The 144,179-nt window shown below is 42.6% G+C and overlaps 3 protein-coding genes across 3 annotated transcripts in view; all 3 read right to left on the bottom strand.

Moving 5' to 3' along the window:
* LOC139392373 (gamma-aminobutyric acid type B receptor subunit 2-like) overlaps window positions 1-17,776 on the bottom strand; it is a 354,915-nt gene extending 337,139 nt beyond the window's left edge. Inside the window, exon 1 of the mRNA XM_071140323.1 lies at window positions 16,681-17,776. Within this exon, the coding sequence (XP_070996424.1) occupies window positions 16,681-16,992 (312 nt within the window). The 5' untranslated portion in view covers window positions 16,993-17,776. The remainder of the gene's footprint in view (window positions 1-16,680) is intronic.
* Window positions 17,777-73,374: 55,598 nt separating this feature from the next.
* Window positions 73,375-98,619, bottom strand: LOC139391911 (polypeptide N-acetylgalactosaminyltransferase 12-like). The gene is made up of 10 exons (XM_071139524.1): window positions 98,264-98,619; window positions 88,305-88,474; window positions 87,438-87,627; window positions 83,786-83,971; window positions 83,466-83,583; window positions 82,380-82,556; window positions 78,885-79,016; window positions 78,494-78,607; window positions 75,102-75,260; window positions 73,375-73,515 (listed from the first exon to the last, which is right to left on the bottom strand). Exons 1-10 carry the CDS (start codon window positions 98,617-98,619, stop codon window positions 73,375-73,377), a joined length of 1,743 nt encoding a protein of 580 aa, XP_070995625.1.
* Window positions 98,620-102,083: 3,464 nt separating this feature from the next.
* On the bottom strand, window positions 102,084-131,958 carry LOC139392141 (polypeptide N-acetylgalactosaminyltransferase 4-like). Its single transcript, XM_071139873.1, has 11 exons — window positions 131,713-131,958; window positions 120,029-120,484; window positions 118,516-118,685; window positions 117,697-117,886; window positions 117,428-117,613; window positions 116,950-117,067; window positions 112,551-112,727; window positions 110,208-110,339; window positions 109,706-109,816; window positions 108,348-108,500; window positions 102,084-104,133 (listed from the first exon to the last, which is right to left on the bottom strand). The coding sequence occupies exons 2-11, from the start codon at window positions 120,415-120,417 to the stop codon at window positions 103,993-103,995; spliced, it is 1,767 nt and encodes a 588-aa protein (XP_070995974.1). The 5' UTR covers window positions 120,418-120,484; window positions 131,713-131,958; the 3' UTR covers window positions 102,084-103,992.
* Window positions 131,959-144,179: the final 12,221 nt, after the last annotated feature.

Below are 144,179 nucleotides of genomic sequence, written 5' to 3'. Positions count from 1 at the left end.
GTGTGTGTGTGTGTGTGTGTGTGTGTGTGTGTGTGTGTGTGTGTGTGTGTGTGTGTGTGTGTGTGTGTGTGTGTGTGGAGGGGGAGGGGGGGGGCATGAAATCAACATGGTTCCAGGAGGAATTACTGCCAAGAGCACCCCTTGTATACATTGGAAATTAACCATTCAACATTAAATAATCATAAATCTTCCGTTGTCTGGCCAACAGTGTTGATTGACATGTGTTTGATGCCGGTCAAGGGTGCCTGGGCAGGACCAGAACACATATGAAACCATCATTAGAATTCCCTCCCATGACAGTGGAACATTCCAGATAATTCCCATCATATGCAACTGCATGCAGGGCGTGCACATCCCCTGGGCACCCAGGTAGTCATAAGCATAGAAATACAGTCTCAGAGGTCGCTCCGGGGTGAACTTTTCCTTAGATACTGTATAGAGCTAGGATCTGCTGCCCATTCCCCAATCCTAACCTTAAACATTAGTGAGGAAATGCTAAACTGACCTAAGATCAGCATCTAGGGGCAACTTCACCCTAGATCTTCAGTGATCCGCCTGGAAGGAAGTTCAATACACAATAAGAGGTAGTAGGTAGACTAAGTTGTGATCCTATGAGCATCAACCCTTATGCAAGCTACCTACTGTATGTACTATTGATGAAATCTGTTGTATCTTTTTTTTTTCATTCGTGCCTACAACTGAGATAAAGAGATTTGTGTGGTCCCTCTACATTGAAACCAGCTTACCAGAGTAAACATGTAATGTGTTAATTGACTGTGTAAATGGAGCAGCGATCAATAGAAGCTTTGATACACACAAGCAAAAGCCAGACCCAGGCCGACAACAGCGAGGCATCCATTTTACCCTCAGCATTTTGGAGAGTGTTGCATACAGAGTCCTCCCCCCCCTCCCCCCTCTCTCAGAGCAAATGTTTGTTTAACGTTAATAACAGCCAGCTGCTCGGTCCGGCTCCGGCACCTTTCAGAATGACTGTGCATCTCATTTGTAGGCTAATCTAGGAGACAGACACACAATGGCTTAGTCCCAAATGGCAATAGATTCCCTACAAAGAGCACTACACTTTAAAAAAGGGTTCCGAAAGGACTCTGTATGCACCACTCTCCAAAATGCTGAGGGTAAAAAGGATGCCTCGCTGTTGTCGGCCTGGGTCTGGCTTTTGCTTGTGTGTATCAAAAGCTTCTATTGATCGCTTTTTGGTTCCAGATAGAACTATTTTGGGTTCCATGTAGAACCCTCTGTAGAAAGGGTTCTACATGTAACACAAAAGTGTTCTACCTGGAACCAAACAGGTTCTACCTGGTACCAAAAATGTTTTTCCAGGGGTTCTCCTACAGGGACAGCCAAAGAACCCTTTTAAGTTCTAGAAAGCACTTTTTTTTTTTAAAGATTCTACTTTAGAACAAAGCCCTATGTGCGCCCATTTGGGATGCAGAGAATGGCTTCAGAAGAGGCTCGCCAACAGATGCCACCAGCACCGTACCCATACCAAAAATACAATACAAACAACAAGTCTGTTCCAAACATTATACCACCATAAATGTTTTGTGTCATTAAAATCCTACATTGTGTGTGATAAACACATTTATAGCATTTGGAGTGTTCACTTGATACTCAGAGATGCCATTCTGCTTTAAAGACAGGCTATTTCCTCTCAGCTGCAGGAGATATCAACCTTTTAAATGTTCAGATAAGGATTATCAGATCACTATAATGTCACCACTGGAGAATTAACACTCAATACAAGATCTTCCTCTGTCAGGTTTTTCTGCGTGATCTACAGTATATATCTGCATCCAAAGTGGCACCCTATTTCCCATTTAGTGCACTATGTAGGGTAGAGGGTGGTTGTCACACCCTGATCAGTTTCACCTGTCCTCGTTATTGTCTCCACCCCCTCCAGGTGTCGCTTGTTTTCCCCAGTGTATTTATCCCTTTGTTTCCGGTCTCTCTGTGCCAGTGTATTTATCCCTGTGTTTCCTGTCTCGCTGGGCCAGTGTATTTATCCCTGTGTTTCCTGTCTCTCTGTGACAGTTCGTATGTTCCAAGTCAACCAGCATTTTCCCCGTACTCCTGCCTTGGTTATTCACTTTTTTTCTAGTCCTCCCGGTTTTGACCCTTGCCTGTTCTGGACCCGCCTGCCTGACCATTCTGCCTCCTGGACTCTGATCTGATTTTAACCTTTTGCCTGTCAACACCTATTCTCTTGCCTACTCCTTTTGTATTAATAAACATTGTAAGACTCCAACCATCTGCCTCCTGTGGCTGCATCTGGGTCTCGCCTTGTGTCATGATAGTGGTGTTTGTCAAAAAACCTATGTGACATTCACACAGAATATAAATGCATGGCCACAGGGACAATATGACGGAATGGTTTGTGACCTCTCTTCATACCATTGTGTTTGATTTCAGCAGGAAACACCAAGTGAGAATAGCTGATAGTCACTGATATCTATAGGGGGTTCTTCTGTGTCATGATCATCTCTGTATTCAACACTGACATGAGTGTGAATGGCCGCCAATATGATCAATCATATCCCAACTTCCTGATTTTGTTTTTCTCCATTCTTTAACAGCAGTGGTGTAGTGGAGCCTGGAGAAGTGGGTATACTGACCAGCAAAGGAAAGGTGCACTGTGTGAAAAATTATATGAGAAACAGTGACATTTTACCTTATATCATGAGCCATGTCTTACCTTGCTTTAAAGTAGTCTGTAGGCAAAATTCCACCATAGAAACGTGGAGGCAATTATTTTATAAAGACTTCCTCATATGTGCTCTCCTGTTCTACTGTTTTTCAAATCAACTTTATTTCATAGTCTAGCAGCCAAAGGCATGGTCCTAGTCATATTAGCAACCCATGCTAGTTGTTGAACGTCCTAGTCATATTAGAAACCCATGCTAGTTGTTGATAATCCTAGTCATATTAGAAACCCATGATAGTTGTTGATAATCCTAGTCATATTAGAAACCCATGATAGTTGTTGATAATCCTAGTCATATTAGAAACCCATGCTAGTTGTTGATAATCCTGGTCATATTAGCAACCCATGCTAGTTGTTGATGATCCTAGTCATATTAGAAACCCATGCTAGTTGTTGATAATCCTAGTCATATTAGAAACCCATGATAGTTGTTGATAATCCTAGTCATATTAGAAACCCATGCTAGTTGTTGATAATCCTGGTCATATTAGCAACCCATGCTAGTTGTTGATGATCCTAGTCATATTAGAAACCCATGCTAGTTGTTGATAATCCTAGTCATATTAGAAACCCATGATAGTTGTTGATAATCCTAGTCATATTAGCAACCCATGCTAGTTGTTGATAATCCTAGTCATATTAGAAACCCATGCTAGTTGTTGATAATCCTAGTCATATTAGAAACCCATGCTAGTTGTTGATAATCCTAGTCATATTAGCAACCCATGCTAGTTGTTGATAATCCTAGTCATATTAGCAACCCATGCTAGTTGTTGATAATCCTAGTCATATTAGCAACCCATGCTAGTTGTTGATAATCCTAGCCATATTAGCAACCCATGCTAGTTGTTGATAATCCTAGTCATATTAGAAACCCATGATAGTGGTTGATAATCCTAGTCATATTAGCAACCCATGCTAGTTGTTGATAATCCTAGTCATATTAGAAATCCATGATAGTTGTTGATAATCCTAGTCATATTAGCAACCCATGCTAGTTGTTGATAATCCTAGTCATATTAGCAACCCATGCTAGTTGTTGCGTCTTTAGAGCTCCCCTCTTTCTAAATTTCTAACAGGTATTTTCATCTCTGTCCATGAATCTGCTCTCATGTGTGGTGCGCATTTTAGAATTATGTTTTGCCGCAAATTGTATTTTGGAACATTCACACATAGGCCTAACACTGTGTGCATATTGCTGTGCTTAAATGTGAAGAAATAATAGTTTATCACATTTTTGAGCTAAACATTCAGATCTGTTCCATCAGCATTATTAATTGATATGGCGTATACACTCCACTACACCCCTGTTTAACAGTCATTTGCCTGCTGACCTTCCGGTTAAATCCAAAAAGCCTCCTGAGCAACAACAGAGCATTTTGACTTTAAAAAAAAAACTGTACCCAAATGGCCTCCTTTTCCCTATATATTCCCTATATAGTGCACTACTTTTGCCCAGTGACTTGGTCACAAGTGAAGTAGTGCACTATATAGGGGATAGAGTGCACATTGGGATGCAAACAAAATGTTTGAAGTCAAATTCAGCCTGTCCTCCAGTCCACACGATTAGCCCTTAAATGTATCTGCACAAAAGGCATCCCAGCCCGGGGCAAGGGACACTGATAACAGCAGGAAACAGTCTCTCTCTCGTTAGCTAACTGTTAACAATCCAATTTTCTCAATTACTCCCGAACAAAAACTTCACAAAACAGATACAATGTGCCTTATGGAGGAATTGCTAGGGTAATTATATATGCTGTAGTCACACACACATCCCTTGTTGTAGTGTACTGGACCTCACACATCCCTTGTTGTAGTGTACTGGACCTCACACATCCTTTGGTGTAGTGTACTGGACCTCACACATCCCTTGTTGTAGTGTACTGGACCTCACACATCCCTTTTTGTAGTGTACTGGACCTCACACATCCCTTGTTGTAGTGTACTGGACCTCACACATCCCTTGCTGTGGAGCACTGGACCTCACACATCCCTTGTTGTAGTGTACTGGACCTCACACATCCCTTGTTGTAGTGTACTGGACCTCACACATCCCTTGTCGTAGTGTACTGGACCTCACACATCCCTTGTTGTAGTGTACTGGACCTGACACATCCCTTGTTGTAGTGTACTGGACCTCACACATCCCTTGTTGTAGTGTACTGGACCTCACACATCCCTTGTTGTAGTGTACTGGACCTCACACATCCCTTGTTGTAGTGTACTGGACCTCACACATCCTTTGGTGTAGTGTACTGGACCTCACACATCCCTTGTTGTAGTGTACTGGACCTCACACATCCCTTGCTGTGGAGCACTGGACCTCACACATCCCTTGTTGTAGTGTACTGGACCTCACACATCCCTTGTTGTAGTGTACTGCACTGTAGCAGGACTAGGGTTGAAAAATTCCAGTAACCTTCCCAAAATTCCAATCAGGATTCTGGAAAACCTGGGAATTTTGGAAAAATTACCAGAATTTTACAACCCTAAGTCGTAAAGAATGCTGTATTGGATGAAAAGGCCTGGTGTAGGTCTACTAAACACTGTACTGCTGGTTAGCCTGGCGAGGCCCTGTGCAGCAGTAGGGATGAAATGTAGCAAAGAACTGGAGAAGGGGATGGGCCAGGAGGATGACTGCTTTGTCTTTAGGGCACTAAGGAGGCCCCTGAGGGTCAGTATTGAGAGGAAAGGTCAGTTGTGTATGTACAAAGCTACCCTAGGATCCTTTGTTCCTAGGGAGGCTAGTGGCTGTATTCGAGGGACTTACTGAACAACAGCCACAGTCTAACTGCCTGGCTGGAACACACACACACTTGTCCCTGACGACAGGCCCTGCCAGAGGGGGTGTCAGTGGCACCAGCTCCATGTATAATAACTTCCTCTGCCTCCTCTATTCATTAGGTAGGAATCATTGGAGTATTGGAGCCTGGGTACACACCAGACCTTGGTTCAAACACTAATATAATTTAAAACACTTCAAATACTGTGCTTGCTTGAGGTTGCCTGGTGCAATGGAGCTATTAAATTAGTTGGAAATGTGCAAACCCCGACAATCAGGCACTGTAGGCAGGCTAAAGCAAACTCTCAAGGAACCTCCAAAGATTTCAAATAGTATTGAACCCAGGTCTGCTATGTAAGTAAGAGAAGGGAAGCATCATTGACATGGTGACTAGGACTGGCTGGAGACTCCAGGCCATTGGCATGATGACACAGGCCGTGTCCAAAATGGTACCCTGTTTATTTTATAGTGCACTACATTTGACCAGAGCCTATGGGCCCTGGTTAAAAGTAGTGCACTATATAGGTATTAGGATACCATTTGGGACATAACCTCAGTAAAAGGTCAGTAATTACAAGCTGCACTTTCATAAACACAAACACACTACTGACAAACATTTGAACTGCTCATCGTTTGGAAAACCACCAGGGGAAATAGCAGTGTATTAGCCAATGCAATGTCTATTATGGTGTTTTGTGTGTAGCCTGTTAATTGACCATTGGTTGATGTGGATTGTTTTCCCAACACAAAGACTGGTAATATAATACTAATACACTACTAATAAATAATAATCAAGTACTGCACCATTCTATATAATAGTGGGAATCCAGAGTGCCGATCCAGAGTCAGATGAGCTTTTTTAGGTCTTAATGAACGTGATTACATGGCCAGGGAAGACCTGATCCTAGATCACTCCTACTCTGAAACCATGGCAAATTTGTCAGACTAAGAATTCTTAGGCTGATTTCAGCAAAATGTGAAAGTGTGACTGTTGGGAAAAATGGGACAGAGACATTTCCCTAGATTCCTAAATACCTCAGAGAGGTTTGAGGGGCCAGTCCTATACACGGAGAAAAATCTTAAGCTTTTACTATCTATTTTATCCCATTATATACATTTATTACATTTTATTTAATGCATTAGTCTCTCATGTCCACTGTTGTTTTATTGTTGTTTTACTGTTTTACTATTTGTCTCCTAATTTAGAAAACGTGTTGGTTTTGTCTGACCTTTTCTTATTTGACTTTGAAATGCATAATCTGTAAGAAATGTGTAATATAAATACAGTTTGATTTGATTTGACTTGACTTGAAACCCAATAGGCCTATCCTTGAAATTGAAAAAACAACTTATCGTGACAAAATGCCTCATATTCTCAGGGGAAAAGAGACCCCCAAGCATATATGTGTCGAAACTATCAAGGCCACATACTGTAGCACCATGGGGGCTCCTGCAAAGTGTGTACAAATGTGACATGCTGCAGCATTTGTTCCTCTCAGAAGCACAGGGCCAGTCTATATATGTACTGTGCATTATTTGAAACATAGGCCATGTGTTATGGTTTAATGGCCTCATGAGGCCAATGGTATCACGTGACTGCAATGTCCTCTTACTAAAATAATTACATGAATATCGGGTTTACACGAGCAGGATAAAATCTAGCTAAGTGTCTTTGTGGTAAAAATGTATCCAGTCTTTAAAAAACTGCATCTCTTTAATTTTCTCTATTCTAGAAATACTAGAGGCACAATAGCACAGGTAAAATGTGCTTCTAGTACATTGATACACTAGTTTGATTATTTCCGTGGCTTTTTATCCCAGACTATGAGGCCTTACAATTCGGAACATATAGGATTACTTATACTTACGTCAAGCTTTTCAAGAGCAACTACACACAACAGCTAGCTTGTTGCGCAGGCATTCAAGATTAAATATCCTATTATTCTGCAACGTTTCGTCCTTCCTTGAATCCATCCTCATGAATTACAACACAAGGGGTAGAATCACTGTGAGGGGTGAGATGCAGAGGGGTGAGATGTATAAATCACGGGTTCTGTCCCAAATAGGACCCTATTCCCTACACAGTGCACTACCTATGAGCAGAAACCTGGGTTAAAGTAGTGACCCTATGTAGGGAATAGGGTGCCATTTGGGATGCATTCCACATCTCCCCTGGTTCCTCCTGAGGGGGGCTAATGAAGGGATTTAGATTCCGTGCGTCTCCTCTATCTGACGTCTCACTACTGTTTCATCATCTCCTGACGTTAGCCTCTAACCCTGAGTTATACAACCCCCCTGGCAAGTCACCACATATTCACCCCCATTTCCAATCCAGAAGGTATAGATTTCACATCAATACCAATCATTCACACTGCAGGAGAAAACAATGTTGTGTGGGTTCCCTAAGAGGCATCCTGGCTAACATGTATTTACAATGGCATCTACAGTGCTGTTTTTTCTATGTAGACATTCTATGTAGTGCATTCCCTCATTGGAAAAGCAACAGAAAGTCCCTGGGTTCGCGCCCAGGCTCTGTCGTAACCGGCCGCGACCGGGAGGTCCGTGGGGCGACGCACAATTGGCCTAGCGTCGTCCAGGTTAGGGAGGGATTGGTCGGTAGGGATCTCCTTGTCTCATCGCGCACCAGCGACTCCTGTGGCGGGCCGGGCGCAGTGCGCGCTAGCCAAGGTTGCCAGGTGCACGGTGTTTCCTCCGACACATTGGTGCGGCTGGCCTCCGGGTTGGATGCGCGCTGTGTTAAGAAGCAGTGCGGCTGGTTGGGTTGTGTATCGGAGGACGCATGACTTTCAGCCTTCGTCTCTCATGAGCCCGTACGGGAGTTGTAGCAATGAGACAAGATAGTAGCTACTACAACAATTGGATACCACGAAATTGGGGAGAAAAAGGGGTAAAAAAAAAGAAAGAAAAAAAAGGAAAAGCAACAGAAAAGCCTAATAGACACTCAATGTTCCTTTTTCCAGTGGTATGTTCCACTCAGTAGCTTTACATTTGTATCTATGCATGTACATAGACTGTGAGTCATGCTCATGTCAGCCATGCTTACGTTATGGTGAATACATCTAGATTTACGTATGTACATGGATACTCAGTTATCCATGGTGACAACAGCAAACACTCCATCGGCAGATAAGCAGCTGTACCTGCCTCTGTCCCTATAGTGAGTTTCCCTGCTCTGCTTTTTACCCAAGGGTCTAATTATATTCCCTGTGACAATGAACTAGCAGCATAACCATGGTGTCTAACTCTACCTCTGTCTGGACCACAGTACATCTCTGTTCCAAATGGCACCCTATTCTCTATATAGTGCACTACTTCTGACCAGAGCCCCATATGGGCCCTAGTCCAAAGTAGTGCACTAAAGAGGGTATAGGGTGCCATCTGGGAGCCAGACCAAAATAATGGTGTTCCAAAAAAGGTCCAGTCGCCAGGACCACGAATACAAATTCAATCTAGACACTGTTGCCCTAGAGCACACAAAAAACTATACATACCTTGGCCTAAACATCAGCGCCACAGGTAACTTGCACAAAGCTGAGAGACAAGGCAAGAAGGGCCTTCTATTCCATCAAAAGGAACATAAAATTCAACATACCAATTAGGATCTGGCTAAAAATACTAGAATCAGTTATGGAACCCATTGCCCTTTATGGTTGTGAGGTCTGATGTCCTCTCACCAACCAATAATTCACAAAATGGGACAAACACCAAAATGAGACTCTGCATGCAGAATTCTGCAAAAATATCCTCCTTGTGCAACGTAGAACACCAAATAATGCATGCAGAGCAGAATTAGGCCGATACCCGCTAATTATCAAAATCCAGAAAAGAGATGTTAAATTCTACAACCAACTAAAAGGAAGTGATTCCCAAATCTTCCATAACAAAGTCATCACCTACAGAGAGATGAACCTGGAGAAGAGTCCCCTAAGCAAGCTGGTCCTGGGGCTCTGTTCACAAACACAAACACAGCCCACAGAGCCCCAGGATAGCAACAAAATTAGACCCAAACAAATCATGAGAAAACAAAAAGATAATTACTTGACACATTGGAAAGAATTAACAAAATAACAAGAGCAAACTAGAATGCTATTTGGCCCTAAACAGAGAGTACACCGTGGCAGAATACCTGACCACTGTGACTGACCCAAACTTAAGGAAAGCTTTGACTATGTACAGACTCAGTGAGCATAGTTTTGCTATTAAGAGAGGCCGCCGCAGACAGACCTGGCTCTCAAGAGAAGATGGGCTATGTGCACACTTCCCACAAAATGAGGTGGAAACTGAACTGCACTTCCTAACCTCCTGCCCAATGTATGACCATATTAGAGACACATATTTCCCTCAGATTACAAAGATCCACAAAGAATTCGAAAACAAAGCCGATTTTGATAAACTCTCATACCTACTGGGTGAAATACCACAGTGTGCCATCACAGCAGCAAGATGTGTGACCTGTTGCCACAACAAAAGCGTGAAGTTAAGAACAAACACCATTGTAAATACAACCCATATGTATGTTTATTTATTTTCCCTTTTATACCTTAACCATGTGTACATCATTACAACACTGTATATATACATAATACGACATTTGTAATGTCTTTATTCTTTTGTAACTTCTGTGAGTGTAATGTTAACTGTTCATTTTTATTTTTTATTTTACTTTTGTATATTATCTACCTCACTTGCTTTTTCAATGTTACAGTTTTTCTCAGTCGCTTTGGTGCATTTCTTAGATCAAAAGTGCAATTCTTGATACTACTTGTACAAATTCCAAATCATCTAGTCACTTGTGCACATCATTAAAGCAATTTCTTATTCCTTTGAACAAATTGCAATTGATAATGTACAAGTGTCAGCTTTTTTCCACATTATCTATTGCTCATGTCATGTTGATCAAAATATAGTAGATGGTTGTCTGTTGAATAGTCTTACCCCTCAAAACATCTAGGCATTAGTTCCTTGCATAAGCCATTACATGCAAAATTGTTGAACTATTTGTCATAAACTGTCAAGCATAGTTTTACACATTTCTATTAGACCTTTTGTACAAAAAACGTGAATTGATGAATCATGCAGGTGAAATTGACCCTCACTCATGAAGGAATGTAAAGTGTTAGTTCAACCAACAATCAACCAGTTGTCTAAGGTGCATCTCATGAAGAATCAATTGGCAAGCATATATAGACAGACCACAACACAGAGTTGCAATTTTCCAATAATGGATGGACCAGGAAACTAACAGGGTCAACAGCCAAGAGGAGGAAGAAGAGGAGCAAGGATGCGTGGTGGAAGGCAAAACAGAGGAAGAGGCAGCAGAGGACATAGGCGCATATCTGATGACATAAGGGCCACTATTGTAGACCATGTTGTTAATCATGGCCTTACAATGGCTGAGGCGGGTCGAAGGGTGCAGCCGAATATTGGGAGCTCAACCGTATACTCAATAGTTCAAACATTTCGAAGAGAGAACAGGTATGTCCACCAATGTACAGTGCACTGTTACTGTATATAAGCAGTATACTGTATACTTCCTACAATGCTTCATATTACAGTAGTCCACTTGTATTTCACAGCATACAGAAATATACTCTACACAGATACATACTGCACCTTACATGCACCCACCTGTATGTTTTACAGTAAAATGTGTGTTCGCATAGTTTTTGTCTATGTGAAAGTGTGCGATGCATCACTGCATTTTTCCCCACATAGGACTGCAAGATTACCTCAAACCGGTGGCAGAGGACGCCTTTTCACACCTCAACAGGAGGAGGCTATTTGCACCATGGTGCGAGCAAACAATGCCATGAGACTCAGGGAAATACAAAGGACCATTATAGAAGACAACGATGTCTTTGAAAACATCCATACGGTTAGCATCTCAACCATCGACAGGGTGCTGCATAGAAACCAGATGAGTATGAAACAGCTGTACCGTGTACCATTCCAAAGGAATGAGGACAGAGTTAAGGAGCTACGGTACCAGTATGTACAGGTAAAACATATATCTATGTAACTACTTTACAGCAACATTTTATAGTGATACATAGTACAGTAAGCATAAACTGCACACATTTCCATTGCTGTGGAAGGAACATGCAATATATGTACATTTTATGTCACTCTTCCTTACCAAAACAAATTCAACTGTGTGTTCTGGGATATAGCGTATAATGGAGTTGGACTCAAGTGAACCCTCTCACAACTTTGTATACGTGGATGAGGCTGGCTTCAACCTGACCAAATGCAGAAGGTGGGGTCGGAATATCATCGGTCACAGAGCTACTGTGGATTTGCCAGGCCAACGGGGAGGAAATATCACCATGTGTGCGGCTATTTCGGAGCATGGTGTCCTAACCCATATCCCCCTTATAGGGCCATACAACACCCAGCATCTACTCAACTTTTTAGAGACTCTCTACAGGGCTCTCATCCCTGATGATGAGAGGGGTCTGTTTAGAGAGGATTTCCCAAAGTATGTGGTAATTTGTGATAATGTGAGTTTCCATCGATCAAACATCATAAGGCAATGGTTTGTGACCCACCCGAGGATGCTCATAGAATTCCTCCCACCTTATTCACCATTCCTTAACCCAATTGAGGAATTATTTTCAGCATGGAGGTGGAAGGTGTACGATCGTCAGCCACACACACAGATGACCCTGCTGGCTGCAATGGATGCAGCATGTGAGGACATCACAGTAGATGCCTGCAGAGGATGGAGAAGGCATTCCAAAAGATTATTTCCACGTTGCATTGGAAGGGAAAATATCCGGTGTGATGTGGATGAGAATATGTGGACCGACAGACAGGTGCCTTAGGGGTGGTTTCCTGTGATTCTTTCTAATTTAGTTTTTTTTCCTTTGTGCCCTTTGGGTTATCCAGTCTCTTTCAATCAATAACCCACATACAGTAATATGTAAATAGTACTGTTGAAATTGATATATGCCATAGAAGTGCAGCCTTGTGCATTTTCAATACAGTAACTGTCATCCAAACTGTAGCCTAAGTTTACATCAGGTAATACTGTCAAAGTACACAGTTACATTGACAACATGCCTAAACATTTTGACGACCTTGTTCGTGAACAATGACTCGATGACTTATCATTCGGATGACACTGACATGATCATTGGCATGAATATTTACTTTTGAGAGATGTACTAAGGATTTTTAGTGACTGACTAGCTTTAGAAACATATCTATTGTATATTGCAGTTTGTACAAATTGTTCTGAGAAATGCACTTATTATTTTGCACATGTTAGGGATGATGTGAAAAATGCACCAAAGCGACTGAGAAAAACTGTAACATGTTTCCCATGCCAATAAAGCCCCTTGAATTTAAATGAAATTGAGAGAGGGAGAGAGAGAGAGAGAGACAGAGCGACAGAGAGAGACAGAGCGGCAGATAGAGAGACAGAGCGACAGATAGAGAGAGAGACAGAGCGACAGATAGAGAAAGAGACAGAGCGACAGATAAAGAGAGAGAGAGAGCGACAGATAGAGAGAGAGAGAGAGCGCAAGATAGAGAGACAGAGCGACAGATAGAGAGAGAGACAGAGCGACAGATAGAGAGAGAGACAGAGCGACAGATAAAGAGAGAGACAGAGTAACAGATAGAGAGAGACAGAGCGCAAGATAGAGAGACAGAGCGACAGATAGAGAGAGAGACAGAGCGACAGATAGAGAGAGAGACTGAGCGACAGATAAAGAGAGAGACAGAGTGACAGATAGAGAGAGACAGAGCGACAGATAGAGAGACAGAGCGACAGATAGAGAGAGAGACAGAGCGACAGATAGAGAGAGAGAGTTATGGATGCACATGCATGCAAGTGTCATTGTGTAAGAGAGAGAGAAAGAGGGAGAGAAAATATGACATAATTACGAACCACGTAATATATGGTATTCCATAACACACCCTTCCCCACACCCTTCCCTTCGCCACTCAACAAAGTGGTGAGTCAAACCAAACCGGAATCATGCCTGAAGCTAGCGTCTCAAAGCTCTCAAGGCCAGCAGAGTCATGTTCTTGGAAGAAACACATTCAAATACTATGTCCTCTGTCCTAACAGGTGTCCATCCATGATGAATAGAATTGACAGTAATAACATCAATAACACAGCTCAGATATTACTCAAAGGATGCTCAATTGTTTTTCTATTTTCTATTTTTTTTCATTCAAAAATATATATAATTACTATGTAGACCATGGGTGTAATCTCTTTCCCCCTGTTGAGTATAATGCGGTGGCAGGATTTATGGAAAAGGATTCCAACTGCTTGTAAATGGCTGTCCTTGGCAGGAACCTTCATGCCGAGAGCTCTTAAGAACACCAATAAACATGTTTCCTTTGGGTTTTATTGGAGATTTTTACAGTTTTTCCCTCGAAGGAAATACAGTTAGCCATTAGCCAGTTAATCACTCCTCCGTGACACTAATGATTACTTAGACATATTTCCTGAACAATATATGAAAAGGTACAGTATATTATATATTCTTGACTAGAATATTCTGAACACAAAAACTTTATCATTGGAACTCAATGGGCACTTTGCCCATTATAGGAGTACACTCATCCATCCATCCATCCACAGATGTTCAGCTGACCCACTGGCCTCTAGTTTACAGCTCATCTTTCACCCAGGGGAAATATGGCGGCAGTATATTTAATCCCATGGTCAGAGTGGATTCCAGGAGTTGCATGCTATATGCCATTCCTGACCACTTATCACTGTCTTGCTACAGTCAAACAGATTATACTGTTGTTTCAACTTGTTTCACAGCAGCACGGAAACACCTGTGCCTTTTCACATATGAATCCCCCCTAGACTAAAGAAATATCTCAAACATGGTCAGTGGTCACATGAAGAACTACACTTGTTGAACCACTGCAATGAGTTGAGCATTTTAAAACCTCAGGACTGTTTGAAACATTTGGGAATTAATGGTAAAAGCTCAATGCAAATGGATAAATTATAGAAATATCCAGAACAAGAATAAGACATGAGAAACCATGCAATGATCTCACACCAGTTCTGTCTCTGTCATGGCCTCATCATGTTTAAGATGCATCCTATGGGCCCTGGTCAAAAGTAGTGCACTACACTAGGGAATAGGGTGTTATTTGGGACTAAAAGTAGTGCACTACACTAGGGAATAGGGTGTCATTTGGGACGAAAAGTAGTGCACTACACTAGGGAATAGGGTGTCATTTGGGACTAAGAGTAGTGCACTACACTAGGGAATAGGGTGTCATTTGGGACTAACAATAGGGAATAGGGTGTCATTTGGGACTAACTTGAATTTTTGTGTTCTGTGACAGCATTCTTCTACACACTTCAACCTGATTAGTGTTAATCATTGACATAGGTATTATAAGTACCTATATATGTAAATAAATATTGCAATATATGCCCAAATGCTGGCTGCAGTAGAATACAGACTCACAAATCTTTTGAAACAGTTAATGAAGCTTCTTCAACGTCTACATTAACATCTGGGTAATTCTAACAGCATCATTCACATCGATCGTTTAGCAAACGTGTTTCCTCGATTAACATACCGGAGACCATTAATCACGTCAATTAAATTAGCTAGAGTGAGCGCTGCAGTTTTGGGCCCCTTAACTTTCAACCTGCTTCCACGTTGACATGGTAACGTAATGTTTATATAATAGCCTGGATATCACCTTTCTCACCTCCTCAATTGCTGCTATGCCATGGCCAAGCACCACGATGGGGCACAATCACTGAAGCCAATTGGCCAGCGGTAATGTCCGCACACTCAAATGGTTGGTTGATGGTTAAGAAAACGATCTATTATATTCTAACCATTCGATGTGATTTCCATGCAATATAGGTGGAATTCTCCTTATAATAATATACGCTACTGAGACTGACCAATGACTAATCATCAAAGGGGTGGTCATAACTGCATAATTAAAAACCTTCACACTACTAATATTGATTGGTAAACTGATCTTAAAGGGATAGTTCACTTAAATGACAAAAAAAACATATTGGGTTCCTTACCCTTATCATTACTCTATGATGAACAGGGTATGACGGCAATCCATGCGTTTGGTTTAGTTTCCCGGGCACTGCTTCCACATGCTAACGTTTTAGCATTTGTGGCACAAATGTTATTCAAGTAATGGGGCCGGCATTTGCATTTGTCGCGCTTCACAGTCAATTTTAAATACTTTCGGATGATTTGGACATGTTGCGCGAAAAAAACTCATATCCTTTCCATGACTTGAATGGGATTTGTTCCACAGATGCTTAAACGTTAGCGTGTGGAAACAGTGGAAGGGATGCAATGCACATAATTCCCATTCTTGACCACACAGATGCTGATATCCTTAAATGTGTATGCCAACAAGAGATCGCACATCAAATTACTGCCATCTTCAGGTTCAAGGAAAACGAACCTTTACTCTGTTACGAAATACAATGGGAATCGTGACTGAAATAACGATGGGGACTGAGTAATGCATTGCTTTACATAATGCCATAGCTATTTTAGGGTATCTTGTTCAATTATTCAACTGCAACCAACAGCTATAAATCAATATTTAAAGGTTCCTGTGCCTAATTGTGACAACAATTACGTTCTGCATCACAGCCATAATGACACGTCTTCAGCGCAGGAAAAGCTTACGGCAGTGTGAAGGCGTCAAATAGGGATGATTAATTGTAATTTGATCACGAGTTTGTTGCACGTGCGCGGCACCTATTCCAGCAAATTAATCTGAAATGGCCATTGTTTATGAAGTTATGACAAAAATAAATTATCAAAATTGAATGACAACAAAAATGAATAACAACATCCAATACTGTATGTTTTTGTGTTAATCCAACAGCGGAAAATCTCCAGGAATTACGAAAATTAAAACACATTTTCCAACACTGCGCACATGATTACAGAATTACGCTTTCCACATGGGCGCGCGATGTATGAGCGCTACCTCCAGGGCAGTGTAGGCTACCCCCCCCCCCCCCCCCCCCCCCCCCCCCCCCTCCCTGACACACACATACACACACGAACAACGAAAGCGTCCTGAAACGTTTATGCCCCAGAAACCCAAAGCAAACGCACATATATGATATAGGATACAAAGGCCATGGTGCAGAGTGGGTGAATGAGTTTACCTCGGTGTCGTAGATTTTGGTGATGAGTGAAAACTTGTAATTCCGTGATTCTTTTATATGTTGTATGGCCAGTTGGACTGCGGGCTCGATGCCCTGACTAATGCTGCTCATCAGCGCCGACTCGTTCATCGGCATGAGCACCATGATGGGCAACTTTTCATTATCCCCCGAGAACCAGCTGTTGTCCTGACCGTGCCTCGTATAGTCATTGCAGACCTTGGCTAGCGCAGGCTGAAACATCAAGATGGACAGGAGCAGGCATACCGACAGAGGCGTCATCTCCCATCCGCAGTGCCGTCGGGACGGGGCCATGCTACTGTGCAGGACGACCAAAGCAGATCCCACCGAGCTCTCACTGCTCAGACATCGCACATTTGGGGTCGTCCGAGATGGTCAAACAATCCACCCGAGAGGGAAATATTATTATTAAAATGGTCCAAACGGTAAAACCACAACCTTAGTCTTGGTAGGGGGTTCAACCGCAGTGAGACACTTCGACCTGATTGAAGTCTATTACAGTGAATTTAAAACAACTATATTGTCATTGACAGGTACTCTGTAAAATTAATCCAAGGGTCCAGTTTTAGTGGTGTACCATATATGGAAGAAACCGAGACGGTTCTGATGCAGAAGGTGTAATTGGCGCTGACGGTTGTCTCTCTCCTCCTGGTCTCGGTGATCCACAACAACTCCCTCCGCGTTAAAAATCTATCCAACTCAATCCCTCTCCTCACCTTGTGGAACTAGGGTGACCATGGCACAACTACATCACAATTCACAGTCTGTAGGATGCTCAATAAGACAACTTCAAGATGACAGAGGACGACCAGTCAGCCACTCTCGGTGACAAATGTTATGGATACAAATGTACCTCCTGAGTATTTTCCCCAGCCAAGAGACAGCAGAGTAGCCTAATAGAGCATCCGTGCCAACGCACTACAATATGTAGCCTATTCAGGGCGAAGAGAATATGGTAATTCTGGTTAAAATTTCCTAAATAGATAATCTTAAAAGCAGTCTTGATTGCAGCGTGTCCAGCGTGGGCGAGAACAGATGGCGTCGGCGTCCAGACAGCCCACGCGACTTGTGTCAGTGTGTGTGCGCTCGCTGCGGACGATGCTGCGGCTGCCTGAGTGTCTGGTAAAGTCTTCACTTATTTAATGTTGTTGCTGCTCAGAGCGCGAGCGGATGGGAGCAGCAAAATATATGTGGAAAAGAGGGGAGAGAGAGAGAGAGAGAGAGAGAGAGAGAGAGAGAAAGGGGAGGAAGGGGAACGCAGAGGGATGGATGGATGGTGCAAGCTCTTGTCGCCTAACAGGCAAAGGTGATTTATTGGGCTTTCATGTTTAGAAGACAGAAAGGATTTCAAACATGCAAGAGGGGTTGCATGTAGCCTGCTGTGTCAAGCAATGGCTCTATGAGCAAGCCTACGTCGTAAAACAGTAATATATTATGAAGGCTATATTAACATAGCTTACATTTCAAAATGGTTGATATTTTATATGTTGAAGCACAAGATAAGCCATCTAAGGATTCCGTTACAGAAGCACCAGGTTCATAAAATAAATTATTTAAAAAATATATATATAAAGTTATGGTAGCAGAATTGAATGTTGAACGCCACAAAAACAAAGTGTCAGAGACTCATATTACCGCCCGCTTTGTTAAATAAACACTGCCACCTAGCATCTTCAAGCGGTTTCTTACCTCTTTCCCTCATGAGTAATTGTCCACTTTGACTTTGGTGGGCAATGTATTAAAATTGTATGCCAATTGAAATTAAAGCATAATAGAAACAATATAATTAGGTGTACATACTCTAAATTTTATACAATCTGACAAATAGGGATTTTGGTGCCGTTTGAGTCTAGTTTCTGAGGACTAAATGAGCAAGATGCAGCTCTCCAAAGTTCGCCATTGGCGTCTGAAGTCGAACAGAAAAATAGGCAATTATTGAAATTGTTTGCTGTACATTTTATGATTTTTCTTAAACAGCATCAACGAGCAAGGCGAATCCATACCAGGGGCAACTGCTCTTTTCGTGCCATGGAAAACACTTGAAAGCATTTCCATAGTTGCTGTTTTGTCAATGAGGCACCATAGCTTAGACTAGCTTGACCTCGGGCAATTATAATGCATTTAGTTAGGCCAACTGTGCATGCAGAGATACCATGCGTTTCACCTGTTTGGTCACCTTCTAAAAATGTATGAGCATGTAAACAGAACATTATAGAGTGTAATGAAAGTCATTTAACCTGAAATAAACTATATAGCGTGGACTATGTGACATGGTATTGTGTAAACTAGGCAATATGGATGCAGGTGTATAGTTTACTACTGAATCAGGTCTGCACTAGGCCAGCTTTGTGTTAGCCCACTGAACTAAAGCCTATAGCTGTTAATTATTCATTATGCATAGTCTGATGAAATCTGCTACGTATAATTTCCATTCTGTTGAAATCTGTACATCCACATTACCCAGACATGTATGGTAACCCTTTAAGGCAAATCCACTGACCATAGCCATTTCCATCACTCCTCTAACCTCAGAAGTGTGTATGGCTCTGCCTAATCTACACATGTCATGGTTCATGTTAGAAATGGCACCCTTCGGCCTCCCGGGTGGCGCAGTGGTTAAGGGCGCTGTACTGCAGCGCCAGCTGTGCCATCAGAGTCCTGGGTTCGCGCCCAGGCTCTGTCGTAACCGGCCGCGACCGGGAGGTCCGTGGGGCGACGCACAATTGGCCTAGCGTCGCCCGGGTTAGGGAGGGCTTGGTCGGTAGGGGTGTCCTTGTCTCATCGCGCACCAGCGACTCCTGTGGCGGGCTGGGCGCAGTGTACCAAGGTGGCCAGGTGCACGGTGTTTCCTCCGGCGCATTGGTGCGGCTGGCCTCCGGGTTGGATGTGCGCTGTGTTAAAGAAGCAGCGGCTTGGTTGGTTGTGTATCGGAGGACGCATGACTTTCAACCTTCGTCTCTCCCGAGCCCGTACGGGAGTTGTAGCGATGAGACAAGATAGTAGCTACTACAACAATTGGATACCACGAAATTGGGGAGAAAAAGGGGTAAAATTCAAAAATAAAAACAAAAAAATAAAAAAAAGAAATGGCACCCTATTCCCTTTATAGTGCACTATATTTGACAAGGACCAATGGACTATGATCAAAAGTAGTGCACTATATAGGGTATAGGGTGCCATTCGGCGTATAGCCATGATGATGTCCATCTTTATTAAGGACACAAACAGAGGCGTTAAGGTGGGTATGGTTAGGCCTACCACAGACCCTCCTGGCTTCATGTCACCTAACCGCTATATAATCATAAAGCCTAGAGGACCAGTCTGTCCCCATAGGCTTGTTGCTGGAACCACTTGTGTGTTACAGTAAGGGCCTAACCATCTCTAACTATCCTAATCAAACTTGACCCTAAAGTAACGGGTTACACTGGAAGCTACTGGAGGGCCACAGTGTCTGCTGGTTGACTTTCTCGGATCTTCTCTGCATTTAAATCAGTGTCAGTGCACTAAATAGGGAATAGGGTGCCATTTGGGACAAATACAGAGCCAGTGTATGGTTTAGAGCTGGGATAGCAGGTGTTGTTACTCCTTAACCAATCAGTGACATGTACTGACCGATAAAAACCAGCAGGCACTGCTACGTTCAAGTGCTGGAGATTGCATCAATCTCCGGTGGTATTGTCTATATGTATTTATTTGGCACACTTAGGAGCTTTCTCCTCAACTGGTTTTGTCATTCATTGCAATTCATGATGATGATTTTATTCAGATAAAGGGAGAAGTTTGAGAATACTGCTCCGAAATACTGTTCTGGAAATGTGAAACTACATGTGCCTACCTGCAGACTATATCAGCTTTCTAAAAAGTGTATAAAAAAATGGAAAATGCTTATCAGAAAGGTATTGTAATACCTAGCCTCAAGAGGTTTGACAATTCCATGTTGATGAATGAGACAGTGCTGGTGCTACCAGATCACTATTTTACACCTAAAGTAATGCCCGGCCAAATCATGTCTTTCAGAATATATTCTGTGAAAATAAATAAGAACACAATTGGTTTGCCATTTTGTAGCCAAAGCTAGGGATGAACAGTAGTGCACTATAGAGAGAATGGGTTGACATTTGGGACGCAACCATGGATTTCTGTAGTTTCTAACTGTTTAGACCAGATGAAAGCCTCCTACCAGTCGATCTGACTTCTCTCAGTATTGCCAGATTGTTATTTTCTGTTCTGTGATATCCTTCTGTGATGTCCCATCTGTTTATTCCCCCATAAGACACCTCCCTCACTGTTCCAACTGCAGCAGAGAGAGAGAGAGAGAGAAAGAGAGACCGAAAGAAGAAGAGAGCGAGAGAGACGAAAGATATCAAGGATCTGGAAATATTATCTATGGAGGAGTGGTCTAAGATGACACCCAATGTGCTTTCCAATCTCATAAAACATTTTAGAAAAAGGCTGTGTTGTTATCCTCACAAGGGTAGGGTGCTGGCGTACTGAAAACAGGGGTGCCAATAATTTTGACCTCTATCTTTTAGAGATTTCTTTATTACGTGTTAAACAAAATCTCTTTCTTTGAGCAATTATATTAGTATAAAATGAAATAATTTTCAACAAATTTGAGCATGCAATATAGCTCAGTATTTGTGTTATTTATTTATGCAGTCTTTTTTGCTGATCTTTTTCAAAGGTCCCAATAATGATGTACCTGACTGTACATATACACTGAACAAAAATACTATAAAGCTATAGTGAGTTTCCCTGCTCTGCTTTTTACCCTAAGGTCTGATTATGATCCCTGTGACAATGAACTAGCAGCATAACCATGGTGTCTAACTCTACCTCTGTCTGGACCACAGTACATCTCTGTTCCAAATGACACCCTATTAGCTATATAGTGCACTACCTCTGAACACAACCTTATGGGCCCTGGTAAAAAAAAGTATTGCACTAAAGAGGGAATAGTGTTCCATTTGGGACTCAGACTCTGTGTTCCTACTACACTGATCAAAAATATTAATGCAACATGCAAGAATTTCAAAGAATTTATCTGAGTTACAGTTCATATTAGGAAATCAGCCAATTTAAATGAATTCATTAGACCCTAATCTATGGCTTTCACATGACTGGGAATACAGATATGCATCTGATGGTCACAGATACCTACTGTAGGTAGGGGCATGGATCAGAAAACCAGTCAGTATCTGGTGTGACCACCACGATAAATCTCCATCGCATAGAGTTGATCAGGCTGTTGATTGTGGTGAGTATGCAAGCCATGGAAGAACTGGGACATTTTCAGCTTCTGGGGATTGATTACAGATCTTTATGACATGGGGCCGTTGTTTATCATGCTGAAACATGAAGTGATGGTGGTGGATGAATGGCATAACAATGGTCCTCGGGATCTCGTTGCAGTATCTCTGTTACATTCAAATTTCCATCGATAAAATGCAATTGTGTTCGTTGTCCGTAGCTTATGCCTGCCCACACCATAACCCCACCACCACCATGGGGCACTCCGTTCACAATATTGACATCAGCAAACTGCTCACCCACACAATGCTATACATGCTGTCTGCAATCTGCCCTGTACAGTTGAAACCGGGATTCATCCGTGAAGAGCACACTTCTCCAGTGTGCCAGTGGCCGTCAAAGGTGAGCATTTTCCCATTGAAGTCGGTTACGACGCCAAACTGTATTCAGGCGAAGACCCTGGTGAGGATGAGGAGCACACAGATGAGCTTTCCTGAGACGGTTTCTGACAGTTTGTGCAGAAATTCTTAGATTCTGCAAACCCAGTTTCATCAGCTGTCCGGGTGGCTGGTCTCAGATGATCCCGCAGGTAAAGAACCGGATGTGGAGGTCCTGGGCTGGCATGGTTACACGTGGTCTGCAGTTGTGAGGCTGGTTGGACGTACTACCAAATTCTGTAAAATGACATTGGAGGCGGCTAATGGTAGAGAAAGTAACATTTCAATCTCTGGGAAGAGCTCTGGTGGACATTCCTGCAGTCAGCATGCCAATTGCTCGCTCCCTCAAAACTTGAGACTGTGGCATTGTGTTGTGTGACAAAACTGCAGATTTTAGAGTGGCCTTATATAGTCCCCAGCACAAGGCACACCTGTGTAATGATCATGCTGTTTAATCAGCTTCTTGATATGCCACACCAGTCAGTATCTTTGCAAAGTAGACATGCTCACTAACAAGGATGTAAACAAATTTGAGCGAAATAAGATTTTTGTGTATACATTTCTGGGATCTTAAATTTCTCCTTTATTTTCAAGTTTTCCACTCCGCTAGCTAGCACCTCGCCTAAATAGGTGTGCGTTTATTTTTCCTCTAGATTTCAGCTCATGGAATATGGGACCAACACTTTACATGTTGTTTTATATTTTTGTTCAGTGTATATACAGTACCAGTCAAAAGTTTGGACACACCTACTCATTCAAGGGTTATTTTTTATTTTCTTGTATATATATATATATATGCCATTTAGCAGATGTTTTTATCTAAAGAAACTTAGCCATGTGTGCATATCTTTTACTCTCAGGTGGTCCTGGGAATTAAACCCACTGTCCTACTGCTCTACCGACTGAGCTAAATATGTTGTAGCAACCACATCTGTATAAATACATGCAATCAACGTTCATGATTTGATTCAATTATATTGATGTAACTCAATATGTTCCAATGTTCTTATCATTTCATCCATGTCACGAATCATTCATCCTACATTTTTTGATCACGACTATGAATGTGTTCCTAAGGGATGTCGTCCTATGTTGACTACACTGATTCCCACAGTTGTGTCAAAATGGCTGGATGTCCTTTGGGTGGTGGATCAGTCTTGATACACATGGAAAACTTTTGAGCAGCATCGTTGCAGTTCTTGACCCAAACCATTGTGCTTGGCACCTACTACCATACCCCGTTCAAAGGCACTTCAATCTTTTGTCTTGCCCATTCACCCTCTGAATGGCACACATACACAATTGAGTCCGAATTGTTTCAAGGCTTAGAAATCCTTCCTTAACTTGTCTCATTCTCTCTCCTTCTACACTGATTGAAAGGAGGATTTAACAAGTGACATCAATAAAGGGTCATATCTTTCCCCTGTATTCACCTGGTCAGTCTATGTCATGGACAGTGCAGGTGTTCTTAACGTTTGTATACTCAGTGTATATTCTGCTAATTGGACCACACTGGCAACCGTATTGAAAAAGAAGAAAGCATTCATACAGTTGAAGTCGGAAGTTTACATGCACCTTAGCCAAATACATTTAAACTCCGTTTTTCACAATTCCTGACATTTAATCCTAGTAAAAATGCCCTGTCTTAGGCCAGTTAGGATCACCACTTTATTTTAAGAATGTGAAATGTCAGAATAATAGTAGAGAGAATGATTGATTTCAGCTGTTATTTCTTTTATCACATTCCCAGTGGGTCAGAAGTTTACATACACTCAATTAGTATTTGGTAGCATTGCCTTTAAATTTTTTAACTTGGGTCAAACATTTCAGGTAGCCTTCCACAAGCTTCCCACAATAAGTTGGGTGAATTTTGGCCCATTCCTCCTGACAGAACTTTTGTAACTGAGTCAGGTTTGTAGGCCTCCTTGTGTAACTGACAGTTAACCTGTAAGTCTATGTCGTTGTTTTTTGTTTGAATTGTTTACGTGTTCGCTATGCGGGGGAAATGATAAGACAAGCGGAACGATGTAGCTAATAACTGTTGTAACGGGGATCATTATTGTAGCAACACACCTTTGGAGGGAAGGCAATCCCGCGCTGTGTTAGCTAAGTTTTCATGTCATCGGGTGTAGTTCATAAAGGTTGAAGTGTGTATGTTAGGATGGTAACGTTATAATAATTAAGGATGATGTGTGAATTCATACCAGGAATGAAAAGTGTGAAGTTTGATTTCCTCCCTTCTGTAATAAGCAGCCAATGAGGTATTTTTCCTTTTTTCATGTGTTTAATCTTATACTGTTATAGCTCCGGCTAAACTGTTTATTTATGTAAGCACTTCAGAGTTATACCAAGCTAATAAGTCACTCGTAAGATAAGAAGGTTGTAAGAGTGTGCTTAACTGTATTTTCATTTACTTTATAGTTCTCACGGAAGGTGATGATTCTGACTAAAACTACAGAATAAAGCCGCCAGTTAAAATCAAGGAACGGTTGTGCTCGTGGTTACTGGAGGGAGCTATACCTTGCTCGCACATGCTTTTCCAGTTCTGCCCACAAATCTTCTATAGGATTGAGGTCAGGGCTTTGTGATTGCCACTCCAATACCTTAACGTTGTTCTCCTTAAGCCATTTTGCCACAACTTTGGAAGTATGCTTGGGGTCATTGTCCATTTGGAAGACCCATTTTCGACCAAGCTTTTACTTCCTGACTGATGTCTTGAGATGTGGCTTCAATATATCCACACAATTTCCCTTCCTCGTGATGCCATCTATTTTGTGACGTGCACCAGTCCCTCCTGTAGCAAAGCACCCCCACAACATGATGCTGCCATTCCCGTGCTTCACGGTTGGGATGGTGTTCTTCGGCTTGTAAGCCTCCCTCTTTTTCCTCCAAACAAACAGTTCTATTTTTGTTTCATCAGACCAGAGGACATGTCTCCAAAAAGTACAATCTTTGTCCCCATGCGCAGTTGCAAACCGTAGTCTGGTTTAAAAAAAAAAAAATGTTTACCCCCTTTTCGTGGTATCCAATTATTAGTAATTACTATCTTGTCTCATCGCTACAACTCCCGTACGGGCTCGGGAGAGACGGGTTACCTTGGTTAGCGCACACTGCGCCCAGCCCGCCACAGGAGTCGCTGGTGCGCGGTGAGACAAGGATATCCCTACCGGCCAAACCATTCCTAACCCGGACGATGCTAGGCTAATTGTGCGTCGCCCCAAGTTGATCCATTGGTTGCAGAGGGATTTATCCTTGAAAGGTTGAGTATTGCTTTCTAAATCTGAAGGTATCTCCAGACTTACTTATGCAGCCCAGTCCCTATAGCTTGACAACAAAATAGGTAAAGAGGTTGACCAGGTGCTTTTCAACTTCAACTCATATGAATATGGTGGACTCCATTTTTTTAGATTTTCCTACTTTGAATAATACTTTTAAGATAAATTGGACTAAACATTTTTTAAGGAATCCTACTTCAATTTGGAATTTCATCCCTCATTATATCTTCTCCCGTTCTGGTGTCCTCAATTTTATGTTACTTTGTAAATGTAACATTGATAAGATTCCTGCGAAATTATCTTCTTTTCATAGACAAGTCTTCTTAGCGTGGTCGTTAATATATAAACATAATTTTTCCCCTCATAGGTATTTCATTTGGAACAATAAGGACATTTTGTATAGAAACAAGTCTTTCTTTTTTAAGAACTGGTTCAATAATCATATCCTGCTGGTGAGTCAACTTTTTAATGCGGAATTTTCCAAGCTGTTTAAAGGCACAGTCAACTTAGTGTATGTAAACACCTTACCCACTGGAATTGTGATACAGTGAATTATAAGTGAAATAATCTGTAAACAATTGTTTGAAAAATGACTTGTGTCATGCACAAAGTAGATGTCCTAACCGACTTGCCAAAACTGTAGTTTGTTAACAATACATTTGTGGAGTGGTTGAAAAACAAGTTTTAATGACTCCAACCTAAAGTGTATGTAAACTTCTGACTTCAACTGTAGATGAAATTAAGGTGATTAGATTCAATTAACTAATTCACTGAAGTGGATCAGGCTGTGATTTAATCCACAGGGGTCCTATGTATTAAGCGTCTCAGAGAACGACTTCTGATTTAGGATCAGTTTTGCCTTGTAGATCACTGTGAATAAGATTACATGGTCAGAGGGGTTGGTTGATACATACAACAATTCTGAGCAAAGTCAACATTTGAATTAGCATCATTGGCTGAAAGTAGATTATAAAATGTCCATCTTACAACCATCCAGGTACAATGCAGATTGGATAAAAAGGGAGACTTGTTTTGACAGCATTGGTGCAAGTAAACACAGAGGGAAGGATACACACACACAATTATACTGTATATATATATATATATATATATATATATATATATATATATATATATATATATATATATATATATATATATATATATATCTTTGTATACAGATATCTCTGTTTTCTATCTGTTTTCTATATATTTTGGTTAGGTCAGGGTGTGACTAGGGTGGGTACTCTAGTGTTGTATGTCTAGGGTTTTGTATGTCTAGGGTTGTTGTAGGTCTAGGGGGTTTTGTATTTCTATGTTGGCCTGATATGGTTCCCAATCAAAGACAGCTGTTTATCGTTGTCTCTGATTGGGAATCATATTTAGGCAGCCCTGTTTCCCACTTTCTGTTGTGGGATCTTGTCTACAATTAAGTGCCTGTGTGCACACTAGTAGCGTCACGTTTCATTTGGTTGTTTGTTGTTTTGTTTTGGGGAGTTTCAGTTCATTAAAAATATGTGGTACTCTATTCACGCTGCACCTTGGTCTCATCATGACGACGAGCGTGACAGTATATATGCATATATACGGTATACACATGTCCATGTTCAATAGAGATTAATGGGATGGCTTGAGGACATCCCTCACTGCTACTCTGACAATGCACTGTTGGACGCACATCGAATTATACGTCAGGTGTTCCAAACACTACTGATGAGGCCTGGTTTATCATGTTTCCGATGGGTGTATTTTATAACAGCCTACACTGTCTATTCTTACTAACGCATTTAGAGGATTTGCTGATTACTGGACTGCCTGACAGATCGTTAATCATGTTTCCTTTCTTCCTTTTCATTGAAATGGAATTCTGCCGTATTAAATCACACCATTTCTGACATGAAAACGCATTCAGTACAGCTTGGTTTAGTTAACATTAGAGGCCTAGAAAAGAATTGAATTTCACGCGTGTGTTGGTGTAGGAATTGGGAGATAAAGAGGCAAACAAGAAAGAACATCCTATTCTATTCAAGTGCATGGTTGTGTTATTGTACAAGTAGGTTTCCTAATGTTTGACTGGCGGAGTTTAATGGACTCAATACAGAGATGGAGCTAGTTAGGACCCATGTGAGGGATTAAATGACTGTTTGGTGAATTGAAGGAAAGGATGGAAAACATGGCTCAGTACCTCAGTTCTATAGTTAGAACTAAGGGACATTCATGGATTGTAGGAACCTAACAAGGTGTCCTTTTATAGTATAGTTTAAAAAGCTATATCCTTTAATCAAACTCTCTGTCGTCTAATAATCCCTCAGAATTGAGGGTGAGGGGTTTTCATCTTGTAAAGGAAAACCTATTGAAGTCTATGTTAACAAACGTACAGTAAAGATACTACCGGTGCCTCATCACCATTGTAGAAGAGAAACTATGCAGTTTAAGTGTGTAACCCAAATGGCACCCTACTCCTTAGCCTATTCAATACCTATGGACCCTGGTCAAAAGTAGTGTGCTATGAAAGGATTAAGCGAATAAACAATGGTCAAAAGTAGGGCACTATATAGGGAATAGAGTGCCATTTAGGACACACACTAGCGTCAAAGGAGAAGGGTGTTGTGACCTTACAACCAAGTCATCTCACACATGGCTGAGTCCAAAACCAAAACTCCAGTAATGGACTGTACATCAAACTGAAGTCGGTTACTACTGGAATACCAGACACTGCAGAACAATTTTATTATGAACCAAAGATGCTCCTCTTCTTCTTGTTCTTGACACGCCTATGGTGCGGTTACAGTGGAGGAGATATTTGAATAATTGCTTTCCAAATCAGGAGTCACAGTCCTGAGAATCCCATGCATACCAAGAAGTTCTATTGGTGATTCTCACTGCAGTCACAGCCGTTTGCTGGCGTCGCAGGGAAAATGCATGTTTTATGAGATCGGGAACATGAAGACACTGCAGATTGCACTCGTATCCTTCCCAAGGCAGGAGGGGAGGGACACACTGGGTTGCCTTCGGAGTAACTGAGTAGCGCTCAACGAAAAACACAGCCTCATGATTTGAAGGTTGTTTTTGTTAATATCAACCACACTTTATTTCCGGTATTTAGAGATGTCTGTGTGCTGCGTATAAAAGCCCTAGGGATGAGTCATCTCACTGTTGAGGGGTGTCGGAGACGACAACAGATACATTACAAATATATAACAGTCAGACAAGCAGTAACAGCAGAACCTCTAAAATGGAAATGGAGATTCATGGATCCACTGGAACAGAGCAGAAATGCATTCAGGGGCACAGACTGTTGAGGAGACTACTGTCAAATCAAGTCAAATTGTATTTCTCACATGCGCCGAATACAAGTTAAATTGAATCTCCAATTTAGGTTATATCTACATGTTGGTAGAGTGAAAGTGACTATGCATAGATAATAAACAGAGAGTAGCAGCATCGTAAAGAGGGGGTGGGGGGGCACAACAGAAATAGTCTGGGTAGCCATTTGATTAGCTGTTCAGAAGTCTTATGGCTTGGGAGTAGAAGCTGTTAAGAAGTATTTTGGACCTAGACTTGGCACTCTAGTACCGCTTGCCGTCCAGTAGCAGAGAGAACAGTCTATGACTAGGGTGGCTGGAGTCTTTGACAATTATTATGGCCTTCCTCTGACACCGCCTGGTATAGAGGTCCTGGATGGCAGGATGCTTGGCCCCAGTGATGTACTGGTCCGTACGCACTACCCTCTGTAGTGCCTTGCGGTCGGAGGCCGAGCAGTTGCCATACAAGGCAGTGATGCAACCAGTCAGAATGCTCTCGATGGTGCAGCTGTAAAGCTTTTTGAGGATCTGGGAACCCATGCCAAATATTTTCAGTCTCCTGAGGGGGAAAAGGCTTTGTTGTGCCCTCTTCACAACTGTCTTGGTGTGTTTGGACCATGATAGTTTGTTGGTGATGTGGATACCAAAGAACTTGAAGCTCTCAACCTGCTCCACTAGAGCCCTGTCGATGAGAATGGGGGTGTGCTCGGTCCTCCTTTTCCTGTAGTCCACTATCATCTCCTTTGTCCTGATCACGTTGAGGGAGAGGTTGTTATCCTGGCTGTCTCATCGTTGTCGGTTGTCGTGTCTTTGGCTATGCCGGATTAAGTGATTTGACATGCTATTTTATAAAATCCTTTCTCCGTAATTAATATTACCTGATTAAGCTAATCATGTAAATTTAATTAACTAGAGAGTCGTGGAACCACAAAATAATATTTATAGAGCTGTTATCTTCCGAATAAACTCTTAAAGACCTAGTAATATTTACATCAATAACAGTCAATATTAATCGTCACCTTAATTCAGCCTCATCTGAAAGTTGTAAATTCTTGGTTATCTTCACGAACCCTGGCTAACAAGTTGAATCAGCAATACAAAATTGGGTTAAATTATTTATTTACTAAATACCTAACTAATCACACAGAATTATATAGACAAAGAATGAATCATACCTTGATTACAAATGACGTCATAAAGGAAAACGTCCCTAGCGGGCGGAACAGATATGACAGCTGGTTACACAAAAGAAAAGGGGCTGGGTTTGAGTGAAAGAGCGGGAAGACTGAGGGACAAAGGGAGAAGCTGTGCTATCATAAATACAGTATCTTATGCATTCGAAATGATCACCCATTTGGAAAAGGAAAATGCAATAAATATTTACTCTGAGCTTTGGTAGGTTGGTGGTAGATGGAAGGCCGTGTTGCCAAACCGAGTCCTTTGTCCTTTGAAGAATGTCTCTGGTGGTCAATTGGATACGTTGTAGTAATGTCGTTGTGTGGTAGACGGGATAATCTGTCTGTTCTTTCCTAGCCCAAATTTGCAGCTACTGTTGCTTACTCAACGGCTAGGAGGTATCACTTCTGTAGTGAATAAGAGTTCAAAGTTCATACCATTCGCAACCAAAGCTCACGCTGAGGTTGGCTTAGTTCTGTAGTTGACATGTTAGTCCTTTTAACGCAGAGCCTGCAGACCTATTGTGGTCAAGGGCTTATATAGTGGAGGGAGAAAGGCGTGTTTCACAGTCTACAGCCCATGTCTCTTCACAGGGGAGGGTCACTGATTGAGCAGAGCCCTAACCTTATGAAAACCCAAATCTCTCATTTGGAAGCTAAAATTACATTTAATCTCTTCACCAATAATTTTATATTCAAACATTTAAATTGAACAACAATTCCATGTGAATCCGATAACTGCAATGTGCAGACTTTCCACTGTAGAGTTTATGTCATCTTATCATTGATGAGAATGTCTCAGATGACAACCAAACTGACATCATATTCATTAAGCACCACCGCATATGTTCAATTGGTCGGATTACCAGAATATAGTTCATTTCCCCCCACCTTCTGATGTTCCCAGGATCTCTAAAACCTTGGGGTTTTCAAATTTCACATCAGTAGGGTAGAGAGAGGTAAAAGGGTGGAAGAGGTATTTATGACTGTCATAAACCTACCCCCAGGCCAACGTCATGACACGGTGATCAGGCCTACCACTGTTGTGTTATCGGCAAACTTAATGATGGTGTTGGGAGTTGTGCCTGGCCATGCAGTCATAGGTGAACAGGGAGTATAGGAGGGGACTGAGCACTCGGCTAAAATTCATCATCACAGAATTATAGTTCTGTAGCTTCGTAATAAGACTGTAATTAGCAACATTGCATCAGCATGTTACCATTGCATGACTTTTAAGATTTACTAGTTTCTGTATCTGCTAGAAGTCAGATGAAGCAGACAAACATGGGTAATGTTTTAAAAGTGGGTACGCATATCTTGCCATTCATGAGAAGGCATTCTGGCCTCCAGTATCCAGTATTTGAGTTAATATAGAGTATCAGTTTGGGGAATCCCCTTCCACCAGCCTCATTCAATAGTGCCTTGAGTGGACAACAGCATCTTATTTACAAAACCCAATCAAATGGTACCTGGGTTGACTGGGGTTACAGATTCCTATCTACCTTATCTCTGTCCAAAGATTAAGATGAGATTATTCAGGATATGAGAATATCCAGAGATGAAGACGAGGAATGCCGTTGAGGATATTTTGGCTGTACTGTTTGTACTGAGCATTGTTAATTAAGGCAAGGCTGCGTCTTCTGCAATCCCAATTCACATTACACTGTATCACATATTACCTACAGTACAATTTGACATGTGCTCGTAGATTAAGGTAGATTGAAAGAGAGCAGATATTTGTCATCACCGACCTTCTAGCCATCGCTGATCCATTTTTCATTTTCCATTAGTTTTGTCTTGTCTTCCTTCACACCTGGTTCCAATCCCATCAATTACATGTTGTGTATTTAACCCTCTGTTTCCTCTCATGTCCTTGTCGGAGATTGTTTGATTGTATGTTTTGTGCAAGTAATGAGTCGGTGTGCGACGGGTTTTGTACCCACTTGAATTATTTAGTATATTTTGGTTGTCTGAGTTTTGTGAGCACTTATTAAACGACTCCGTTTATACCAAGTTGGTTCACCTGCGCCTGACTTCTCTGCCACCAGCACGCACCCATTACAAGCATACATGGTTAATATTTGCCATTTGCACCTCTGCATGATCACATTTATCAATAAAAACGCTATTAGTATAACCAAGACATGAGTGGAACAAATCATGTCAATCTTAAACAAATATAAATGAAACAAGGTTTTCAATCACTATTGATGTTTACTGCTTTGAACTGAACAAATTGGAAGGACACATTTTATAGTATTTTATGGAAATGATAAATGAGCCCTATTGAACACAAATTAAGGCCGGTCTACACACCACATGAGGGACAGAGTTTTACTGTGTGTGTGTGTTGCAAATATATTTCTTGCACTTTATGCATGTGAACTGTGTCTTCCTGTCCTTCTTAGGTCCACAGACATCACAACACTTTTTCTTGTTGCTACCGGCTCCAATCTAGAATGATGAAAACACAAATTTGACTAACATCTCAATCACTCACTCACATATATACAATTGAAGTCAGAAGTTTACATACACCTCAGCCAAATACAATTTTCTTCTTGGTGACAGGGGGCAGTATTGAGTAGCTTGGATGAATAAGGTGCCCAGAGTAAACTGCCTGCTACTCTGTCCCAGATGCTAATATATGCATATTATTAGTAGTATTGGATAGAAAACACTCTGACGTTTCTTAAACTGTTTGAATGATGTCTGTGAGTATAACATGGCAGGCGAAAACCTGAGACAAATCCAACCAGGAAGTGGGAAATCTGAGGTTTGTAGTTTCATTTAAGTGATTTCCTATCCAATATGCTGTGTCTATGGGGCCAGATTGCGCTGTTCCTTTTTCCTCTGTAATGAATACGCTATTGTTCGGTTGGAATATTATTGAAGATTTATTATAAAAAGACCCTACGAATTGATTGTAAACATCGTTTGACATGTTTCTACAAACTGTAATGGAACTCTTTTGACTCTCCGACTAGATTTTGCTCTCACACATTGTGCCTTTGGAATAGTGAACTAAAAGCGGTATTTGGACATAAATATGGACGTAATCGAACAAAACAAAAAATTATTGTGGAAGTGGGTGTCCTGGCAGTGCCTTCCGAAGAAGATCAGCAAAAGTAAGTGAAGATTTATAACACTATTTATGACTTTTGTTGACTCCACAATTTGGCGGGTAACTGTATGGCTTGCTTTTGTGGCTGAACGCAGTTCTCAGATTATTGAATATTGTGCTTTTGCCGTAAAGCTTTTTTGAAATCTGACACAGCGGTTGCATTAAGAAAAAGTTTATCTTTAATTCTATGTAAAACACGTATCTTTCATCAAAGTTTATGATGAGTATTTCTGTTATTTGATGTGGCTCTCTGCAATTTCTCCGGATGTTTTGGAGGCATTTCTGAACATGGCACCAATGTAAACTGAGGTTTTTGGACATAAATATGAACTTGATCAAACAAAACATGCATGTATTGTGTAACATTGAGTCCTGGGAGTGTTATCTGATGAAGATTGTCAAAGGTTAGTGGTTAATTTGATCTATATTTCTGCTTTTTGTGACACCTCTCTTTGGTTGGAAAATGGCTGAATATATTATGTGACTAGTTGCTGACCTAACATAATGAAATGATATGTTCTCCTTTCGCCGAAAAGCCTTTTTGAAATAGGACACTGTGGTTGGATTTACAATACGTTTATCTTTAAAATGGTGTAAAATACTTGTATGGTTGAGGAATTTTAATTACTCGATTTCTGTTGTTTTGAATTTGGCGCCCTGCAATTTCACTGGCTGTTGGCAAGGTGGGACGCTAGCGTCCCGAACGATCCCAGAGAGGTTAAACTCAGTTTTTCACAATTCTTGACATTTAATCCTAGTAAAAATTCCCCGTCTTAGGCCAGTTAGGACCACCACTTTATTTGAAGAATGTGAAATGTCAGCATAAAAGTCGAGAGAATGATATATTTAAGCTTTTATTTATTTTATCATATTCCCAGTGGGTCAGAAGTTTACATACACTCAATTAGTATTTGGTAGCATTGCCTGTAAATTTTTTAACTTGGGTCAAACGTTTCAGGTAGCCTTCCACAAGCTTGCCACAATAAGTTGGGTGAATTTTGGCCCATTCCTCCTGACAGAGCTGGTGTAACTGAGTCAGGTTTGTAGGCCTCCTTGCTTGCACACACTTTTTCAGTTCTGCCCAAATATTTTCTATAGGATTGCGATCAGGGCTTTGTGATGGCCACTCCAATACCATGACTTTGTTGTCCTTAAGCTATTTTGACACAACTTTGGAAGTATGCTTGGGGTCATTGTCCATTTGGAAGACCCATTTGCGACCAAGCTTTAACTTCCTGACTGATGTCTTGAGATGTTGCTTCAACATATCCACACAAAGCACCCCCACAACATGATGCTGCCACCCACTTGCTTCACGTTTGGGATGGTGTTCTTTGGCTTGCAAGCCTCCCCCCTTTTCCTCCAAACATAATGATGGTCATTATGACCCAACAGTTCTGTTTTTGTTTCATCAGACCAGAGAAGATTTCTCCAGTACGATCTTTGTCCCCATGTACAGTTGCAAATCGTAGTCTGGCTTTTTTATGGCGGTTTTGGAGCAGTGGCTTCTTCCTTGCTGAGCGACCTTTCAGGTTATGTTGATTTAGGACTCGTTTTACTGTGGCTATAGACACCTTTGTACCTGTTTCCTCCTCTTCACAAGGTCCTTGGCTGTTGTTCTGGGATTGATTTGCACTTTTCACACCAAAGTACGTTCATCAGAACGTGTTTCCTTCCTGAGCGGTATGGCGGCTGCATGGTCACATGGTGTTTATACTTGCATACTATTGTTTGTACAGATGAACGTGGTACCTTCAGGCGTTTGGAAATTGCTCCCAAGATTGAACCAGACTTGTGGAGGTCTACAATCTTATTTCTGAGGTATTGGCTGATTTCTTTTGATTTTCCAATGACGTCAAGCAAACAGGCACTGTTTGAAGGTAGGCCTTGAAATACATCCACAGGTGCACCTCCAATTGACTCAAATTATGTCAATTAGCCTATCAGAAGCTTCTAAAGCCATGACATAATTTTATTGAATTTTCCAAGTTGTTTAAAGGCACAGTCAACTTAGTGTATGTAAACTTCTGACGGGAATTGTGATACAGTGAATTATAAGTGAAATAATCTGTCTGTAAACAATTGTTGGAAAAATGACTTGTACAAAGTAGATGTCCGAACTGACTAGCCAAAACTATAGTTTGTTAACAATACATTTGTGGAGTGGTTGAAAAACCACAACCTCCAACCTAAGTGTATGTAAACTTCCGACTTCAACTGTATCTAACAAGTAATATCTAACAGTGTCACACCCTGATCTGTTTCACCTGTCTTAGTGATTGTCTCTACCCCCCTCCAGGTGTTGCCCATCTTCCCCATTATCCCCTGTGTATTTATACCTGTGTTCTCTGTTGGTCTGTTGTCAGTTCAAGTCAACCAGCGTTTTGTGTCTCAGCTCCTGCTTATTCAAGTCTCTCTTTTCGTGCCCTCCTGGTTTTGACCCTTGCCTGTCCTGACTCCAAGCACGCTTGCCTGACCACTCTGCCTGCCCCTGACACTGAGCCTGCCTGCCGATCTGTACCTTTGTCCCCTTCTGGATTACCGACCTCTGCCTTACCCTGACCCTGAGCCTAACTGACCTAAAACAGGGAATTTTTACTAGGATTAAATGTCAGGAATTGTGAAAACCTGAGTTTAAATGTATTTGGCTAAGGTGCATGTAAACTTGCGACTTCAACTGTATTAATGCACTGTCAGAGCTAGAAGCACAAGCATTTCGCTACACCTGCAATAACATCTGCTAAACACGTGTATGTGACCAATACATTTGATTTGATTTGTACTGCTAGAAGTGGCAGCGGCCCCTAAATCAAATCAAATCAAATGTATTTATATAGCACTTATTAGATCAGCTGAAAGTGCTGTACAGAAACCCAGCCTAAAACCCCAAACAGCAGGCAATGCAGGTGTAGAGCGTAAGCTGCTCATCAACAGCAATGTTGGACCCAGGGTTGTAAAACAGGGGAAGGAGGTCCACCCACCTGTCCCACACTGACCTGATTACAGCTAGCTTGTCTCTCTGCCGCTGAGCTGGTCTGGTGTCTCTTTTATTGAAATGCGTAATCCTCTAAATAATGTAGAAGTTTTCCAGAGACATTGCTGCACGAAAAGTTCTCCGCCATTTTCTTCATCCCACAGGGATTCTGTGGATTCCCCATTGGATCTGAAAACACCAGCATGGATAAGAACCCCAAAGTATGCATATAAATGAGTTCGGTCCATCTCCTTCCATCTCTCTCCAAACACACAGCTTCCCTCCAAATTAGTGCAGTCCAGAATGATTTTCTGGATGGTGTCTGGGATGAGCAGTTGAAAAGAAGACGATGTCCTGTACATGAGTAACCACCATCCTCGTCGGCCCTGGTTGCATCCTTATCACTTTGGCAGCCATGCGGGGTGGCTCATTCCTTGGGCAAGAAGACCATTCAATTTCACAATGTTTTGAAATCCATATACCTCCTCCTGCCGGCTGCTGATGAGCTGGTTGCTGGCGGGCTGGTCCTGGGGCTGGCTGAGGGTCAATCTCATCCTCTTTTTCCAACTCACTGTCAGACTCTGAATTGACAGAGACATGATCCTCATATTTGGAACATTCTTAATCTTCCAGAGTGGAAGACGCTCCTTCCACACTAATCAAATTAAATCAAAGTTTATTTGTCACATGTGCCTAATACAACAGGTGAAATGCCTTACAGTGAAACCTTACACCTTACAGTGAAATGCTTACGTCCGGGCTCTAACCAATAGTGTAACAAAGGTATTAGGTGAACAATAGGTAAGTAAAGAAATAAAACAACAGTAAAAAGACAGTGAAAAATAAAAGTAACGAGGCTATATACAGTAGCAAGGCTATAAAAGTAGCGAGGCTACATATAGAAAATGGCTAGTCAGGCTGATTGAGGTAGTATGTACATGTAGATATGGTTAAAGTGACTATGCATATGTGATGAACAGAGAGTAGCAGTAGCGTAAAAGAGGGGTTGGCGGGTGGTGGATGACGGGACTCAATGCAGATAGCCCGGTTAGCCAATGTGCGGGAGCACTGGTTGGTCGGCCCAATTGAGGTAGTATGTACATGAATGTATAGTTAAAGTGACTATGCATATATGATAAACAGAGAGTAGCAGCAGCGTAAAAGAGGTGTTGGGGGGGAACACAATGCAAATAGTCTAGCTTCTCTAGCTTCTCTCTCTGCAAAAATAATTTCTAAGGCCCTCTGAGCAGAGATTATTTTTGCCATACTGATTGAATGTGATAAGGAGCCACACATGCAAAGCTATTTATTTGTTGTGTCTCACCCCCAATTTGCAACTGGCTGGGGTAGAGCGTAAGAAAATACTGCATTTTTTACAACATATCGAAAAATGTATTGTAATTACATTGTGCAGGTTCCCGCAAGACATTGTGTAGTGTCACACACTAAAAAGGGTAAAGTGCGAGAAAAGCGGGAGACAGACAGACAGGCAGGGAGACAGGCAGACAGGCAGGGAGACAGACAGGTTCTTGGTGTTGAAACAGCAGGCCCAGGGAGGAGGAAGACAGAGTGAAGGCACACAGCAGACCTTTTTGTTTCATTTTTACATGTTTTCACCTACACACACTCAATAAAATTGTGTTATTTTACATGTTCTTCACAGAAAATGAGTCAAGGCCAATGAGCCTCAGGTTGGAAAAACACTGTTTTATTTTCGGAAACATTGAAAATGAGTCCCACAGACCCGAACATCACAAAAGGGTTAAAAATATTTTTATGGAGGTAACATGGGGACCTTTATGACAGCTGCTGTTCATCATCGGAAACAGCTACGCCTGGAAACACAGACAACACCAACAAGAGGTCTGTGTGTGTGTGTGTGTGTGTGTGTGTGTGTGTGTGTGTGTGTGTGTGTGTGTGTGTGTGTGTGTGTGTGTGTGTGTGTGTGTGTGTGTGTGTGTGTGTGTGTGTGTGTGTGTGTGTGTGTACCTATCTTGCTGCGTGTGTGTGTGCGTACGTGTGTGAACAGGAAATGCTTTAATCTGCCAGGCATAGCCAATGAAGGGAAGGGAGTTAAAACAGTGAGGTTTGAAGCTGTCACACCGTCTAAAGGCTGGTGGAGACAGGAAGGGAGATAAAACAGTGAGGTTTGATGCTGTCACACCGTCTAAAGTCTGGTGGCGACAGGAAGGGAGATAAAACAGTGAGGTTTGAAGCTGTCACACCGTCTAAAGGCTGGTGGAGACAGGAAGGGAGATAAAACAGTGAGGTTTGAAGCTGTCACACCGTCTAAAGGCTGGTGGAGACAGGAAGGGAGTTAAAACAGTGAGGTTTGAAGCTGTCACACCGTCTAAAGGCTGGTGGTGACAGGAAGGGAGTTAAAACAGTGAGGTTTGATGCTGTGGCACTGTCTAAAGGCTGGTGGCGACAGGAAGGGAGTTAAAACAGTGAGGTTTGAAGCTGTGGCACTGTCTAAAGGCTGGTGGTGTGACAGGAAAACAGGATGTCAATGTGTCGGCTCTGTTTTAAGGGTTGGATGTCAGCGAACCCAGTTCTTAATTAGAGCCTATAGGTCTGAGGGCCTGGCAGAGTGGAGCTGTGCTCTCTCACATTAGCCCTAGAACTATTATTAAAAACTGTCACTTTAATTAGCGGGTATGATCACGCACACATTCACACAGATGAAGGCAGACACAGACACACAAAGATGTAGACACACATGAATACACACACACAAATATATAAACACACACACAGACTATCATACACAACGAGAAAAAAAAACGTGATTACCATCAGTATTGACTTCAGTCATTTCCCTAGCTCCATTTGGGGCGGCAGGGTAGCCTAGTGGTTAGAGTGTTGGACTAGTAACTGGAAGGTTGCAAGTTCAAACCCCTGAGCTGACAAGGTACGTGTTGTTCTGCCCCTGAACAGGCAGTTAACCCACTGTTCCTAGGCCGTCATTGAAATAAGAATCTGACTTGTCTAGTTAAATTTAAAAAATGTAATGGAAACCTGGTCAACAGCCTCAAGGGTCCCAAAGTATTTTCTGAATTCAAGTCGTTTCTGCTTCCACAACCCTACAACACTGGCAAAACACTTTAAGAACATCACCAGATGTCTTCCCAAAAACAGCAGAAGGTCAAAATAATAGGTTGGGTTGATTTTGTCCTTTGTCGCAGAACCCTATGGGCCCTGGTCAAAAGTGCACTAAATAGAGAATAGGGTTCCATTTGGGATGCAAAACACTAGAACTAAGAACCCTACAATGTGTTCAATGTGCTGGGACTGCTATGACCCATCACACTGTCCCACAGTTACAGCAGTGAAGATCTCTTTGCCAGTAGCTGTTTGGCTGAATAACAGTGCTGTTCATTAGAGTATGATGCTGACAGGCTGGCTGACCAAGATACAATACTCCCAGAATAGATAGATTATCAACTTCTCCTCCATTTCTATGCCTGTTCCCCTCAAAGCATCTACAGATGACAATCACTGAGGGGTCACCTGACCCACCTGGTACATACAGTGCATTAACTCTTGCAACAAAGAACCATCAATGTATCTTCGTTTTGGACATATTTGGTGACATGACATGTTTATAGTTGCATAGCCAAGTCAATATGAAATCATTGAAAGTTTTGTCAAATATATTTCCATGTAAGTTTGAAACTGATTATCACAGTAAATTTATGAGATACAAAATCAGTAATAATCAGAAAATATGGTTCTTCATTGCAAGCAAGAGTGTTTGGTTGCCATGGGGATATGTTATACACCCACAACCAGGCTGCTGTATTTCTGTCACTATGTGGCATCTCCTAGGATGTGTCCCAAATGGCACCCTATTGACTAGAGTGCACTATTTCTGACCTGGTCAAAAGTAGTGCACTATATAGAAAATAGGGTGCTATTTGGAACGCAAATCTTGTAAACACCATGCAGTCTCTCCTCAGGACACTGTGATGGTTAACATGGCATGTCAGAAAGAGTCTTCCAGTCTCTGTCTCACAATCCTTTAATTGTTGTGTTAGACATACAGTGCCTTCAGAAAGTATTTACACCCCTTGACTTTTTACAAATTTTGTTGTGTTACAACCTGAATTTAAAATGGGTTAAATTTAGTTTTGTTGTCACTGGCTTATACACAACACCCCATCATATCAAAGTGGAATTATGTTTTTAGACATTGTTACAAATTAATACAAAATGAAAAACTGAAATGTCTTGAGTCAATAAGTATTTAAACCCTTTGTTATGTCAAGCCTAAATAAGTTCAGGAGTAACAGGTCACATAATAACTTGCATGGGCTCACGGTGTGCAATAATTGAGTTTAACATGATTTTTTAATGACTACCTCATCTCATACAATTATCTGTAAGGTCCCTCAGTCAAGCAGTGAATTTCAAACACAGATTCAACCACAAAGACCTGGGAGGTTTTCCAATGACTCGCAAAGAAGGTGTCCTTCCTAACTCAGTTGCCAGAGAGGAAGGACACCACTCAGGGATTTCACCATGAGGCCAATGGTAACTTTAAAATAGTTACAAAGTTTAATGGCTGTGATAGGAGAAAACTGATGGATCAACAACATTGTAGTTACTCCTTTCACTCGGTCATTTCAGTTAGCATTGTGGAGTAACTACAATGTTGTTAATCCATCCTCCGTTTTCTCCTATCACAACCTGTACATAATACAAATATTCCAAAACATGCATCCTGTTTGCAACAAGGAACTAAATTAATACTGCAAAAAAATATGACAAAGCAATTAACTTTTTCTCTTGAATATAAAGTGTTATGTTTGGGGCAAATCCAATTCAACATATTACAAACAAAGTGGTGGCGTCATCACGTTATGGGTATGCTTGTATCGTTAAGGGGAGTTTTATTAAACATAATGGAGCTAAGCACAGGCAAACCCTAGTGCAAAACCACAAACACACACAATGCCTGACTGATCTCAGAGGGGGACTGGCGCTCCAGGACTCTTGGCCAGCACCATCAATTATGAAGGAAATCCAATCCACCCGAGACAAATAAAAGTTAGCTCCTGAAAGGATAAGAGCCAGTCGATGACTTATACATGTTTGTGTACAGGGTGTGGGGCTGATGGTTCCATAGAAAGAGATGATAGATAGATAGATAGAAAGAGATGATAGAAAGATATGATAGATAGATAGATAGATAGATAGATAGATAGATTTATTTATTCCCAAAAACCAGTGTCGGTCAAAGCCACACACACGGGCTCAATAAGACCCAGTCCAAAACAACAGGACGAAAACGGTACGAGAACAAAATACTTCCACAGAAATCACACACATCAAATAACAGAAAACAGGGCTCTACCCGTCAAACAGGAGACGAGGAGGCTCACACTCTCTTCACCCGAGGGAGTCGGACGAACGGTAGCCAGGTAGAGCTTTAAGCTGGAGCAGAAAACCCTGGCACCCAGCCGCCGCTCCATCGTACTCCCTCAGGGGAGCGAGACGCAACGCGCTGGGACCAGACGATGACGGTGGAGTAGTGGGTTGCGTCGTCTGTGGGTGAGCTGGGGTGGATGTCGGGAGACCACTCCTCTCCCATCGCTCCATCCTCTCCATCATCAGGTCCATCGCTGAACCGATCCGATGGAGGACGGCTGTATGATGGAGAACACGCTCCTCCATCGATGGAAGAGGGGTGGTCGCTGCTCCTGCTGACTCTATGGGTTTGGTGCGGGCTTCTGTCATGTACTTCTAGAAGTAGTGGGTGGAGGAGTCAGGCGCAGAGAGCAGGGTAGTAATATGTGGAATATTTATTCCCAAAAACCAGTGTCGGTCAAAGCCACACACACGGGTGCAATAAGACCCAGTCCAAAACAACAGGACGAAAACGTTACGAGAACAAAATACTTCCACAGAAATCACACACATCAAATAACAGAAAACAAGCCGGCAGGCCTACCGGGTTTAAATAGCCCAAAACCAAAACCTAAACAAGAAACAGGTGCAACTAATCAGACAAAACTAAATGAAACAGGAAAGGGGATCAGTGGCAGCTAGTAGGCCGGCGACGACGACCGCCGAGCGCCGCCCGAACAGGAAGAGGCACCATCTTCGGCAGGATTCGTGACAGATGGATAGATAGAGATCCAGCAGTGATCCTCCTCCATTACAACACCTTATCAGTCTTTGTGGCGTACTAAATGGCACTCTATTCCCTAAATAGTGCACTACGTTAGTCCAAAGTAGTGCACTATATAGGAAATAAGCTGCAATTTGGGACGCATTCTCTGTCTGTCTCTCTTCACTAATGAGAACCATCCAGCCAGTCAGTCAGCCAGCTAGTCAGCCAGACAGTTTGCCAGCCAGCCAGTCAGTCAGTCAGCTTGTCAGCCAACCTTCTGGCTGGCTAGTCAGTCAGACAACCAGACAGTAAGCCAGCCACCCAGCCAGCCAGTCAGCCAGCCAGTCAGTGAGGAAAGGAGGGAGGCCCAGACGGTCCGGCCCACGTGGCTGACTGATCTCAGAGGGGTACTGGCGCTCCAGGACTCTGGACCAGCACCATTAATTATGGAGGAAATCCAATCCACCCAAGACAAATAAAAGTTTACTCCTGGAAGGTTAAGAGCCAGTCGATGACAGACAGACAGTTTCTCTGGATAAGAGTGTCTACTAAAATGGAAAAGGAATGAATAGACCATTTCACTTTTCACAAAGAAATAAGATGCATTTGCAAAGAAAATTGTATATACAAAAGTATGTGGACACCCTTTAAAATTAGTGGATTCTGATATTTCAGCCACACCCGTTGCTGGCAGGTGTATAAAATTGAACACGCAGCCATTCATTCTCATTGGCAGTAGAATGGCTTCACTTCACTTCACTCAATGACTTTTAATGTGGCACCAACAAGTCAGATCATCACATTTCTGCCCTGCTAGTGTTGCCCTGGTCAACTGTAAGTGCTTTTATTGTGAAGTGGAAATGACTAGAAGCAACAACGGCTTAGCTGTGAAATGGTAGGTCACACAAACTCACAGAACGTGACTCCTGAAGCGCACAGCACGTAAAAATGGCCTGTCCTCGGTTGTAACACTTACCACCGAGTTCTAAACTGCCTCTGGATGCAGCTCAATAACTGTATGTCGGGAGATCACCAGGTGCAATGCCAACCGTCGGCTGGAGTGTTGTAAAGCTCGTTGCCATTGGACTCTGTACCAGTGGAAACGCGTTGTCTGGAGTGATGACTAACGCTTCACCATCTGGGAGTCCGATGGATTTATCTTGGTTTGGCGGATGCCAGGAGAACACTACCTGCCCGAATGCATTGTGCCAATGGACTTGGGCTGTTTTTCATGGTTCGGACTAGGCCCCTTAGTTCCAGTGAAGGGAAATCTTAATGCTACAGCATACAATGACATTCTAGACCATTCTGTGCTTCCAACTTTGTGGCAACAGTGTGGGGAAGGCCCTTTCCTGTTTCAGCATGACAATGCCACCGTGCACAAAGCAAGGTCCATATAGAAATGGTTTGTAGAGATCGGTGTGGAAGAACTTAGCTGGCCTGCACAGAGCCCTGACCTCAACCCCATTGAACACCTTTGGGATGAATTGGAATTGGATCCAGGACTAATCACCCAACATCAGTGCCAGACCTCACTAATACTCTTGTGACTGAATGGAATCAAGTCATTGCATCAATGTTCCAACATCTAGTGGAAAGCCTTCCCAGAAGAGTGGAGGCTTTTACAGCAGCAAAGGGGGGACCAACTCCGTATTAATGTCCATGATATTGGAATGAGATGTTCAACAAGCAGGTGTCCACATACTTTTGGTCATGTTGTGTATTTCAAGAAACTGGAAAACATACAGGGCTACGTCTCAGCCTTATTCTAAAATGTATTAAATCGTTTTTTTCTCCCCTCATTAATCTACACACAATACCCATAATGACAAAGCAAAAACAGTTTTTTAACATTTTTGCTTCAAAAAAACAACAAAACAACTGAAATATCAAATTTACATAAGTACACAGTACTTTGATGAATCAACTTTGGCAGCAATTACAGCCTCGATTCTTCATGGGTATGACGCTACACCTGTATTTCTGGAGTTTCTCCCATTCTTCTCTGCAGATCCTCTCAAGCTCTGTCAGGTTGGATGGGAAGCGTCGCTGCACAGCTATTTTCAGGTCTCTCCAGAGATGTTCGATCACTTTCAAGTTCAGGCTCTGGCTGGGCCACTCAAAGACATTCACAGACTTGTCACAAAGCCCCTCCTGCATTGTCTTGGCTGTGTGCTTAAGGTCGTTGTCCTGTTGGAAGGTGAAGCTTGCCTCAGTCTGAGGTCCTGAGCACTCTGAGCAGGTTTTCATCATGGAATCCTCTGTACTTTGTTCCATTCATCTTGCCCTCAATCCTGACTAGTCTCCCAGTCCCTGCCACTGAAAAACATCCCCACAGCATGATGCTGCCACCACCATGCTTCACCGTAGGTAAACGTGACGCTTGGCATTGAGGCCAAAGAGTTCAATGTTGGTTTCATCAGCCCAGAGAATTTTGTTTCTCATGGTCTGAGACTCCTTTAGGAGTTTAACTCCAAGCGGGCTGTCGTGTCTTTTACTGAGGAGTAGCTTCCGTCTGGCCACTCTACCATGAAGGCCTGATGGGTGGGGTGCTGCAAAGATGGTTGCCATACTGGAAAGTTCTCCCATCTCCACAGAGGAACTCTGGAGACCATCGGGTTCTTCGTCACCTCCCTGACCAAAACCCTTCTCCCCCGATTGCTCAGTTTGGTAGCCAGCTCTAGGAAGAGTCTTGGTGATTCCAAACTTCTTCCATTTAAGAATGATGGAGGCCACTGTGTTCTTGGGGACCTTCATTGCTAAAGACATTTTTTGGTACCCTTCCCCAGATCTGTTCCTCAACACAATCCTGTCTCGGAGCTCTGCGGACAAATCCTCCAACCTCATGGCTTGATTTTTGCTTTGAATGCACTGTTAACTGTGGTAACTTGTATAGACAGATGTGTCCCTTTCCAAATCATGTCCAATCAATTGAATTTGCTGGCGAAGGAAACGCACCCCTGTTTAGGTGAGGTGCTGGCTAGGGGAGTAGAACACTATTTAATAATCCAATAACCAACGTTTCGACAGACAAGCTGTCTTCATCAGGGTACAATGACAAACACTGCAGGTCACTAGTGTTCCTTGTTCTTCATGATGCTCTCTGCGCTTTTAACGGACCTCTGAGACTATCACAGTGCAGGTGCATTTATACGGAGACTTGATTACACACAGGTGGATTGTATTTATCATAATTAGTCATTTAGGTCAACATTGGATCATTCAGAGATCCTCACTGAACTTCTGGAGAGAGTTTGCTGCACTGAGAGTAAAGGGGCTGAATAATTTTGCACGCCCAATTTTTCAGTTTTTGATTTGTTAAAAAAGTTTGAAATATCCAATAAATGTCGTTCCACTTCATGATTGTGTCCCACTTGTTGTTGATTCTTCACAAAAAAATACAGTTTTATATATTTATGTTTGAAGCCTGAAATGTGGCAAAAGGTCGCAAAGTTCAAGGGGGCCGAATACTTTCGCAAGGCACTGTAGTTTCAAAAAACACACACAGGTGTCTGTAATCATGACTGGGTGTTGATTGATATCATTGGTTAATTTAGAAATATAAATAGAGCGTATAAAAAACATGAATGGATAGCATACAATCATAGATGTGGCTACATAAGCCTACAAACATTTACAATGAATAGCAAAATTACAATAATCACAAGAAGGGCTTCAGATCAAAGTCTATGCTGAGACCAAAGGGAGCAAGGGTCTTTAAATGAAAGATCCAGGCAGCCACTCCTAAGGAAAGTGTGTACCTTTCCAAATCATGTCCAGTCAATTGAATTTACCACAGGTGGACTCCAATCAAGTTGTAGAAACATCTCAATGAGGATCAATGGAAACAGGATGCACCTCAGCTCAATTTTGAGTGTCATAGCAAAGAGTCTGAATAATTAAGTAAATAAGGTATTTCTGTTTTTTATTATTAATACATTTGCTAAAATTTCTAAAAACCTGTTTTCGCTTTGTCATTATGGGGTATTGTGTGTAGATCGATTAAATAAAAATGTTTCCTCATCAATTTCAGAATAAGGCTGGAACGCAACAAAATGTTGAAAAGGGGAAGGGGTCTGAATACTTTCCAAATGCACTGTATATCAAGCAAGTCTTTTTTAAATCCAAGTATTATCAGATTAACTTTCTGTACAGATAATTATCAGACTTGAGTTACAAATGCTGGTAAATGCTCAAATACATTTAGTTTCTATTTTTTCACAAAAGTAGTTCACTAGGCCTTTACTAGTCATTTTAGTGGACTGATATAGACATCTTCAACCCAGGCAATTTTTTTGTTCTGCACTCAGCTTTGATTGGACTGATCATGTCAATATCGCACTTTCAAAATCTTAGCTATCAAGCTAGCAGTCATCAAGTGACAATCTACTGGCAAATCATATTCAAACCTTGTCACATGAAGAGAAATTATAGATAAAACGTATTGGTGCTCATCGGCCATCGGCCATTGGACATAAACATTACACAACAAGTAGGAAATAGCAAATTCAACCATGAGTGGTTTGGAAGGAATCAGTGGCTAACTCCAAGCATTGCAAAGCAATCACTAGCCTGCTATTCAGTGGAGTGGGTGTGTGGTCCAATTCTGGTTTTAAGGGTGTCTTTTCCAAGCTTAAAAGGATAAACATTCAACATTGGCCATGCTGTCAATCCAGCATGAGTTCTGCTTCACTCAAAACAACTGGTCACTCAGAAGTGGGAAATCTCAGACTTCAGTGAGTTCAAGACAACTGGTAACTCTGAAAAAAAACGAGCTCCGACTGGGAAAATACGTTTTGAATGGTCATCCAACTCGGAATTGCAAGTCGGGAACTCTGGCCTTTTTCTAAAGCTCCGACCTGAAGATAACTGACGTCATCATTGAGTCAACCTTGTTTTTTCCCGAGTTTAAAGTTGTCTTGAAAACACCGTAAATGCAGAGAATACCAGACTTTGATGACAACGTTTGCCCACAAAGGACCGTCGTGCCACTTTCCTGTTCAAGTGAACACAGCACAACAAGGTGAGTCCAAAAATGTCTTGTATGCTGCATAATTATTTAATATGCCAGGGAGATATAGTACCAGTCAAAATAATAGTGAAGACATCAAAACCATGAAATAACACATATGGAATCATGTAGTAACCAAAAAAGTGTTAAACATCAAAATATATTTGATATATTATATATATTTATATTCTTCTATGGTAAGTAGACCTACAGCTCATCCCTTAGCAGCAGCATTGGAGACTACTTTATCACAGACCTCAACCCGGAGTCTCTCAGAGCGTTCACAGTCTGGCCACTGACACCCCTATCAGACCACAGCAAAATCTCAGCCTACTTGAACAAAGCTATATTCAACCCCGAGGCATCAAAGCCCAACAAACTGCATGCCATTAAGAAACACTATAGATGGAAGGAAGATAGTGTAGAAACCTACCATAGAACAATTGGCCAAAAACAAATTCAATCCAACCTAGACAACTTCCTGTACAAAATGTTTCGCTGCAATAGTGAAGGTGTAAAACCGGAGAAAGAAATTGAGAAACCTATCAAACCAAAAACACAGAGAGCCAGAAAACCAGAACATACGCCTTTACTATGGGGTGAAATGGGTTTGTACTCAAAAATATGTTTCATAAATCTTACTTCATTATTCAATGTTTAAAATGTTTTTACTGCATCAGGTATAGCGTACACAGACGTTTCAGCTTTACAGCCTTCTTCAGTGTGTATGTACACTTTCCATGAATTCAAAACAGCATTTGTAAAGAACCACAGATGAGCAGCAGGTGCTTCTAATCAGGGTTGACCCTCATCGGCCAATCAGGGATGAGGCTTTTCTGGTCTACCTGTATACAAATGAGTCACAGGGCATGGGAGTGGGGCATGGGAGTGGGCACGAAGGGCAACTCACAAATCAATTTCCGCAGGTGTTCGCTCACCTAAATACATCACACCAATTCATGAGATAGCCCTCCACAAAGGACATCAGGCAAAGCCATTTATAAATGTGTGGGGCCAACTCATAAACAATATGCAAAATCTGATATGTGGAGGTGAAATTGAAATCTTTGTAAACTGTGTGGAGATACAGAATTTAATTTATATAACCACATGGCTTCTCTTTGGAATAATTTGTTTTCATAGACACCTTCTCTACGACGCAACGCAATTCATCAATATAATGATTTTGTTCTATAAAGTGTCTCGCAACTGGTGAGGTGATATCTTGACGCCTAATAGTGGATTTATGTTCTGTAAGAAGTACTTTCAAGGTGTGGGATGTTTTTCCAATATAAATCTTATTACAACACTGTAACATATAAATAATTCCTTTAGTAGTGCAAGTTAAATATGACTTTATCTCATAGATCCTAGAAGTCTGAGGGCATACAAAGTTAGAACGTTTCGTTGTGGTGCTTCAAGAGGTACAAGATCTACAGGGGAGGCACCCTTTCAGGCCTCTTTTCTCTTTCTGACCACATCTGACTTCACCAATACGTTTGATAAGTCACATTTAGACTGAAATACAAGAACAATGTCCATATCAGATTTTGCATATTGTTTATGAGTTGGCCCCACATATTTATTAATGGGCTTTGCCTGGTTGTGGTGGGCTATCTCATGAATTGGTGTGAAGTATAGTTGAAGTTGGAAGTGTCACGCCTGCTCCCGCTCTTCCCCCCTGGAGCTCGAGGGCGCCAGGCTGCCCTGCATTACGCACTCCTGCCACCATCATTTACGCACACCTGCCTTCCCTCGTCACGCACTTCAGCGATATTGGACTCACTTGGACTCACTCAATCACCTGTTTATTACCTCCCCTATATTTGTCAGTTCCCTGCTCTGTTCCCCACTACTGCATTGTTTGTCGTCTGTCTTTGTGTTTCCCAGTTCTGACACTGTTCCTGTCCTGTTGCATGTCCGTTCCTAATTAAACGTCTACTTCCTGTACCTGCTTCTATTCTCCAGCGTCATTCCTTACAGGAAGTTTACATACACCTTAGCCAAATACATTTAAAAATTCCCTGTCTTAGGTCAGTTAGGATCACCACTTTATTTTAAGAATGTGAAATGTCAGAATAGCAGAATAGCAGTCGAGAGAATGATTTATTTCAGCATTTCTTTCTTTCATCACATTCCTAGTGGGTCAGAAGTTTACATTCACTCAATTAGCATTTGGTAGCATTGCCTGTAAATTGTTTAACTTGGGTCAAGCATTTCAGGTAGCCTTCCACAAGCTTCCCACAATACGTTGGGTGAATTTTGGCCCATTCCTCCTGACAGAGCTGGTGTAACGGAGTCAGGTTTGTAGGCCTCCTTGCTCACACATGCTTTTTCAGTTCTGCCCACAAATGTTCGATAGGACTGAGGTCAGGGCTTTGTGATGGCCACTCCAATACCTTGACTTTGTTGTCCTTAAGCCATTTTGCCACAACTTTGGAAGTATGCTTGGGGTCATTGTCCATTTGGAAGACCCATTTCCAACCAAGCTTTAACTGACTGACTGATGTCTTGAGATGAGAACATTTTCCATCCTCATGAAGCCATCTATTTTGTGAAGTGCACCAGTTCCTCCTGCAGCAAAGCACCCCACAACATGATGCTGCCACCCCCCTGCTTCACGGTTGGGATGGTGTTCTTCGGCTTGCAAGCCTCCCTCTTTTTCCTCCAAACATAACAATGGTCATTATGGCGAAACAGTTCTATTTTTGTTTCATCAGACCAGAGCACATTTCTCCAAAAAGTATGATCTTTGTCCCCATGTGCAGTTGCAAACCATAGTTGGGCTTTTTTATGGCGGTTTTGGAGCAGTGGCTTCTTCCTTGCTGAGCGGCCTTTCAGGTTATGTCAATATAGGGCTCGTTTTACTGTGGATATAGATACTTTGTACCTGTTTCCTCCAGCATCTTCACAAGGTCCTTTGCTGTTGTTCTGGGATTGATTTGCACTTTTCGCACCAAAGTAAGTTGATCTCTAGGAGACAGAACGCGTCTCCTTCCTGAGTGGTATGACGGCTACGTGGTCCCATGGTGTTTAGACTTGCGTACTATTGTTTGTACAGATGAAAGTGGTACCTTCAGGCGGTTGGAAATTGCTTCCAAGGATGAACCAGTGGAGGACTACTGGTTTTTATAGTCGGTCCTTGAAATACATCCACAGGTACACCTCCAATTGACTCAAATTATGTCAATTAGCCTATCAGAAGCTTCTAAAGCCATGACATCATTTTATGGAATTTTCCAAGCTGTTTAAAGGCACAGTCAACTTAGTGTATGTACATTTCTGACCCACTGGAATTGTGATACAGTGAATTATAAGTGAAATTATCTGTCTGTAAATAATTGTTTGAAAAATGACTTGTGTCATGCACAGAGTAGATGTCCTAACCGACTTGCCAAAACTATAGTTTGTTAACAAGAAATGTGTGGAGTGATTGAAAAACAAGCTTTAATGACTCCAACCTAAGTGTATGTAAACTGCTGACTTCAACTGTATTTAGGTGAGCTAACACTTGGGGCAATTGATTTGTGAGTTGCCCTTCGTGCCCTATAATTCTGTATCTTTTTGTGACTCATTTGTATACAGGTAGACCAGAAAAGCCTCATCTCTGATTGGCCGATGAGGGTCAACTGTGATTAAAAGCACCTGCTGCTCATCTGTTGTTCTTTACAAATGCTGTTTTGAATTAATGGAAAGTGTACATACACATTGAGGAAGGCTGTAAAGCTGAAACGTCTGTGTACGCTATACCTGATGCAGTAAAAACATTTTAAACATTGAATAATGAAGTAAGCTTTATGAAACATATTTTTGAGAGAGAACCATTACACCTCTTTGTTTGTCTGAATTTGCAGGTTTGAATTCAAAAAATGGGACCAACACCCAGTTGAGACTCTGCATGCAGGATTCTGCAAAAATATCTTCAGAGTACAACGCAAAAACCCCAAATAATGCATGCAGAGCAGGATTAGGGCAATACCCACTCATGATAAAATCCAGAAAATAGATGTTAAATTCCACAACTTAAAGGAAAGTAATGCCCAAACCTTCCATCATAAAGCCCTAACCTGCAAGGAGATAAACCTAGAGAACAGCCCCCTCAACCAGCTGGTTCTGGGGATCTGTTCACAAATGCAAAAATACCCCAAAGAGCCCAAGGACAGAATCACAACCAAATTGTGAGAAAGAAAAAAGATAACTATTTGACGTACTGGAAACAATCAACCAAAATACATAGCAAATTGGACTATCTGACCCTAAACCACTGTGACTGACCCAAAACTACAGTAAGAAAAGCCTTGACTATTACTTTCGAGAGAGGTCGCCATAGGCAGAACTGGCTCTCAAGAGAAGACAGGACGTGTGGCCATTGCCCACAAAATGAGGTGGAAACTGAGCTTCAGTTTCTAATCTCCTGCCAAATGTACAACTATATAAGAGGCACATTTCCCTAAAACTAAAGATACCCACAAAGAATTAGAACACAAATAAAATGTTGACAAACTCCCATATCTGTCAAGCAAAATACCGCAGTGTGCAATCCCAGCAGCACAATATGTGACCTGGTGGAGCAAGTAAAGGTCAACCAATGGGTCAGAAGCACCAATGTAACTATAACCTATATTTATCTTTGTATGCACCCCCAGATCAGTCTTATGAATGTTATACAAAATGTTTTAACCGCTAATAATATAATATCTTAAACATTGTTATTCTCTTGAGTGTGTAATGTTTACTGTTATTTGTTGTTGATTGTTTTTTTATTTCGTTTTGTTTAATTCGCTTTGTTGGTTATTGTGGTGATTGGTTTGAGTTTTTTCACATGCTTTGGCAATGTAAACATGTTTCCCATGCCAATAAAGCCACTTAGATTTCAATTGAGAGAGAGACCGTGAGGCTCACGGTAACAAGATCATGATTGCTTTTTTTCTCCACTGATTAGGCTAATGGTGGATTGAGATGTTCTCTTCCACTCAAGGCGATCAGCTGCATCAATAACTGATGGGGTAGCTTGGGAATGCTGTTGGCCAGGAGGCTTACAAAACTTCCTATCGCACCGACATCTGTCTGTGGAGTCACGTACACATGCACTCACTCACCCATTGGGCTCTGGTCAAATGTAGTGCACTAGGGAATATGGTGCTATTTGGGACACAGATCACTAGGACCCTAATACGTACAGTGCATTCGGAAAGTATTCATACCCCTTGACTTTTTCCACATTTTGTTACGTTACAGCCGTATTCTAGAATTTATGACTTTTTTTTTCTTCATCAATCTACACACAATACCCACAATGACAAAGCAAAAACAGGTTTTTAGAAGTTTTGCAAGTTTATTACCAATAAAAAACTGAAATGTCACATTCACATAAGTATTCAGACCCTTTACTCAGTACTTTGTTGAAGCACCTTTGGCAGTGATTACAGCTTCAAGTCTTCTTGGGTATGACGCTACAGGCTTGGCACAACTGTATTTGGGGAATTTCTCTCATTCTTCTCTGCAGATTCTCTCAAGCTCTGTCAGGTTGGATGGGGAGCATCGCTGCACAGCTATTTTCAGGTCTCTCCAGAGATATTAGATCGGGCTCTGGATGGGCCACTCAAGGACATTCAGAGACTTGTCACGAAGCCACTCCTGGATTGTGTTGGCTGTGTGCTTAGGATCGTTGTCCTGTTGGAAGGTGAACCTTCGCCCAGTCTGAGGTCTTGAGTGCTCTGAAACAGGTTTTAATCAAGGATCGCTCTCTACTTTGTTCCATTCATCTTTCCCTCTATCCTGGCTAGTCTCCCAGTCCCTGCCGCTGAAAAACATCCCCACAGCATGATGCTGCCACCACCATGCTTCACAGTAGGGATGGTGCCAGGTTTCCTCCAGACTTGACGCTTGGCATTGAGACCAAAGAGTTCAATCTTGGTTTCATCAGACCAGAGAATCTTGTTTCTCATGGTCTGAGAGTCTTTAGGTGCCTTTTGGCAAACTCCAAGTGGGCTGTCATGTGCCTTTACCTGAGGAGTAGCTTCCTTCTGGCCACTCTACCATAATTGCCTGATTGGTGGAGTGGTGCAGAGATGGTTGTTCTTCTGGAAGGTTCTCCCAACTCCACAGAGGAACTCTGGAGCTCTGTCAGAGTGACCATTGGTTTCTTGGTAACCTCCCTGATCGAGGCCCTTCTCCCCCGATTGCTCAGTTTGGCCGGGTGGCCAGCTCAAACTGAGCAATCGGGGGAGAAGGGCCTTGATCATTTAAGAATGATGGAGGCCACTGTGTTCTTGGGGACCTTCAATGCTGCAGACATTTTTGGGAACCCTTCCCCAGATCTGTGCCTCAACACGATCCTGTCTCGGAGCTCCACCGTCAATTCCTTTGACCTCATGGCTTGGTTTTTGCTCTGACATACACTGTCAACTGTGGGACCTTACATAGATAGGTGTGTGACTTTCCAAATCATGTCCAATCAATTGAATTTACCACAGGTGGACTCCAATCTACTTGTAGAAACATCTCAAGGATGATCAATAGAAACAGGATGCACCTGAGCTCAATTTCGAGTCTCTTGGGAAAGTGTCTGAAAACTTATGTAAATAAGGCATTTCTGTTGTTTGTTTGTTTTACAAATTACAAAACCTGTATTCACTTTGTCATTATGGGGTATTGTGTGTAGATTGATGAGGGAAAATGTTAGATTTTTATCCATTTTAGAATAAGGCTGTAACATAACAAAATGTGGCAAAAGTCAAGGGGCCTTTTGGTGAAGTGAGAGCCAGAGCCAATGCCTAGGCTTTAGCTCAACGGGCTAACACAGTTGGGACGTTCATATGTAGGCTACTGTATGTACTCTATACCGACATGAATATCCTCATATGGCATATACTCTAAAAAGCCTTTTTTATGATGTTATTATTCCATTTTGTAACATGTTAATAATGTCAGTATAAATTGGAGCAACAGAAGACATACTGCTGCCTAGATCACTGGCTATGACCACCCCACACATATACACTCAGTCATAATACACACAAACACACTCAGATATGCACACGTAGACATGACATGAGGGTCATGTGATCAGAATCTAGGATGACTCTATCATGTACCATTAACAAGAACACCATTTGGGCTCACGGGCTAGAGCCCAGTGCACGACAGCGGTAGAAAAACAAGTCACAGTACATTTATTTTTTTCAGTAGACTGAACAAGGTGCTGTGAGAAAACGCTGATTCAGAAATCGCGAAAAGAACATCCAACACAATAGTTTTTGGAGGCAAATAGCTCAACAAATGAAAGTCATGAAAGATGGATGAGAAAATCAGTCGTTCATTCATATTTAATGGGCAGGCTTAAGATGTATTACGCAACCAAAACCAACAACCTACGGACAGAGGAGGAGAGACATAATGAGGTGTGTGGATGGAAGTACCTGCAATATGCTGCTGATATCAGCTCTAACACAGTGGCCAATAGTGTGGTATCCAAATACTTCACCGTAACACCAATTAAACCCTGTCTCTTTTTTTACGTAGAGGCAGTGATGACATACAGATACACAATCATGCACAAATATGCCTATACCCACACAAACACACTCTTACAGTACACACAAACACACACTATACACACACAGTACACACACACCTGGTGCTCCCCTTGGTATTTCCTCTCTCAGTGTGTCATCCCATTAGGCCATTAACGGGCCCAGCCACGCATCAGGTGACTGAGTCAATCGATAAAGCACACAGACTCTCTTCATTAGAGGCCCCACGGCTAGGCAACCTGCCACTCTGCTGCTCTGGCACACAGGGAGATGGAGCACTGTCACCCACCCTTTCTCTGTCTCTCTCGCTATGCCTTTCTTACACACACACACTCACACACGAATACTCTGAAAGACTTATCAAGGTGGACAGACGGGTGCAGAAAGAGTGATTGAGAAAGTGAGAGAACAAAAATAAAACATAAGGAGAGAGAAAGAGATGGAGGAGTGGAGGAAAAACAGGATGACTCATTCAACAAATTTGGTAAAAGATACAAAAAATTGGAAAACAACATGTTACATCACATTTGTCTGGTGGTGGTGAATAAGAGCTGTCTGGTGAATAACACCTGTCTGGTGGATAATATCTGTCTGGTGGATAAGACCTGTCTGGTGGATAATATCTGTCTGGTGGATAATAACTGTCTGGTGGATAAGATCTGTCTGGTGGATAATAACTGTCTGGTGGATAATACCTGTCTGGTGGATAAGATCTGTCTGGTGGATAATATCTGTCTGGTGGATAAGACCTGTCTGGTGGATAAGATCTGTCTGGTGGATAAGATCTGTCTGGTGGATAATATCTGTCTGGTGGATAACAACTGTCTGGTGGATAAGATCTGTCTGGTGGATAAGAGCTGTCTGGTGGATAAGATCTGTCTGGTGGATAAGATCTGTCTGGTGGATAATACCTGTCTGGTGGATAATAACTGTCTGGTGGATAAGATCTGTCTGGTGGATAAGATCTGTCTGGTGGATAAGACCTGTCTGGTGGATAAGATCTGTCTGGTGGATAATATCTGTCTGGTGGATAATAACTGTCTGGTGGATAAGATCTGTCTGGTGGATAAGATCTGTCTGGTGGATAATAACTGTCTGGTGGATAAGATCTGTCTGGTGGATAAGATCTGTCTGGTGGATAATACCTGTCGGGTGGATAATAACTGTCTGGTGGATAAGATCTGTCTGGTGGGTAAGATCTGTCTGGTGGATAATATCTGTCTGGTGGATAAGCCTGTCTGGTGGATAAGAACTGTCTGGTGGATAAGACCTGTCTGGTGGGTTAAATCTGTCTGGTGGATAAGATCTGTCTGGTGGATAATACCTGTCTGGTGGATAATATCTGTCTGGTGGATAAGATCTGTCTGGTGGATGAGAGCTGTCTGGTGGATAATACCTGTCTGGTGGATAAGTCCTGTCTGGTGGGTTAAATCTGTCTGGTGGATAATACCTGTCTGGTGGATAAGACCTGTCTGGTGGATAAGATCTGTCTGGTGGATAAGACCTGTCTGGTGGATAAGACCTGTCTGGTGGATAAGTCCTGTCTGGTGGGTTAAATCTGTCTGGTGGATAATACCTGTCTGGTGGATAATACCTGTCTGGTGGATAAGATCTGTCTGGTGGATAAGACCTGTCTGGTGAATAAGATCTGTCTGGGGGATAAGATCTGTCTAGTGAATAAGGTTCCGCTCACTAACAATGGAGTGGTTCATAATGCAATCCATTAAATATGTTGATTCAGATGTGGGGGTTAAGGAAGCAGGGCAAGACATGCATCAATCTCAGGGTGTGCTAATGAATAACGTTGTCTGTTCGTTTACAGATCTTGGACACCATAATGGACTTACACTTCAGGCTGATGAAAGGAGAACATAAACTAATGTTTGGTGAAGTGGTAAAAGAGGATGATGGCTGTGTTATGTGTGATTGTGAGGCGCTATACAAATTCCACAGTGACAGGACTGAGACTTCAAATAGGCCTATGGCACATCAAGGGAACTGTAGCCTACTGTTCAGATGGGTTCAATGGAAACTGAAATCTGGACACTGACTGTAGGTCTGTAACCTCTCAGGTAGCCTTTATTAACTCCTGCAGAATTAAGCATTTCTTGCAGTACAATGATACACCAAATGTAGGCTAAATTTTGGCTCGGGAACAGAAGAAATATGATTTTTTTCTTTCAGCATTTTGAGAGAATGCAAATGGCAGTTAGATACTGTCTGTAGTGGCGTGATCTTTATCAGCATCATAAAAGCTGATAGTATTTCAACCACATAAAATATGCATCCAAGCAGAACTGAAATCTATCAGAAACATGTTGGGTCATTTTTACAGCTTTCTATTTCCTTACAACCGGTCAAACTGATGTCATTTTGCACAGCAAATCTTTCCTTTTTTGGTTGTTACATTTTTACATTTTACTTCAGTCCCTAAACATCTTTGCTAAGTGAAAGAACCAGAGATGACAGAGAAAACCTTACCGATGTCAACTAGATTGAAGCATTCATTTATGACATTCTGGTGAGCAAGGGTTTCTTTAGTCTTCTAGGGCAACATATAATGACAGAAGAGAAGCTGCATGCATCTAATTATAGTCAAGTTGACTAACAAATAGTCAAAAATGTCAGAAATTAAAAGCAGATACATATCTAAATCAGGCAAAAAAAATGGCCTGTACCCCCTGTCAAAAAAATGGCCTGCACCCCGTCAAAAAATGGCCTGCACCCCTGTCAAAAAATGGCCTGTACCCCCTGTCAAAAAAATGGCCTGCACCCCGTCAAAAAATGGCCTGCACCCCTGTCAAAAAATGGCCTGCACCCCCTGTCAAAAAATGGCCTGCACCCCCTGTCAAAAAATGGTTTCGCTGTCTGACTTTAGCCTACAGCGCATTTTCTATATTAGCAGGTTAGGGTCTGGTGCAGGCCTCAGATTTAGTTATAGTTAGTTATAGTTATCCAGCAGGTGCGTGTGCTCAGTAACTAAAACATTTTATCCATGTCATTTTTCCCACCTAATATCTATCTTTGTTTATGTGATATTATGTCTGTTCAAAATATTGATTATAGAGTGACATGTTAATGTTATTTGATGAAATACTTGTTTGGACTTCTAATCTGTTCAGGTTGCTCATTTTGAGGAGAGCTTAGGCTGGAGGGACATGTTGTCCCAGGGCTCTCTTAAACTCAGCTGTGTGAGGATTTATCTAAACTCAGTGTTATAGGTTCTCTGCCTAGTGTAAAGGTGCTCTGCCTAGTTTAAAGGTGCTCTGCCTAGTAAAGGTGCTCTGCCTAGATTAAAGGCCCCAGTCGTAGCTTCAGTTATTGGCCATTTAGATTATTGTTTGTTATCTTGTAAGTCTACATCTATGTTAGTGTTTGTCAGCATCTTGTAAATGTCCTTTGAGCCAGCTCATCTTCTGCCCCTGTAAATAAATACCACCTTCAGAACCATTCTGTCTGACCCCCCCAGAACTCAATAAGCCCTGGGTCATACCACCAGGACAGACCCAGCGGGGATCCCTTCTTAGCATCCACAGGCAATTAGCACTTCCTCGTCTCTGACTGTTTGTGTGAGCTTCCTGCCTTCCTCCTCTCCCCCTCAGCTGAGAATGTTCCGGTGTCCCCCAGCGATGAGCCTTATCGATCACCTCCTTTGGAAAAGGTTGATACCTTGGCTACTGGCTGGGCACCGGGACCCCCTGCCCACACCCACCCAACCCCATGCTCATCAACACCCCCTACCTACTGCACTGAGGATATTGTTATTTTCCCCCCCCTCTCTCTCTCCCTCTCTGTGTGACAGGTACCTCGGCTGTAGTCTGTGACCACTCACTGTGCTTTTAAAACCCCATTGGATGTGTGTCTCTGTGGTGCCACATTGACCATTTTACAGTATGTTGTAGGAATACACTGCAGGCTCAGATGCAGGCTTGGTACAACATATTTTTCCAAGTGGCTAGAGGATATTGTGGGTAATGTACCCATGAAATATGATAGCAACATTGCCTTTTAACACCCAGTAAAAGGAAAAATATTCTAAAGTTGCCACCATCAGCAATGTAATGCATAGCTGCTTAAACAAACAGTTGTATGTCATTTTATAAACCAATCATTAAAATGTGTCAGTGATGAATTATGCATGAAAAATCTGCCTACAGCTGGATAGTCCTACATCTCATATCTGAGGAAAATTAACGATGTGCTCTCTTAAATGAACATTATCTGAAGCTCCTCTACTTGGATGCCTGGGCTTTGAGCTTGGTTGATTCCACAGCTCCTTATCCACTCTGCCTCCTCTACAGTAGATAAGATTAATAGACTAGAATAATTAATTCCGCAGTGGGCAAATTATTTTCTAAAACACTTTTCAAATCCTGTAAGTCCAAATATGTTAATGTTGTTCAATTGAGTGACTCATACATTCAATTGAGCAGAATGAGAAACAGATGGGGAAAAGAATAAAGTGTTGGCCAGGGTCTGGTATGTGGAGGGTACATGCTCACGAGGCCAGAACTGTACTATTTAGCTCTGGTCAGCAGTGATGGGATTTGAATTCACACAGACAGCAACTGATCTTCGTGTGAAAAAAACAACATACAAGTCCCACCGTCCCAGAGCAAATCCTCCAGGACAGCAATAACACCTTGTCACTGAGAAATTCAATGCCAATAATCTTTCTCATTCAGTTAAACTGAGGAATCAAAAATATGGATGCTTTTAAAGCTCTCTCTGGCAACAGGGTGACATCAGGGATGGGGTAACCATCAATCTCATTCAGCCACTTGTGAAAGGCGCTGTTCCTTCTTGTTGTCTCCACCAACTCCTGAGTCAACCTCTGGCTGGGTGTTGTCCCTTCCTCCTTCCTTCCTCCAGCTCCAGGAGCCTGATCCCCCTGCTTCTAACTTGTCTGCCCTCCACTCCTACCCGGGGTGGACTTGCCATCTGGCATTTCGGGCAAATGCAAGATGGGCTGGTTCATTTTTATTCTAGTGGGCCTGCCTAACTATTGTTTTTTGCAAAAAATTATAATTGTCTGGATAATGGGCCAGTGTGCCTCGAGGGATAAGAAAAGGGACAGTTTGGGGGCCCCAAGGGAAAATAAAATCTGGTTTGTCCGAAATGCCAGAGCTGATTTCTGGTCCCATTCCATCTCAACTCCTACCCCCTCTAGCAAGGCCCAGGTCTGCCCTGCATGTGGGGTACTCAGCTGTTTCTTGGCACCACTACTCACTAGCACCCTCTCGTGGAGCTTCCTGGTGTTGTTCCTGAGGCAAACCTCCCTCAGCTTCCAGTAGAAGACGCAGCAGCTGAAGCCTTCCATCCACCTGAGGTTGATGTGGTTCTGCAGCACAGTCAGGCTGGGGTAGAGCCACAGGCATCCAGCACACTGGTACTGGAGCTCCCCGTCCACCTGTTTCATGGTAGAGGCCAAGCCCAGGAAGTTGAAGTCCAGGTTGGTAGCCTCGTGTCTGGGCTCTACTGACTTGAACCACTCCTTGGCTGAAGAATGAGTTGGATATGGGGGACGTCCCTGTCCCTGAGGCCTGGGTGGGGTGTGCTTCAGGGGGATGCAAGGAAGGTGAACAGGGGTCTGTCATACTGGTGGCTCTGCTGTCCTCAAAACCTGGGAGGGAGGTTGGCTATCTCATGGAGTCAGACAGAAAACAAGAATTTAGGAGAATGTATGTATAAAGAACCTTGATCTATAAAAACATTGCTAGGTGAACACAAATCAGTGCCCCTGACTGGCCATTCCAGTTTTCATATTTCTATTCAGTACAGCATTTGAGAGGTAGGCTAAACTCAAGAAAGCAGGCCATTGAAAACATCTAGCATTTTGAAGACACAGAAGAAGTGCTCTAACCTCGCTAAAGAAAACTACACAAGAATGTTGTCAATGTTGTTCTGTCGGAGGAGACCATAAATTCACAAACTACAGCAGTTGTGAGAAGAAAAAAAACATGTTTTTTCTCTACACACCAACCTTTCATGTTAAATGTTTAGGACATGGAACTGGATCATTGGACTTGTTCATATTTCTTTTTGGTTTTATATTCTAGTCTTGTATGCTCACACATTTCTCGGAGGTATGAATAAAATCCTAAGGCACTGCATGTAATGTTAATGAAGTAATCACATTTGAGTGTCTCCCTATTTTTTGCCAAAAGATTTGAATAAATGTAAATCTACGACACAGGCTTGTCAATACTTGTCATCTGCTTTGGGAATCAAACATACTTCATTTGATTGGCTTTGTCGTGTCCATTGGCTTTGGGGTAAGAAGATCAGCAGACTCTAAAGTTTGGTGAGCAAGTGTGATATGTGTTCTGACTGTTCTCATCTCTCCATCACCAAAATAAATACATGTGTGACGTCATAAACGTCATACAAGCAGTGCCATCTACATGGAAGCATTGTCTTCCGACAGGTGGCATCATTCCTCAATCATCAGTGCAGACGGAATTGTTGCACTATCTGATGTAAGACAGTGACATGGAAGATGGGCATGGTGATTTGAACCTTGGTGAATGAAAACCTATTTTCATCTCTTAAATTAAGATCATTTCAGATTTCCTCATTTCTGAGTAAAACACATTTAAAGAAGAAGTACATTATGTTTGTGTATTATTTTTTTGTATTTATTTTTGACAAGTTACCACCCTGTCAGTTCTAGACAACCCAGCAACAATACTACAGTACACACATTCTCCAACCAACTCATACAAAACTGCCTCAGTGAAGTGATGCTGTCACTTCTGTCTTCTGCAGCCACTTTTGGATCATGTCTCCCTTCTTATCGCTTGTCTCAAGACCCTTCCTCCTGACGCTGTCGGTGGGCTGGGGTGCCAGAACCAGCGAGGCCGACCCCAGGTATGTGGTGGAGAAGCTGGAGGGCTTAGGGTCGTTATCCATGGCAAGAGACTCCCTGCTCTGGCAACTCACCATGACCATGGGCCTGCGGTCCTGCATGCTCTTCAGCTTCCTGTAGAACACCCTGCAGCTGAAGCCCTCTCTCCAGCCCTGGTCAATGTGACCCAGCAGGGTCCCCAGGTGGTCGTAGTACCTCAGGCAGCCTGAGCACTTGTACTTCCTCTCCCCACAGACTAGTTCTGCAGCCGTGACCTTGCGGATGAAGAGAGGATCCAGCTCGCCACACAGTGATCTCTGGGAGTCGGAGGTGTGGTGGCAGTACATGGTCTGTGGCGGCAAGGGATGAGGGTCGGCGCCAGTCGAGTTGTTAGACCCTACCGGGGTTGGAGTGGCTGGGTTGAGGGAGTAGCTGTGGACCATTGAGTCGTAGTGGAGGTGGTGGTCGGAGGGTCTGCTGGCGGGGTGCTGGCCGTGGCCCAAGCTGGTGGTGCCCAGCCTGGACCGGAGGTCTGAGATGCTGGGGTTAAGTCTGGAGGGGGTAGTCTCTATGGTCTTTGACTGCACCTTCAGGCAATCTGTGAGACTATCACAACCTGCACAGACAGCATGCAGTTTTCAATTTCAAGGTTTCATTATGGGTCTAAAATGTACTCAGTGATGTACTCAGTGAAAATAAAAAACATGACTGCACGGCCACTAAAAGTCAGTCTAAATGGAAATAAATTGAGTGTTTTGAGGGGTGGAAGTGAGTGAAAAATGTCACTACTTTGTTCCACAGCTAGAGGTGGGAAATGCGTTCGATGCACTACAGTTCACTAAGATATGATGACCTTCATCAAGCCAACAGCATCTAATGGATAAATCCTTTGAGTCTATCTGTACTTTTACCAAGATTGATTCTGCTCAATCACCAGCTTCCCTTTATAAATGTCATCAAGGTCATCCTATCATCTGATAAACACTTTTATATGTTGACATTTCATCATGTCACATAACTAGTGGCATAAAAAGTTAACATACCGGATGTTTCTTCTATAATATTTGTCTTTTTTTCCTTAGTCCTTCTCAGAGCCTCCATGGTATGACCATTTAGGTTCTCATACCTACAGTGTTTCAGCAGCTACTTTGAGCAGATAACACCCTTGTGGTTTTCTCTGTTCTCTGAGTAACCATCATGTATCATCACAGGCCAGAACAGTGACGTCACAAAGGGAACTCTGACTGAACATTTCACTGTGATGAACATTTTTGATAAACCAGCTAAAATGAGAGTAATATTGAGTATCAGAACAAGCATTATTTTTCCAGACGTAATTTATCTATCACAATAATTACACTAGCTACAATATGTAGGCTACATCTGTTGTGGGTACAATGCCAATATAATTTACCTCTCTCTGCAGCCCTAGTGTTATCAGCAAAGTCATCTGTGGGATCATTCTTTGGAGAGTCAAGTTTCCTATAGTGTCCCCTCATATGATACCTGGAGATATCCAACTCTAGTCAGACAGAGAAGGATGCAAATACATGACTGAAACACTCAGTGGCCATGATAAAATAAATGTAAGTGCACGTACTACATTTAAATAAGTAAGGCTACATATTAAAACAAACAAAAAAGAGAGACATTATTTAAAATCTTATATTGAGAGATGGGGGAGTATTGAGGGCAAATTGAGAGCAATTTGTTTATTCAGGGCCAGATAAATAGCAAGCTAACATTAGCTCCAATAGTAATTTGATTTTATCAGCAAGAGTTTACTGTACCCATAAATGTTTTCATAAACAAAACATCCCACTCAGCTATCAGATTCATGACTGCAAATGTACCTTGAATCTTCTTCACAAGAAAGTCCATTGGATTTCCCCCGTCTACAATTTTGTGTACAATTCTGTTTAGAGTTCTTGAAGTACTAAAATGTTGCATGCTTCAAATACTTTGTTTCATTGTTTCCTTGTTCCCGGGGAAACCAGAATTATATGAGATCAGAGGGTTCCATTCAGAGAAGAGATACAAATTAGGGATTAATATCGGTAACCGGGACTGTCCCGGGACCACTATTCCCCACATGTTTTAAAGAAAAAGACCTGGGAAATGACATTTTAACCCAATGTCACACTAACGCAATTCTAAGAAATACACAACATGCGCAGCAGTAGACTGGCAAAAAAAAATTTATAACACATTATACAAACTGGTGGTCGCATAGTAGCCTTTAGCCTAGCGTATTTACTTCACACAAATTCGCCATAAATTTTAAACCACACGCATAATTGACACTGCCGGACTGCACACGAGACCCGAATTGCAGTTTAGAGTTCTCATCAGAAGCAGAATTTGAAATTCATTCCTGGTCAGACCCAAACCTGGTGAGCTGAAATTAAATGAAAGAATAGCGCGGTGGAGGCAAGTGGCAGCGGAGATGAGGAAACAGCCATTGGACAGTAGTAAAATGGCGCTGACAGATATGGCAGCTCTGCTTTTAGCTCCTAAGAAACTTTGCAGTATTTTGTTTTTTTGTGTGTTAATTCTTACATTATTAGCCCAGATTTTTTGTGTTATTACACACAGACGGAAATAACTTTTTGGATATCAGAGCAGTGGTAACTCACCAGCATTACGACTAGGAATACGACTTTCCCAAATTGGAACCTTTGTTTGTACCCCCAAGGGTAATTTAACCCTATTCCAGAGGCTGCTCCAAAACACCACTGGTGGAGAAGAGATATGCGGAGTGGACTTCTAGTCTGACTCAGGAGGCGTGCACTCCATCCACCGCTTCGGAGTATATTACTGGCTAATGTTCAGTCTCTGGGTAATAAAGTAGACGAGCTCAGGGCGAGGATCTCCTTCCAGAGAGGCATCAGGGATTGTAACATATTCCGTTTCACGGAAGCATGGCTCTCTCGGGATATACTGTCCCTGTCCATACAGCCAGCTGGGATCTCAGTACATCACGCAGATAGGAATAAAGAACTCTCTGTGAAGATAAAGGCGGGGGTGTATGTTTCATGATTAACTACTCATTGTGTGATAACATACAGAAACTCAAGTCCTTTTGTTCACCCGACCAAGAATACCTCATAATGAAATGCCCACCGTATTACCTCCCAAGAGAATTCTCTTCAGTTATAGTCACAGCCAAGTATACTCCCCCTCAAGCCGATACTACGACAGCCCTCAAAGAACTACACTGGACTTTATGCAAACTGGAAACCATATATCCTGAGGGTGCATTTATTGTAGCTGGGGATGAAAAAAAACACTAATCTAAGGAAAAGGCTACCGAAGTTCTACCAACACATTGACTGTAGTACTCGCGCTGGGAAAACATTGGACCACTGCTACTCAACTTTTAGACATGCCTACAAGACCCTCCCTCGCCCTCCCTTCGGAAAATCTGATCACAACTCAATTATATTCCTTCCTATAGGCAGAAACTCATACAGGAAGTACCCGTGCTAAGGTCTACTCAACACTGGTCTAACCAATTGGAATCCATGGTTCAAGATTGTTTTGATCATGCGGACTGGGATATATTCCGGGTAGCCTCTGAGAATAACATTGACGAATAAACGGATACGGTGACTGAGTTCATCAGGAAGTGCATAGGAGATGTTTACCCACTGTGACTATTAAAACCTACCCAAACCAGAAACTGTGGAAATATGGCAGCATTCGCACAAAACTGAAAGCACGAACAACAGCATTTAACCGTGACAAGGTGACTGGGAATATGGCCACACACAAACTGTGTAGTTATTCCCGCCGTAAGGCAATCAAACAGGCAAAACGTCAGTACAGAGAAAGTGAAGACTCAATTCAATGGCTCAGACATGAGACGTATGTGCCAGGGTCTACAGACAATCACGGACTACAAAGGCAAAACCAGCCACGTCACGGACACCGATGTCTTGCTTCCGGGCAAGCTAAACACCTTCTTCCCCCGCTTTGAGGATAACACAGGGCCACCGACGCATCCCTCTACCAAGGACTGAGGTCAGAGAACTGGCAGTGTGGTGCCAGGACAACAACCTCTCCCTCAATGTGAGCAAGACAAAGGAGCTGATCGTGGACTACAGGAAAAGGCGGGCCGAACAGGCCCCCATTCACATCGACGGGGCTGTAGTGGAGCGGGTTGAGAGTTTCAAGTTCCTTGGTGTCCACATCACCAACACAATATCATGGTCCAAACACACCAAGACAGTTGTGAAGAGGGCACGACAAAACCTTTTCCCCCTCAGGAGACTGAAAAGATTTGGCATGGGTCCCCAGATTCTCAAAAGGTTCTACAGCTGCACCATACCGCCTGGTATGGCAACTGCTCGGCATCTGACTGTAAGGCACTACAGAGGGTAGTGCGAACGGCCCAGTACATCACTGGGGCCAAGCTTCCTGCCATGTCAGAGGAAAGCCCATAAAAATGTCAGACTCCAGACACCCAAGTTCTAGACTGTTTTCTCTGTTACCGCACGGCAAGCGGTACCGGAGCACCAAGTCTAGGACCAAAAGGCTCCTTAACCGCTTCTACCCCCAAGCCATAAGACTGCCGAACAATTCATAAAATTACCAGCGGACAATTTATATTGACACCCCCCCTTTTGTACACTGCTGCTACTCGCTGTTTGTTTGTTACCTCTACATAGTCACTTCGTCCCCACTTACATGTACAGATTACCTCGACTAACCTGTACCCCTGCACACTGACTCGGTACTGGTGCCCCCTGTATGTAGTCTCGTTATGTTATTCTTATTGTTTTACTTTTTATTATTACTTTTTATTTTAGTCTACTTGGTAAATATTTTCTTCTTGAACTGCACTGTTAGTTAAGGGCTTGTAAGTAAGCGTTTCACTGTAAAGTCTACACTTGTTGTACTTGGCACATGTGACAAATAAAGTTTGATTAGATTTGATTTGAACTGCACAGCCTGCAACTGCAGGGCTCTCCAGAGGGTGGTGCGGTCTGCCCAATGCATCACCAGGGTCAAACAACCTGCCCTCCAGGACACCTTCACAGGAAGGCCAAAAAGATCATTAAGGACATCAGCCACCCAAGCCATGGCCTGTTCACCCCACTATCATCCAGAAGGCGAGGTCAGTACAGGTGCATCAAAGCTGGGGCTGAGAGACTGAAAAACAGCTTCTATCTCAAGGCCTTCAGACTGTTACATAGCCATCACTAGCCGGCTTCCACCTGGTTACGCAACCCTGCCCCTTAGAGGCTGCTGCCCTACATACATAGACTTAGAATCACTGGCCACTTTAATTATGGAACACTAGTCACTTTAATAATGTTTACATACTGCTTTACTCATCTCATATGTATACACTGTATTCTATTCTACTGTATTTTAGTCAATGCCACTCCAACATTGCTCAATTTAATATTTATATTTATATTATTATATTATTTATATTTCTTAATTGCATTCTTTTACTTTTAGATCAAGCATTTTACTACACCCGCAATAACATCTTCTAAATATGTGTACGTAGTTTCCTTCAGTGTTTCTGTGAGAGGAGAGACAGGGAACGCAGCTCTAACTCTAAGGTTCTAATCCCCTTCCTTCCCGCTCACCGCCCGAGAGAGCCAGCCTAGGCAGATGACACCACACAAAGGAGGCCCACGCAGGCACCCTATGAAATATCAAACAGCGGAGCTTCATGAATGAGTAATTGAGGAAGACTGCAGGGCATTGCTGAGGCACAGGGGGAACAGAGGGACTTGGCGTGAGCTTGACATTTTGCCTTCTCACACAGCAGCTGGTGTTAAAACCAATCAGATATGGTTTGAACAGAACGAACAGAACTCTCACTTATTCTCACTCCATCTCGGAAAGAGGATGACAGAAATGGATCCACCAGCATCAGTCTATATTACTATCACTGGGGCGCATGAGTCATATATGGCAAAGGGAACAAACATGAAAAATATAAATTATATGTGTAGTTACTAAAATAAAATCTGAAGTGTTTTTTTATGGAGACGTTTTTGAAAGGTACAGTACTAGAGAATACCTGCATGTGCGTCAGCCCACAGCAGAGTACAATACTGTACTGGTATGGGGAAAGACTTCAGGTGTTTGATGTATGTGCTTTGAAATGAAGACATACCAACCAATACATGACCTAAAAGTTTCACCTTGTATTATTATACAGACATTACACATTTGAGTTAAGGAATAGAAAATGGTACCTTAATATGAACACCAACTCTGAGTGTCATCAAATCTACTCCAGTTAAACAGTTCCAAACAAAATATAAATAAATAAATGAATCCTTCATTTTCTGATGATGGTTAAGGCCACTTGGAATGATGAACAGCATAAAAAAAAGACTTGTGACATGGAATTGGATCCAGCATATTGATTGACCAATCCCTTTACAGTGAAGTATTTCCCATTATTCTTTCAACTTGGATTGGGACAAAATCTTAACAATCTTAAAATGCGAAAATCAAGTAAATATACGCTACCAGTCAAACGCTTGGACACAGCTTCTCATTCAAGGGTTTTTCTTTATTTTTTACTATTTTCTACATTGTAAAATAATAGTGAAGACATCAAAAGTATGATATAACACATATGGAATCATGCAGTAAACAAAAATGTGTTAAACAAATCAAAATATAATTTCTGAGATTCTTTAAAGTAGCCACCCTTTGCCTTGATGACAGCTTTGCATTCTCTCAACAAGCTTCATGAGGTAGTCACCTAGAATGCATTTCAATTAACAGGTGTGCCTTGTTAAAAGTTAATTTGTGGAATTTCTTTCCTTCTAATGCGTTTGAGCCAATCAGTTGTGTGTGACAAGGTAGGGGTGGTATACAGAAGATAGCCCTATTTGGTAAAATACCAAGTCTATATTATGGCAAGAACAGATCAAATAAGCAAAGAGAAACGACAAGTCCATTGTTACTTTAAGACATGAAGGTCAGTCAATACGGAAAATGTCAAGAACTTTGTGAAAGTATCTTCAAGTGCAGTCAGAAAAACCATCAAGTCCTATGATGAAACTGGCTTACCTGTGGACCGCCACAGGAAAGGAGTTACCTCTGCTGGATAAGTTCATTAGCGTTAACTGCACCTCAGTTTCCAGCTCAAATAAATGCTTCACAGAGTTCAAGTAACAGACACATCTCAACATGGTTGAATACCTGTAAAGAAAATCACTACTAAAGCCACCAATAAGAAGAAGAGACTTTCTTGGGCCAAGAAACATGAGCAATGGACATTAGACTGGTGGAAATCTGTCCAGAGTAGGTGAACGGATGATCTCTGCATGTGTGGTTCCCAACGTGAAGCATGGAAAAGGAGGTGTGATGGTGTGGGGTTGCTTTGCTGGTGACACTGTCTGAGATTTATTTAGAATTCAAGGTAAACATAACCAGCATGGCTACCACAGCATTCTGCAGTGATACGCCATGCCATCTGGTTTGCCCTTAGTAGGGCTATAATTTATTTTTCAACAGCACAATGACCCAACACACCTCCAGGCTGTTTAAGGGCTATTTGACCAAGAAGGAGAGTGATGGAGTCCTGCATCAGATAACCTGGCCTCCACAATCACCCAACCTCAACCCAATTAAGATGGTTTGGGATGAGTTGGACCTCAGAGTGAAGGAAAAGCCGTCAACAAGTGCTCAGCATATGTGGGAACTCTTTCAAGACAGTTGGAAAAGCTTTCCAGGTGACTACCTCATGAAGCTGGTTGAGAGAATGCCAAGAGTGTGCAAAGCTGTCAAGGCAAAGGGTGGCTACATTGAAAAAAAAAATATATATATATATACTTTGATTTGTTTAACACTTTTTTGCTTACTACATGATTCCATATGTGTTATTTCATAGTTTTGATGTCTTCCCTATTATTCTACAATGTAGAAAATATTAAATATAAAGAAAAACACTTGAATGAGTAGGTGTGGCCAAACTTTTGGCTGGTACTGTACATGTCATAGAACACTGTGAAGAGAAACAAAAGAGAATTGCATAGTGCATATATAGTATGTGAAAGTAGAAGAAGTTACTTAACAGAGGTTGTGTCCCCTATTGGCCCTGATCAAAAGTAGTGTACAACATAGGGAATAGGGAGTCATGTGGGAGGCATCCAGAGTACTGTGTCCCATACAGACAGAGAACATCTGGACAGCTTGCAGAACATCCCACTTTATGACGTACGATGATAGAGAAGCACCGCCCTATTCTATGACCTGTCAGAAAGATACTATGTGTGTGGGTGTGTCACCGCTGTGTACCCAACATCCACCAAAAATGCAACGACTATGTGACCACACACATCCACACTTCTAGGCTAAATAGGGATCAATACATCCACAATTGGTCACAACCTCCTTGCATAAGATATCAATCTTCCATACACATAGGCTATATCTTTTGACACCTTATGCACTATAACTGTAGGGAATAAGTGATATATTTTGTCTTTAAATCTTTTTTGATATCTATTTTTGCATCAGGTAAGGGAGTTATTCAGGGTAAAATCGCCCAATTGGCCTAAATTAACGTTTCTTATTCAATGCCAACAATCGCTGTCCTATTTGTTGTTGCAGGAAATAGAGTCAAGTGGAAACAAACTGAGTAAATATCTAATTTGAAATAAACATTAATGTAATGAAATTAACAGACATATATATATATATATATATTTCGTTTTGGGTCATTCCACCAATTCGGCACCTTTTGATTTCATCTAAAGAGCACATGTTCAACTTCATAAAACACACGTTTTCCCATCTTAAGAGGTTAAATAAAAAAATGAATATAGAAAGTGCCTATTCAGTGGCAAATAAAGTAACAGGGTTGACAGTAACAAGGTTAACGATTTCTTCTTAAATCACCATCAATCCTGTTGTGACAGGGGGAATGAAAGCTTGTTCTGTGCAACAGGAATGCAAGTTTTAAAAAATTAAATAAAGATCTATGGGCAACAGGGTGGACGTTCTATAATCTACCCACTCAGTTTTCCACCACAAAACACTAGAAAATGGCCAGAAAGAGTAGAACCAGCTTTTTACGGTATGATTTGACATTTAGATGATCAAAAAAAAGGTCATGGTTTCACCATATTAAAACAAGAGTTCTGTTCACAAAACAGGGTTGACCTTACAATGAGGGACAGACGTAAATGCATCACTAATAAAAATGAACCATGCACACACGTCACTGAGCTGAGAGCATATTGGTTGGAGTGGGAAAAAGATCAGCACACAAGATGGAAGCTTTGCCGCCCTCTAGAGGTTGAGTCTGAGCTATCCAGCTGCAATGTAATGCAAGTACATACATACTGTCACTCTGTCAAGACTGGAAACACTTATCTCCCTCACTAGCTTTAAGCACCAACTGTCAGAGCAGCTCACAGATTACTGCACCTGTACATAGCCCACCTATAATTTAGCCCAAACAACTACCTCTTTCCCTACTGTATTTAATTTCTTTATTTATTTTGCTCCTTTGCACCCCCATTATTTTTATTTCTACTTTGCACATTCTCCCATTGCAAATCTACCATTCCAGTGTTTTACTTGCTATATTGTATCTACTTTGCCACCATGGCCTTTTTGCCTTTACCTCCCTTATCTCACCTCATTTGCTCACATCGTATATAGACTTGTTTATACTGTATTATTGACTGTATGTTTGTTTTACTCCATGTGTAACTCTGTGTCGTTGTATGTGTCGAACTGCTTTGCTTTATCTTGGCCAGGTCGCAGTTGTAAATGAGAACTTGTTCTCAACTTGCCTACCTGGTTAAATAAAGGTGTTCTCAACTAGCCTACCTGGTTAAATAAAGGTGTTCTCAACTAGCCTACCTGGTTAAATAAAGGTGTTCTAAACCAGCCTACCTGGTTAAATAAAGGTGTTCTCAACTAGCCTACCTGGTTAAATAAAGGTGTTCTCAACTAGCCTACCTGGTTAAATAAAGGTGTTCTCAACTAGTCTACCTGGTTAAATAAAGGTGTTCTAAACCAGCCTACCTGGTTAAATAAAGGTGTTCTCAACTAGCCTACCTGGTTAAATAAAGGTGTTCTCAACCAGCCTACCTGGTTAAATAAAGGTGTTCTCAACTAGCCTACCTGGTTAAATAAAGGTGTTCTCAACTAGTCTACCTGGTTAAATAAAGGTGTTCTCAACTAGCCTACCTGGTTAAATAAAGGTGTTCTCAACTAGCCTACCTGGTTAAATAAAGGTGTTCTCAACTAGCCTACCTGGTTAAATAAAGGTGTTCTCAACTAGTCTACCTGGTTAAATAAAGGTGTTCTCAACTAGTCTACCTGGTTAAATAAAGGTGTTCTCAACTAGTCTACCTGGTTAAATAAAGGTGTTCTCAACTAGCCTCCCTGGTTAAATAAAGGTGTTCTCAACTAGCCTACCTGGTTAAATAAAGGTGTTCTCAACTAGCCTACCTGGTTAAATAAAGGTGTTCTCAACTAGTCTACCTGGTTAAATAAAGGTGTTCTCAACTAGCCTACCTGGTTAAATAAAGGTGTTCTCAACTAGCCTACCTGGTTAAATAAAGGTGTTCTCAACCTGCCTACCTGGTTAAATAAAGGTGTTCTCAACTAGCCTACCTGGTTAAATAAAGGCGTTCTCAACTAGCCTACCTGGTTAAATAAAGGTGTTCTCAACTAGCCTACCTGGTTAAATAAAGGTGAAATGATAAAAAATATTTAAAAAAGAACAATGCAATGCCAAAAACATCCACTACCAGGGGCAAAGTGGTCCTGGGTTCAAGAGAAGGAGAGATGGAAAATGATGAAAGTGAGAGGGGGGGGGGGGCATTAAGACAATCTCCATTTGCTGTTCCCTCTTGATGACATGAATCCTACAGGGTCACCAGGAGGGAACAGCCAATGAAGTTGGAAGTCCCACCTAGTTGACTGCATTAAATTGGTGGAAGCTCTCAATGGTGTTGCCCATGCAAATACGACCTTTTGGGGCCTCTATCATTCTCTATGGGTGTACCCCTCATCCTCAAATGGGTGTTACCCCATTGAAGTGAGTGGACACAGCCCTTAACCATTGAAAAAACAAAACAAAAAAATAACTTAGTGTACTGTAAATCACTGTGGATAAGAAGATTACTTAAAATTACTTAAATGTAAATGTAAATAACAGCATGAACAATTGCAACAGTTGTCATTAAATCCCTGGATGTAAAACTGTGTTTGAAAACCCAAACAATGTTAAAAAAAATGAATAAAAAGATTGGAGAAGCAGATATGTGGTATGTGTTAATATCAAATATCAAACGTTGTCGAGCAAGCACAAGGTTGTGCATAGATACAGGTTCCTGCTTCGCCTGACTTGGGTAATATTCATTAGGGCACAACGATTCAAAACAGTGTGCAACAGAAAACAAAAACAAGTGATTCCAATTGCACTAATTCAATTAGTACCTCTCCGTTTCAGCAAGTTTTTTTTCTGTTTAGTTCCTAGTGAAAACGACCCAGGCTATCTCCACAGCATAGGGACACTGGACCTGAGTTTGGGTCTTGGGGCCTCCATCCCTCTCCCTCAACTACAGGATATGGGTTTGGTTGTCCCTCCACCCCAGTGTTAGAGATTTCGTCTGGCTCGCTCCACTATTCCCCCCTCTCCTCAAAGAACCACTTCTGGTTGGCGTGGTCCGAGCAGGGCCGCAGGGCGGGGGCACGGCTGCCGTTGTCCGACTTGTCCACGGCCTGGACACACTTCTGGGTCATCATGTGGTAAAGGGTGCCGTCCTATTGGAGAAGAGTGATTTAGAACATGTCACCTTTATTCATACAGGTTATTGAAATACAATCTCTTTTACAAGACAGACCGAATGGACCACTAGTATAGAGTAGCCCTTCAGGCCTGTTACCTAATGCTGGTCTTCATCCTTGCCTTCTAACCAGCTAATATCTACCTGAGCAACCAAGTGTGTGGACTCAATGATAAATGAGCACCAAAGGGATATTAACAGCAGTAGGACTGCATACAGCCCTGGAGGAGTGGAGTTGTGAACCACTGGTGTGTAGACTACATCCAGGAACACAAGAGACTACAGACATTACAGAGAGGGGAGCAGTGCAGTGTGAAAACAGCAATATCACAGTACATTGAAATCCTCATGTTTGAATATGGAGAGAGAGGGCCAAGAAATTGTCCCTCTGCTTTCTGTCGCTTGCTCTCTCTCCCTACCTCTCTTCCTCGCCCTCTCCATTTAGATAGAATTCTTTAGCTCTAGCTATATAGATGGCTACACTGAACACATAAACAACCAAGTATGCACACCCAGACAATAGGCTACCTCAATGTTCTATGATCCATTGTGTACAAACTGCTACATCAAAGCTATCCGAAAGACATTATTAGATTATGTGACCTCTACTCCATAGAAAGACTATGGGGATTTGATTTACTAAAGTGATACCCGGTTGATTCTGTATCTGAAGGGAGTTGGAGTCTGTGGAGGCTAAGGCACTGGTGGGTGGGTGAGAAGGAGAGACATTTTATGAGAATGCTGAGAGAGAGAGAGCACTGACAGTGTGAAAATTTGAGAACTGTGAAGGAGAGAGCGATATTGCTGAGAGAGAACGAGAGAGATGAGAGCTGAGAGGGGAGGGCTTAATGTCAGTGTTTGTCAAAGATTTCCTTTGAGCATGCTCTGAAGGCCTCGAGGCCGCTCCGACAAGAAACTCAACGTCACACACACAGAACACATGAGTGATTAGTGAAAACCAACATTTAGCTACACACTTCCTGTATAGGTCCATGTATGTTCCTTTGGGTGTTCCACAACGCACTCCACTCTCTTTTCTCCACCCTCTTCAGAGGAGGGTGGTGGGCGGAGATATAGGAGGACTGGTTCATTGTAATGGCTGAATGGTATTAAACATATGGTTTCCATGTGCTTGATACCCTTACATTAATTCCATTACAATGAGCATGTCCTCGTATATCTAAAGCCTACGAGCCACCACTGTCCCTCTTTCTAAGCCACCCTTTTTCTCTCTGGCCCATAGTCTCACACTATCCCTCACCTTCTTCCTGTTACCAAAACCTCCCCTATTCCCAACCCTCCCCCAAACCACTTCCTCTGCTCCCAGTTTTCCTGTCCCACTTCCTTGTCGTTAAAGTCTGCATTTCCCTCCAAAAATTCCCATACTTCCCCTCCTCACCTCCATCCCATCCTACCCATTCACTTGAAGACAAGCTCTTGGCTGCGTCCCAAATGATACCCTATTGTCTAAACAGTGTAGAAAATAGGGTGCCATTTTGACCAGGGCCCTCATATATAGGGAATAGGTTACCATTTAGGATGCATAGTCCCTTTCCCCCTCACCTCTCTGAGGACAAACTTCTGGTCCTGTGGCACAGGCTGCCGGGGATTCTTGCACAGGTGCACAGTCAGGTAGGTGGAGACGGCGTCCCCCACAGCGCACCCGGCTGGGTCCCTGGTGTTATAGCGGATCTCACTTCTCTTACTGGAGTACTCAAAGAACTGCAGCAGGAGAGACGTAGGGTGAGATGCAGGGTGAGACCAGCAGAGTGTGGGCAATCTGGGCAGTGTAGTGTGAGTTTTGTTGTGTCCATTTCAGTTGCCAGTACAAAGTAAGGCACCCCAGTGGATACACAGAGGGGTCCTGAAATAACAATGCCAACTTGTAAGGGGCTCAATGTAGCCCACACTGGATATCACTTTTGTACAATACTCTCTTTATCCTTTGGACGCAAAAATTATGTTTTATTGGTTCAACGTACCAAACAAAGACTATTTAAGTTTAAGGTTGAGCGTGATGGTAACTGCTTTCATCACTATCCTTTCAGTCCAAATTCACAAAGCAATTTTATACTTGTCAATGTAAATTATCATCTGAAGCCATGAGACAAACACTCTTTCCACTATCCACATGCTGTCTGCCAGGCCCAGTCAAAAGCCAAATAACCACTAAGCCATGAAAAGGCTATTGGCCATGAAAGCCCTGTGAGCATTGTTTACCATGACAGCTGTAAGCTAGCACACCAGTGTATGGACCACTAATTAATGTTGGACATGGAGAGTAAAGATGGAGTTATAACTACCTGGTTTTAAATGAAGGACAAGGAGAGTAAAGATGGAGCTATAGCTACCTGGTTTTAAATGAAGGACAAGGAGAGTAAAGATGGAGCTATAGCTACCTGGTTTTAAATGAAGGACAAGGAGAGTAAAGATGGAGCTATAGCTACCTGGTTTTAAATGAAGGATAAGGAGAGTAAAGATGGAGCTATAGCTACCTGGTTTTAAATGAAGGACATGGAGAGTAAAGATGGAGCTATAACTACCTGGTTTTAAATGAAGGACAAGGAGAGTAAAGATGGAGCTATAGCTACCTGGTTTTAAATGAAGGACAAGGAGAGTAAAGATGGAGCTATAGCTACCTGGTCTTAAATGAAGGACAAGGAGAGTAAAGATGGAGCTATAGCTACCTGGTTTTAAATGAAGGACAAGGAGAGTAAAGATGGAGCTATAGCTACCTGGTTTTAAATGAAGGACAAGGAGAGTAAAGATGGAGTTATAACTACCTGGTTTTAAATGAAGGACAAGGAGAGTAAAGATGGAGCTATAGCTACCTGGTTTTAAATGAAGGACAAGGAGAGTAAAGATGGAGTTATAACTACCTGGTTTTAAATGAAGGACAAGGAGAGTAAAGATGGAGCTATAACTACCTGGTTTTAAATGAAGGACATGGAGAGTAAAGATGGAGCTATAGCTACCTGGTTTTAAATGAAGGACAAGGAGAGTAAAGATGGAGCTATAACTACCTGGTTTTAAATGAAGGACATGGAGAGTAAAGATGGAGCTATAGCTACCTGGTTTTACAGTGCCTTGCGAAAGTATTCGGCCCCCTTGAACTTTGCGACCTTTTGCCACATTTCAGGCTTCAAACATAAAGATATAAAACTGTATTTTTTTGTGAAGAATCAACAACAAGTGGGACACAATCATGAAGTGGAACGACATTTATTGGATATTTCAAACTTTTTTAACAAATCAAAAACTGAAAAATTGGGCGTGCAAAATTATTCAGCCCCTTTACTTTCAGTGCAGCAAACTCTCTCCAGAAGTTCAGTGAGGATCTCTGAATGATCCAATGTTGACCTAAATGACTAATGATGATAAATACAATCCACCTGTGTGTAATCAAGTCTCCGTATAAATGCACCTGCACTGTGATAGTCTCAGAGGTCCGTTAAAAGCGCAGAGAGCATCATGAAGAACAAGGAACACACCCTCAGGTCCGAGATACTGTTGTGAAGAAGTTTAAAGCCGGATTTAAACATCCCAAGAAGCACTGTGCAAGCGATAATATTGAAATGGAAGGAGTATCAGACCACTGCAAATCTACCAAGACCTGGCCGTCCCTCTAAACTTTCAGCTCATACAAGGAGAAGACTGATCAGAGATGCAGCCAAGAGGCCCATGATCACTCTGGATGAACTGCAGATATCTACAGCTGAGGTGGGAGACTCTGTCCATAGGACAACAATCAGTCGTATATTGCACAAATCTGGCCTTTATGGAAGAGTGGCAAGAAGAAAGCCATTTCTTAAAGATATCCATAAAAAGTGTTGTTTAAAGTTTGCCACAAGCCACCTGGGAGACACACCAAACATGTGGAAGAAGGTGCTCTGGTCAGATGAAACCAAAATTGAACTTTTTGGCAACAATGCAAAACGTTATGTTTGGCGTAAAAGCAACACAGCTGAACACACCATCCCCACTGTCAAACATGGTGGTGGCAGCATCATGGTTTGGGCCTGCTTTTCTTCAGCAGGGACAGGGAAGATGGTTAAAATTGATGGGAAGATGGATGGAGCCAAATACAGGACCATTCTGGAAGAAAACCTGATGGAGTCTGCAAAAGACCTGAGACTGGGATGGAGATTTGTCTTCCAACAAGACAATGATCCAAAACATAAAGCAAAATCTACAATGGAATGGTTCAAAAATAAACATATCCAGGTGTTAGAATGACCAAGTCAAAGTCCAGACTTGAATCCAATCGAGAATCTGTGGAAAGAACTGAAAACTGCTGTTCACAAATGCTCTCCATCCAACCTCACTGAGCTCGAGCTGTTTTGCAAGGAGGAATGGGAAAAAATGTCAGTCTCTCGATGTGCAAAACTGATAGAGACATACCCCAAGCGACTTACAGCTGTAATCGCAGCAAAAGGTGGCGCTACAAAGTATTAACTTAAGGGGGCTGAATAATTTTGCACGCCCAATTTTTCAGTTTTTGATTTGTTAAAAAAGTTTGAAATATCCAATAAATGTCGTTCCACTTCATGATTGTGTCCCACTTGTTGTTGATTCTTCACAAAAAAATACAGTTTTATATCTTTATGTTTGAAGCCTGAAATGTGGCAAAAGTTCGCAAAGTTCAAGGGGGCAGAATACTTTCGCAATGCACTGTAAATGAAGGACAAGGAGAGTAAAGATGGAGCTATAGCTACCTGGTTTTAAATGAAGGACATGGAGAGTAAAGATGGAGCTATAACTACCTGGTTTTAAATGAAGGACAAGGAGAGTAAAGATGGAGCTATAGCTACCTGGTTTTAAATGAAGGACAAGGAGAGTAAAGATGGAGCTATAGCTACCTGGTTTTAAATGAAGGACATAGAGAGTAAAGATGGAGCTATAGCTACCTGGTTTTAAATGAAGGACATAGAGAGTAAAGATGGAGCTATAGCTACCTGGTTTTGTCCCATGCCATGACAGGGGTAGAGGATGATTCGGTGGCCCACCATGTTATGGTCGTCAGGAGGATTGTAGTCAAAGCAGTAGCTGGACATGCCTCTGTTCTTCAGCTAGAGGGAAACATGCAGATGCCATTGGTATAGTACAGATATGAGTATGGGGAGTCAAGAGAAAGTTCAACATTGTCTATGATAACTGACATTTGAGTGCACTATCCCTTTAATAAAAAAGGTTCATGTGGTGCCAATGTGAGGTTCATTAAGGCACACTGTAGTATAGGTAAACGATAACAAGCTTTTCTTACAGGACAAGTTCAGATAGTGTCGGTCTGTTTCCGTTTGCCAAATGAATTTGTCCCTGGAGTCAAAATGGCAGCATTCTCCTCACCATTCCAAACGTCCCAGGCCTGTCCTCAGGAACGTGGATATCAGGATAGATGTTCTCCAGGTACCACTTGAAGTCCTTACATCCTAACTGGGTCCTGAGCTTCCTCCTGTCTGTCACATCCCCAAAGGCCTCCTGACAACAACAACGGCACAAGAAACTTTAGTTCCACATTTCTTTCCAATCTATGGACTAGAGTCTTCTATAAGCATAGACAGGACTAGCCTGGGTACCAGTTATCATTCCACTCCTTGCCATGCTAAACATGACACAGAGTAGAATGTTAGAAAAACAGCTTCTGGATTTCAGGCTAAGACAGAACTTATTCTTTACCTGAAATGTAAACATCTTATTAGAAGGATTGTGCATCATAAAAGGGTATTTATTTTGAGCCAATGCTGATATGAGTTCAGAAATAAAATGTGAAACCGACTTCCTGTCTGTTTGAGTCTCTGGGTATATTGTGTGCAATGACAGACAACAGCACCATATATGGTTTTCCAAAATGTTAACATCTCTCTCTCTCACACACACCACAAACCCATCACATACAGTACATTGACACATTACAAAAACAGACTTTTGCATCACACTCCTCTTCTGTTGCACACAACCCCAAATCACACATAATCACTTCCACCTGCCTGTGAACCACTGCATCCTGGTCACTATTAAAGGAGAGTTCACTCAAAACATGCATAATCATCACAGGGTGTGCTCTCTACTGCTCTCTACTGCTCTGTATCTTGAAAACTTGACATGCAACATTTTGGGGGATTGTATTAACAGTGGACTAATAAACAAAATGCTAAATGCTAAACTTTTGTGTGTGATTGATCCCTTTAAGCAACCTCTCTAGGGTATGTGGGACGCTGGCGTCCCACCAGGCCAACATCCAGTGAGATTGCAGAGCGCCACATTCAAATACAGAAATACTCATTATAAAAATTCAGAAAACAAAACATATTTACATAGGTTTAAAGATTAACTTCTTGTGAATCCAACCACGGTGTCAGATTGTAAAAAAGCTTTACGGCGAAAGCATACCTTACGATTATTTGAGAACATAGCCCAGCAGACAAATCATTACAAACAGTAACCAGCCATGTAGAAGATTTACACAAGTCAGAAATAGAGATACAATTTATATTTTACCTTTGATGATCTTCATATGTTTGCACTCAGAAGACATTCATTTACTCAATAAATGTTCCTTTTGTTCGATAAAGTCTCTTTATATCCAAAAACCTCTGTTCTGTTCGCATGTTTTCTTCAGTAATCCACAGGCTCAAACGCAGTCAAAACAGGCAGACAAAAAAATCAAAATTGTATCCTTAAAGTTCATAGAAACATGTCAAACGATGTTTATATTCAATCCTCAGGTTGTTTTTAGCCTAAATGATCTATAATATTTCAACCGGACAATAACGTTGTCAATATAAAAGGTAAACAAGAAAGGCACTCTCTTGGGATTGTGCATGAAAAAGCTCTGTGACACGGTAGGGTCCACTCATTCAGACTGGTCTTACTCCCTCATTTATCAGAATACAAGCCTGAAACAATTTCTAAAGACTGTTGACATCTAGTGGAAGGCATAGGAACTGCAATTTGAGTCCTAAGTCAATGGATACTGAATGGCATAGAATAGAAAATTACAAAACTACTTCCTGAATGGATCTTTCTCAGATTTTCGCCTGCCAAATCAGTTCTGTTATACTCACATACACTATTTTAACAGTTTTGGAAACTTGAGATTGTTTTCTATCCAAATCTACCAGTTATATGCATATCATATCTTCTGGGCCCGAGTAGCAGGCCGTTTAATTTGGACATGCTTTTCATCCAAAATTCCGAATACTGCCCCCTACCCTAGAGCAGTTAACACAAATAAACTTTACATTCCACAGCACCATCCACAGCATTCTAATATCATCATCAGCATTTCTTAATTTCTGCGTGGTGGTTTACTGTGTTTTACCACTCCAGAGGGGTTGTTAGGTGTGAGCTATGGTCCACAGAGGAACATCTGTTTGGAGTCAAGCCCCTGTTGGATGATGGATGCGAGCGGCACGCCTGAACACAGCTCTAATTGGTTGCTCATCAATTTATTTAGACCCAAGAGAAGGAAGTGATCAGTCACGGGGAGATGGGGGAGGGGTGGAATTAGCATGAGGGGAATAAGCAGGAAATCTGGGAACACTACAACCTGAATTTCTGGAAAACCAAGGAATTTTGGTAAAGTAGGGAAATTTTGCAACCCTACTCACTTCTGCTACAAGTAGTGATAGGCAGGTTTCAACTGGTGTGAATTAAAAGTTGAACAGGAAACAACAAGTACATACTGAGAGATATTAGAAAACATCACATTGCTTGACAAAAGCTTTATCAACATGAGTCACTAGATTCTTGAGAGCAATTGTCTCTCATATTGTGTACTACTGAAAAGGGCAGAATGGCATATTCCCCTTCTGAATAACAGGCAGAAGATGTTCTATTACATTTGACTTCTGTTAGTAAACCTCCAACAAACAGAGCAGAGAGAGAGGGAGATAAGAATATTGGAGAGAGAGACAGTGAAAGAGAGCGAGAGAGAGAAAGAAAGAGAAAGAAAGAGCTAGAGAAAGAGAGAGGAGAGAGAAAGAAAGAGAGAGAGAGAAAGAGCTAGAGAAAGAGAGATGTGGCAGAGGAAGAGAAAGACAAAGCGATAGTGGGTCAGAAAAAGACAGAGGAAACAAGAGACTGAGTGAGACTGAGTGAGAGAGAGAGAGAGAGAGAGAGAGAGAGAGAGAGAATGGGTGTTTGTGGAGCGGATAGTGTTCTGCCTGGGACTTCTCACTTGGCAGTTGGCACATCCACCTCCTCTCAGAGAGATGAGTGGCATCTGATCTGTGTTCAGTCCAGAAGGCCATTCCCTTTAATGACACACACTGGCAGCCTGGTACCCTGGCAGGCCTCGGTTCAAACACTTTTAGCGTTTGCTTTAGCCTCCTTCAAGTGCCAGATGGGCGGCCTTTGCACTTTTGCAACTATTTTGTTGGTTTCATTGTGACACCTCAGCTGGGCTTGATTGAGCTATATGTAAACATGTTCTTTTATTTGAACCTGTTGGCAACCTGGCACGTGGGTTTGAGCGTCTCTGACTCACTGAGCTGTGCCTCTCGATGGTAATCTCACACCTTACGGAGTGTCCCCTCGGGTGTCCCCTACGTCCTTATGCATCACAAGTGTCACTCAATCAGGAGAGCATTTACAGAGCAGCCCGTGGGGAGCGGTGTGTGTCCTCAGAGGTGAAAAGATGTGATTAATCAATCATTCTGATAGGCCTCTAGTCTACAGTCAGGGAAAGGCATGAGTGCATTTGATCAATACCTTTAAAGCTGCGCATGCGTGCAAAATATTACCACCTCCCCTACAGATCCTAACCAACAATCTCAGCACCATAACCTTTCAAACTCTGCAGTCACACATTTTTCTATTCCCTGTTCAGGGCTGGCCTACCAGGCGAGCGTGGGGGTTACGGTGGTAGTACAACTCCTTGTACTCGTCCATCCAGACCTCGGCAGCACGCACGCTGTTGGCCAGGGCCTTGCTCCGCGAGTAGGGGGCCTTCTTGGGGAAGACGTGGCCCACGTGGGAGCAGGGGTGGATCTCCAGGCTGCCCCCACACTGCCAGATCTAAATAACAACAACAGCAGGAGCAACATGAGAACATTATTAGCTACACACCATGATTCAATCAGGCAGCACAATGAACAGCCTTGTGTGTCTTTTTAAAATGGGAGGGAGTTCTGTTGTGGCGGTTTTGTTTTCTATCTCACAGGAAGTAACATAATCAAGAAAAACATGAGCTCTTTGCTGGTTTAAATTCTTCAAAATGTGCAACTTTATTGACTGAGAAATTTTGGTCCCGAGTTCTTTAACGTGATTTTGATCAGGTGAATCCAGGTGAAAGCTATGATCCCTGATTGATTTCACTTGTAAATCCACTTCAATCAGTGTGGATGAAAGGGGGGAAACAGGTTAAAGAGGATTTTTAAGTCTTGAGACAATTGAGACATGGATTGTGTGTATGTTTTTTTCCACTCAACAGTTTCCTGTGTGTATCAAGAATGGTCCACCACCCAGAGGACATCCAGCCAACTTGACACAACTTTGGGAAGCATTGAAGTCAACATGGGCCAGCATCCCTGTGCAACTCAATATTAGGAAGGTGTTCTTAATGTTTTGTAAAACTCAGTGTATAGTGAATCACCACACATATTTCACAATGATATGGTGACCATCCGTTACAGGATTCCATTGAGTTTTTAACTTATGACAGCAATGTCAGAAAGAAGCCATGGATAAACAGCATAGAGTCCTGCAAACACACACGTATCACACAAAGTACACACAGATCACAATTTTCTTACACACACAAAGTCCACACACACTATCTCACACACACTGTCGCTCACACACACTCTTACCTACTCACTCACTTACACACACACACACACACACACATACTTTGTTGCTCAGACACTATGCTCACAAACTCTCTCTCTCTCTCTCTCTCTCTCTCTCTCTCTCACACACACTCACCCTGAATGAGAACTCTAGGTTCTCTCCTCCCCACACCTCCATGCCTGTGTCATACGTGCCCAGGTAATGGAAATAGTTCTTACTGACAGCAAACAGCCCTCCAGCCATAGTAGGAGACCTGAGACCAAAACACACACAGCTTACAGAGCAGATCTTGAAAACTTGTTGCATAATTATCATCAATTATACAGTATATGGTGTTTATAACAATTGTTGATCTCTAATAATATGCATGTCATTTTAAAGTACATCTTGATAGTTCATTTAGGATTGGACCATTTTCCATTCCGATACACTGTTGATTTTAGGGTACCACAGACCTGATGACATCGATGGCAGAGCGTCTGTGTTTCTGCTCGTACTCTGGCACCAGGTGCCAGGTGAAGACCAGCCGCCAATCAAATCCTCCGATATGGGGTTCCCTAGAGTTGCCTAGATACTGAAAAGTGTTCCAGTCAATGACATCGATGACGGGACAGACCACAGCCGATGGCTTCTCCTTTATCCTGGGAGGAAAAGGAGAAGAATGCAGCAGTAAACACGGGAGGTTGCAGTGTAACAGGGTTATAACAGGGTTATAACAGGGTTGGCTGCAGGCAGCAAGGGGTTGCAGTATAACAGGGTTATAACAGGGTTGGCTGCAGGTAGCAAGGGGTTGCAGTATAACAGGGTTATAACAGGGTTGGCTGCAGGTAGCAGCCAATAACAGGGTTATAACAGGTTTATAACAGGGTTGGCTACAGGTAGCAGGGGGTTGCAGTATAACAGGGTTATAACAGGGTTGGCTGCAGGTAGCAAGGGGTTGCAGTATAACATGGTTATAACAGGGTTGGCTGCAGGTAGCAAGGGGTTGCAGTATAACATGGTTATAACAGGGTTGGCTGCAGGTAGCAAGGGGTTGCAGTATAACAGGGTTATAACAGGGTTGGCTGCAGGTAGCAGGGGGTTGCAGTATAACAGGGTTATAACAGGGTTGGCTGCAGGTAGCAAGGGGTTGCAGTATAATATGGTTATAACAGGGTTGGCTGCAGGCAGCAAGGGGTTGCAGTATAACAGGGTTATAACAGGGTTGGCTGCACGTAGCAAGGGGTTGCAGTTAAACAGGGTTATAACAGGGTTATTTTGTGGCAGGCAGCAGGGGGTTGCAGTATAACAGGGTTATAACAGGGTTGAGCGACAGGTAGCAGGGGGTTGCAGTATAACAGGGTTATAACAGGTTTATAACAGGGTTGGCGACAGGTAGCAGGGGGTCACCCTATAACAGGGTTATAACAGGTTTAAAACAGGGTTGGCGGCAGGTAGCAGGGGGTTGCAGTGTAACAGGGTTATAACAGGGTTGGCTACAGGTAACAAGGTGTTGCAGTATAACAGGGTTATAACAGGGTTGGCTGCAGGTAGCAAGGGGTTGCAGTATAACAGGGTTATAACAGGGTTGGCTGCAGGTAGCAGCCAATAACAGGGTTATAACAGGTTTATAACAGGGTTGGCGACAGGTAGCAGGGGGTTGCAGTATAACAGGGTTATAACAGGGTTGGCTGCAGGTAGCAAGGGGTTGCAGTATAACATGGTTATAACAGGGTTGGCTGCAGGTAGCAAGGGGTTGCAGTATAACATGGTTATAACAGGGTTGGCTGCAGGTAGCAAGGGGTTGCAGTATAACAGGGTTATAACAGGGTTGGCTGCAGGTAGCAGGGGGTTGCAGTATAACAGGGTTATAACAGGGTTGGCTGCAGGTAGCAAGGGGTTGCAGTATAATATGGTTATAACAGGGTTGGCTGCAGGCAGCAAGGGGTTGCAGTATAACAGGGTTATAACAGGGTTGGCTGCACGTAGCAAGGGGTTGCAGTTAAACAGGGTTATAACAGGGTTGGTGGCAGGCAGCAGGGGGTTGCAGTATAACAGGGTTATAACAGGGTTGGGCGACAGGTAGCAGGGGGTTGCAGTATAACAGGGTTATAACAGGTTTATAACAGGGTTGGCGACAGGTAGCAGGGGGTCACCCTATAACAGGGTTATAACAGGTTTATAACAGGGTTGGCGGCAGGTAGCAGGGGGTTGCAGTGTAACAGGGTTATAACAGGGTTGGCTACAGGTAACAAGGTGTTGCAGTATAACAGGGTTATAACAGGGTTGGCTGCAGGTAGCAAGGGGTTGCAGTATAACAGGGTTATAACAGGGTTGGCTGCAGGTAGCAAGGGGTTGCAGTATAACAAGGTTATAACAGGGTTATAACAGGGTTGGCTGCAGGTAGCAAGGGGTTGCAGTATAACAGGGTTATAACAGGGTTGGTGGCAGGCAGCAGGGGGTTGCAGTATAACAGGGTTATAACAGGATAATAACAGGGTTGGGCAGCAGGTAGCAGGGGTTCACCCTATAACAGGGTTATAACAGGGTTGGCGGCAGGTAGCAGGGGGTCACCCTATAACAGGGTTATAACAGGATTATAACAGGATTATAACAGGGTTGGGCGACAGGTAGCAGGGGGTTGCAGTATAACAGGGTTATAACAGGGTTGGCGACAGGTAGCAGGGGGTAACCCTATAACAGGGTTATAACAGGGTTGGTGGCAGGTAGCAGGGGGTCACCCTATAACAGGGTTATAACAGGTTTATAACAGGGTTGGCGGCAGGTAGCAGGGGGTTGCAGTATAACAGGGTTATAACAGGGTTGGCTACAGGTAACAAGGTGTTGCAGTATAACAGGGTTATAACAGGGTTGGCTGCAGGTAGCAAGGGGTTGCAGTATAACAGGGTTATAACAGGGTTGGCTGCAGGTAGCAGGGGGTTGCAGTATAACAGGGTTATAACAGGGTTGGCTGCAGGTAGCAAGAGGTTGCAGTATAACAGGGTTATAACAGGGTCGGCTGCAGGTAGCAAGGGGTTGCAGTATAACAGGGTTATAACAGGGTTATAACAGGGTTGGCTGCAGGCAGCAATGGGTTGCAGTATAACAGGGTTATAACAGGGTTATAACAAGGTTGGCTGCAGGTAGCAAGTGGTTGCAGTATAACAGGGTTATAACAGGGTTATAACAGGGTTGGCGGCAGGTAGCAAGGGGTTCACCCTATAACAGGGTTATAACAGGATAATAACATGGTTGGGCAGCAGGTAGCAGGGGTTCACCCTATAACAGGATTTAAACAGGGTTGGCGGCAGGTTGCAGGGGGTTGTAGTATAACAGGGTTATAACAGGCTTGGCAACAGGTTGCAGGATGTTGCAGTATAACAGGATTTAAACAGGGTTGGCTGCAGGTAGCAGGGGGTTGCAGTATAACAGGGTTATAATAGGGTTGGCGACAGGTTGCAGGATGTTGCAGTATAACAGGATTTAAACAGGGTTGGCTGCAAGTAGCAGGGGGTTGCAGTATAACAGGGTTATAATAGGGCTGGGTGGCAGGTAGCAGGGGGTTGCAGTATAACAGGGTTATAACAGGGTTGGTGACAGGTAGCAGGGGGTTGCAGTATAACAGGGTTATAACAGGGTTATAACAGGCTTGGCGACAGGTAGCAAGGGGTTGCAGTATAACAGAGTTATAACAGGGTTATAACAGGCTTGGCGGCAGGCAGCAGAGGGTTTTAGTATAACAGGGTTATAACAGGGTTACAACAGGCTTGGCGGCAGGCGGCAGGGGGTTGCAGTATAACAGAGTTATAACAGGGTTATAACAGGCTTGGCGGCAGGCAGCAGAGGGTTTTAGTATAACAGGGTTACAACAGGCTTGGCGGCAGGCGGCAGGGGGTTGCAGTATTACAAGAAATATTGAACCTTTATTTAAGTAGGTAGGATTACAGGTTTGGGATTGGTGAAAAAGAGGATCGGTGGGGAAAATAGTTCATGTAGCTATTGTATGTACCTTGCATGATACATACAACTGCAAGGTAGAATGAATGGAGGGAGGCACTACTGTACTACAGTCCCACAATTAGACTGAAGAAGAGCAGTCCTCACCTGGCCTGCTATGGGGTTTCTCACCTGTGGAGCAGGGGCTCCAGCCAGCCCTCGTGACATTCACAGTGGCAGTCCAGGAAGGTCAGCACGTCACCCGTGGCAATGGAGGCCCCCAGGAGCCTGGCCCGTACCAGGCCCTCCCTCTTCCTGGCCCGGATCAGACGCACCTTCTTCAAGCTGGAGATGTAGTTTTCCAACGGCTCCTTCAAATGAGCTGCGGTGGAACAAAAAGGGCTGCTGTTCACATTTCATGATTGATGGAAAGCAAGATTGTACATTTCCTCGACTGACAAAGAAATGTAGGTATGTGTTATGTTACCACAGCGTGGTTCAGCTAATAGGTATGCCTGAACTTTGTGGTTAATTGGTAATTAATTAAATAATACAACCAACTGCTTGACAGAAATCTTATAAAATATTTCCAGTGACTCACTTGGCCAATACTTCGTCATGAGAGGGTTAAATAGTGACCGATGGGCAAGGCTGCATGTTTACCAACTGGCATTCAAAATGATTGAAATGTATTCAATGGGATAGTTCACTCAAAAACTGTATTTTGTATTTTGTTCATTAGTCTACAAAAAACGTTGCATGTCAGAAGTCAAATTTTCAAGAAAGAGCACTTTCAGTACAGAGCAAAAACTGTGCACTACACCTGTGACCTTAACATATTGAATGTCATATTCATCAGATATTGTCTCTCATTTGCTTTGGCAGGCAGAATGGCATATCATGTCTACTCTAGCCAAGCCTGTCTGTCCATCAGGGTCTCAGAGTAGGAGTGCTGATCTAGGATTTTGGCTTTTAAATCACAATTAACACAAATTGCATGGACAGGGGGGACCTGATCCTAGATCAGCACATGCAGGCCATGTATGTCTATGATTGTACCTCTGTCACTATAGTCGTCCACCAGCACCACCTCTCGTAGCAGTAAGTTAGGTGATGTCTCCAGGACACTGTGGACAGTGCGTAGCAGCGTGGACCACGCCTCGTTGTAGAAGGCAATCACCACTGAGGTAGATGGCAACCTCCTGTAGTCATACTTCAGGTCCTTACAACTGGAGAAGAGAGAAACATATCACTTGTTATAGATCTGTAGCCTGATCCCAGACCCGTTTGTGCCATCATGCCACTCATTGGCACTCAATGTTTGAGAATGGCGCTGGAGGGGATGGCTGCCGTTTTACGGGCTCCCAACCAACTGTGCTACGGTAATAACCCACCTCTAACATCCATTCTACTGGCCAACTTGTAATCACTGGAAAATAAACTGGATGATCTTCGTTCGAGAATATCCTACGAACGGGGCATTAAAAACTGTAATATCTTATGTTTCACCGAATTGCGGCTGAACGACGACATGGATGATGTACAGTTGGCTGGGTTTTCCGTTAATCGGCCGGACAGAACAGCTACGTCTGGTAAGATGAGGCGTGGGGTGTGTTTCTTTGTCAATAACAGCTGGTGCACGGAGTCTAATAGTAAGGAAGTCTTGAGGTATTGCTCGCACCTCATGATAAGCTGTAGACCACACTATCTACAAAGAGGGTTTTCATTTATATTTTTCGTAGCCGTCTATTTACCATCACAAACCAATGCTGGCACTAAGACCGCACTCAACAAGTTGTATGAGGCCATAAGCAAACATCCAGAAGTGGCGCGCCTAGTGGCCGGGGACTTTAATACAGGCAAACTTAAATCCGTTTTACCTAATTTCTACCAGCATGCCACGTGTGCAACCAAAAGGAAAAAACTCTAGACCAGCTTTACTACACACACAGAGACACATACAAAGCTCTCACTCGCCCTCATATTTAGCAAATCTGACCATAATTCTATCCTCCTGATTCCTGCTTACAAGTGGAAAAAAACGACTAAAGCAGGAAGTACCAGTGACTCGCTCAATACGGAAGTGGTCAGAAGACGCAGATGCTACGCTACAGGACTATTTTGCTAGCACAGACTGGAATATGTTCCAATGGCATTGAGGAGTATACCATCTCAGTCACCGGCTTCATCAATAAGTTTCATCGATGACGTCATCCCACAGTGACCGTATGTACATATCTCAACCAGAAGCCATGGATTACAGGCAACATCCGCACCGAGCTAAAGGCTAGAGCTGCCGCTTTCAAGGGGTCGGACACTAATCCGGACGCTTACAAGAAATCCCGCTATGACCTCAGACTAGCCATCAAACAGGTAAAGCTTCAATACAGGACTAAAATTGAATCCTATATATTACAGATTACCAGGACATGTACTCATAGCATGCGTGGACCAACTGGGAAGAGTCTTCAACCTCTCCCTGACCAAGTCTGAAATACCTACATGTTTCAAGCATACCACCATAGTCCCTGCACCCAAGAAAGCGAGTAACCTGCCTAAATAACTACCGCCCCGTAGCACTCACATCGGTAGCCATGAAGTGCTTTGAAAGGCTGGTCATGGCTCACATCAACACCATTATGCTGGAAACCCTAGACCCACTCCAATTCGCATACCGCACCAACAGATCCACAGACGACGCAATCTCACTCGCACTCCACACTGCCCTTTCCCACCTGGACAAAAGGAACACCTATGTGAGAATGCTGTTCATTGACTACAGCTCAGTGTTCAACACCATAGTGCCAACAAAGCTCATCACTACGCTTAGGACCCTGGGACTAAACACCTCCCCCTGCAACTGGATCCTAGACTTCCTGACGGGCCACCCCAGGCAGTAAGGGTAGGCAACAACACATCTGCCACACTGATCCTAAACATGGGGTTCCCTCAGGGGTGCGTGCTTAGTCCCTCCAGTTTACGCTGTTCACCCATGACTGCGTGGCCAAGCACAACTCCAACACCATCATTAAGTTTGCTGACGACACAAAAGTGGTAGGCTTAATCACCGACAACGATGAGACAGCCTATAGGGAAAAGGTCAGAGACCTGGCAGTGTGGTGCCAGGACAACAACCTTTCCCTTGACGTGAGCAAGACAAAGGAGCTGATCGTGGACTACAAGAAAAAGAGGGCCGAACAGGCCCCCATTCACATCGACGAGGCTGTAGTGGAGCAGGTCGAAAGATTCAAGTTCCTTGGTATCCACATCACCAACAAACTATCATGGTCCAAACACTCCAAGACAGTCGCGAAGAGGTCACGACAACAGCTTTTCCCGTCAGGAGACTGAAAAGATTTGGCATGGGTCCCCAGATCCTCAAAATGTTATACAGCTGAACCCCTGAGGGCATACCGACCGGTTGCATCACCGCCTGGTATGGCAACTGCGTCAACTGCTAGGCATCCGACCGTAAGGCGCTATAGAGGTTAGTGCGTACGGCTCAGTACAACACTGGAGCCAAGCTTCCTGCCATGCAGGACCTCTATACTAGGCAGTGTCAGAGTAAGGCCCAAATAATTGTCAAAGACTCCAGTCACCCTAGTCATAGACTGTTCTCTCTGCTACCGCACGGCAAGCGGTACTGGAGTGCCAAGTCTAGGTCCAAAAGGCTCCTTAACAGCTTCTACCCCCAAGCCATAAGACTGCTGAACAATTAATTAATCAAATGGCCACCCGGACTATTTACATTGACACCTCCCCCCTTTGTTTTTACACTGCTGCGTCTCGCTGTTTATTATCTATGCATAGTCACTTTACCCCTACCTAGATGTACAAATTACCTAAACTAACCTGTACCCCTGCACATTGACTCTGTACCGGTACTCCCTGTATACAGCCTCGTTATTGTTATTTTATTGTGTTACTTTTTATACATTTTTTAACTTTAGTTTATTTAGTAAATATTCTCTTAACTCTTTCTTGAACTGCATTGTTGGTTAAGGGCTCGTAAGTAAGCATTTCACAGTAAGGTCTACACCTGTTGTATTCGGCGCATGTGACAAATACAATTTCATTTGATTGTCATTGGCATGACAAGGACTGGAATTAGAGCACAAACAGGGCTGGTACCAAAGATAATAGATCTGGGCCAGTATTCAAAGTGTTTAAAGCTGAAATTAGACAGGCAACTCAATTCTGATCTTTTCACATCAGATTGTTTTCAGAGCTGATCTTATTGGTCAAAAGACCAACATTTCTTTAAACTGAAAAATCACATTTACATAATTATTCAGACCATTTACTCAGTACTTTGTTAAAGCACCTTAGGCAGCGATTACAGCCTCGAGTCTTCTTGGGTATGACGCTACAAGCTTGGCGGGGCGGTAGGGTAGCCTAGTGGTTAGACCTTGCAACCGGAAGGTTGCAAGTTCAAAACCCCGAGCTGACAAGGTCCTGTTGTTCTGCCCCTGAACAGGCAGTTAACCCACTGTTCCTAGGCCGTTATTGAAAATAAGAATTTGGAGGGCTGAACAGGCCCCCCATTCACATCGATGAGGCTGTAGTGGAGCAGGTCGAGGGATTCAAGTTCCTTGGTATCCACATCACCAACAAACTATCATGGTCCAAACACTCCAAGACAGTCACGAAAAGGTCACAACAACACCTTTCCCCTCAGGAGACGTCAGCCTAGTTAAATAGGTAAAATAAATTTTTAAAACACCTGTATTTGGGGAGTTTCTCCCATTCTTCTCTGCAAATACTCTTAAGCTCAGTCAGGTTGGATGAGGAGCGTCGCTGCACAGCTATTTCCGGGTCTCCGCAGAGATGTTTGATTGGGCTCTGGATGGGCCACTCAAAATTGTTCCGAAGCCACTCCTGCATTGTCTTGGCAGTGTGCTTAGGGTCGTTGTCCTATTGGAAGGTGAACCTTCGCTCCAGTCTGAGGTTCTGACGCTCTGGAGCAGGTTTTCATCAAGGATCTCTCTGTACTTTGCTCCGTTCATCTCTCCCTCGATCCTGACTAGTCTCCCAGTCCCTGACTAAGTCCCTTCTCCCCCAATTGCTGAGTTTGGCCGGGCGACCAGCTCTAGGAAGAGTTTTGCTGGTTCCAAACTTCTTCCATTTAAGAATGATGGAGGCCACTGTGTTCTTGGGGACCTTCAATGCTGCAGATATTTGTTGGTACCGATCCCCAGATCTGCGCCTCGACACAATCCTTTCTCTGAGCTCTCCGGACAATTCCTTCGACCTCGTGGCTTGGTTTTTGCTCTGACATGCACTGTCAACTGTGGGACCTTATATCGACAGGTGTGTGCCTTCCAAATCATGTCCAATCAATTTAATTTACCACAGGTGGACTCCAATCATGTTGTAGAAACTTCTCAAGGATGATCAATGGAAACAGGACGCAACTGAGCTCAATTTCGAGTCTCATAGTAAAGGGTCTGAATACTTAAAATGTAAATAAGGTATTTCGGTTTTGTATTTTTAATACATTTGCAAAATATCTAAAAACCTGTTTCCGCTTTGTCATTTTGGGGTATTGTGTGTAAATTGATGAGAGGTCATTTTTAAAAATCCATTTTAGAATAAGGCCTAACGTAACAAAATGTGGAACAAGTCAAGGGGTCTGAATACACTGTAGGCCCAGGTCCTTACAACTGGAGAAGAAGAAAGGAAATCAGTTATTTGTTGTTGGTTACTGTTGTTGGTTTCTGTTCTTGGTTACCATTGTGCTTGGCTGTCTCAGATATGGCGGCAGGACTTTATTGTTTGTGCATGGCTAAAATGGCACTAAGTCATTTGAGACTGAATTTCTTGCCCTATAGGAAACTCAAAAGGAACAGCTGTACGAGCTTTGTTAGTGACTTTATCCAACATGACAAAATATAGCTTTATCTTGTCCGATTTTGGCATTTAGAACTGGGCAAGGGGGCATAAAATCATCTTGAGCTGTTTCAATGTGGCATAAAATCAACAAATCATCTTGAGCTGAGGAGTGAAGCGTTAGCCACTATGGGTTAGTGGAGTGTAGGCAGAGGCGTCATGCCCATAGGGGTCACAGGGGGCACATGCCCCCTCAGGTTTGTCCGGTTACATTTTTTTGGGGGGGGGGGGCTTTAGCTTGCCAAGATATTTTCCCAATCTCCCAACCTCCTAACTAGCTACAAGGAAGCCATTTCAGGCTATAAATCTGTAATGGATACACTGGGAATCGGGAAGCAGGTGAGTTTAATAAAATAACAACGCAGATAATCAAAACAGGAGAAGCGTACTGAACATGAACACAAACCATCCTGATGACAGAGGGCTAAATAAAGGGCGAGTAATCAAGGTGATGAAAGGGTTGGGGTTGCGGTACTGCTGCCAGACCCTGAGCTCACCTGAATTCATTGTTTGTTTGTTTCTAGTTATATTGTTCAATATTGTTTTGTTTAGTCTAAATCCAAGTACGTCGCAAGTTTGAAAGTGGATTGTATGTACCATGTGTAACGACCTTAATCCTAATCGCTGAAATATGCGGAAAACTTTACAATCACTACCGGATGTTGAATGGATTCAATGAGTAAAACAACCCCCATCACCTACTCCCGTGAGTTTCTGCTCTCTTTCCCAGATAAAGATCACACTCTCCAAAACAGCATGGCCTTGCCTGATGGTTGTTCTACAAAGTTAAAAAGGGAAACTAAGAAGAAGAGAGGTTCAAGAGGTGGTGTCAGGAACAGACTACGGAAGCCATCACCCGCTCCCGGTGACCACCCTGTCAAATGTGCGGTCATTAAATAACAAACTGGGAGAGTTAACAGCAAGGGCAACATTTGAAGAGGACTTTAGGAGAAGTAATTTAATCTGCTTTACAGAAATGTGGCTCAAGCAGGACAATGTTTATGTGAACGTTGATGGATACACTGTTATTAGAGCAGATGGAGACAAAACAGCGTCACATAAGCGTCACATAAATCAATAGGTGGGGGGCTATGTATCAATAGGCGGGGGGCTATGTATCTTGGTAGATAATACTTGGGCCACGCAGTGTAATGTGATTGAACAAGTGTTTACAAGAGACTATGAGATTCTCGTTGTATCATTCAGGCCATTCTATCTACCACACGAGTTTGGACAAATTACCATTATTCTGGTCTATGTGCCTGGACCTAACAATAAGGAAGATGCTGACAAGTAACACACTGTTTCAGTGCTGTGTTTTCACAATCAACTGACCAGCCAGTATTTGTGCTTGGGGATTGTAATACTCTCCTTTTTCTGCACATCTCCCCACTCTGCAACACTATGTCATCTGACCAACTCGCTCAACTCTCATCCTGGACCAGTGTTATGGCAACGTAGAGAACGCATACAAGGCAGTGTGCACAGTACCCATCAGGAAATCAGACCATAACGTTATCCATCTCCTACCGAGATACAGGCAGCAGGTGAAATGCAAAAAACCTGATAAGAAATCCATTCAGGTATGGACAGAGGAGAGTAGGGAGGAGATCAAGGATTGTGTTCTTTGACTCGTGCAGGGATCCCCATGAGTTGACATACAGTATTACATCATACATCCAGTTCTGTGAGGAAACTGTCATTAACACAAAAACTGTCAGAGTATTTTCCAACAACAAGCCCTGGGTGTCTAAGGACTTGAAAATGTGCCTCAATGAAAGGAAGTTTGCATTCCTGAAAGGGGATACTGATGCTGTAAAGGAGAAAGAAAATGAATTCAGGTCACAAATGTGGAAACCAAAAAAGGACTTCAAGGATAAAGTGGAGCAGAGGTTCTGTACAAGCAATCCAAAACAAGCATTAAAGACGAATGTAAACAAATATGTGACGGCATCCCCAAATCCTCTCCTGTCCAGATAACAAAGAACGAGGGGGCCTCTTGCTTGTCAAATATTAAGCCACACAAAGCACCGGGCCCAGGAGGACTACGGGGTAAAGTACTGAAGGTCTGCGCCGACCAACTGAAGGGAGTTTTCACACGACTGTTTCAACTCCTGCTGAGCACATGAACAGTGCCAAACTCCTGGAAGGTGTCGACCATTGTACCGGTGCCTAAGAAGTCAGGGGCCAAATCACCAAATTACTTTTAACCTGTGGCTCTCACGTCCCTTTTGACCAAATACATGGAAAGGGTTGTTAGTAAGCACCTTACCCTGTCCATAGCAGATCAACTGGACCCATTACAGTTTGCCTCTAAGGCATAGAGGGGGACTGAAGATGCCACCCTGACCTTGGGGAAAATGGTGGCAAGTCACCTTCAACATGCAAAATCATATGCACACATTTTATTTACTTATTTTAGTTCAGCTTTAAAGACAATGCCAATACACACACTGCTGAAACGACTACTGGACCTGAATGTCAACGGAGGCCTTGCAGGTTGGATCAAGGACTTCATGAATGGGGCCCTCTCTGATGAACTGACCCTGAACACAGGGGCGCCCCAGGGGTGTGTCCTTTCACCGTTGTTGTTCTCTATCTACACCAATTAAATGAAGACCCAAGGAAACAATGTGAGCCTTTTAAAGTACGCGGATGACATGGCTCTGGTAGGACTATTTTTTAAAGATGCTACGTCAGATGGGGACAGCTATTTAAAACAGAACAACAACTTTCAAGAATGGTGCCGGTCAAGTGCCCTCCACATCAATGTGGAAAAGACAAAGGAGCTGATCATCAATAGAAAGAACTTACCAATATCCCAACCACTCTCTCTGAATGACCAACCAGAGGAGGTGGTTGAGTGTTTAAAATACATAGGGACACAAATTGATAACAAGCTGAGTTTACAGAATGTATTTTTTTCAAAGCAAGCCAGCGCCTATTTTTAATCAGGAAATAGAAGGGGTTTGGGGTCAGCCAGGATGTTCTGGAGCTACAACAGCTTGGTGGAGAGCAGCTTGGTGGACAGCAGCTTGGTGGAGAGCATCCTCACGTTCAATATGACAGTCTGGTATGGTAATCTGAGCTGGTAGAGAGCATCCTCACGTTCAATGTGACAGTCTGGTATGGTAATCTGAGCTGGTGGGGAGCATCCTCACATTCAATGTGACAGTCTGGTATGGTAATCTGAGCTGGTGGAGAGCATCCTCACGTTCAATGTAACAGTCTGGTATGGTAATCTGAGTGTGAGGAGCAAAGGCAAACTGACCAGAATAGCAAACACAGCCAGAAAAGTAATTGGTCGACCATAGGCACATTTGAGCATTCTGTTCCACAAGGCAACCAAAAAGAAGGCACTGACTGTCGTTGGCGACCCCTCCCACCCTCAGTTCAAGAGGCTTCCCTCTGGCCGGCGCTTCAGAAGGCCCACGGTCAAGCAGAACGTGTTCAAACATTCATTCGTTCCTTGTGCTGTTGGACTACTAAATGCAAAGTAAATTGTATCGGTATATGTACTGACCTATCTAGTGCAGTTGGCACAGTGATCAGTTGTGAGTGAATGTATTAATGTCCTCTATGTTGTTAGTGTATGCAACATGATGGACTGACTGGTTTAAATGTGTCTGATGTGAGAATGTATGTGTTTGTGATCCTTTTAATGGAAGGTGATGCCAAAGAAACATTTCCATCCTGGATGGACAATAAAGTTTTATTCTATTCTATTCTATGATGAGGTCCAGTTGTGCGTAACGATGGGGAGCAGGTGTGCATAATGATGGTTGCCTGGGGCGGTGATTAGTAGATCCGGCGACGTCGAGCACCGGAACGGTTACATTACCTGCAGCATGGTCAAGCAAGTTAAAGTTTCCAACATTTTTGGACTACTAAACAACTATTGATTTAGAACCATGGAAAGTTACCACAAGTCACAAAGAAAACAGGAGCTGCCTCCACTATTCCAGCCCCATTTCAACATCTCAACAAATCACCTATACTTAGTCTAATACAGTGACAACTAAAAGGTATAAAAAACAATTTAGTCCAATCAATGTAAGCTAAATATGATGTGGCTGTCCATGGTTCTAATTTATGCGTGTGCGTGCAACAGGTAGAAAAAACATGTTGACTCACCCTACTAGTAGAGAAACGCCAATGACATCATCCTCTTTCATGTTGACGAAACGGTCTATGACTCTGTCATACAGTACATTATTTATTTTTTTGTCCTTGGCTATCTGGCTAAAATGCTGGCTTGCTAGCCTAACTTCCTTTCATGGGCAACTTTAGCTAGTTAACATTAGCCTTCTACATCTAGCTAGATATTGAACTTCCATCCTCTCAGTCCAGGGGCACAACAATGTATGAATTTATGTTTGGATCAGAATCGCTGTTATTGTCATTGGCCAGTACGGAGAACTAAGTAAAACTACAAATCCAAATCCCTAACTCCATCCATGGCTAATTTAGTTAGCTAACTAACTAGCCAAGGGAGGACAACAACACAATGAGATGCAATAATTCAAGTTGTTTTTGTCAATGATGTATTTATCTCGATGCGATGCGATAGGAGTGAAGCCAAATCCAAACACTTTTTTTGGTGCACCAGGACCATTCACAGATGAGCTCACTCAGTTTAGCTCAACGCTGATTAGCTATTATTTTATTATTTTTTTTAAACATGGGAGAGCAAATGTTTGCTGGCTTCCCTTGCATTCAATGCTATGAATTGAAGGAAAATTATGAAAAGACAAAAGATAAATAATTGTATATGTTTTTTTGGTGGGGGGGGGGGGGTGGCTTCCCTTGGTATCCATGAATGCACACCACTGACAGTTCAAAATGCTTGGATATGTTTCACATAGATTTAACGACAATGATTATGTCTAGATTGCTGAAAAAAATCTGTTTCAGGTGTTTGATAAATGAAAATTCTAGCTTCCCTCGAGACTGCCCCCCTCATATTTTTCCGCTCAGATTTTTGGGGTGCATGTTGCCCCTGAGGGTAGGTCTGTACAACACTTACTTAGTCAGTCATATTTTTGAAAAGCTTTATAACACTCTTACATCACAAGACGAATGCTGGAAAAAGATCATAAACAACACACTGAAACTCACTGTCAACTTACAGAGGATTCCATCTTTCAGGTAGGCTGCGGTGGAGAGATATCATATCACTCACATAGGTATTAATCTGGTGCTTCTTAATACTATCCTCTTCTTTTTTCTTCTCCTCTCCAACGAGGTTCAATTTGACAGCTCTGCCCAGTTCTCCTAAGGCATTTAAATCCAACGGCGGTTTGTCATAAACAGGCTTTTTAAGCAATTCATTTTCAATATCTTGCTCAATGGGAACTTCTCTTAAACTTGTTCCACCTATGTCACCTGGATTATTATGCCTGTTAAAAATATAATATCCCACTATAGAAGCCCCGAACAGGCAAACGATCAACTCTGACCGATTCCTTCCCATGCAACGTGCCATCGTGTCTCCCTTCCTCACGGGAAGTTTTCATGCCCCGTGGGCTACAACAGCACAATGCAAGTGCATGACCAAACCAGGGGTGTAAAATATTAGTCCAAAAAATTGCGTTTAGCAACGAAAACGATAGTTTCTATTGGACAAATTAATGTTTGTCCCGCCCCTTTATGTTCCTTTTGCTTCCGTTTGAGAACGTTTTGCAACACAATCGTCTTAATGAATATGCCACAGATCAACGAAACAAAAACAACAACAAAAACACAGAAAATGTGGTGCTGATAACTTTTCTCATTGTAAGAGTCCTCCTCCTATTTTGATTGAATCAACTTTTTATATCAAACACGCTAGGCTACTTAAAGTTGATCAACTGTGTTGACCGAATTTGAATAATCAAACAAGTGTCACATTTCCCAACGCTCTTTTCCGTTATCCAGGGATCCAGCACTTGGCTTCCTTGGTCAACGTTTATTGAAACAACATTCTCCATTAACCTACGTGATGTTAAAGAAGGATTTGCCCGATTAGATTAGCTATTTTGATAGATTAGCAGTAGCACCCAGAGAAAATTATCCAGGTAAAATCAAAGAGCCTTATCCAGCGCTTCGGCGCCAGCAGCCTACTATTCCAAATCCACTTCGCGCTCACTCCTCTATTCGCACCAGTCGCATTAGACACAATGTTATCACATTGTTATAGCTTTACCTGCAACATCCACACACACCAGTGGAGGCTGGTGGCCATAGGAGGGTGGGCTCATTGTAATGGCTGGAATGGAATTAAAAGGAACAGAGTCGAAACATGTGGTTTCCATATGTTTGATGGGTTTGATACTGTTGCATTTATTCCATTCCAACCATTAAAATGATCCCGTACTCCTATAGCTCCTATAACTCATCCCACCAGTCTCCACTGACAACTGTGTTTCCGATCAAGCTAAACACAATCGATATAGTCACTGTAATCTTTCTCAAGTGTCATGAGTTGTACAGAACTGCAAAAGAAACATTTTTTTTCAGTGTAACAATCTTACAGCAGTTTCGTTTCGATTCCCCTTACATAATTCTACAAATAAAATAAACATTTGTTTTAAGTTTTAATGTTATGTGCACAGTAAACCCAACAATGAAGTAATCAATATGTAGTACTAAAAACAACATAAGGTAGAACAAAAATAAGAAATAAGAACATGAAAAAGTAAGACAGGGTCAGTTCCAATACAATATTTACAATGTGTAGGGATACTGGAGTGATGGAGGTAGTAACGTATATGTTGAGGTGTAAAGTGACTAGGCATCAGGATATATGATAAACAGAGTAGCAGCAGCATAAATTAACATTTTATGTTTGTGTGTGTAGAGTCAGTATAAATGTGTGTGCATGTTATTTTTGTGTTGGAGAGTCAGTGTGTGTGTGTGTAGAGTCCTGTGAGTGTGCATAGAAACAGTGCAAAAATAAAAATAAATACAAGGGTCAACTCAGATTTTGTTAGCTATTTAGAGATCTTATGGCTTGGGGATAGAAGCTGTTCAGGGGCCTGTTGGTATCAGACTTAATGCACCGGTACCACTTGCCATGCAGAAGCAGAGAGAACAGTTTATGGCTTGGGCCTTCCTTTCACACCACCTGATATAGAGGTCCTGGATGGCAGGGTGCTTGGCCCCAGTGATGTTTGCGATCGAGGGCGGTGCTGTTGCCATACCAAGCAATGATGCAGCCAGTCAAGATGCTCTCAATGGTGCAGCTGTAGAACTTTTTGTGTATTTGAGGGCCCCTGCCAAACTTTTTCAACCTTGTGAGGGGGAAGAGGTGCTGTCATGCCTTCTGCACAACTGTGAGTGTGTGGACCATTTTAAGTCTTTAGTGATTTGGACCCCAAGGAACTTGAAGCTCTCGACCCGCTCCACTAAAACAGTACAATATCACGTGACTGTATTTTATACCATGGCAGGTAGCCTAGTGGTTAGAGTGTTGGGCCAGTACCCAAAAGGTTGCTAGATCGAATATCCAAGCTGACAAGGTAAAAATCTTTCGTTCTGCCTCTGAACAAGGCAGTTAACCCACTGTTCCTAGACCGTCATTGCAAATAAGAATTTGTTCTTAACTGACTTGCCTGGTTAAACAAAAAACTGTAGTTTTCAGGGATTTTTGTAGCAGTTTAGGAGAGCATTTTCACTAACTCTAATCCTTTTCCTATCATTACCCTCAGTCTCCTAACCTGCTACGAAAAAATGTACTTCCGTATCGAGATGGTGTCTAAAGAGTTTCCTGTAGTTTTCATGCACTGATGTCAAAGAGACTACTGCTGTTCTGTGTTCTTGCATGAGTAGCACTTGTGTTATAAAAATAGTAACTTAACATTTACTTGTCGTTCAACATTTACGGGTGCAACAAAGTTTTCATTATTGACAAATATTCCTACATTATTTCTCTTAGCACTGTCACAGGTCTATATGTAAAAAATGTCAAGTTTGAAGCAAACATCTTTAAGCAAATTAAAATGATTAATAATTGAGTTAACTGTTCAGAGTGAGGTCATTTGAGTGCCTTACTGTTTGATTGAATAGCGTTATTGTGAAAGAAACAAAGAAACAAGGCAACTGGAGTGTTGTAATATACCATGCTACACTGACCGGTCTTTCTTACTATCACTGGGAGAAAACATACATTAGGCTACATTTTAGTGGACATTTTCATACAAGACAGAGTCAACACTCATGTTGTAGCACAACAGGTATTCTCTCTACACCAATTAAAAAATAAAATATGTAAAACCGAGATACTGTAAATGCAAATTAAATTGTCCATACACTCTTTTCTCAGACGGTAGCTCATATGGCATTATTCTCAAACGGCCAACAAATATGGCACTGCATCAACCCACAGCTAATTGGCTTCATTTCCAAGGTGCTTATGATGCAATACCCCAGGATGCTGTCCAGAGTAATGCACATGCTACAGCATTTTACAAGTGTAATTTACATAATTTATGGCAAGCAAAATTTTAGGTTTACACTTCACTAAACCTAGATTACACAGGCAGCCTAATTCTGATATTTTTTCCACTGTTCTTTTTCAGATCTGATTGATCAAGACTAATTAGTGAAAAAAATATCAGAATTGTGCTGCCTGTGTAAACGCAGGCAATTTCACAAACAGTAATGGAGTAATTGACTGGAGTAGTGAACACTGAAGCCGTTGGTGTAACCATTTCATGTAATGAACTCAAGAATGTTTAAAATCCTGATTGTTGTATTACTTACTGTAAGGTAAAAAAAAATGACATACCAATATTTACTGAACCACAAACAGGTCAATTTCACCATTTGACATTCGGGTTGGTTCCTTCCATGGCCACCAGATGGTGCTAAATCAGTATATTTGGAAATACCCATAGTGAAAACAGTGAAGTAAATATTTCTTGGAGTCGTGTGTCAGTGCTAAGCAAGAAGAAACACAAAATCAACACCTTTGGATTCTTGATTTTAATAGTCATTGGTCAGTGAGTTAAAAAGGCATTAATTGATCTACAGCAATCTTCCAAAACTCCAACTTCATTTGAACCCTTTCATGCTTCGCCGGTACAAACAATCCCCACCGTCTCGTATGCTTATTAAATCGGTACAGTAGTTCAAATAAGCCCCATCCCATTCAGGTCCCTTTATACCAAAAAGTATCATTTACAAAGGAAATAAAAAAGAATTCATAGAATCATATAAAAGCTTTGAAAGATCAACCATTCAGTACAAATATTTGATTTAAAAAAGGCCCTCGTGCAAAGCACCACAGAAAAGACTGCATTAGGAAGAGCAGTCTTCGGCAGTATAGCTGATTTCAATTAGCACTTCAATGGCAACACACACGATTATTAATCTCCATTGGTTGTAGAATCCCAATCAAGTGAACCAGAAAAGTTATTTTAGGAAAAGTTTAGGTTTAGTGGATTGAGCAGAGTGCTGGTGCTGTTGAAGTTTCAAGTACTGATACAAAGGCTGCATTGATGTAAGTCTGGGGAAGGGAAAAATAGCTGTTATTGGCCAAGAGGTTTGGAACTCATTGTTATTGATCTACTAACTAATTTACCACCTGGTGATGTCACCAGGCAGTCAAAAAACTCCATCCATGCAAGACCTGCTGTTTAGAAAGTCCTGTGTAGATTTATTTTCAATCAGCAACTATCAGGAACCAACACTGATCAAATTTTCTAGCTTTTACAGTGTTCGTTTCATCAGCAGTTGTACAATATGATACAAAACACAGGAAAAAAACTAATTTTGACTGCACTGGGCATTTAAGAGAATCAAGCCCTTGAGAGATCAACAATTGATGAATGCTACAGTAAGCAATGCCATGACATGTGCTAGCTGAAATGGTGAGGCTACGCAAGAGAGCAGACAATATTGCTGCAGACAAACACCCATATGAGAATATTGCTACTATGAAAGTGAAATGAACATGTTTTTGCTTTTGTTAGGCACAGTAGATTTTAGATTAAAACACGTTAAAAAAACTCCTCAGAAAATACAACTGTTCTCGTTTTTTAGGCACATTGTAGACACAGTAAATCAGCCTGTGTAAATAATGTTTTTGCACAGCACAGTGAAGACTACCAAACAACCATGTCAAATGTCCCACCAACCTCAGGCAATGGTGAAATTGTACATAGCGCAAGCTTAAGTGTTTCAAGTTTTGTTTGAACAGCCCAGTCTGATCCTACCTCGAACACAGTCTTCAAACAGAGTCAGAAGCTGATGAGTAGAACGCATGTAGCCTACTAGTGTCAGAGTCCACTTCATTCACTCACACAAGATGGGGCTTGTAAAGTAAGTCTCATATGACACCAAGCGTTTGGACTTATTTAGCTATCTCAAAGTGTTATATCTGAGTAACAAACCCCAGATTACCAACACCTAGGAAAGACTAATCATTTAGACCCCTGAATGAATCATATTGGTTCAGTTAACATTTTACTTTTTCATTTCAAACCCCAGAAACACCCTTAGATGACTTGTTGTTTTTTACAGGTAAACCACACAACAAAAATAGGATTTAAAAAACATTGTTCAACGCAAGAGTATTTGTTAGCATCTATGCTTATCCCACTGAATTCCCATGACATTGTTCCACCTTTCAAACCAGTCTTTTAGAACTGACACCACACGTTAAAGCTTTCTTATTGTTTTTCAGCCCTCACAGTGAGAGGAGGTCAACTGTAAAAGAGGAATTCCGACAGAGAGAAATATTGTCACCTCAGGTGTGGAGCCCATCTACCACCCATTTGGTTTGCAAAGGCACTTTAAATTAGGACATTTGTCAAGTATTCAGTAGTGTGCAGATAGTCTCTCTCTCCCTCCCTCCAAAAGGTCACTTAGGGTGAGGTTAGTCCCTCCCATTCTCAAACTTCCAGTGCTGTTGCTTGTCCCCGGGCGTGCAGATTCTCATCTGGACGTCTGTGCGCCCCTCGGCTGTGCGGTAGGAGGTGATACACATGCCTGAGTGAGGGTGGTAGAGCGTCCCGTCCTGAAGTGGTAAGAGACATCAGGTCATAGGCGGTGTGTGAGTTTCAAGCTAATTTTCATGATAAAAATGCACCTTTATAATAAACCATTCCATGCATCATCGTATTTTCAGACATATGGAAGATAGCCTACTATTCCTAACATGATGATTACATTGGATAGTCATAATATAGGCTAATAATAGAATTCAATCATTGTTCACAAAAAAAGATGGCCTTTTATAGTTTACGACACTTTATATGACTGAAGACATTAGCAGAATCTGTTTTTTTTCTTCTTTTTTTAAACCCCCTTTTCTCCCCAATTTCATAGTATCCAATTGTTAGTAATTACTATCTTGTCTCATCGCTACAACTCCCGTATGGGCTCGGGAGAGACGAAGGTCGAAAGCCATGCGTCCTCCGATACACACAACCCTACCAAGCCGCACTGCTTCTTAACACAGCGCGCCTCCAACCCGCACCAATGTGTTGGAGGAAACACCGTGCACCTGGCTACCTTGGTTAGCGCACACTGCGCCCGGCCCGCCACAGGAGTTGCTGGTACGCGATGAGACAAGGATATCCCTACCGGCCAAGCCCTCCCTAACCCGGAAGACGCTAGGCCAATTGTGCATCGCCCCACGGACCTCCCGGTCGCGGCCGGCTGCGACAGAACCTTGGCGCGAACCCAGAGTCTCTGGTATAAAAATGATCAAAATGACCGGGTGGCCTACTCTGCTGATACTGACAAGCAGATCAATAAAAAAAACACATTGTCTGATCCATATAATAGGCCAAAAAAGGGGAGACAAATACAATATGAAATGGTTGTCCAAAAACAAATGTGGCACTGACCCAATGATAAAGAGTGAACAATATTCATAACATATATGCACAATATGCAATACGGCCGATGCTCTCCGCTAGTGCAGATAAGATAGGCTATGACGTTCAATCAATTAAGTTGAGAACGAAATGACAGATTAGAGTATTTTCTATTGTTGTCTCTTTACAGCAATAGCCACTTGCTTTCCAAACTGTTTTCTTGCAATTGTATTTTTGAACATTGCAATATGCTTGGCTGGGCCTCTACTTTTCGCTGGGTCGCAACTAAACAATGATCTATTTGGTATATGCCCTGCGTGCTGCCCAAATTGCAGGCCTTTCCGACTGCAGGCAATGCGATTTAAAACAATCCACAGGTTATTATTATTTTTTTAAGCTAATGATCCTCTATGGCCAAACCATGCTTTCTGTTGCAGTAGCCTATTTTATTATGATTGTATTTATTTCTGTATAGACTGGAGTAGGCTAATTACAGTATATCATTTTGGCAATTTAATTAAATTTACTTTAGGGGAAGCTTAGCTTCTCCTAGCCTTATGCCAATGATCCAGGTATAAGGCATTAGAGCAAACTGAAAACTAAATGTAGTATGAAGACCACTAATAATACATGGGACTTATATAGCGGTTTTCAAGGACCCAAAGTCGCTTTACAACTGTAGAAAAGAAACCCCAAAAAAGCTGTCATGCCTTTTCAAATTCGATCAGCCCAGTTGTCCATACTCAATACTATAAATCACATATGTCAGAGTCAAGGCCCGCGGGCCACATCCGGCCCGCAAGAAGGTTTTTTACGGCCCCTGGGATGATCTTGATTTATTATTAGAACCGGCCCGCAGCAAGCCGGCAGCCCGCAGATCTTTTACACGCACCAATACTACATTTCCCACAATGCAAAGGTGACGCACCGAGCAGTAGGCTGCTTCATTTCAATATTTATTGGCACAGCAGTCGTCAGCATCACAGTAAAATTAACTTTCAGATACCCATCAAAAATGGCAAAACGGAAGGTGGATACTGAGAACCGGGGGTTTCAAACAAGGTGGGAGTCGGAGTATATGTTCACGAAGGTAGCTGGAAAACCTGTGTGTCTTCTGTGTGGAGAAAGTGTGGCGGTACTGAAAGAGTATAATCTGAGACGACATTATGAAACGAAACACGCGGACACACACGCGGACGCAACTGTCAAGGCCAGTTTTATTTTGGCAGAAGAGATCGCTAAATCAGCCCGGCCATTTACGGAGGGGGATTTCATCAAAAACTGCATGATTAAAGTTTGTGACGAAGTTTGCCCAGAAAAAAGGCAACTCTTTTTAAATGTGAGTCTGAGCAGAAACACCATTGCCGAGAGAGTAGACCAGTTGTCCATCAATCTAAAAGAGCAGCTTGTGAAAAAGGGAAAAGATTTTATTGCATATTCCTTGGCTGTGGATGAGAGCACCGACATTTCTGACATTGCCCAGTTGTCAATTTTCATCCGCGGAGTGGACTCCAACCTAAGCGTGACAGAGGAGTTTTTGGCTTTACGTCCTATGCATGGCACAACTACGGGGCATGATTTGTATGAAGAGGTGTCAAGATGTGTAAATGAGATGGAGCTGCCTTGGGAAAAACTCGTGGGTTTGACAACCGACGGAGCACCTGCGATGTGTGGACACAGGAGCGGACTGGTGGCGAAGATACGGGAAAAGATGCAAGAGGAAAACGCGACAGGTGAGCTGACAGCTTATCATTGTATCATACACCAGGAAGCGTTGTGCGGTAAAGCCTTGAAAATGGAGCATGTAATGAGCATCATCACGCGCACAGTTAACTTTATCAGAGCCAAAGGTTTGAATCACCGCCAGTTCAAGGCATTTCTGACGGAGTTAGAAACGGAGCATGGTGATTTGCCTTATCACACAGAGGTGCGATGGCTAAGCCAGGGAAAGGTGCTTCAAAGATGTTTCGAGCTTCGTGAGGAGATTTGTCTGTTCTTGGACAGCAAAGGGAAAGACACAACACAACTCCGAGACGAAATGTTTCTGTGTGAAATGGCTTTTCTGTGTGACATTACGAGTCATCTGAATGCAATAAACTTGCAGCTGCAGGGTCGGGATCGTGTCATCTCTGATATGTACAGTACAGTGAAGGCATTTAAAACCAAACTGACTCTGTGGGAGACGCAGATGCGGAAAGAAAATTTGAGCCACTTTCCCAGCTGCCAGACCATGAAAGAGAAGCTCTCTACCAGTGCGTTCCCGAGCACACAGTTGGCTGATAAAATAGGTATGCTTGCCGCTGACTTTCGACGCCGATTTGCTGACTTTGAAGCACAAAAAAGCAGGTTGGAACTGCTCGGTAACCCATTTGCTGTTGACGTGGAAAGCTCACCACCAAACCTCCAAATGGAGTTGATTGACCTCCAATGCAATGATGCACTGAGGGCAAAATATGCGGCAGTGGGTGCTGCGGAGTTCGCCCGTTTCCTCCCCGGCACAATGCCCCAGCTGCGCATCCAGGCTGCTCAAACGTTGTCTATGTTTGGCAGCACATACCTGTGTGAACAACTGTTTTCTTTGATGAACCTGAACAAAACATCACACAGAAGTCGACTTACTGCTGAACACCTCCACTCAATTCTGAGGATTTCTTCAGCTCAGAGCCTTACCCCGAACATTGATGAACTTGTGGAAAAGATGGGACACCACCAAGTATCACCCTCAACCTCAAACAAGTGAACATTACTGTGCAATCACATATTTAGAGTTTTTACTCAGTTCAAGTTTAAAAGTTAAAATTTAATATTTGTTTTCACTGCATGTTACTTCTCCTTAAACAAAGTGTTGTTTTTGATTAATAGATTTTTGCACTTTATTTTTTTGTATTTCAATCCAATTATATTTTAAAAATATTTCAGTTGAGTGGATGATAGAAAATTGCTATTATTGTTTTTTCTTTGAAGTAAATTTAGCCCACTTTTGCTAAAATAGAAAATATAGTCTACTGATGGTGCCTTGAATACCGGTTTCTTTCATTTAATGTTCATGTTATGGGGATATTTATATAAAGGAAATTTGTCTTTTGTGTCTGTTGAAAATTAAAGATTACTGACAGAGCCATAAGAAAATATTGCTTTATTTATCTGATCATATTGTAATATATTTGTTAGGTTTTCAGTAGGTTCAATTAGGTTCACTAGACTATATGCGTCATTTAAAAATTTTTCAATGAACATTCGAACAGTCCGGCCCTCGTCTTGTAGCTGATTTTTTTATTTGGCCCTCCGTCCATTTGACTTTGACACCCCTGCTATAAATGCTTTGTTTTTCTGTGAATGAGTGTGTGTGTGTGTTTACGAGCATTCCTCTGTTAACATGAATCTTTATGCTTGCGTCTGCATCACTCACCTCTCTGAACTCCCAGATGATGGTGGGGGGTGTAGGGGTTCTGTCGTTGGGGCAGTGTGTCATCCCAATGTAAATCTGTCCCTCGGGGACCTCGGCACACAGCTCCGTCACAGAGTTATAGCGGATCTCCTTATGGGTCGTATACTCAAAGTACTGGGGGGAAGGAGAGAGAGAGAGGCATTTACATGCATGCTTTCTGAACTATAGTAATCACTGTCATCCTGGGGAATGGATCAATGTTTCCTCGCTGTGCTTCTGCTTATCAAATCAGCAGCTCTGAACATTAGCGTTCCACAGCTATCTGAGATTTCACCATAAGAATCTCTTCCCTTTGAGAGATTTAGGATTGGATTTAGGTCAAATGAATGTCTGTTGACCAAACATTTATGTGCACCCCCCCCCCCCCTCCCCCCCGCATCTCCCCCCTCTCTTTTTCTCCCCCTCTTTCTTTCATCTCTCCCTCTGAGAAATGGCTGCTGGATGGATCTCCATTGAGCCAGATGTGTGTACTGAACAGTCAGTGGGGTTCATCATGCTAATAAGAAGGCTCCCAACCATTTCAATCACCCAGATATAAACACTGAAGTGCGTCCCAAATGGCACCCTATTCCCTATATAGTGCACTACTTTTGACCACGACCCATAAATCAATCTTCAATGATCCGATCATTCGCTTCATTCTCCCCACATCCTATGTATCTTTCAGACGGGGTAACTGTGATTTCTATTAAAATCAAGAGTTCTCCCTCGCGCTTTGAAAAAACGTATTTATCCAGTCTAGGCCACTGTCTGTGGCTGGGGGTCTCATGTATCTTTTAAATGGAACTAGGGGGGACCTCTAAAGAGAAGGTAGAGGTTCCCGTTTCTTGTTTCAGAGCAGGTTGTGGAAACAGATTTTCAGTCACACACATGTTGCTTTTAGAAGCGGTGTACACCTGATGCAATGCATCAATGAGTAATCAGAGAGATATAGCTGGTGGAGATGAGGCCTCTGCCTGAATGCCTCACTACCCCGTTTATGACTGGACATAAAATATACATCCATACAGACCAGCAAGTCTTCTTGGCTATTAACTAACTTGGCTAGAAAAGTTATACATCTTAGTTGAGTGTTTTAAGATATTTGTAGATTTAGGATTAAAATATTATTTAGGACACTGTCTGGCAATACTAAAACAAAGTTTAAGATGTCTTCGTATCTCGCTTTGAAGCTAGATTCTAGATGAGGTGGATATTCTCCCGTGGTCACCGGATATCGTTGATATTCAGAAAAACCACTCCGTCTGTCCATCAGGGAGACAGACGTGGGTCAGGGAGGGTTGAGAGACAAAATAAACAGACGTGAAATGTTATATCACCTGGTTGCCGCCCTGCCCATGGCAGCTGAAGAGGGAGACGTGCGCCCCTGTGGGATTGTGTTCCGGAGCGTTGTAGTCCAGGCACTCTGAATGCATCCCAGAGCTAAGCAACTGTGATGAGGAGAATGATCTGGATTAGCATCATGAGATCTGCCATCCATGTCTCTGCATTGCTTTCTCTTTGGGTTTCTGTAAAGCACTTTGTGATAACTGCTGATGTAAAAAGGTCTTTATAAAATACATTTGATTGATTGACTGAAACAATTGCCTGGGGTGAAGTCAACACCTTGAGTCCACACCTAGACACTGTTATTGAGGCCACATATATACATTTGAAAGAACAAAGTGCTGGATTATGCTGCCTGTCTACATTTTTTAAAGTGGTGCTCTGGTGTTTAAGATTTTTTTTAAACTTGATTATGACATGGAGACCGAGAGAGACAGAGACAAACTAACAGAAACAGACAGTGACAGAGAGAGACACAGACGAACAGAGACTCACCGCCCCGTGCCAGCCCTCCCGGTCCTCTGGTACATGCAGGTCAGGGTAGACGTTGTTCAGGTACCAGTCAAAGCTGTTACACCTCAGTCTCTCTCGAATGACCACCCTCTCTGAGATGTCCCCATAGGACTCCTGTGGAAAAATAACACACTTATTTAGCTAGCGCCAATTTCCACACACAACTCTAAAGCTACAGCAGAATAATAGGCTAAATCTCCCTGCAATGCTAAATGCAGTTCAGGTCAAAGTTGACAATCCTAGGAGTGGTTTGATATGACACACCATATCATGTACACATACATTACATGGTCAAAAGTATGTGAACACCTGCTCGTCGAACATCTGGTCCCCCTTTTGCTGCAATAACAGCCTTTGCTGTGGGGACTTGCTTCCATTCAGCCACAAGAGCATTAGTGAGGTCGGGCACTGATTTTGGGCGATTAGGCCTGGCTCGAGGTGGAAATTCCAATTCATCCCAACAATGTTCAATGGGGTTGAGGTCAGGGCTCTGTGCAGGCCAGTCAAGCTCTTCCACAGCGATCTTGACAAACCATTTCTGTATGGACCTCGCTTTGTGCACGGGGGCATTGTCATGCTGAAACAGGAAAGGGCCTTCCCCAAACTGTTGTCACAAAGTTGGAAGCACAGAATGCTCTAGAATATGGTGTAGCGTTAATATTTCTCTTAACTGGAACTAAGTGGCCTAGCCTGAACCATGAAAAACAGCCCCAGAGCATTATTCCTCCTCCACCAAACTTAACAATTCAGGCAGGAAGCGTTCTCTTGGCATCCGCCAAACCCAGATTTCTCTGTCAGACTACCAGATGGTGAAGCGTGATTCTTCACTCCAGGAGAACGAGTTTCTACTGCTCCAGAGTCCAATGGCAGCAAGCTTTACGCCACTCCAGTCGACGCTTGGCATTGCTTGTGTACGGCTGCTCGGCCATGGAAATCCATTTCATGAAGCTCCCGACGAACAGTTATTGTGCTGACGTTGCTTTCAGAGGCCGTTTGGAACTCGGTAGTGAGTATTGCAACCAAAGACAGTTGATTGTTATGCGCTTGGCGGTCCGTTCTGTGAGCTTGTGTGGCCTACCACTTCGCGGCTGAGCCGTTGTTGCTCCTAGATGTTTCCACTTCACAATTACAGCACTTTCAGTTGACCGGTATAGCTCTAGCAGGGCAGAAATTTGAAGAACTGACTTGTTGGAAAGGTTGCATCCAATCACATGTCATGTTGAATGTCACTGTGGTCTTCAGTACGGGCAATTCTACTGCCAATGTTTGTCTGTGGCGATTGCATGGCTGTGTGTTCGATGTTACACACCTGTCAGCAACGGGTGTGGCTGAAATAGCCTAATCCACTAATTTGAAGGGGTGTCCACATACTTTTGGCTATGTAGTGTATGTAGCTACATCCTGGGCCGTTATCTTGAAAATGTTTGAATCCTGGTTGGGGAATTGCTGTTGTGTTCTTAAGAAAAGGATTTCACATATGATAGGGTGTTGTTGAGATTGTTTAAGGAGGTAACGTTTGCCAAGGTGGCGAGTGATACCGGTTGTACTAATGGGAGCAGTGGGACTCCCCACCTTGAACAAACCAAAGGGAGGGAATTCAAACACACGTCTGATTGTGACACTAAAACTGGATTATGCAAAACATTCTGCAACAGAAACAATAAAACATTGTTATTGGACAGATTCAGGTCGTTCGTACTCCCACCCCGTTTTGGCCCATTTGCTTCCGATTGGACAAAAACTACTTTGGTGGTTTAAACCAAAACCACTGTGACCACATTTCTCTTCAAACAAAACAAACCACCTTGATAAAGGCCTATATGTAAATGACACCCAAGTGAATTCAAACCTGCCAGTTCCAACTGGCACCCAGTCTCCATCTCCCTTTGGTAAGGTAATGTTTTGTTTGATCAAAGATCCCTGGCATTAATAATGTAATTCATTTCAGTGGTGAAACCAAGAAACATGAAACCTTGATGCCAGCCAACACAAAAAAAAACACACACACACACACACACACACAGATGATTCCTCTCACACCCAGACAGCACCTCATCAACACTGCTGACACCTAGACAGACTGCTGCAACACCTCCAACCAAGTTAATCCATTACAATATATAGCCAAGTCTAAGGTGTTCCTTCCTTGGTATAGCCTAACCATCACACCTTTAACTAGAGCATGACCTACTTCTTAACACCTGCTGGAATTATGCACTTTACAATAAGTTACTTTGTCACTTTATTACATTACAATAAGTTAGTTAATCACTTTACAATAAGTTAAGATAGCATTTTATTGTAAAGTGTACTACAGTACTTTACCCTTCTGGCCGGGGGGTTTCTGTTGTAGAAATGCTTTTTATAGGTGTCCATCCACACCTCTGCAGCACGGACCGTGTTCTGGAGGAACTTGGGCCTGGCATAGGGTGCTTTCTTTGGGAAGACGTGTCCCACGTGAGAGCAGGGGTGGATCTCCAGAGAACCTCCACACTGCCACACCTGTGGAGCAGATGAACAGATGAATAAAACATAGTAAATTACATATGATACACTGCTCAAAAAAATAAAGGGAACACTAAAATAACACATCCTAGATGTGAATGAATGAAATATTCTTATTAAATACTTTTTTCTTTACATAGTTGAATGTGCTGACAACAAAATCACAAAAATTATCAATGGAAATCAAATTGATCAACCCATGGAGTTCTGGATTTGGAATCACACTCAAAATTAAAGTGGGGGGCCTCCCGGGTGGCGCAGTGGTTAAGGGCGCTGTACTGCAGCGCCAGCTGTGCCATCAGAGTCCCTGGGTTCGCGCCCAGGCTCTGTCGTAACCGGCCGCGACCGGGAGGTCCGTGGGGCGACGCACAATTGGCCTAGCGTCGCCCGGGTTAGGGAGGGCTTGGTCGGTAGGGGTGTCCTTGTCTCATCGCGCACCAGCGACTCCTGTGGCGGGCTGGGCGCAGTGTGCGCTAACCAAGGTGGCCAGGTGCACGGTGTTTCCTCCGGCGCATTGGTGCGGCTGGCTTCCGGGTTGGATGTGCGCTGTGTTAAAGAAGCAGCGGCTTGGTTGGTTGTGTATCGGAGGACGCATGACTTTCAACCTTCGTCTCTCCCGAGCCCGTACGGGAGTTGTAGCGATGAGACAAGATAGTAGCTACTACAACAATTGGATACTACGAAATTGGGGAGAAAAAGAGGTAAAATTTATTTTTTTTTAAATAAAAAAAATTAAAGTGGAAAACCACACTACAGGCTGATCCAACTTTGATGTAATGTCCTTAAAACAAGTCACAATGAGGCTCAGTAGTGTGTGTGGCCTCCACGTGCCTGTATGACTTCCCTACAACGCCTGGGCATGCTCCTGATGAGGTGGCGGATGGTCTCCTGAGGGATCTCCTCCCAGACCTGGACTAAAGCATCTGCCAACTCCTGGACAGTCTGTAGTGCAACGTGGCATTGGTGGATGGAGCGAGACATGATGTCCCAGATGTGCTCAATTGGATTCAGGTCTGGGGAACGGGCAGGCCAGTCCATAGCATCAATGCCTTCCTCTTGCAGGAACTGCTGACACATTCCAGCCACATGAGGTCTAGCATTGTCTTGCATTAGGAGGAACCCAGGGCCAACCGCACCAGCATATGGTCTCACAAGGGGTCTGGGGATCTCCTCTCGGTACCTAATGGCAGTCAGGCTACCTCTGGCGAGCACATGGAGGGCTGTGCGGCCCCCCAAAGAAATGCCACCCCACAGACTGACCCACCGCCAAACCGGTCATGCTGGAGGATGTTGCAAGCAGCAGAACGTTCTCCACGGCATCTCCAGACTGTCACATGTGCTCAGTGTGAACCTGCTTTCATCTGGGAAGAGCACAGGGCGCCAGTGGCGTATTTGCCAATCTTGGTGTTCTCTGGCAAATGCCAAACGTCCTGCACGGTGTTGGGCTGTAAGCACAACCCCCACCTGTGGACGTCGGGCCCTCATACCACCCTCATGGAGTCCGTTTCTGACCGTTTGAGCAGACATGCACATTTTTGGCCTGCTGGAGGTCATTTTGCAGGGGCTCTGGCAGTGCTCCTCCTTGCACAAAGGCGGAGGTAGCGGTCCTGCTGCTGGGTTGTTGTTCTCCTACAGCCTCCTCCACGTCTCCTGATGTACTGGCCTGTCTCCTGGTAGCGCCTCCATGCTCCGGACACTACGCTGACAGACACGGCAAACCTTCTTGCCACAGCTCGCATTGAAAAACCATCCTGGATGAGCTGCACTTCCTGAGCCACTTGTGTGGGTTGTAGACTCCGTCTCATGCTACCACTAGAGGGAAAGCACCGCCAGCATTCAAAAGTGACCAAAACATCAGCCAGGAAGCATAGGAACTGAGAAGTGGTCTGTGGTTATCACCTGCAGAACTACTCCTTTATTGGGGGTGTCTTGCTAATTGCCTATAATTTCCACCTGTTGTCTATTCCATTTGCACAACAGCATGTGACATTTATTGTCAATCAGTGTTGCTTCCTAAGTGGACAGTTTGATTTCACAGAAGTGTGATTGACTTGGGAGTTACATTGTGTTGTTTAAGTGTTCGCTTTATTTTTTTGAGCAGTGTATATCATTGTAGAGTATCCCTTCACGCACAGAACGAGCAGTATGGCTGGCGGCATTGTCATGCTGGAGGGTCATTGTCATGCTGGAGGGTCATGTCAGGATGAGCCTGCAGGAAGTATACCACATGAGGGAGGAGGATGTCTTCCCTGTAACGCACAGCATTAAGATTGCCTGCAATGACAACAAGCTCAGTCCGATGATGCTGTGACACACCGCCCCAGACCATGACGGACCCTCCACCTCGATCCTGCTCCAGAGTACAGGACTCGGTGTAACGCTCATTCCTTTGACGATAAACGCGAATCCGACCATCCCTCCTGCTGAGACAAAACCGCAACTCGTCAGTGTAGAGCACTTTTTGCCAGTCCTGGCTGGTCTAGCTACGTTGGGTTTGTGCCCATAGGCGATGTTGTTGCCGGTGATGTCCAGCCTCTCTCAGCCTATTGCGGACAGTCTGAGCACTGATTGTGCATTCCTGGTGTAACTCAGGCAGTTGTTGTTGCCATCCTGTACCTGTCCCGCAGCTGTGATGTTCTGATGTACCGATCCCTGTGCAGGTGTTACACGTGGTCTGCCACTGTGAGGACGATCAGCTGTCCGTCCTGTCTCCCTGTAGTGCTGTCTTAGGCGTCTCACAGTACAGACATTGCAATTTATTGCCCTGGCCACATCTGCAGTTCTCATGCCTCCTTGCAGCGTTCCTAAGGCACGTTCACACAGATGAGCAGGGACCCTGGGCATCTTTCTTTTGGTAATTTTCAGAGTCAGTAGAAAGGCCTCTTTATTGTCCTAAGTTTTCATAACTGTGACCTTAATTGCCTACCGTCTGTAAGCTGTTAGTGTCTTAACAACCGTTCCACAGGTGCATGTTCATTAATTGTTCATGGTTCATTGAACAAGCATGGGAAACAGTGTTTAAATCCTTTACAATGAAGATCTGTGAAGTTATTTGGATTTTAACGAATTATCTTAAAAAGACAGGGTCCTGAAAAAGGGAAGTTTAGAGGAACAGCAAACGCCACAGGCACTGAGAAGTTGATGCCATATTGAAAGACAGTGTCCAGGCACTGAGAAGTTGATGCCATATTGAAAGACAGTGTCCAGGCACTGAGAAGTTGATGCCATATTGAAAGACAGTGTCCAGGCACTGAGAAGTTGATGCCATATTGAAAGACAGTCTCCAGGCACTGAGAAGTTGATGCCATATTGAAAGACAGTGTCCAGGCACTGAGAAGTTGATGCCATATTGAAAGACAGTGTCCAGGCACTGAGAAGTTGATGCCATATTAAATAGACTGTGTCCAGGCACTGAGATGATTGGGGCGGCAGGGTAGCCTAGTGGTTAGAGCGTTGGACTAACCGGAAGGTTGCAAGTTCAAACCCCGGAGCTGACAAGGTACAAATCTGTCATTCTGCCCCTGAACAGGCAGTTAACCTACTGTTCCTAGGCCGTCATTGAAAATAAGAATTTGTTCTTAACTGATCTTGCCTAGTTAAATAAAGGTAAAATACATGTTTTTAAATTAAAATGATGCCATATTAAATAGACAGTGTCCAGGCACTGAGATGATGATGCCATATTAAGTAGACAGTGTCCAGGCACTGAGATGATGATGCCATATTGAAAGACAGTGTCCAGGCACTGAGAAGTTGATGCCATATTAAATAGACAGTGTCCAGGCACTGAGATTTTTTATTTTTTTTTTTTTTATTTAACCTTTATTTAACCAGGCAAGTCAGTTAAGAACAAATTCTTATTTTCAATGACGGCCTGGGAACAGTGGGTTAACTGCCTGTTCAGGGGCAGAACGACAGATTTGTACCTTGTCAGCTCGGGGGTTTGAACTCGCAACCTTCCGGTTATTAGTCCAACGCTCTAACCACTAGGCTACCCTGCCGCCCCAGGCACTGAGATGATGATGCCATATTAAGTAGACAGTGTCCAGGCACTGAGATGATGATGCCATATTAAATAGACAGTGTCCAGGCACTGAGAAGTTGATGCCATATTAAATAGACAGTGTCCAGGCACTGAGAAGTTGATGCCATATTAAATAGACTGTTCAGCCACTGAGATGTTGATGCCATAGTGTCAGTGACAGTGTCCAGTACTCACCCTAAAGGACAGTTCTAGGTTCTCTCCTCCCCACACATCCATGCCCATGTCATATGTGCCCAGGTGCTCAAAGTACGCCTTGCTCACTGCAAACAGCCCACCAGCCATGGTAGGAGACCTGAGAGAGAGAGCATAGTGGAACATGGAGTTGAGCCCCATCAACAGTCACAGAGAGACTTGAAGACTTTTAAAATGACCTGTCACCTGGCCAAGAGGGTAGCTAAAGTAAAAGCAATGTTTTGGTCTAGTTGCATCACCAATCAAACTAGATAACTGATTAACTCAAGGATTGGAGGAGAGGAGGAAAGATGCATTTCAAACCACAAGGCCGGAGAGTATTTGAGTTGGGATTATAACTTTTAGTCAGAGCATTAGGGTCCTGGTCAAAAGTAGTTCGCTACATAGGAAAAAGCTTGCCATTTTGGACACAGACAGAGATCTCATTTTGTAATCAAACTGATGACCAGACAGTACAGACCTGATAGGTTCGATGCGGGACTTGCGTTTCTTGCGTTCGACCTCAGGGATAGCGTGCCACTGAAAGGTCAGCCTCCAGTCGAAGCCTCCGATCATGGGCTCATCTGTCTGCATGTAGAACTCAAACGAGTTCCAGTCGATGGTGTCGATCACCGGACACACGATAGTGCTCTCATTCTCACCAATCCTGGAGGGAGGAGAAGATACACATGAAACTGTAATCACATTGTCAATATGATGGCTATGTGACACACACACACACACACACACCTCTCCAGCAGCGGCTCGATCCAGCCGGGGACACACTCGCAATGACAGTCCAGGAAGGTCAGTACGTCACCCGTGGCGTAGCTGGCGCCGATGAGCCTCGCCCTGACCAGCCCCTCCCTCTTGTTGGTGCGGATGAGGCGGACACGCTCCCAGTTACTGATGTACTGCTCCAGCTGAGACTTCAGATAGACTGGGTTTCACACAGAGATAGATGGTCAAGGCTTCACTCTCTACCCCTTTCCTCGCTCACGCACTACCCTCTTCTCTCTCCCTCTTGCACAACCCTCACCCACTCGCACTACCCTCTCGCGCTCATGCACTACCCTCTCGCGCTCGCATGCACTACCCTCTCGCGCTCGCATGCACTACCCTCTCGCGCTCGCATGCACTACCCTCTCGCGCTCGCATGCACTACCCTCGCGCTCATGCACTACCCTCGCGCTCATGCACTACCCTCGCGCTCATGCACTACCCTCGCGCTCATGCACTACCCTCTCGCTCGCGCTCATGCACTACCCGCTCATGCACTACCCGCTCAAGCACTACCCTTCTCTCTCGCTCAAGCACTACCCTTCTCTCTCGCTCAAGCACTACCCTTCTCTCTCGCTCAAGCACTACCCTTCTCTCTCGCTCATGCACTACCCTTCTCTCTCGCTCATGCACTACCCTTCTCTCTCGCTCATGCACTACCCTTCTCTCTCGCTCATGCACTACCCTTCTCTCTCGCTCATGCACTACCCTTCTCTCTCGCTCATGCACTACCCTTCTCTCCAAAAAAAATCTTAAATCAGGCAAAGCCAGTTTCATGCTCTGTCTCACCTCGGTCACTAAAGTCATCTATGAGGATGATCTCCCTCAGCAGGACAGCGGGTGTGCTCTCCAGAACACTGTGGATGGTCCTGAGCAAGGTGGACCAGGCCTCGTTGTAGAACGCTATGATCACTGACGTGGTCGGCAGATGGCGGTAGTCAAACTTCTTAGCTCTGCATCTGTACTCAAATGAGAGAGAGAGAGAGTTGTTGTTGTTAGGAGGATCAGGTTATAAACTGACTGCAAGACTGACCACACAATCAGTGGCTCATTGGAGAGTTGTTTGAGAGTTGCTTTGGTCAGTGCAGGAGAGGAGCATTTGGTGTCATTCCTGTTGGGAGCTGTGAAAACAGGAAGAGGCAGAAATGTTAAGGGAAAGAAATCACACCAATGTCCCACATGCCTGAGCAGTTCTCATGTAGAGACGAAAGAAAGAAAAAAAGAAAAGCCAGTCAGGGAAGTAGGCTACTCTCTGTAAAGTAATGGACACAGACAGCTCGTATGCCTTAAAAAAAGGATCCTGGCCTCACTCCAAGCTGACCGCAAGCCCAGACAGATTCAGTGTTTATTGGAAGCTGACAGTGAGCCCAGACAGATTCAGTGTTTATTGGAAGCTGACAGTGAGCCCAGACAGATTCAGTGTTTATTGGAAGCTAACAGTGAGCCCAGACAGATTCAGTGTTTATTGGAAGCTGACAGTGAGCCCAGACAGATTCAGCGTTTATTGGAAGCTGACAGTGAGCCCAGACAGATTCAGCGGTTATTGGAAGCTGACAGTGAGCCCAGACAGATTCAGCGGTTATTGGAAGCTGACAGTGAGCCCAGACAGATTCAGCGGTTATTGGAAGCTGACAGTGAGCCCAGACAGATTCAGCGGTTATTGGAAGCTGACAGTGAGCCCAGACAGATTCAGTGTTTATTGGAAGCTGACAGTGAGCCCAGACAGATTCAGTGTTTATTGGAAGCTGACAGTGAGCCCAGACAGATTCAGCGGTTATTGGAAGCTGACAGTGAGCCCAGACAGATTCAGCGGTTATTGGAAGCTGACAGTGAGCCCAGACAGATTCAGCGGTTATTGGAAGCTGACAGTGAGCCCAGACAGATTCAGTGTTTATTGGAAGCTGACAGTGAGCCCAGACAGATTCAGTGTTTATTGGAAGCTGACAGTGAGCCCAGACAGATTCAGTGTTTATTGGAAGCTGACTGTATGCCAACAGTATGTTTCTGCAATCAGTACAATAACAGATGGTTACTTACTGGTCTAAACTACTGGTCCAGATGAATGACATTTATTTGACATTTTAGTCATTTAGTAGACACTCTTATCAAAAGTTACAGGAGCAATTAGGGTTAATTGCCTTGATCAAGGACATATCAGATTTGTCACCTAATTGGCTCAGGACTGAAACTAGCGCCCGTTCGGTTACTGGCCCAACGATCTTAACTGCTAGGCTACCTGATTGTACTGCTGGGCGGGGCTCTCTATGCCCTGTGTTGAGATGAAGATAATTTGGCTACTCACTCTTTCATCCTGCTGTCCTTGATGTGTCGGTGCAGGGAGATCTTATCACTAACAAAGATATTAATAGCGTATCTCTCCACGCTGTCCTCTTCCTGCTTCCTCTCCTCCGGGCTGAGGTTCAGCCTGGTGGCCTGGCCCCACTCCCCGTGCGCGTTGGCGTCCGCTGGCGCCTTCACGTACACGGGCCTGGCCAGCTGCTCACCTCCCTGCTCCTCCACACGGGAGAAGTGCCTGACCAGCAGGTTGCGGCCCCCTCCGTCCTCCCCTCCATCGGCCCCTATGGAGGAGGCGGTGGAGCGGGCTAGGAGAATGTAGCCCAGCCATAGCACCCACAGCAGGAAGAAGGTCTTTGCTAGGAAGCCCAGCTTCCGGGACCAACGCACCCTCATCGCCCCCAGCAACCAGTCACGTGGAGTCTCACCAACTGCCACTCAAGAGTGCCCAGGCCACACAGCTCTGTGGAAAACACAACAAACAGCAAGGAGGGCTGAGAAAAGCTTTAGGTCCAGTTTGAAGTTTGGCCTACGATGAAAGTATTAGATACCTTGAGCTGAGTTCTAAGTGGATCCATGACAGTGAACCATTAGACCTAAACCACTTAAAAACAGGCTGTAATAGGAACTACCAGGTGAACAAAAAGGATAGCAGTCGTAGTTCATTCAAAAATCCATCCGGTTTATTACAAGTTGCAACAGGGAGACACCTCCAGCGCAGAAGCAGAGAAAATGTCTAACTGGCCTCTTGGAGACTGGACCTTCACATCCTATTAAGACCACACCAAATGCTGTGTAAACACTAGCCTGAGAGGCTTGTAGGAAGACAAAACTAAAAAGGCAGTGACTTTGTCAGCTTCTACAGAATCAGTGTTCATAGAATGTCATCAATAGGACAGTGAATAATCAGTGTGTCCTCGGTCTATGTGTGTCCTCGGTCAACCACTATCAACAGATATGAAAAAAATCCAGAACAAGTCTGGCGACCATCAACCTGCACTTTGAGTGTTACAAATAGAACAGTGGAAATGCTGTATTACAGAAAGTCCAACACTGTGTTGATTACTCTAAATGATCTTCTTAAATATTTCCATTACAACAGCTGAATAATATTGATTATAACAAGTTATGCATAACTGTGATAGAAATCATTATGACAGTGGAGGTTGGGGACAGGCCTATCTGTTGATTAAAAATATGTTGATTCATTAAAATTCTCACTCAGAGCATTCCACATGACAACAAGATTTGATTAAACACAAAACACTTAAAGGCTAATGATTTTATGCTAATTTCATTCCACTCCGTGGCAGCGCTAATGCTTGACAGAGACGTCTGTTTACTGCTAAATGAGAAAACACTGCTAATGATGCCGCTCAAATTGACTGACAAATTCAGGGCTAAATGGGAGCTGAAATTAAATAGAAATAGCAAAGATAGATCACTGGTGGAATTATAGGCTGCTACGCTGTGGTGTTGAGATGCTTCAACATTCAACTTTTTGGGCGACCTGACCAAATGTACATAGAAATATGTGAGTTGTATCTGTAATTCTCAGTGAAAGCAAGTCTAAGAAGAGGTAGATCTGTTCTATTTCTATGCTTCCCGTTCTTCAGTTTTGTACACCAGCTTCAAACAGCTGAAAATACAATATTTTTTGTTATGGAAATAATATTTCACAGTGGTTTAGATGGTACAATGATTCTCTACACTGTTTTGTCACAAACTGAAATGAGGCAAACGATTAGAATCTTAGCTACCAGGAAATGGCGGAGTGATTTCTGTACATTGCATCTTTAAATCAAATCCAACATTTTATACAGGAAACACATATTGTACATCCTAGAAAGTTTTGAAAAAAATGGTTCCAAAAGGATTCTCTGGCTGTCCCGATGTGAGAACCCTTTGCAGAACCCTTTCCACAGAGGGTTCTACATGGAACCCAAAAAGGTTCTTCAAAGGGTTCTCCAATGGGGACAGCCAGAGAACCCTTTTGGAACCATTTTTTCAAAGCGTACTATATAGCCAAGGTTCTCTAAGGTGATAGGGTTAGGCAATAGTCTAGGCCTAATGTTGTTCTAATGTTTTTCTAGTAGTAACAACATGTAGGCTTGGATACAGTCAGAGAGCTCAACTCAAAAGACAGGCATACCAGAGGCGAATCAAAGAGGGCAGATACTGCTAAACCCGTCGCCAGCATCACTGTCATTGAGTGTAATCACAGTATTAATATTTCAGCAGGGATACTCAGTACAGCAGCAGTGACTGACTGAGGCTTTAGACAGTAAATTCCACACGCTTTTATCCACTCTGAAAATAGCCTACATGTGATGTGTTCCATTCACACACACACTCCAGCGTCCTACTCTACCACTGACATTTTTTCCATTATCAAGACTAGACTGCTTTACTATAACGTCGTAAATTTAACTCTGGAAAATATTCATTATTTGATCTTGACAGGGAAATTCTGAGAGGATTGCAAGGATGTTACCCCCTAAATAGATTTTTATATGATAGGCCTAAGTCAAAACACCCTCAAAACATTGTCAGCTTCAGGTCTTTCATAAACTGGGTAGAGTATTTGCTTGATGTGCGCTGCAGCATTGCTAAGTCACTAAGCATGAGTCTCCATTTCAGTTCTTTGAGGCATTACCAGGCCCATGCCTCTTTCTTCGAGGCCTGGGGTTACAAAATAGAGAACGCCACTAAACAAAACCTCCTTTATATTAGCAGTCCATCACAACTTCCTCCCACTGAATCTGATAGCCCTTGGTGTGTCTGGGGGGGGAGGGATTCAGACCAGCAGCCTAACAGAAGGCTTAGGGAGAAGATCTGCCTCCTCTTTGGAGTAAGACTGTGGGAGTTGTGAAAAATCCAAAACAAGTAGGACTAAGCCACAAGATACAGGAGGCTTTGGGTCCACCATCGCTTGCTGGCTACACAGCCCCGTTGCTACACGAACACTAATCTAGATACCACCTGATCAAGCATCTTCTGTCAGAGGGGATTTTAAAAAGGGAGTATGGACAGCCCTAGCAGTGTTTAATCTCATGAAGGTCTGACTGACCACAGCGCAGATGGATGGTTTGCTGCTGTTAAGAGTATAGGGACTATAGAGTTGAGTGTACAGTAGGCTATAGAGACAATACAGTAGTGTACAGTAGGCTATAGAGACTATACAGTAGTGTTCCGTAGGCTATAGAGACTATACAGTGGTGTACAGTAGGCTATAGAGTAGTGTACAGTAGACCATACAGTAGTGTACAGTAGGCTAGAGACTATACAGTAGTCTAGACTATACAGTAGTGTTCAGTAGGCTATAGAGACTATACAGTAGTGTACAGTAGGCTATAGAGACTATACAGTAGGCTATAGAGACTATACAGTAGTGTACAGTAGGCTATAGAGACTATACAGTAGGCTATAGAGACTATACAGTAGTGTACAGTAGGCTATAGAGACTATACAGTAGTGTACAGTAGACTATAGAGTAGTGTACCGTAGGCTATAGAGACTATAGAGTAGTGTAAAGTAGACTATAGAGACTAGAGTAGTGTACAGTAGACTATAGAGACTATATAGTAGTGTACAGTAGACTATAGAGTAGTGTACATAGGCTATAGAGACGATACAGTAGGCTATAGAGACTATACAGTAGTGTACAGTAGGCTATAGAGTAGTGTACATAGGCTATAGAGACGATAGAGTAGAGTACAGTAGACTAGAGATTATACAGTAGTGTACAGTAGGCTATAGAGACTACACAGTAGTGTACAGTAGGCTATAGAGACTATAGTAAAGTGTACAGTAGGCTATAGAGTCTATACAGTAGACTAGAGATTATACAGTAGTGTACAGTAGGCTATAGAGACTACACAGTAGTGTACAGTAGGCTATAGAGACTATAGTAAAGTGTACAGTAGGCTATAGAGTCTATACAGTAGGATAGTGGCTATACAGTAGTGTACAGTAAGCTATACAGCAGTGTACAGTAGACTATACAGTAGTGTACAGTAGGCTATAGAGACCATACAGTAGTGTACAGTAGGCTATACAGTAGTGTACAGTAGGCTATAGACAATATACAGTAGTGTACAGTAGACTATAGAGACGATAGAGTAGTGTACAGTAGGCTATAGAGACTATACAGTAGTGTACAGTAGACTATAGAGACGATAGAGTAGTGTACAGTAGGCTATAGAGACGATAGAGTAGTGTACAGTAGACTATAGAGACAATAGAGTAGTGTACAGTAGGCTTTAGAGACTTTACAGTAGTGTACAGTAGGCTATAGAGACTATACAGTAGTGTACAGTAGACTATAGAGACGATAGAGTAGTGTACAGTAGGCTATAGAGACGATAGAGTAGTGTACAGTAGACTATAGAGACGATAGAGTAGTGTACAGTAGGCTTTAGAGACTATACAGTAGTGTACAGTAGGCTATAGAGACTATACAGTAGTGTACAGTAGACTATACAGTAGTGTACAGTAGACTATAGAGACGATAGAGTAGTGTACAGTAGACTATAGAGACGATAGAGTAGTGTACAGTAGGCTTTAGAGACTATACAGTAGTGTACAGTAGGCTATAGAGACTATACAGTAGTGTACAGTAGCCTATAGAGACTAGAGGTCGACCGATTAATAGGAATGGACGATTAATTAGGGCCAATTTCAAGTTATTATTTAAATTGGCAAGTCAGTTAAGAACACATTCTTATTTTCAATGACGGCCTAGGAACAGTGGGTTAACTGCCTCGTTCAGGGGCAGAAAGACAGATTTTCACCTTGTCAGCTCGGAGGACTCAATCTTGCAACCTTACAGTTACACCTTACAACTAGTCCAACGCAATAACGACCTGCCTCGCTCTCCTTGCACTCCACAAGGAAACTGCCTGTTACGCAAATGCAGTAAGCCAAGGTAAGTTGCTAACTAGCATTAAACTTATCTTATAAAAAACAATCAATCATAATCACTAGTTAACTACACATGGTTGATGATAATACTAGATATTATCTAGTGTGTCCTGTGTTGCATATAATCTGACTGAGCATACAAGTATCTAAGTATCTGACTGAGCGTTGGTAGGCAGAAGCAGGCGAGTAAACATTCATTCAAACAGCACTTTCCTGCATTTTGCCAGCAGCTCTTCGTTGTGCGTCAAGCATTGCGCTGTTTATGACTTCAAACATATCAACTCCCGAGATGAGGCTGGTTTGACCGAAGTGAAATGTCTGGCTAGTTAGCGCGCGCTAATAGCGTTTCAAACTTCACTCGCTTTGAGCCTTGGGGTGGTTGTTTCCCTTGCTCTGCATGGGTAACGCTGCTTCAAGGGTGGCTGTTGTCGTTGTGTTCTTGGTTTGAGCCCAGGGAGGAGCGAGGAGAGGGACGGAAGCTATACTGTTACACTGGCAAAACTAAAGTGCCTATAAGAACATCCAATAGTCAAAGGTTAATGAAATACAAATGGTATAGAGGGAAATAGTCCTATAATAACTACAACCTAAAACTTCCTACCTGGGTATATTGAAGACTCATGTTAAAAGGAACCACCAGCTTTCATATGTTCTCATGTTCTGAGCAAGGAACTGAAACGTTAGCTTTCTTACATAGCACATATTGCACTTTTAAGTTCTTCTCCAACACTTTGTTTTCGCATTATTTAAACCAAATTGAACATGTTTCATTATCTACTTGAGGCTAAATTGATTTTAATTATGTATTATATTAAGTTAAAATAAGTGTTAATTCAGTATTGTTGTAATTGTTATTATTACAAATACATGTTTTTTGTTTGTTTTTAAAATCGTCCGATTAATCAGTATCGGCTTTTTTGATCCACCAATAATCGGTATCGGCGTTGAAAAATCATAATTGGTCGACCTCTAATATAGACTAGAGGAGGCTATAGAGTTTAGTGCACAGTAGGCTATAGAGTAGTGTACAGTAGGCTATAGAGTTTAGTGTACAGTAGGCTATAGAGTAGTGTACAGTAGGCTATAGAGTTTAGTGTACAGTAGGCTATAGAGTTTAGTGTACAGTAGGCTATAGAGTAGTGTACAGTAGGCTATAGAGTAGTGTACAGTAGTGTACAGTAGGCTATAGAGACTAGAGTAGTGTACCGTAGGCTATAGAGTTTAGTGTACCGTAGGCTAGAGTTTAGTGTACCGTAGGCTAGAGTTTAGTGTACAGTAGGCTATAGAGTAGTGTACAGTAGACTATAGAGACTAGAGTAGTGTACAGTAGGCTAGAGTTTAGTGTACTAAACTCTAGTAGGCTAGAGTTTAGAGTACAGTAGGCTATAGAGTAGTGTACAGTAGGCTATAGAGACTAGAGTAGTGTACAGAAGGCTATAGAGTTTAGTGTACAGTAGGCTATAGAGACTAGAGTAGTGTACAGTGGGCTATAGAGTTTAGTGTACAGTAGGCTATAGAGTTTAGTGTACAGTAGACTATAGAGTAGTGTACAGTAGGCTATAGAGACTAGAGTAGTGTACAGTAGGCTATAGAGTTTAGTGTACAGTAGGCTATAGAGTTTAGTGTACAGTAGGCTATAGAGTTTAGTGTACAGTAGGCTATAGAGTTGTGTACAGAAGGCTATAGAGTTTAGTGTACAGTAGGCTATAGAGTTTAGTGTACAGTAGGCTATAGAGTTGTGTACAGTAGGCTATAGAGTTGTGTACAGTAGGCTATAGAGTTGTGTACAGTAGGCTATAGAGTTGTGTACAGTAGGCTATCGAGTTTAGTGTACAGTAGGCTATAGAGTTTAGTGTACAGTAGGCTATATAGACTAGAGTAGTGTACAGTAGGCTATAGAGTTTAGTGTACAGTAGGCTATAGAGTAGTGTACAGTAGGCTATAGAGTTTAGTGTACAGTAGGCTATAGAGTTTAGTGTACAGTAGGCTATAGAGACTAGTGTACAGTAGGCTATAGAGTTGTGTACAGTAGGCTATAGAGTAGTGTACAGTAGGCTATAGAGTAGTGTACAGTAGGCTATAGAGTTTAGTGTACAGTAGGCTATAGAGTTTAGTGTACAGTAGGCTATAGAGTTTAGTGTACAGTAGGCTATAGAGTTGTGTACAGTAGGCTATAGAGTTGTGTACAGTAGGCTATAGAGTTGTGTACAGTAGGCTATAGAGTTGTGTACAGTAGGCTATAGAGTTGTGTACAGTAGGCTATAGAGTTGTGTACAGTAGGCTATAGAGTTGTGTACAGTAGGCTATAGAGTTGTGTACAGTAGGCTATAGAGTTGTGTACAGTAGGCTATAGAGTTGTGTACAGTAGGCTATAAAGTTGTGTACAGTAGGCTATAGAGTTTAGTGTACAGTAGGCTATAGAGTTTAGTGTACAGTAGGCTATAGAGACTAGTGTACAGTAGGCTATAGAGTTGTGTACAGTAGGCTATAGAGTAGTGTACAGTAGGCTATAGAGTTGTGTACAGTAGGCTATAGAGTTTAGTGTACAGTAGGCTATAGAGACTAGTGTACAGTAGGCTATAGAGTTGTGTACAGTAGGCTATAGAGTTGTGTACAGTAGGCTATAGAGTTGTGTACAGTAGGCTATAGAGTTGTGTACAGTAGGCTATAGAGTAGTGTACAGTAGGCTATAGAGTTTAGTGTACAGTAGGCTATAGAGTTTAGTGTACAGTAGGCTATAGAGTTTAGTGTACAGTAGGCTATAGAGTTTAGTGTACAGTAGGCTATAGAGTTTAGTGTACAGTAGGCTATAGAGTTTAGTGTACAGTAGGCTATAGAGACTAGTGTACAGTAGGCTATAGAGTTGTGTACAGTAGGCTATAGAGTTGTGTACAGTAGGCTATAGAGTTGTGTACAGTAGGCTATAGAGTTGTGTACAGTAGGCTATAGAGTTGTGTACAGTAGGCTATAGAGTAGTGTACAGTAGGCTATAGAGTTTAGTGTACAGTAGGCTATAGAGTTTAGTGTACAGTAGGCTACAGAGTTGTGTACAGTAGGCTACAGAGTAGTGTACAGTAGGCTACAGAGTAGTGTACAGTAGGCTACAGAGTAGTGTACAGTAGGCTACAGAGTAGTGTACAGTAGGCTATAGAGTAGTGTACAGTAGGCTATAGAGTAGTGTACAGTAGGCTATAGAGTTGTGTACAGTAGGCTATAGAGTTGTGTACAGTAGGCTATAGAGTTGTGTACAGTAGGCTATAGAGTTGTGTACAGTAGGCTATAGAGTTGTGTACAGTAGGCTATAGAGTTTAGTGTACAGTAGGCTATAGAGTTTAGTGTACAGTAGGCTATAGAGTTTAGTGTACAGTAGACTATAGAGTTTAGTGTACAGTAGGCTATAGAGTTTAGTGTACAGTAGGCTATAGAGTTTAGTGTACAGTAGGCTATAGAGTTGTGTCCAGTAGGCTATAGAGTTGTGTCCAGTAGGCTATAGAGTTGTGTACAGTAGGCTATAGAGTAGTGTACAGTAGGCTATAAAGTTGTGTACAGTAGGCTATAGAGTTGTGTACAGTAGGCTATAGAGTTTAGTGTACAGTAGGCTATAGAGTTTAGTGTACAGTAGGCTATAGAGTTTAGTGTACAGTAGGCTATAGAGTTTAGTGTACAGTAGGCTATAGAGTTTAGTGTACAGTAGGCTATAGAGTAGTGTACAGTAGGCTATAGAGTAGTGTACAGTAGGCTATAGAGTTTAGTGTACAGTAGGCTATAGAGTTTAGTGTACAGTAGGCTATAGAGTTTAGTGTACAGTAGGCTATAGAGTAGTGTACAGTAGGCTATAGAGTTGTGTACAGTAGGCTATAGAGTAGTGTACAGTAGGCTATAGAGTAGTTTACAGTAGGCTATAGAGTTTAGTGTACAGTAGGCTATAGAGTAGTGTACAGTAGGCTATAGAGTTTAGTGTACAGTAGGCTATAGAGTTGTGTACAGTAGGCTATAGAGTTGTGTACAGTAGGCTATAGAGTAGTGTACAGTAGGCTATAGAGTTTAGTGTACAGTAGGCTATAGAGTTGTGTACAGTAGGCTATAGAGTAGTGTACAGTAGGCTATAGAGTAGTTTACAGTAGGCTATAGAGTTTAGTGTACAGTAGGCTATAGAGTAGTGTACAGTAGGCTATAGAGTTGTGTACAGTAGGCTATAGAGTAGTGTACAGTAGGCTATAGAGTAGTTTACAGTAGGCTATAGAGTTTAGTGTACAGTAGGCTATAGAGTTTAGTGTACAGTAGGCTATAGAGTTTAGTGTACAGTAGGCTATAGAGTTGTGTACAGTAGGCTATAGAGTTGTGTACAGTAGGCTATAGAGTAGTGTACAGTAGGCTATAGAGTTTAGTGTACAGTAGGCTATCGAGTTTAGTGTACAGTAGGCTATAGAGTTTAGTGTACAGTAGGCTATAGAGTTTAGTGTACAGTAGGCTATAGAGTTTAGTGTACAGTAGGCTATAGAGTTTAGTGTACAGTAGGCTATAGAGTTTAGTGTACAGTAGGCTATAGAGTTTAGTGTACAGTAGGCTATAGAGTTTAGTGTACAGTAGGCTATAGAGTTTAGTGTACAGTAGGCTATAGAGTTTAGTGTACAGTAGGCTATAGAGTTTAGTGTACAGTAGGCTATAGAGTTTAGTGTACAGTAGACTATAGAGTTTAGTGTACAGTAGACTATAGCCATCTGGAGAAGGACTTTAATCCAGCCATAATCTTGTATTGTTTTGTGTGGTGGAATGAATTCTGCTGCTATGCACAAACCAGTTGGGCTAGAACCAGTTAGGCTAGCCTAGCCCTAGAATAATGTTCCAACATAATTATCATCAGCCTCTTCTTCTCTACTAGCACACCAATAGGAATGGATGTAGCCAATGTCTTCATCTGCAACAGCTAAGGATAAGAAACATCCCCCTGACATTGACAGAGAGCTAGAGTAATCTACAAGGATGTTAAAGTACAAACATGGAACAGGGCTGCACTTTTGCTGTGACATCCATCTCAGAGACCAGTCAAACAAGTGGCACTGACAACAGTAACTGCAAGTTAGAAAATAGGTGTCAGTACATTCCTACACACTACTGTGTGATTGTATCTGTGTCACTGAATGGTATACTGAATGGTACAGTGATTGGATTGGTACACTGCAGATGAACAGCTGGACAACCTGAAACATGAGGGCCAATATGTGAGAGTTTACTCGCTGTTAACTTATTTCCACAATGGAAATAAGTCTGACTTGTTTGTGATATCCCTGTCACGTTTTTAAAATGTATATACTGTGTCTGTGTTTTTTCAACCAGCAAATAAAATCAACCTTCAGCACTGAAAAACCTATGACAAAATAGGTACTAGTACATTCTGTATTTTACCATGATGTTATCATTGTCACTGAATGGTGTAAGTTAAAGTTGCCCCCCCCTCCCCCAACGTTGATCTTGGGTCAGTTTTGCATTTACCCTCCTAATGGTTAGAATGGGGGGAGGGGATGCTGATCCTAGATTTGTACCTACGGGAAACTCCTCCTCCCCCCGGAGTGTCACTGGTACACCAGAGAGGAACAGCTGGCCAGCTTCAACTACAAGTGCCAACAGGCTTATGTGAGCATTTACTCAGTGTAAACATTCAGCATTGAAAAACATCCCTCAATGACACAAACGACTCCTCAGTGATTACGCTAGACCTACACACTGTAGTAAGACCGACGGCTGGCCGTATCAAACTATATCAGGAGGTTGATAAGTGTTATATAAAATGTATTTCACAGACCTCCATCACACTGACGCAAATAGACTATAGCCTACAGGGAAAGCTTGTAGTTCAGCTTCAGCCTACTTTCTCTTTAATAGACGTGATGCATTTTGCATGCTGTTGACTCAAACTGTAAAACGATAACTGATGTCTTCTTGTATGTTGACAGGTTTAGTTTAGTTATTGTTTCCCCAGATGTTAAGGTTGTGGTCTGAGTGCAGGGAGTGAGCAGAAGATCCATCTTCAGCAATCAGCATGACTCTCTTTTGTTCCAACAGACTAGATAGCTAGTTCAAGGAACTTGACAGGCATCAATTATAGACAATACAGAATCACTTATCACTGTAATGCAAATATGCTGAGAATGTTAAAACTGCAGAGAATCTAAATCCTCTTCAATTCAGATTAGACAAGGTTTTCAGTGAGCTATAATAACTAGTTCATAGCTGGGACTGGGAAGGGTTTAAAAGCATTAGAATGAACACCCGTGTCCATGTGAAATCAGGGAATAGAAAGCACACTTGCTAAATCAATCCTGTTGTTACAAACGGTTTGTTACAAAATAACATTAGTAAAAGTTATTTGCATGGACATGGGTTAGGTTAGCCTAGTTCAGCTGTCAAGATAGAAGTTCTAACGTTAACTAGCTAAATTAACTAGCTATCAGATCTGAGAGATAGTTATCTAATCAGATACTCAAACGTTAGATAGCTTGTTATCCACCTGATGTTCGCTAGCGTATTACTCACTTGGAGCTGGTTGCCCAGTCAGTAATTTTCGAGAACAAGAGACTTACACATCAACTAACGTTAGCCACGTTTAGCAAAACGTCCTGTAGCAAAAGAGAAAGCTATCTGCTAGCCAGCTGACGGACCTCCTTGATAGTTAGCTCTGGTCCAGGGCGACCATCGGTGCCAACTAAATTACCTTGCTTGATAGATTACACCTGATTAGCCAAGTGTGCAAGTTAATATAATTCTTACCTTATCATTCCACTACATTCCGTGTTCATAGAAACTGCTCGGGATTTTCTCTCGTTTGCATCTGTCTTCTAGCTCTGACTACAGCTGTCAGTCAGCACAACCACGTCCTCTCCACGTTGATGAGCGCTGGCTAGCTGGGGATGTCACTTTTACGTTCTGGAATTTAGGTAGCCAGCTTTTGTTTTCACTCGATTTCAATGGAAGCTTCTTCAAGCTGTGTACTCAATTAGATACCTGACTAAATGTAGGCGTACTGGAGAATATGTTTTACTTTAAAACCGCTTGTTATTCCAGAAATTCAGGTTTGCTGACTGAGAAAGTGTAGTTGGTTGGTCACCAGGAAGTTAGAGCTAAACATAAAAATAAATTAAAAACACGTGAGCATAGCATTGCGGGGAAAAATAATATTTCATCATTTTATAAAACGTGATGTCCACTTGTAACACCTTTTCTGTCATAAATAATAAATAAAAAATGTAGCTAATTGATCTTATATATTGTGTGTGTGTGTGGCGTTATGTGACACTTTACCAGTTTATCCATATCTCTAATAGTGTGTATATATATTACTGTTCAAAAGTTTGGGGTCACTTAGAAATGTCCTTGTTTTTTAAATTAAAGCAAAAAAAAATGTCCATTAAAATAACATCAAATTGATCAGAAACACAGTGAAGGAAAAGCAGCCAACAAGTGCTCAGCATATGTCGGATCTCATTCAAGACTGTTGGGAAAGCATTCCAGTTGAAGCTTGTTGAAACAATGGCAAGAGTGTGCAAAGCTATCATCAAGGCTGTCACGTCTACTCCTGCTCCTCCTCTCTGGCAGTCGTTGTCGCCAGGTTATTCATTACCACACCTGTCACCATCGTTACGTGCGCCTGCGCTTCATGAGACTCACCTGGACTCCATTGCCTTGCTGATTTCCTCCCCTATATCTGTCACTCCTTTTGGTTCTTTCCCCAGGTGTTATTGATTCTGTTCCAATCTTTTATGTCTGTACCTACTCTCGTTTTGTTCCATTATTTATTAAATTCACTCCCTGTACTTGCTTCCCGATTCTTAGCGTACACATTACAACAGCAAAGGGTGGCTACTTTGAAGTATATAAAATATATTTGGATTTGTTTAGAACGTTTTCGGTTACTACACGATTCCATTTGTGTTATTTCATAGTTTTACAATGTAGAAATAGTCAAAATAAAGAAATACCCCAGAATGAGTAGGTGTGTCCAAACTGTTGACTGGTACTGTATATACACTGCTAAAAAAAATAAAGGGAACACTTAAACAACACAATGTAACTCCAAGTCAATCACACTTCTGTGAAATCAAACTGTCCACTTAGGAAGCAACACTGATTGACAATAAATTTCACATGCTGTTGTGCAAATGGAATAGACAACAGGTGGAAATTATAGGCAATTAGCAAGACACTCCCAATAAAGGAGTGGTTCTGCAGGTGGTGACCACAGACCACTTCTCAGTTCCTATGCTTCCTGGCTGATGTTTTGGTCACTTTTGAATGCTGGCGGTGCTTTCCCTCTAGTGGTAGCATGAGACGGAGTCTACAACCCACACAAGTGGCTCAGGTAGTGCAGCTCATCCAGGATGGCACATCAATGCGAGCTGTGGCAAGAAGGTTTGCTGTGTCTGTCAGCGTAGTGTCCAGAGCATGGAGGCGCTACCAGGAGACAGGCCAGTACATCAGGAGACGTGGAGGAGGCCGTAGGAGAACAACAACCCAGCAGCAGAATCGCTACCTCCGCCTTTGTGCAAGGAGGAGCAGGAGGAGCACTGCCAGAGCCCTGCAAAATTACCTCCAGCAGGCCACAAATGTGCATGTGTCTGCTCAAAGATCAGAAACAGACTCCATGAGGGTGGTATGAGGGCATGACGTCCACAGGTGGGGGTTGTGCTTACAGCCCAACACCGTGCAGGACATTTGGGATTTGCCAGAGAACACCAAGATTGGCAAATTCGCCACTGGCACCCTGTGTTCTTCACAGATGAAAGCAGGTTCACACTGAGTACATGTGACAGACGTGACAGAGTCTGGAGACGCCGTGGAGAACATTCTGCTGCCTGCAACATCCTCCAGCAAGACCGGTTTGGCGGTGGGTCAGTCATGGTGTGGGGTGGCATTTCTTTGGGGGGCCGCACAGCCCCTCCATGTGCTCGCCAGAGGTAGCCTGACTGCCATTAGGTACCGAGATGAGATCCTCAGACCCCTTGTGAGACCATATGCTGGTGCGGTTGGCCCTGGGTTCCTCCTAATGCAAGACAATGCTAGACCTCATGTGGCTGGAGTGTGTCAGCATTTCCTGCAAGAGGAAGGCATTGATGCTATGGACTGGCCTGCCCGTTCCCCAGACCTGAATCCAATTGAGCACATCTGGTACATCATGTCTCGCTCCATCCACCAATGCCACGTTGCACCACAGACTGTCCAGGAGTTGGCGGATGCTTTAGTCCAGGTCTGCCACCTCATCAGGAGCATGCCCAGGTGTTGTAGGGAGGTCATACCAGCCACACACACTACTGAGCCTCATTTTGACTCGTTTTATGGACATTACATCAAAGTTGGATCAGCCTGTAGTGTGGTTTTCCACTTTAATTTTGAGTGTGACTCCAAATCCAGACCTCCATGGGTTGATACATTTGATTTCCATTGATAATTTTTGTGTGATTTTGTTGTCAGCACATTCAACTATGTAAAGAAAAAAGTATTTAATAAGAATATTTCATTCATTCAGATCTAGGATGTGTTATTTTAGTGTTCCCTTTATTTTTTTGAGCAGTGTATATTCTATCCATGGTTGAGACTCAAAGAGGTGTGGCTTACAGGTTAGAGCCTGCATTTATTAATGAGATTTTCATGTACCCCAGTCTGAACTCTCAATATGTCTATGTAAGTTTGCATGCTTTTGAACAATAACATTATTTCTGACAACTTCTTAAAATTGACAAATAAAAAAACAATTGTTGAATACTTGTGGGAATAAACAAACGGCACATATATGCATAAATGTAAAAGGATGTGCAACACCCCCTTAAATGTGCTTGGGAATGGAGGAGTTAACAGAATCAAACCTTTGGACCATAACTGTTTGGCTTTGACTTTTTTTGTGGTGAGTATTTCACAACTGTTGGTTAAAGGAATCCTTTCTTTCACATCCTACAGACCATTGTTGTACCCAGCCTTTATTATCTGGTAAATATCCATCTACTGTCTACATCCCTGTGTTTCAAAGCCTGAAGTAGCCTAGATAACCTGGACTTCAACTCCACTGACTTTATTGCAAAGGGCAGCCCCGGTGTGGCATATTTCAACAGTATAAAATAGGTTAGGCCTACTCTGTGTAATTGACTACATAGGCATTGCAATGTCAACAAATGTATGGCATGAGAACAGGTTTCTTTAACCAGAGAGCTGTCAGTCAGTTCAGGTTTATTTGCCAAATAAAAACATTGGAAATGTGACCTTCAGTAAAAGGAGAGGAACTATATGAATGTGGCTTGAGAACACTTGTGGCCACGTGTCAGTTCAAGTCTGTAGCTATTGCAGACGACCGAGGACGGATCAACCGAAACACTGAAAATATGAAACAAATTCAATTCCAATAGATAAAATTCACAGCCAGCTATCAGGAAAAGTGTTCTGTGTGAATAATTGATTTGTCTTCTCATTTCACAGCGTCAAGACAACGTTGCTTATGTTAGATCAATACCAACACATGGTTTATGGTTTCATAACTTGAAACAGGGTTTAGGGTTGAATCACAGGCTGTAGAATGGGTTGTGGCTAAAGTTCAATGCACAGACTGGCACTGATAAGAATATAAATGCAATACTGGAATGTACATAAGGTTGGTGGCACCTTAATTGGGGAGGACGAGCTTGTGGTAATGGCTGGAGCAGAATGAGTGGAATGGTATCAAATACACCAAACACATGGTTTTGAAGTGTTTGATGCCATTTCATTTGATCCGTTCCAGACATTATTATGAGCCGTCCTCTTCTCAGCAGCCTCCACTGCTGGAATGCTGTCGATATTTAATGCAAATGCTGAGGATATTCAATGAAGCCAGTTATGATTTTTGTAAATAACTCAAGTTCACAATCATTCTCACAAGACTGTGAATCGTGTGTCACAGTGTAATAACATAATTTTAACAGGGAAAGAGTATAGGCTACACCTGTTATCTTTTACGGTAAATTAACAAATGACAGCTACAAATTACCCCCAAAATGATTTATTAACAGTTTAATCCCCTATAAGGATTGGTTTGGTGTCTTTTCCTCTAGGGGTCCTGTTCATACCGAACCAGGCCTGGCTGGGCAGCAGTGTGCCAGGCTGGCAACCACCATTGTACTGGCCCATTGTTTGGCAGACACCTGTGACTATTGGTAGCCTGCCAGGGAACTTTTCTTTCATCTTCCATCTCTTTCTTTCTTTCTCATTTTCTCTTTATCTTTCCCTCTCTTTCTCCTTCTCTCTTTCTCCTGTTGAAACCAATTGACACTTCTTTCTCTCCCAGGAGCCCCCAGGCGGAACCAGAGGGGTCCCGTTTCCCTGATATCATCTGAGATCTCAAGCAACTAAACAAGAGGGACTCTTGTATAGTCTTACGTTTCAACCTTTCCTGAATCCAAAAGCTTAATTAGTTGCAGCCTCTGAATTGAACAAGTTCGCTTACCCATGTGTTCCTAAACAAATGTAAATGTTCATTCAATTCATTGATTAGAATTAAACATTCTACTAAACATACAATGTGCTGACAGCTATGGTATCAGTGTGAGATCACATGACATGACAGTGGTAGGCCTACATACAAAGACTAACAATTTGTGCTTGTTCTATGGAAAGTGATAAAGGACCAATGAAGTTGATTCAGATCATAATTTGTCAAATATATTCCAACAATGAATTGTTTCTTAAACAACATTAAAGTTGTAAACTGTGTTTAAACAGGCCAGAAATGCTTTTTTTTCTCAGATTGGCCTCATTAAGCCAATTAGAACATTGTCTGACTATAGCATCTAATTGTTACCTGGAGGGTCGTTTCAGGTCAAACACTGTTCAAGTTGAACACGTTTCTCATCTTGGGACCTTATTAACCATACAGTTATTTTGAAAGGATTTCGAGTGCTGAATATCAAGTAGTCATTAGAGAAGTCGAAATGCAATGCTCAGTGGGAAAACAATTATCAAAGTATGCATCGACATCTAGTGGCTTTGTTAGATAGTACATCATATTACAGATATACCAGTGGCACAATAATCAGATCTGCAAGGACAGGTCACAAAGTCGTGAACTCATCTGAAATGCTGATCGACGGCCTTCTTAATACTCTTCACCACCTTCATGCACCTCAGACGTTTGGTGTGTGCCATAGATTCCACAGAGGAACTATACCGGAGCAGGCCAAGGACATCTCAAATCCCATCCATAAACATGTGAACTTCTTCCACCATATCTGCAATCTGTAGAGCACTGTTCAATGATATGCCATTTATGCAAAGGAGAGAGAGCTGATCGGAAAACCGAACGTACTCCCCACAAACGTGGAGTGTCCCTGTTGCATTTCCAACACCATCGCCAATATCTACATTTTCAAGTGTGATATAATTACTCCAGTGTCCCCACACACTGCAGTTGTTTTTCATTTGGTTAGGCCATGCAATAAATCACTGTGAATCAAGGTCTATTGGAAGGTCCCGGCTCTTAATTGAGATGGATTCTGGCCCACATTCCATGCCTGGGTTCAAATGCTATTTGAAATCTTTGCATGTTTGCTTTCGTCTGCCTGTAGTGCCAGATGGGTTTGCTCATTTGCGACTATTCTATTGATTCCATTTAGCCAGGTAAGCTCAATCAAGTCAAACTAAAGTATGTGAAATTATTTCAAATAGTATTTAAACCCAGGTTTGCCGTATTCTGACTTCTGTCCTTATGAAGTTCAGCCATTAGAAAGGAATAGTAAGGGTGACCTTCAGCGACCAGGACTGGCGAGGATAGTCAATTTGTGAACACACTAATGGGGCTTTTGACATTTTTTTCGACCTTGGTTGACCCAGTGAGGGACTCATAATTACCTGAGTCTACCCTCAGACCCTCGCTCTCCCAAATGGATGTGTCAGAGTATATTTCCATCAATTACAGATGATGTTCTACTACGCAACTGCAAGGGAGGGAGGGGGGAGGGAGTCAGTGAGTGAGGGACGGGGTGAGGGAGTGAGGGAGGTTGGTGAGTGAGTGAGTGAGTGAGTGAGTGAGTGAGTGAGTGAGTGAGTGGGCGAGGGAGGGAGGGAGGGAGGAATGGAGTAAGGGAGGGAAGGAGGTAGGGAAATACAGACAATGACAGCGAGCGTTGTTTGAGTTCGCTGTGCTGTCATTGAGGGAGGTAGAGAGGTCACAACAAGGACGTGTCTCTCACCCTCCAGACTGACTCTGTGCCAGGGGCTGCTGCTACAGTGTGCTGCGGTGGTGAGTGACCGTGCCAAGGTTGCAAGAGGCAGGGTGCGATGCACTGTGTAATGACGTTGGCCTCTTTGGGTATAGCAAGCCCCATCCTCCTCTCCCTGCCTCCCCCTTGCCTCCTTCAACTAGGTTGCTGTGGTCAGAGAGGTCATACATTCCTGAGAAGACCCTGCCACATGGCCACATAGTATAAGAGGCAGAGTAAATTTTCATAGAGAACAAAGCAATTCCTTCCACCTCACAGAACTTGAGGTACGAACAAATTTCATGTTCCGTAGAAAGTATAAACGATCGGTGAAGAATCCAGCTACAAACTGGTCCATTTGTCACAACTTGGGGAAGCTCATGGGAGACTGTGTGGCCACATTACCATAATGCCGTTTATATAATAGCCTCAGATATGAGGTTTACATCTAATTGTTGTATAAGATGAATGAGTGAGTATGATACACTGTTTGTAAAATTGTGTAATATGATTTTGGACTGTTTAATGAAGGAAAACTCAAAAAGAGGATTGGAGTTAACTAAATCAGAGGACCGCCCCTGAGCCCAGTTAGGGTCAGGCGTCCTGGGACAGCCCTTTTCTGCCATTCCGAAAAGAAAAAAACTTTGAGAAATTATCACCAGACCATGTTTTTCTCCATTAGGGGAGGACAAAGGTTGTAGACCATTGCTGAATCTTTTAACCATACCACGTGGTTAAACTCTTAGACTATCGATACCGACAGAATAAGAACAAGTCTTTGATATGAATTACTAGTCTGCAGCTAGGAATTCGGTATCATTGAACACGAAGAACGACAACCGCCGAAACATCCATTCTATAACAAATTAATGAATATCACTCTGTACTATCCCCTCTAACCAAGACAGAGAGAGAGAGAGAGAGAGAGAGAGAGGACGAAACTCTCCAACAGAAACAAACTTTTCACCAGCGATCAAGACGACACACTGACCGTAAATATATATATATTGATTGCAATTGTTCCCGAATGAGTGAGCGTTCATGTGCAAAGGATTAGCATTTCAATTGTTATAATTATCACTCTGTAGTGACTTCTTAGCCGACCCCCACTTCCCCTTTTGTCTAACAAGCTGCCATGCCGGTTTAGCCCACTAGGGCACATTCTCCTATCATTTCATGTAACCACATTTACCTTGTTTGTTTGTTTGTTTATACATTTCTGTGAATTACTTAGTTAGTAATAAATAAATGATTTAAGACAATTGATGTATGGATGACTCATAGTGAAGACTGGGTTCGTGCAGATAACCAACAATTTACGACGTTTGGAATGAGAGTAACGTGAGGTAAAGTAAATAATTAATTAATCAGAAGACTATGGATCAGATATGAAAATATCTGAAAGGTTATATTAGGAAATTATAACCTTGTAATCTGAATATTTTTCCTTGGTGCCCTTTCTTCCTAGTTAATTAGTTACATGATTAATCAGTCTAATCGCGTAATACTAATTACAGAGAATCTTTGATAAAAACCATAAGTCTTCAGTTTAATGATAGTAAAGACACGACAACTGTTTATGCAGCCAAAGCAGACCTGAGCCAGAACCTGAATGCTCTAAGTGATTATGTGTGAGAGAGAAGGGCTTATTCCCATTCTAGCCACGGGGCCCGCTGGGAGCCTCTGTTAAACAAAGCTCCTCCATGGCATGCAAACACACCACCCCATTTCCTTATACCTCCAAAACTCCCATCTCACACACACACACTCTCCAAAAACTCCCTCCCCTCCCCTCCCTCCTGCACCAAACTCCCCAAGGCTCTCATCCCATTGTCCTGGCAACACATCGAAGTCTGTGAGCTGTTTGTGTCATTTATAAGAGACACAAAGGGGGTAGGAGGAGAGAAGGAGGTGTGAAGCTTGTGGGCAAGCTGTTTAGGAAGACTGTGCCTCAAAGAAAGTTGTACAGTAAGTAAGAATCCTTTTGGAAGAAAGGCAGGCAAATGGCCAGCTTTCTGCTTTTGGGATCTACTTGGATCTGTGCAGAGATGTGAGAGCTAGTTCTATTACTGCATACAACTGGCTCTTTCTCAATTGCATTTGACAAACTCTATTGGATGGTATGAGAGCTTTTTGACGTGGTACTTGTTTACTATTTATGATTGTCTTAGACCTGAAGGAACTGGCACACATAATGTAATGAGGCACCCGTGAATTTTGAATACAATTTTGTTAGACTACATTCTTCTCATATCTCAGTGTAGTGGTGAAAAAAGTGCTCAACTATGATATATGATATATGTATGACATATATGTATGATATGCTTCAGCAAAAGTAAAGACACCTTGATTTACTGAACAAAAATATAAACGCAACACTCAACAATTTCTAAGATTTTACTGAGTTACAGATCATATAAGGAAGTCAGTCAATTGAAATTAATTCATTAGGCCCTAATCTATGGATTTCACATGATTGGGAATACAGATATGCATATGTTAGTCACAGATACCTTTTTAAAAAAGTACAAAAAAACATTCAGTATCTGGTGTGATCAGCATTTACCTCATGCACCGCGACAAATCTCCTTCACATTGACTTGATCAGGCTGTTGATTGTGGCCTGTGAAATGTTGTCCCATTCCTCTTCAATGGCGTTGCGAAGTTGCTGGATATAGGCGGAAACAGAAACACACTGTCATACATGTTGTCCCAGAGCATCCCACACATGCTCAATGGATGATATGTCCGGTGAGTTTGCAGTCCATGGAAGAACTGGGACATTTTCAGCATCCAGGAATTGTGTACAGATCCTTGTAACATGGGGCTGTGCATTATCATGTTGAAACACGAGGTGGTGGTAGATGAATGGTACGACAATGAGCTTAAGGATGTCATCACGATATCTCTGTGCATTCAAATTGACATTGATAAAATGCAATTGTGTTCGTTATGCCTGCCCATACCACACCCCACCCCCACCATATTGACATCAGCAAACCCCTTGCCTACACGACGACATTCTCTAAAACAACGTTGGATGAGGTTTGTGGTAGAGAAATTACCATTAAATTCTCTGGAAACAGCTCTGGTGGACATTGCTGCAGTCAGCATGACAATTGCATGTTCCCTCAAAACTTGAGACATCTGTGGGATTGTGTTGTGTGACAAAACTGCACATTTTAGAGATGGCTGTTATTGTCTCCAGCACAAGGTGCACGTGTGTAATGATTATAATGTTTAATCAGCTTCTGATATGCCACACCTGTCAGGTGGATGGATTATCTTGGCAAAGGAGAAATGCTCACTAACAGGGATGTAAACAAATTATTCTAAAAAATTTTCCTCAACAATACACACACAATACCCCATAATTACAAAGGAAAAATAGGTTTTTAGACATTTTTGCACATTTATAAAAAATACAAAACTTAAATATCACATCTACATTAGTATTCAGACCCTTTACTCAGTACTTTGTTGAAGCACCTTTTATCATCTCAAGGATGATAAATGGAAACAGGATGCACCTGAGCTCCATTTCCAGTCTCACAGCAAAGGTTCTGAATACTTATGTAAATAAGGTATTTCTGTTTCTAAAAACCGTTTTTTGCTTTGTCATTATGGGGCATTCTGTGTAGATTGATGAAGGAAAAAAGGATGTAATCCTTTTTAGAACAAAGCTGTAACGTAACAAAATGTGGAAAAGGTCAAGGGGTCTGAATACTTTTCAAATGCACTGTAAATACAGTACCAGTCAAAAGTTTGGACACACCTACTCATTCAAGGGTTTTTCTTTATTTTTACTATTTCCTCAATAGTAGAATAATAGTGAAGACATCAAAACTATGAAATAGCAGATATGGAATCGTGTAGTAACAAAAAAAAAAGTGTTAAACAAATCAAAATATATCTTATATTTGAGATTCTTCAAAGTAGCCAACATTTGCCTTGATGACAGCTTTGCCCACAAGAACTTTGAACGTTTCTTCAAGTGCCGTCGCAAAAACCATCAAGCACTATGATGAAACTGGCTCTCATGAGGACCACCACAGGAAAGGAATACCCAGAGTTACACTACCGTTCAAAAGTTTGGTGTCACTTAGACATTTTGTTGTTTTTGAAAGAAAACAATTCCATTACAATAACATCAAATTGATCAGAAATACAGCGAATACATTATTAATGTTGTAAATGACCATTGTAGCTGGAAATTGCTGATTTTTTACGGAATATCTACATAGGTGTACAGCGGCCCATTATCAGCAACCATCACTCCTGTGTTCCAATGGCACGGCACGTTGTGTTAGCTAATCCAAGTTTATCATTTCCAAAGGCTAATTGATCATTAGAAAACCCCTTTGCAACTATGTTAGCACAGCTGAAAACTGTTGTTCTGATTAAAGAAGCAATACAACTGGCCTTCTTTAAACTAGTTGAGTGTCTGGAGCATCAGCATTTGTGTTTTTGATTACAGGCTAAAAATGGCCAGAAGCAAAGACCTTTCTTCTGAAACTTGTCAGTCTATTCTTGTTTTGAGAAATGAAGGCTATTCCATGCGAGAAATTGCCAAGAAACTGAAAATCTCGTATGACGCTGTGTAATACTCCCTTCACAGAACAGTGCAAACTGGCTCTAACCAGAATAGAAAGAGGAGTGGGAGGCCCCGGTGCAAAACTGAGCAAGAGGACAAGTACATTAGAGTGTCTAGTTTGAGAAACAGATGCCTCACAAGTCCTCAACTGGCAGCTTAATTAAATAGTACCCGCAAAACACCAGTCTCAACATCAACAGTGAAGAGGCGACTCCGGGATGCTGGCCTTCCAGGCAGAGTTCCTCTGTCCAGTGTCTGTGTTCTTTTTCCCATCTTATTATTTTATTTTTATTGGCCAGTCTGAAATATGGCATTTTCTTTGCAACTCTGCCTAGAAGGCCACTATCCCGGAGTCACCTCTTCACTGTTGACGTTGAGTCTGGTGTTTTGCAGGTACTATTTAATGAAGCTGCCAGTTGAGGACTACTACTATTAAATAAAGGTGAAATTTTAAATTTTTATCTACTTGTTTTTCTTGAATCAATTATCAAGGTACGGACCTCGGTGTCTTTATATGTGGTTACGGCCCTGAGTACTAGAGGAACATTCGATCCGGAGTCAAGTGTCGTTTCTCTCCCCCGACCTAGCACACTGGGGAGCTCATCATCGGCCCAGAGGCGGTGACGCGGGAACTGGGAAGCGTGCGCCCTCTGATGTCTTACCCCTGTGGAGCCGGAGATCCTGACTCCTTCTGTTTGCACCTGATAACACTGCTGGAACTGTTCCTACCGCTTCCATCCCTCGTCACATCTATCAAAACACAGGGACAATAAAATCGTTCCGAGCAAGTTCTCACTGAAATGCTTTAATTGCCTCAGCCCACTAGCAAATATCAATCGGATGCGCTGCAATTTTTACTCCCTCGAACAGGTAACTGAACTGTCTGCCAGTGCATGATTGAAAAGCTTTTTTCATATTTCACTTTTCCAGTCTGATAATCCTAACCCAGCTGAAACAGCACAACCCACTCTAGAATAAGATATGACAGTGGCCTACCTCTAAATGTTGCCAGTAGGCTATGAGTTATAATCGGTGGCGACACGTCATTCAGGGCAGATTCTGAGCTCCACATTTTTAGCAAAAATAATAATAATAATAAATATATATATATATAGTTGTGGTCAGAAGTTTACATACACTTAGGTTGGAGTCATTAAAACTCGTCTTTCAACCACTCCACAAATGTCTTGTCAACAAACTATAGTTTTGGCAAGTCGGTTAGGACATTCACTTTGAGCATGACACAAGTCATTTTTCAAACAATTGTTTACAGACAGATTATTTCATTTATAATTCACTGTACCACAATTCCAGTGGGTCAGAAGTTTACACACATACACTAAGTTGACTGTGCCTTTAAACAACTTGTAAAATTCCATAAAATTATGTCATGGCTTTAGATGCTTCTGATAGGCTAATTGACATCA

Source organism: Oncorhynchus clarkii, chromosome 32 (assembly GCF_045791955.1).
Source record: "Oncorhynchus clarkii lewisi isolate Uvic-CL-2024 chromosome 32, UVic_Ocla_1.0, whole genome shotgun sequence".
NCBI lineage: Eukaryota > Metazoa > Chordata > Actinopteri > Salmoniformes > Salmonidae > Oncorhynchus > Oncorhynchus clarkii.
Note: the sequence above shows the minus strand (reverse complement) of the source record. Positions and strands in the feature narration are given on the sequence as shown.

Bases quoted from the DNA above. Each gene is read 5' to 3' on its own strand.
- LOC139392141 (XM_071139873.1), bottom strand. From the start codon at position 120,417: ATGAGGGTGCGTTGGTCCCGGAAGCTGGGCTTCCTAGCAAAGACCTTC. The intron at 117,068-117,427 runs GTCTGTACTGTC...TCTCTCTCTCAG, and splicing joins TCCCGCATCGAACCTATCAG to GTCTCCTACCATGGCTGGTG. The intron at 110,340-112,550 runs GTAAAGTACTGT...ATTTTTCCACAG, and splicing joins GAAACCCCCCGGCCAGAAGG to GAGTCCTATGGGGACATCTC.
- LOC139391911 (XM_071139524.1), bottom strand. From the start codon at position 98,619: ATGGCACGTTGCATGGGAAGGAATCGGTCAGAGTTGATCGTTTGCCTG. The intron at 83,584-83,785 runs GTCTGTGGTACC...TTTTGGTCTCAG, and splicing joins TCTGCCATCGATGTCATCAG to GTCTCCTACTATGGCTGGAG. The intron at 82,557-83,465 runs GTGAGTGTGTGT...GTTGTTATTTAG, and splicing joins ACCTAGAGTTCTCATTCAGG to ATCTGGCAGTGTGGGGGCAG.